This window comes from Schistocerca piceifrons, chromosome 10, assembly GCF_021461385.2.
Source record: "Schistocerca piceifrons isolate TAMUIC-IGC-003096 chromosome 10, iqSchPice1.1, whole genome shotgun sequence".
Classification (NCBI taxonomy): domain Eukaryota; kingdom Metazoa; phylum Arthropoda; class Insecta; order Orthoptera; family Acrididae; genus Schistocerca; species Schistocerca piceifrons.
This window is the reverse complement of record NC_060147.1, coordinates 108,796,614-108,940,792: the sequence shown is the minus strand read 5'-3', so window position 1 is coordinate 108,940,792 and position 144,179 is coordinate 108,796,614. Positions and strand designations below refer to the sequence as shown.

At 44.9% G+C, this 144,179-nt stretch overlaps 1 protein-coding gene across 1 annotated transcript; it reads left to right on the top strand.

The window, feature by feature from the left end:
* Window positions 1-33,275: 33,275 nt before the first annotated feature.
* On the top strand, window positions 33,276-131,272 carry LOC124719095 (extensin-like). Its single transcript, XM_047244788.1, has 4 exons — window positions 33,276-33,452; window positions 99,462-99,637; window positions 109,306-109,799; window positions 131,121-131,272. The coding sequence occupies exons 1-3, from the start codon at window positions 33,444-33,446 to the stop codon at window positions 109,790-109,792; spliced, it is 672 nt and encodes a 223-aa protein (XP_047100744.1). The 5' UTR covers window positions 33,276-33,443; the 3' UTR covers window positions 109,793-109,799; window positions 131,121-131,272.
* Window positions 131,273-144,179: the final 12,907 nt, after the last annotated feature.

Below are 144,179 nucleotides of genomic sequence, written 5' to 3'. Positions count from 1 at the left end.
ATGTGTAAGAGAACTGAAGGACGCGCTGGCCGCGGGGACTGTCGAATCCGCCGTGTACAGAGGCAGATCAGGAGAGCACGGGCGGCAAGCGGTCTTGCGATATCTTGTCGAAAGGTAACGTCACGGAGACGTCAAAGATACGGCACAACCATCAGCCTTAACATGTTATAAATGTAATGCCTGCTGTTCGAATTACTAACTCAACCACATGTCGCAGTGTTGTATTATAACCCCGCAGTTCTTACTTCTCAATTAATTTGTCTATCTCTATTCTGTGATTATCATGGCAAGCTACGAGGGCGGTTGTTTCTGCTCTGTTTAAATTTAATATTTTCTTGGGCCTGCTTTCGTATCGTAGCTTTCGAATCGTAGTCACGTATCCCTGTTAGTGAACGAACCTTCTCCGACTATTTATTATGCCCATAAGTGGAAGGAAATTTGGCCCATTTGTATATTAAATGAAACTACACTCGATTGAAATTGTTCCTAGGTACCATTACGTAGCAAGAGATATTATTTAAAACACGCAACGGATATCGTAGGGAAATTGGGGCGGTCAGAGAAAGGTACGTGATTTTTCTTTTCCTGGAATTTTTCTATGCATTTAAATTTAAACTTCAACTTCGTGAACCTACAATCTTTACCTCTTTGATATTCATTATATTTTTTGAATACTTACAAAACGGGAATCTCTTTCAGCAATGGCTTTTAAATGATTTATGTGAGAGCGAATTACTATCACTTTAACAAGGAAGATTATTCCAAAGAAAGCAGGTGTTGAAAGATGTGAAAATTACCGAACTATCAGTTTAATAAGTCACGGCTGCAAAACACTTAACACGAATTCTTTACAGACGAATGGAAAAACTGGTGGAAGCCGATCTCGGGGAAGATCAGTTTGGATCCCGTAGAAATGTTGGAACATGTGAGGCAATACTGACCCTATGACTTATCTTAGAAGATAGGTTAAGGAAAGGCAAACCTGCGTTTCTAACATTTGTAGACTTAGAGAAAGCTTTTGACAATGTTGACTGGAATAATTTCTTTCAAATTCTGAAGGTGGCAGGGGCAAAATACAGGGAGCGAAACGCTATTTACAATTTGTACAGAAACCAGATGGCAGTTATAAAGAGTCCAGGAACATGAAAGGGAAGCAGTGGTTGGGAAGGCAGTAAGACAAGGTTGTAGCCTTTCCCCGATGTTATTCAATCTGTACATTGAGCAAGCAGTAAAGGAAACAAAAGAAAAATTCTCCATGGAGAAGAATTAAAAATATTGAGGTTCGCCGATGACAAAGGACCTGGAAGAGCAGATGAACGGAATGTACAGTGTCTTTAAAGGAGGATATGAGATGAACATCAACAAAAGCAAAGCGAGGATAATGGATTGTAGTCGAATTAAATCAGGTGATGCTGAGGGAATTAGATTAGGAAATGAGACACTTAAAGTAGTAAAGGAGTTTTGCTATTTGGGGAGCAAAGTAACTGATGATGGCCGAAGTAGAGAGGATATAAAATGTAGACTGGCAGTGGCAAGGAAAGCATTTCTGAAGAAGAGAAATTTGTTAAAATCGAGTATAGATTCAAGTGTCAGGAAGTCGTTTCTGAAAATATTTGTGTGGAGTGTAGCCATGTATTGAAGTGAAACATGGACGACAAATAGTTTAGAGAAGAAGAGAAAGAAAGCTTTCAATATGTGGTGCTACAGAAGAATGCTGAAGATTAGATGGGTAGATCACATAACAAATGAGGAGGTATTGAATAGAATTGGAGAGAAGAGAAATTTGTGGCACAACTTGAACAGAAGAAGGGATCGGTTGGTAGGGCATATTCTGAGGCATCGAGGGATCATCAATTTAGTATTGGAGGGCAGCGTGGAGGGTAAAAATCACAGAGGGAGACCAAGAGATCAATACACTAAACAGATTCAAAAGGATGTAGGTTTCGGTAGATACTGGGAGAGAAAGAAGCTTGCACAGCATAGAGTAGCATGGAGAGCTGCATCTAACCAGTCTCTGGATTGAAGACCACAACAACAACAACAACAAACAACACAGTTAAACAGTTGAGAAAGAAGTTGAGTCTCATACTCTTTGGATCCTCAAAATATTTCTATACAGTTTTACACAAAACCAACTGATAATACACTGAAGCGCTTAAGAAACTGGTATAGGCGTGTATTCCAATTCAGAGATATGTAAACAGGCAAAATACAGCATTGCGGTCGTAAACGCCTATATAAGATAACAAAGAGTCCGGCGCAGTTGTTAGATCGGTTACTGCAGCTACAATAGCAGGTTATCAAGATTTAAGTGAGTTTGAATGTGGTGTTATTGTCTACACATGAGCGATGCGACACAGCATCTCCGAGGTAGCGATGAAGTGAGGAATTTCCCGTACGACTATTTCGCAAGTGTAACTTGAATATCAGGAATCCGGTAAAAAATCGAATCTCCGACATCGCCTGAAGAGAATCGTTCAACGTGACAGAAATGCAACCCATCCTCAAATTTCTGCAGATTTCAATGCTCGTCCATCAACATATGTCAGCATGGGAACCATTCAAAGAAACTTCATCGACATAGGGTTCTGGAGCCGAAGGCCCACTGGTGTACCGTTGATGACCGCACGACACAAACCTTTACGCATCGCCTGGGCCCGTCGACACTGACATTGGATTGTTGATTACTGGAAACATGTTGCGTGGTTGGGTGAGTTTCTTTTCAAATTGCATCGAGCAGATGGACGTGTACGGGTATGGAGACAACCTCATGAACCCATGAACCCTGCATGTCAGCAGGGGACTGTTGAAGCTGGTAGAGGGTCTGTAATGGTGTGGGATGTGTGTAGTTGGAGTGATATTGGACATCTGATACGTCTAGATGCTACTCTGACAGGTGACACTTACGTAAGCATCCTGTCTGATCATCTGCAACCATTCATGACCACTGTGCATTCCGACGGACTTGTGCAATTCCAGCAAGACAATGCGATACCCGACATGTCCAAGAACACTCTTCTGAGTTTAAACACTTGCGCTGGCCACCAAACTCCGCAGACATAAAGATTATTGAAAATATCTGGGACGCCTAGCAACGTGCTGTTCAGGAGAGATCTCCACCCCGTCGTAGTCTTACGGATTTATGGACGGCCCAGCAGGCTTCATTGTGTCAGTTCTTAGTCGAGTCCATGCCACGTCGTGTTGCAACACCTCTGTGTGCTCGCGGGAGCCCTACGCGATATTTTGCGGGTGTACTAGTTTCTTTGGCTCTTCAGTGTATTTCAGACGTGTTTAATATGTTTTACCCGTATTTATACACATATTTCCCTATATGTCTAGCGAATTTCAACCTTCAGTTTCGTTTTCACACACCTCAATGATGTCATATCTCCTAAACTGTGTGTCGTTCAGATGGTTCAAATGGCTCTGAGCACTATGGGACTTAACTTCTGAGGTCATCAGTCCCCTAGAACTTAGAACTACTTGAACTTAGCTAACCTAAGGACATCACACACACCCATGCCCGAGGCAGGATTCGAACCTGAGACCGTAGCGGTCGCGCAGTTCCAGGCTGTAGCGCCTAGATCCGCTCGGTCACACGGCCGGCTCTAAAGGCTGTAAATTCGACTAAATCCCTAGGAATTACAATTACGAACAGCTAAAATTGGAAAGAACACACGGAAAATGTTGCGGGGAAGGCGAACAGAAGACTGCGTTTTGTTGGCAGAACACTTAGAAAATGTAACGGATCTACTAAGGACAATGCCGAAACTGCACTTGTCCGACCTCTTTTAGAATTCTGCTGCGCGGTGTAGGATCCTTACCAGATAAGATTGTTGTTCTTGTTGTTGTTGTGATCTTCAGTCCTGAGACTGGTTTGATGCAGCTCTCCATGCTAATCTGTCCTGTGCAAGCTTTTTCATCTCCCAGTACCTACTGCAACATACATCCTTCTGAATCTGCTTAGTGTATTCATCTCTTGGTCTCCCTTTACGATTTTTACCCTCCACGCTGCCCTCCAATACTAAATTGGTGATCCCTTGATGCCTCAGAACATGTCCTACCAACCGATCCCTTCTTCTGGTCAAGTTGTGCCACAAACTTCTCTTCTCCACAATCCTATTCAATACTTCCTCATTAGTTATGTGATCTACCCATCTAATCTTCAGCATTCTTCTGTAGCACCACATTTCGAAAGCTTCTATTCTTTTCTTGTCCAAACTATTTATCGTCCATGTTTCACTTCCATACATGGCTACACTCCATACGAATACTTTCAGAAATGACTTCCTGACACTTAAATCAATACTGGATGTTAACAAATTTCCCTTCTTCAGAAACGCTTTCCTTGCCATTGCCAGCCTACATTTTATATCCTCTCTACTTCGACCATCATCAGTTATTTTGCTCCCCGAATAGCAAAACTCTTTTACTACTTTAAGTGTCTCATTTCCTAATCTAATTCCCTCAGCATCACCCGACTTAATTCGACAACATTCCATTATCCTTGTTTTGCTTTTGTTGATGTTCATCTTATGTCCTCCTTTCAAAACATTGTCCATTCCATTCAACTGCTCTTCCAAGTCCTTTGCTGTCTCTGACAGAATTACAATGTCATCGGCGAACCTCAAAGTTTTTTTTTCTTCTCCATGGATTTTAATACCTACTCCGAACTTTTCTTTTGTTTCCTTTACTGCTTGCTCAATATACAGATTGAATAACATCGGGGAGAGGCTACAACCCTGTCTCACTCCCTTCCCAACCACTGCTTCCCTTTTATGCCCCTCGACTCTTATAACTGCTATCTGGTTTCTGTACAAATTGTAAATAGCCTTTCGCTCCCTGTATTTTACCCCTGCCACCTTTATAATTTGAAAGAGAGTATTCCAGTCAACATTGTCAAAAGCTTTCTCTAAGTCTACAAATGCTAGAGATGTAGGTTTGCCTTTCCTTAATCTTTCTTCTAAGATAAGTCGTAAGGTCAGTATTGCCTCACGTGTTCCAACATTTCTACGGAATCCAAACTGATCTTCCCCGAGGTCGGCTTCTATCAGTTTTTCCATTCGTCTGTAAATAATTCGTGTTAGTATTTTGCAGCTGTGACTTATTAAACTGATAGTTCGTTAATTTTCACATCTGTCAGCACCTGCTTTCTTTGGGATTGGAATTATTATAATCTTCTAGAAGTCTGAGGGTATTTCGCCTGTCTTATACATCTTGCTCACCAGATGGAAGAGTTTTGTCAGGACTGGCTTTCCCAAGGCTGTCAGTAGTTCTAATGGAATGTTATCTACTCCCGGGGCCTTGTTTCGACTCAGGTCTTTCAGTGCTCTGTCAAACTCTTCACACAGTATCGTATCTCCCATTTCATCTTCATCTACATCCTCTTCCAATTCCATAATATTGTCCTCAAGTACATCGCCCTTGTATAGACCCTCTATATACTCCTTCGACCTTTCTGCTTTCTCCTCTCTGCTTAGAACTGCGTTTCCATCTGAGTTCTTGATATTCATACAAGTGGCTCTCGTTTCTCCAAAGGTTTCTTTAATTTTCCTGTAGGCTGTATCTATCTTACCCCTAGTGACATAAGCCTCCACATCCTTACATTTGTCCGCTAGCCATGCCTGCTTAGCCATTTTGCACTTCCTGTCGATCTCATTTTTGGGACGTTTGTATTCCTTTTTGCCTGCTTCATTTACGGCATTTTTATATTTTCTCCTTTCATCAATTAAATTCAATATTTCTTCTGTTACCCAAGGACTTCTACTAGCCCTCGTCTTTTTACCTACTTGATCCTCTGCTGCCTTCACTACTTCATCCCTCAGAGCTACCCATTCGTCTTCTACTGTATTTCTTTCCCCGATTCCAGTCAATTTTTCCCTTACGCTCTCCCTGAAACTCTGTAGAACCTCTGGTTCTTTCAGTTTACCCAGGTCCCATCTCCTTAAATTCCTACCTTTTTACAATTTCTTCAGTTTTAATCTACAGTTCATAACCAATAGATTGTGGTCAGAATCCACATCTGCCCCTGGAAATGTCTTACAATTTAAAACCTGGTTCCTAAATCTCTGTCTTACCATTATATAATCTATCTGATACCTTTTAGTATCTCCAGGATTCTTCCATGTATAGAATCTTCTTTTATGATTCTTGAACCAAGTGTTAGCTATGATTAAGTTATGCTCTGTGCAAAATTCGAACAGACGGCTTCCTCTTTCATTTCTTAGCCCCAATCCATATTCACCTACTATGTTTCCTTGTCTCCCTTTTCCTACTGTCGAATTCCAGTCACCCATGACTATTAAATTTTCGTCTCCCTTCACTACCTGAATAATTTCTTTTACCTCATCATACAATTCTTCAATTTCTTCGTCATCTGCAGAGCTAGTTGGCATATAAACTTGCACTACTGTAGTAGGCATAGGCTTCGTATATATCTTGGCCACTATAATACGTTCACTATGCTGTTTGTAGTAGCTTAGCCGCACTCCTATTTTTTATTCATTATTAAACCTACTCCTGCATTACCCCTATTTGATTTTGTATCTATAAACCTGTATTCACCTGACCAGAAGTCTTGTTCCACCTGCCACCGGATTTCACTAATTCCTACTATATCTACCTTTAACCTATCCATTTCCCTTTTTAAATTTTCTAACCTACCTGCCCGATTAAGGGATCTGACATTCCACGCTCCGATCCGTAGAATGCCAGTTTTCTTCCTCCTGATAACGACGTCCTCTTGAGTAGTCCCCGCCCGGAGATCCGAATGGGGGACTATTTTACCTCCGGAATATTTTACCCAAGAGGACGCCATCATCATTTAATCATACAGTAAAGCTGCATGTTCTCGGGAAAAATTACATCTGTAGTTTCCCCTTGCTTTCAGCCGTTCGCAGTACCACAACAGCAAGGCCGTTTTGGTTAATGTTACAAGGCCAGATCAGTCAATCATCCAGACTGTCACCCCTGCAACTACTGAAAAGGCTGCTGCCCCTCTTGAGGAACCACATGTTTGTCTGGCCTCTCAACAGATACCCCTCCGTTGTGGTTGCACCTACGGTACGGCTATCTGCATCGCTGAGGCACGCAAGCCTTCCCACCAACGGCAAGGTCCATGGTTCACGGGGGGAGGCAGATATGATTGACAGAGTGTATTGAGACAGTTCAAAGAAGGTAAGTACGTCGTATCATCGGGAAATAGATAAGAGAGTGTCACTGACAGGATTTGGGATGGTCATTATTAAAACCATGTTGTTTTTCTTTGTTCGGACTCTTCTCACAAAATTTCAGTCACCAACTTTCTACTACGAATGCGAAAATATTTTGTTGACGACGACCTGCATATAAAGAAACGATCATCATAATAAGACGAGGGAAGTCAGAGCTCGCACGGAAAGAATAAGCTTTGTTTTTTCCGCACGCTGTTCGAGAGTGGATTAACACAGAATTGTTGTGAATGTGGTTCGACGATGTCTCTGCCAGGCACTTAAGTGATGCACAGAGTATCCATGTAGAGGAAGATGTAGGTGTAGAATGCTATTGCCAGCAATCGAATGTCTTTTTGTCGAAGGCGTCGCTTCTTTGCCCGGCTTCTAGTGCGCCAGCCCACGTCTGCTAGGAGTACGTGCCAGTGGAGTGGCGTGTAGTCCACAGTCCCCCGCTGTGCTCTGCCCGCCGTAGTGTCCTCACGTACGTGCGCGCCGCGGTCGGCCGGGGCGTTTCTCTGCCCTTGGCCGACCCCTTGCAGGGAAGACCAGGTAGGTGAATGTCCGTCTGCACCCAGTCTCCACTAGCTCGCACGCATCTTTTGCCTCTACCTTCACCTCTACATCTACGTAATTAATCTACAACGCGCTACAGTCATGGACTGTGCGGCTGGTCCCGGCGGAGGCTCGAGTCCTCCCTCGGGCATGGGTGTGTGTGTGTTCGTCCTTAGGACAATTTAGGTTAAGTAGTGTGCAAGCTTAGGGACTGATGACCTTAGCAGTTAAGTCCCATAAGATTTCACACTCACACAATTAGTCTTCATTTCACAATTAAAGCCTTGCCTGACAGTATATCGCGTGATTTTCACCGTATTTTCTTACCATTCCACTCTCGAACAGCGAGTGGGGAAAAACCAACGCTTAAATTTTTCCGTACAAGTTTATCTTATTTCATTATTGTAATTGTTTCTCCATACCTAGGTCGGCGCTAACAAAATATGTTGGAAGCGCGAGAAGAAAACTGGTGATCGTACTGTATTTTATGGATTATAAAACACTATGCACTATAAGGCGCGCCTTAATTTTTAACCAATTCTACCGTTTTTATTATTAGATTACAAATCCAGCCTAAAAATGTTATTTTATAAAACCGAGTGACCTCTAACATCTTGAAAATCGACACCTGAACATCCTGCTTCTCCTTCTTCCTCTTCCTCGCTTTCATTGTACCCTTCATATGTACTGAAGAGCGACAGAAACTGGTACACCTGCCTAAAATAGTGTAGGGGCCCCACGAGCACGTAGAAGTGTCGCAACACGACGTGGCATGGACTCGACAAATGTCTGAAGTAGAGCAGGAGGGATTCACAGCATGAATCCTGCAGCGCTGTGCATAAATCCGTAACAATACGACGTGTTGGAGAACTCTACTGAACAGAACGTTACAAGCCAGTCCAGATATGCTCAATAATGTCCATGTCTGGGGAGTTTATTGATGAGCGAAAGTGTTTAAACTCAGAAGAGTGTTCCTGGAGTAACTATGTTGTAATTCTGAAAGTGTGGAGTGTCGCATTATCCTGCTGGAATTACCCAAGTCCGTCGGAATGCATGATGGACATGAATGGATGCAGGTGATCACGCAGGACGCTTACGTATGTGGCACCTGTCAGTCGTGCCTAGACGTAACAGAGGTGCCATATCTCTCCAACTGCACGCACCCCATACCATTACAGAGGCTCCACCAGCTTGAAGAGTCCCCTGCAGACATGCAGGGTCCATGGGTTCATGAGGTGTCCAAGGAATAGAAAAGCAACTGGAATCACTCAATAGAGGAAAGTCCACTGGACCTGACGGGATACCAATTCGATTGTACACAGAGTACGCGAAAGAACTTGCCCCCCTTCTAACAGCCGTGTACCGCAAGTCTCTAGAGGAAAGGAGGGTTCCAAATGATTGGAAAAGAGCACAGGTAGTCCCAGTCTTCAAGAAGGGTCGTCGAGCAGATGCGCAAAACTATAGACCTATATCTCTGACGTCGATCTGCCGTAGAATTTTAGAACATGTTTTTTGCTCGAGTATCATGTCGTTTTTGGAAACCCAGAATCTACTATGTAGGAATCAACATGGATTCCGGAAACAGCGATCGTGTGAGACCCAACTCGCTTTATTTGTTCATGAGACCCAGAAAATATTAGATACAGGCTCCCAGGTAGATGCTATTTTTCTTGACTTCCGGAAGGCGTTCGATACAGTTCCGCACTGTCGCCTGATAAACAAAGTAAGAGCCTACGGAATATCAGACCAGCTGTGTGGATGGATTGAAGAGTTTTTAGCAAACAGAACACAGCATGTTGTTATCAATGGAGAGACGTCTACAGACGTTAAAGTAACCTCTGGCGTGCCACAGGGGAGTGTTATGGGACCATTGCTTTTCACAATATATATAAATGACCTAGTAGATAGTGTCGGAAGTTCCATGCGGCTTTTCGCGGATGATGCTGTAGTATACAGAGAAGTTGCAGCATTAGAAAATTGTAGCGAAATGCAGGAAGATCTGCAGTGGATAGGCACTTGGTGCAGGGAGTGGCAACTGTCCCTTAACATAGACAAATGTAACGTATTGCGAATACATAGAAAGAAGGATCCTTTATTGTATGATTATATGATAGCGGAACAAACACTGGTAGTAGTTACTTCTGTAAAATATCTGGGAGTATGCGTACGGAACGATTTGAAGTGGTTTGATCATATAAAATTAATTGTTGGTAAGGCGGGTACCAGGTTGAGATTCATTGGGAGAGTGCTTAGAAAATGTAGTCCATCAACAAAGGAGGTGGCTTACAAAACACTCGTTCGACCTATACTTGAGTATTGCTCATCAGTGTGGGATCCGTACCAGATCGGTTTGACGGAGGAGATAGAGAAGATCCAAAGAAGAGCGGCGCGTTTCGTCACAGGGTTTTTTGGTAACCGTGATAGCGTTACGGAGATATTTAATAAACTAAAATGGCAGACTCTGCAAGAGAGGCGCTCCTACATGGCGGTGTAGATTGCTCGCCAGGTTTCGAGAGGGTGCGTTTCTGGATGAGGTATCGAATATATTGCTTCCCCTTACTTATACCTCCCGAGGAGATCACGAATGTAAAATTAGTGAGATTAGAGCGCGCATGGAGGCTTTTAGACAGTCGTTCTTCCCGCGAACCACACGCGACTGGAACAGGAAAGGGAGGTAATGACAGTCGGCACGTAAAGTGCCCTCCGCCACACACCGTTGGGTGGCTTGCGGAGTATAAATGTAGATGTAGATGTAGGTTCTCTGCATACCCGTACATGCCGTTCCGCTCGACACAATTTGAAACGAGACTCGTCCGACCAGGCAACATGTTTCCAGTCATCAAAAGTCCAATGTCGGTGTCGACGGGCGCAGGCGAGCGTAAATCTTTGCGTTGTGCACCTCATCAACGGTACACGAGTGGGCATTCGGCTACGAAAGCCCATATCGATGATGTTACGTTGAATGGTTCGCAGGCTTACACTTGTTGATGTCCCAGCATTGAAATCTGCAGTAGTTGCGGAAGTTTTACACTTCTGCCACGTTGAACGATTCTCTTCATTCGCCGCTGGTCCGGTTCTTGCAGGATCTTTTTCCGGCTACAGCGACGTCGGAGATTTGATGTTTTACCGGATTTCTGATATTCATGGAACACTCGTGAAATGGTGGTACGGGAAAATCTCCATCGCTACCTCGGAGATGCTGTGTCTCATCACTCGTGCGCCAGTTATAGGAACAAGTTCAAACTCACATAAATCTAGATAACCTTCCATTGTAACAGCAGTAGCTGATCTAACAACTGCGCCAGACATCTGTTATCATACACGGAGGAGTGTTTGCCTGTTTACATACGTATCTCTGTATTTGAATGCCTGAACCAGTATCTTTGGCGCTTCAGTGTATAAGATGGTCTTCAGTGCCATCGAGAGCGTAACTTATACCGTACTTCTTGAAAGATTCAACAATAATGTCTTGTCTCATTCTAGGTCACAACTGCTTTACCCACCGACAAACTTATTTGATTATAGGTCGTTTTAAACCTGATTCCGGCATGAATTCACGTTAGGTTTCATCCATCACCCATTTGTTACATTCCACTCCCATATACATTTTAAATGGTTGATTTATCGAGACACAAGACGTTGCAGTTCTTAAGTAAGTCCTCCTATAATAACAGCAAGCTCTGTACTTACCTGTTTCAATTTCTCTTTTTTATAGTTACAGTTTTCGCATCTTTAATGGCAACATTCTGTTACTCGACACATCAAATGTCAGAGGAGTTCAGTCCATATTCGCTATTTGGTTGGTTCCATACTGGTTTTCTTTCGACGTTGAATAATAATGCGATGGAAAGATAATATTTTCTCTCCATACTCCTGTGGCATTTTCGGAGACGTTTTGGTTCGCATGCTAATTCGATGACGATTCATAAACCTGCAATACCAACCAACTCCACCCTTAAAGTCTGTTAGTTCCACTGTAGCCCTAGCTTACGAGCGTGTATCTAAATGATTTTCGTATTAATTCCAGCGCCATTTCGACAGTGCCCTTGAATTCTATTCAATACCTCGTCTTATAGTTTTGGCCGTTTTGAATTCAGTCTTCTGTTTGCACATTTAGTCTTCCACATTTTTTCAGTTCTTTTTTACTCGCCCGCCAATCGCGGATGTTTTTTTTTTTCTGTTGGTGAAGGACCGAAATGCCGCTCAGCTGCTCTAAGCCATTTTCTTCTGCACATGCTGTTACTTTCCATTCGTAGTCTGCATCATATGAATATCTTTCATCTTTTTCCATTACGAGTCTAATTACTGACAAAAATATTGCAGTGTTACCTAAACACAAATCACTTAAATTCACTGCCGTCGTAGACTGCAGTGACGCATCGTAGGCTAGACAGTGTTCTGGGTTTGTGGTGGTGCGGCAGGAGAGAGGCACCCCCCAGGGGATCCACAACTCTTTTGTGGATACGTGCGTAGCGAGCACGGGGCCCCGAGCTAATGTGGCCTTCCTTCCTTTCCGGGCTGCATACCATCCATTTCCGCATCCTTCCCCATCCCCCATCTTCGCCCCCCCCCCTCACCTCTGGCTCTTTCCTTCACTTTCTCGCCCTCTGGGAGTATGGTTTGCGCCTACGTCCGGAGATGGACGCTTGTAAATGTACCGCATTCTTCTTCTTCCTTGCTTGTATGTCTTCTTCCTTCCTTTGTCCTTCTCCTTTCCTTACCTCTTCTCTTTACCCTGTTCTCCGCTGCGGCGTTTGAGACCCCCTCTTCTTTCCTTTCCCTTTCTCTTTCTTCCTCCCTGTGCGTGTCTGAAGGCCGACCCACGCACTTCCATGCGTAGCCGGTGACGGGGTAACGCGTAATTCCCCGCCCCGGGTAGACAGGTAGGACACGTACGTACCCCCTGGTAAAGGCCAGGCCCAGGGAGGGGTGATTACCCGAGCTGATACCTTCCGAAAGTGCCGATTGGTCCCTCCGTCCGTTTGTCGGGAGGTGTGACCTGAGGTGTGAACAATCACCTAAGGCGGGTGTGCCCTCGGTGAGGGCCCCCACAAGGGAGGAGCGCGCCATCGGAGACGCCGGTAATCATGGGGGATTCTTCCGCAATGTTTTCCTCACCTTCCACTATGTCTGCTCACAAACGTAAGTTCACTGAGTCTCAGCCACAGACGGTTCTTCCATCGTTGCCACAGTTCCTTGTTGTTTCTCGGTCTGACGAAGGTCACGACTTTTCCACGGTCAACCCTTTCATTATTCAGAAAGGTGTCGACGCAATTGCGGGTCCTGTAAAGTCTTGTTCCAGATTACGGAATGGTACCCTGTTGTTAGAAACACACAGTGCCCTCCAGGCTCAAAAATTGCTGCGTACTTCTCTGCTCCACACCTTCCCTGTCCGGGTGGAACCGCACCGTACCTTAAATTCCTCGCGTGGAGTCGTTTATACACGCTCCCTCGATGGATTGTCTGACGAAGAAATTCAGCACTACCTGTCTGACCAGGGCGTCACCGCTGTTCGTCGGGTTATGAAAAGGGTTGACTCGAACATCATTCCAACCCGCACTGTCTTCTTGACATTTGACGAAGTTCAACTCCCATCAAAAATCAAAGCAGGCTATGAGATAATTTCCGTTCGCCCTTATGTCCCAAACCCTACGCGTTGCTATCGATGTCAGCGGTTCAATCACACCAGCCAGTCCTGTTCCAATCCGGCCAAATGTGTTACGTGTGGCAAGGATGCCCATGAGGGTGCTTGTCCACCTCCATCCCCACACTGCATCAACTGTATGGGTGACCACGCTGCTTCCTCTCGAGATTGCCCCGTTTTTAAGGATGAAAAGCTCATCCAGGAAATAAGAGTGAAGGAAAAGGTGTCGACCTTTGCTGCTCGAAAGTTACTCGCCAGTCGACAGCCCACCGTGCCTCAGAAAGGAAAATACAGCACTGTCCTTGCTTCTCCTCGGCCAACAAAGGAGTCGGCCACGCAGACTTGCGACCTCACATTTAGTACCACGGTCGTCAGATCGGCCAGCGCAAAGATCGCCCGTTCAACCTCACCACTTTCGCCTGCCCACTCTATGGCTCACCCTTCGTCGGGTTCTGCTAAATCTCGAGCCCAAAAGTCAGACGCAAAGTCTTCGAAAAAAGATCATTCTCGTGAAGAGTTTTTACGTACTGCAACTTCACAACCATCGGTTCCTCCTTCATCTAAACATCATACCTCCAAGAAGGCTACGAAGAAACACAGTTCCTCTCCTTCTCCGCCAAGGCGTGTCCCAACTACAGCACCACCTGGCGGAAATCGCCCTCGGCCATCTTCCGTGTCGCCGAGGCGCACTGCTGGTGGCCGGTCAACTGGCCGATCGTTGGTGGCAGGAGCTGCTCCTGACCAACCTATGGATCAGGATCTTCTGCCTTCGACTGAATGCCATTCCATGCTGTCGGTCGCAAGCTCTGAGCAGTCGTTGAGTTGACAGCACCCTTGGTCACGTTTCTCCATTTTCTGTTCACCCTATGTCCATTATCCACTGGAATATCCGCGGTATTCGCGCCAATCGGGATGAATTGTCGATCCTCTTACGATCCTACTCGCCGGTCATCTTCTGTCTTCAGGAAACAAAGCTGCGTCCCCATGACCGCTTTGTTCTCCCTCATTTTCAGTCCGTCCGATATTACCTCCCCTCCGTTGAAGGCACTCCAGCCCATGGAGGACTCATGATTCTGCTCCATGATACTCTCCATTATCACCCAATCCCCTTAAACAGTTCCTTCCAAGCTGTCGCCGTCCGTCTTTCCCTTTCTGGATACACGTTCTCTCTATGTACGGTATACATTCCATCGTCTACACCACTGGCACGAGCTGATCTCCTTCATCTTCTTGATCAGCTTCCACCCCCCTATTTGCTGGTTGGGGACTTCAATGCCCACCACCCGCTTTGGGGATCTCCACATCCTTGTCCACGTGGCTCACTATTGCTAGACGTCTTCCACCAAGCGGATCTAGTCTGCCTCAACACTGGGGTCCCCACGTTTTTGTCTGCCTCCACGGCAAATTTATCTCATTTGGACCTTGCGGTCGGTACTGTTCCGCTAGCCCGGCGCTTCGAATGGTTCGCCCTTGATGATACACACTCGAGTGACCACTTTCCATGTGTCCTTCGACTGCAGCCTCAACTGCCATATCTGCGCTCGCGACGCTGGAAGTTTGCCCAAGCCGATTGGACACTTTTTTCGTCTCTAGCGACATTCGATGACCGTCGCTTTCCCAGCGTCGACGATGAGGTCACACATTTTACCGACGTTATTCTCACAGCTGCGGAACGTTCAATACCACGCACCTCCGAATTGCCCCGGCGCCCCCCAGTTCCTTGGTGGAACGAGGCATGCCGTGACGCAATACGTGAGCGGCGACGTGCTCTTCGCATTTTCCGTCACCATCCAACTTTGGCCAACTGTATCCGATATAAGCAGCTCCGTGCGCGATGCCGTCGCATCATCCGCGATAGCAAGAAGGCAAGCTGGCAATTCTTTATTAGCTCATTTAACACCTTCACTCCCTCCTCGGAAGTTTGGAGTCGGCTTCGACGGTTCTCAGGCGCGCCTAGTTTCTCCCCAGTCTCTGGGCTCACTGTCGCGCATGATACCTTAGTGGACCCCGTCGCAATTTCTAACTCATTGGGTCAGCACTTTGCTGAGATTTCGAGCTCTTCCAATTACCCGCCAGCGTTTCTCCCGAAGAAACGTGCAGCGGAAGTGCGACATCTTGCTTTCTCCTCTCAAAATCGCGAAAGCTACAATACTGTTTTCTCCATGCGCGAACTCCAACATGCACTCTCTTCTTCTCGCTCCTCCGCCCCAGGACCGGATGGTATCCATGTCCAAATGTTGCTGCATTTATCAACCCATAGCCTGCGCTACCTCCTTCGCCTTTATAATCGAATTTGGACCGACAGTACCTTTCCCAGGCGATGGCGGGACGCTATTGTCGTTCCCGTTCCGAAACCTGGAAAGGACAAACATCTCCCCTCTAGCTATCGCCCCATTTCTCTCACGAGTAGTGTCTGTAAGGTTTTGGAGCGTATGGTGAATTACCGTTTAGCTTGGTGGCTGGAATCCCGCAGTCTTTTAACACCAGCCCAATGCGGATTCCGACAACATCGTTCTGCCGTTGACCATCTTGTTGCTCTCTCCACTTATATCATGAACAATTTCCTCCGGAAACGCCAAACGGTAGCAATATTTTTTGATCTGGAGAGAGCATACGATACCTGTTGGAGGACAGGCATCCTCCGCACACTGTTCTCTTGGGGCTTTCGAGGCCGGCTGCCCCTTTTTCTTCGCGAATTTATGGCAGAGCGCACATTTAGGGTGCGGGTGAACACTACTCTATCCCGTATTTTCTCCCAAGAAAACGGGGTACCCCAGGGCTCCGTGCTGAGTGTTGTACTGTTTGCCATTGCCATTAATCCAATTATGGATTGTCTCCTTCCTGATGTCTCGGGCTCCCTCTTTGTGGACGATTTTGCGATCTACTACAGCTCTCAACGGACCAGCCTTCTTGAAAGACGTCTTCAAGGATGTCTCGATCGCCTCCACTCGTGGAGCATCGAAACCGGCTTCCGTTTCTCACCCAGTAAGACCGTTTGTGTTAATTTTTGGCGACGTAAGGAGTTTCTTCCGCCCTCCTTACATCTAGGTCCTGTCAACCTTCCGTTCTCCGACGTCGCTAAATTCTTGGGTCTTATGTTTGACAGAAAACTGTGCTGGTCCTCCCACGTTTCCTATCTTTCGGCTCGCTGTCTGCGTTCCCTTAACACCCTCCGTGTCCTGAATGGCACCTCTTGGGGAGCGGACCGAGTGGTCCTTCTCCGCCTCTATCGCGCCTTAGTGCGCTCGAAATTGGATTATGGAAGCATAGTCTACTCCTCTGCTCGGCCGTCTATTCTTCGGCGTCTCGACTCTATCCACCACCGTGGATTACGTTTAGTGTCTGGAGCTTTTTACACCAGCCCTGTGGAAAGCCTTTATGCTGAGACTGCTGAACCTCCGCTATCCAATCGGCGGGCAGTCCTTCTGAGTCGTTATGCTAGCCATTTGTCTTCCATGCCTGCTAATCCAGCCCATGACCTTTTTTTCGACGCCTCCCTTGATGTCGGGTATGCAGGCCGCTCCTCCTCCCTACTACCCCCGGGAGTCCGCTTCCGTCAACTGCTCCATTCTCTTTCCTTCCGCTTTCCTAAAACCTTCTTGACAACTTGGGGTACAGCACCGCCTTGGCTCCGTCCCCGGATCGACTTGCTCAGAGACCTATGTCAATTTCCCAAGGATGGTACCCCTACACTTGTTTACCGTCGGGCATTTGCTGCTCTATGTGCACAAATGACGGAAGCCACATTTATTTACACCGATGGCTCGAAAACATCGTTAGGTGTAGGGAGTGCCTATATTGTTGGCGACACCCCAAATCACTTTCGGCTTCCCGACCAGTGTTCGGTTTATACTGCGGAGCTTTACGCTATTCTCCAGGCTGTCCACTACATCCGCCGCCATCAGCGGATACAGTACGTAATCTGCTCAGATTCTCTCAGCTCTCTCCTAAGTCTCCAAGCTCTTTACCCTGTGCACCCTCTGGTCCACCGGATTCAGGACTGTCTGCGCTTGCTCCACCTGGGGGGCGTCTCAGTGGCGTTCCTCTGGCTCCCAGGACACGCTGGTATCTGTGGAAATGAGGCGGCCGATATAGCGGCCAAGGCTGCAGTCTCTCTTCCTCGGCCAGCTATTCAGTCTCTTCCGTTTACCGATCTACGGAGCGGTTTATGTCGCCAAGTTGCTCATTTATGGCATGCGCATTGGTCAACACTTCCCCATAATAAATTGCGGGAAGTGAAAGCCCTTCCTTGCGCATGGACCTCTTCCTCCCGATCGCGTCGTCGGGAGGAGGTAATTTTAGCTAGACTCCGGATAGGGCACTGTCTTTTTAGTCATCGACATCTTTTAAGCGGTGATCCTCCCCCACTCTGTCCCCACTGCTCTCAGCCGTGGACGGTCAGACACCTTTTAATTGAATGCCCCTATTTTAATCCGTTACGCTCCCGTCTACAGCTATCGCCTGATCTATCGTCGATTTTAGCAGATGACACGCGCTCAGCTGACCGCGTTCTACAGTTTATCAGTGACAGTGAAATGACGTCAGTCATTTGAAGCCTTTTTTTTGGGGGGGACAACCAACCCCTTTCTATAGTGGATTTTTAAGCATTCCTTCTGCCTTTAGTTTCTCAAATTTTATGACTTTGTTCCTATTGCTGCTGATTTTAAATTTCGTTTTTTTCCTGTTTTCTACGTCACGGGCTGGGCGCTAATGACCATAGAAGTTTTGCGCCCTAAAACCACAAAAAAAAAAAAAAAAGGGAGAGAGGCAGTGTTTGCAAGCTTGTGAATCCCAGCAACTCATTTTCGTCGCATCGGTGCACTGCTGCTGCCAGTTGAATCCAGTGTTTCCAGATTAAGATAGGTTTCCCCGCGGCATATATGGCCATTTTTAAGACTGGGGGCCCGCAGCTCGTGGTCGTGCGGTAGCGTTCTCGCTTCCCACGCCCGGGTTCCCGGGTTCGATTCCCGGCGGGGTCAGGGATTTTCTCTGCCTCGTGATGGCTGGGTGTTGTGTGATGTCCTTAGGTTAGTTAGGTATAAGTAGTTCTAAGTTCTAGGGGACTGATGACCATAGATGTTAAGTCCCATAGTGCTCAGAGCCATTTGAACCATTTAAGACTGGGGGGAATTTTGATCAAACACTGGACATGAAAAAGCTCGTCTTGTAGTGCATAAAATACAGTAATTTCATGAGAAGATCACACGGAACTAAAAAACGGCTTTGTTTTAACAATTACGACTCCCAACTCGCTAATCATGTCCACGACACACTTTCCCCACTTTCTCGACAGTAAAAAAACAAGTTGTCCTTCTCTGGACTTTTCGATGTCTTCTGTCAGTTCTATCTGGTAAGGAGGCCACAAACATTATCTAAGTGATTGTTTCAATTTAAGTTGCTCCTAACTGCAGTTCGTACGTGATAGTGGAATTGACAGCTTTTTCAGTTGTGTGACTTCCAGTCTCGTGGATGACCTCACACTTTTCATTATTCAGAGAAAATTTCCACATAGGTAAAGTGTAGAAGTCATTCTTCAATTGGTTCTGATCATCTGATTATTTTACTAGGCGGTAAAAGATAGCAAGCAGCATCTGGAAACAATCTAAGACGGTGCTCAGATTGTCTCCGAAAGCATTTACATACAGTGTGCGTCACTAACTAGTGCCACCTACAATAACGCCGACAGTATGATAGGACTGAAGAGTTTGTGGGATAAATGTTGCATGGGACAACGGGGGCCATAATAGGAAGTCGGTTTTCTGTTGATAGATGGGGTCGCTTCAGAGATATGGAGGTCAACTTTGTTTTTTGAAATGGGATGCTATAGTTTGGTACTTACTTTCTGATAGCGGCTATCGAGACGAATCCAATGATGTGTAACAGTAAGGTCTCTGAAGGTCAACGAAGGCCAGAAAGGCGGCATCAACGTTCATTTAGGGAAAGTGTTCCAAGTGATGACAATTGGTATCAGTGCAGTGCTACAATCTTCTTATCATGGATTGAGTAGTGTTCCTTATCACATCGGCACTTATCAAAGCACATGCTCTGACAATTCTCGCTCACATATCCTCAGATGAAGTTGGAACGTCTCTATAAACAATGTCTTTTACGAATCCCCGCAAGAAAAAATCCAGATGCATCAAGTCTGGCGAACGAGCCGGCCACTACACATCTCCTCCTCGTTCGATCCAACGATTTGGGAAAAATCTCTGCAACTCATTTCTAACCCTTAGCGAAAAATGTGCCGGACACCCATCATGATGATATCACATTCTGTTCCTTGTCCCTAAAGGTATTTCTTCCAATAACAGTCCTAATGTTTCTAGCAGGAATGTGGTGTACTTGCTACCATTAAGATTTCCTTCAATGAAATAGGGCCTATAATTCTGTCCTCCAGTATCGCACACCATACATTAACCCACCACGGTTTCTGGTGTGCAACTTGCCGCAGTCAACATGGATTTTTAGTTGCACATTAATGCATGTTATGCAAATTAACATTTCCATGGTTCGTTTATGTAGCCTCGTCAGTAAATATAATCAAATTAATAAATGTGTCATCCGTCTGAATCTGAAGATGAGCTCTTCGGCAGAATCCAGTACGACGCGTACAACCGTGGTGGAGATTGTTATGGGAAGGATGATATTTATGGCGATGCGGAACACGAACAACACTACTCTGGCGCAGTGGCTAGCACACTGGACTCGCATTCGGGCCATCCTGATTTAGGTTTTCCGTGATTTCCCTAAATCGCTCCAGGCAAATGGCCGGATGGTTCCTTTGAAAGGGCATGGCCGACTTCCTTCCCCGACCTTCCCTAATCCGATGAGACCGATGACCTCGCTGTCCGGTCTCATCTCCCAAACAACCCAGCACTACTCTGGCTCATGCCAGATGCCCTTGCCATTTGACGCGAACTAACACAAGGATCTCGAACCATTGTGGCAAGACTACCAGTTTCTGTTTCCTCGTTAGTAACTTTCCTTCGCCGGCCATGTTTCCAGATCCAGTTGTTCTCAATTTATCATACACGTATTTAAATGTACGACGTGTAGCGTGAGTACATTGAGGATATCTTTCAGCGTGTAAGTCTGTTGCTCTCACTGAATTTCGTTGGCATTCTCCATAAATTAGAAGCATATCGACTTGTTCTTCGAAGGAATACATCATTCACATTCCCTTGATTCGACTATACTGGTCTTACCGTTCCTATTAGTGTTGTATTGCGAAACCGTCGAATGGTGTTGACATGTCAATGGCACGTTAGATGAATACGGCGTATTCGGCGAATATTTACTACCTGCACGATGTACGAGAGCGAATTGTCAGAGCATGTGCTTCGATAAGTGCCGATGTGATAAGGAATACCGCTCAATCCATGATAAGAAGATTGCAGCACTGCATTGATACCAATGGTCATCACTTCGAACACTTTCTGTAAATGGACGTTCATGCCACCTTTCTGACCTTCGTTGCACTTCATTGGATTCGTCTCGGTAGCTGCTATCAGAAAATAAGTACTAAACTATAGCATCCCATTTTAAAAAAAAACCAAAGTTGACCTTCATATCTCTGACGCGACCCTACTTATCAAGAAAGAACCAGCGTCATGTTATGGCCCCCGTTATCCCATGCAACATGTCTCTCACAAACTTTTCGGCTACTATCATACTTTCGGAGTTATTCTAGGTGGAAATAGTTAGTGACTCACCCTGAAGACTAGGAACAGCAGAGGTTTCATAAAACTTCCTTGTGGAACGCCAGATAATACATCTGTTTTACTCGATGACTTTCCGTCAGTTAATACGAACTGTGGCCTTTCTGACAAGAAACCACAAATGCAGCCACACAACTGAGACGGTACTCCGTTGACATGTAATTTTATTAGAAGTCGCTTGTGGAAAAGGATGTCAAAAGACTTCCGGAAACCTAGAAATATGGAATCAGTTTGAGATCTCCTGCCGATATAATTCGTTACTTTGTAATAATAAAGAGCTACTTGTGTTACACAAGAATAATTTTTTTCTGAATCCCTGGTGATTATTTCTCAATAGATCGTTTTCTTCGAGGTAATTAGTGGTGTTTGAGCACAGTATTTGTTCCAAAATCTTGCTTGAAATCAGCGTCAATGATATGAGTCTGTAATTTAGCGGATTCTCCTACATCCTTTTTTTAGTGTTGGTGCGACCTGTGCTACTTACCATCACTACGTACGGATCTTTCGTCGAGCGGTTGTGTAAGATTGTTAAATACGGGAATACTGTATGAGCGTGCTCTGTATGGAATCTAATTCGTATGGTATCTGGAGTGGTGGAGTTGCCTTTATTAAGCGATTTAAACTGCTTCGCCGTACCAAGGATATGAACTTCTAAATTACTCATGTTGGCAACTGTTAGTGACTCGCATACTAGACCGTTTACTTCACGTTCATTGGTGAAGGGATATAGTAAAAACTGTGTTAGTAACTCTGATTTAGTGGCACGTACATCGATAATAATAGCATGATGAGTGATGACTTCTTGTAGCAAAAAACACGATCCTTTCTCGTCCGTAGATACAGAATAAATATCTGTCTTGTCCCATATGCAGGCCTGTGTGACCGAGAGGTTCTGGGCGCTACAGTCTGGAACCGCGCGACCGCTACGGTCGCAGGTTCCAATCCTGCCTCGGGCATGGATGTGTGTGATGCCCTTAGGTTAGTTAGGTTTAAGTAGTTCTTAGTTCTAGGGGACTGATGACCTCAGATGTTAAGTCCCATAGTGCTCAGAGCCATTTTTGAACAAAAATCACCAACCAGGAAATCCTGCAATAAGCTGGCGAAGAAAGGTCGTTTTGGAGAACAATAGAGAGAAGAAGAGCGGGCGGACTGGCTGTACAGTTAGACAGAACCAATTTCTTGTATATACCTTAGAAGGAACGTTATCGGGGACAACAGTCCGAGAAAGACCTTAACTTGCTTTTTTGAATACAAACTACACTACTGGCCATTAAAATTGCTACACCATGAAGAAATGCAGATGATAAACGGGTTTTCATTGGGCAAATGTATTATACTAGAACTGACATGTGATTACATTTCGACGCAATTTGGGTGCATAGATCCTGAGAAACCAGTACCCAGAACAACCACCTCTGGCCGTAATAACAGCCTTGATACGACTGGGCATTGAGTCAAACAGTGCTTGGATGGTGTGTACAGGTAAAGCTGCCCATGCAGCTTCAACACGATACCACAGTTCATCAAGAGTAGTGACTGGCGTATTGTGACGAACCAGTTGGTCGGCTACCATTGACCAGACGTTTGCAATTGGTGAGAGATTTGGAGAATGCGCTGGCCAGTGCAGCAGTCGAACATTTTCTGTACCCAGAAAAGCCCGTACAGGACCTGCAATATGCGGTCGTGCATTATCCTGCTGAAATGTAGGGTTTTGCAGGGATCGAATGAGGGGTAGATCCTTGGGTCATAAGACATCTGAAATGTCACGCCCACAGTTCAAAGTGCCGTCAATGAGAACAAGAGGTGACCGAGACGTGTAACCAATGGCACCCCACACCATCACGCCGAGTGGTACGCCAGTATGGCGATGACGAATACACGCTTTCAATGTGCGTTCACCGCGATGTCGCCAAACACGGATGCCACCATCATGAAGCTGTAAACAGAACCTGGATTCATCCGAAAAACTGACGTTTTGCCATTCGTGCACCCAGGTTCGTCGTTGAGTACACCATCGCAGGCGCTCCTGTCTGTGATGCAGCGTCAAGGGTAACCGCAGCCACGGTCTCCGAGCTGATAGTCCATGCTGCTGCAAACGTCGTGGAACTGTTCGTGCAGATAGTTGTTGTCTTGCAAAAGTCCCCATCTGTTGACTCAGGGATCGAGACGTGGCTGCACGATCCGTTACAGCCATGCGGATAAGATGCTTGTCTTCTCGACTGTTAGTTATACGAGGCCGTTGGGATCGAGCACGGCGTTCCGTATTACCCTCCTGAACCCACCGATTCCATATTCTGCTAACAGTCATTGGATCTCGACCAACGCGAGCAGTAATGTCGCGATACGATAAACCGCAATCGCGATAGGCTACAATCCGACCTTTATCAAAGTCGTAAACGTGATGGTACGCATTTCTTCTCAGTACACGAGGCATCACAACAACGTGTCATCAGGCAACGCCGGTCAACTGCTGTTTGTGTACGAGAAATCGGCTGGAAACTTTCCTCATGTCAGCAGGTTGTAGGTGTCGCCACCGGCGCCAACCTTGTGTGAATAGTGTGAAAAGCTAATCATTTGCATGTCACAGCATCTTCTTCCTGTCGGTTAAATTTCGCGTATGTAGCAGGTCATCTTCGTGGTGTAGCAGTTTTAATGGCCAGCGGTGTATATACTGAGTTGACGGAAGTCATGGGATAGCGATATGCACATGTACAGATGGCAGTAGTATCATGCACACAAGGTATATAAGGGCAGTGCATTGACGAACTTGTCATTTGTACTCAGGTGATTATGGCCGCACGACGGGATTTAACAGACTGTGAACACGGAATTGTAGTTGGAGCTAGACGCGTGGGACATTCCATTTCAGAAATCGTTAGCGAACTGATTATTCCACGACTAGCAGTGTGGACAGTGTGCCGAGAATACCGGATGTCAGGCGTCACCTCTCATCACGGACAACGCAGTGGCCGACGGGCTTCACTTGACGACCGAGAGCAGCGGCGTTTGCCTGGAGTTGCCAGACCTGACAGGCAAGCAACACTGCGCGAGATAACCGCAGAAATGAATGTGGGACGTACGACGGGCGTATCGTTTAGAACAGTGCAGCAAAATTTTGGTGTATTTGGCAGCAGACGCGAGGGACTTTGCTAACAGCACGACATCGCCAGCAGCGCCTGTAGTGGACTCGTCACCACATCGATTGGACCCTAGACGACTGGAAAATCGTGCGCTGCCCTGATGACTCCCAAGTACAGCTTGTGGCGTGGTTCGCGTGGGCGCAGAGTGCACGAAACTATGGACCCAAGTTGTCAACGAGATACGGTACTGAGCAAATGTGGTGGTTCCATAACGGTGTGGACTGGGTTTACATGGAATGGTCTGGGTCCTCATGCATCTGAACCGATCGTTGACTCCTAATGGTTACGTTCAGCTACTCGGAGACCATTTCGTGTTCCCAAACGTCGATGGAATTTTTGTGGATGACAATGCGCTACGTCACAGGGTCACAGTTTTCGCGATTGGTTTGAAGAACATTTTGAACAGTTCGAGGGAATGGTTTAGCCACCCATATCGGCCGACATGAATCCCATCGAACAATCGAGAGGTCATTCTTGCACAACGTGCTGCACAGGCAACAATTTCGCAATTATGGGAGGCTGTAGAGGCTGCATGGGTCACTGTCCATGCAGGGGACTTCAAACAAGCTCTTGAGTCCATGTCACGCCGAGTTTCTATACTGGGCCAGATAATAGAAGGTCCGACATTATATTGCAAGGTATCCCATGACTTTTGTCAGCTAAGCATTCGTAATGCAGGAGTCTGTAATTTTACAAAACTGTAGAAGTTAGCTTGTACTAGACCCTAGACGGAGAGTTGCCAACCAAACGAAAGATTGATGATGAAGGAAACTGCTCCTTCCAGCACCGCTGCTCTTGAGCGGGTAGCACGTGTATGTTGTATTGTACAGTATTGAACAGGGGACCTAAAGAAACGACAGAGAGGCTTCGTCCCCGCCGTAGCCCTCAGTGGTTCACAACCCCACAACAGGCTGCAGCAGTCCACTCACCCCACCGCCGCCCCACACACACCGAATCTAGGGTTATTGTGCAGTTCGGCGCCCAGCGGACCCGCCCCCCCGTCACCCCGGAACGTCGCACACCAGACGAGTGTAACCCCAGCGTTTGCTTGGTAGAGTAATGATGATTGAAACGCCCGCTAAACCTGCTGGTGGGCAGAACAGGTGATTAGGATTGTGGAAAGGTCCAAATAAGATTGGGGTCAGTTTCACCTTAAAATTGTAATTTATGGTAATTTAATAACACATTTACAACCAAAGCGCCACATGCCCGAACCTTTACAACTACGAGTTTCAAAATGCAATTCTTTCACGGCTGAAGGCCTCCAAACAAGAAACCTTAAAAATCAACAAGATAAAAATGCAGTTAAAATAGCAAATAAAATAATTAAAATGTATATATATGATAGGTTGAAAGCCTCAAGGCTTCAAGGCAAGGGTGGATAGACAAACATAACCAAGTTGCAATGCACACGGCTGAAGGCCCACAATAAAATTTTCAAGATTTTAAAATAAATTACCATAACCCTTCAAAGGCAGAAGGCCGCAATGTTTAAGCTTGAAAGGTAATTCTAAGAATAAGGTTCCAAGCCGCAATGTTTAAGCTTGAAAGGTAATTTTAAGAATAAGGTTCCAGGGCTGAAGGCACACATTAATTTTCCAAGATTTTAAAAAAAATATAACCATAAACCTTAAGTTTTTTGTAGATGAAACTGGACTAAAAGAAAAGACAACGGCAATAACCTTTCACCAAATATCCACTTGCCGGAATTCAAACTTACTTACATAAAACACAGTAAAACCAAGAATTTATTCTTTTATCATTGGCTCTGATAGATCATAAACAGACAATTAAACATTGGTGAGAAAGACAGTAGAGACAACAGCACTCAGAAGCCACTAGGGGTCGGTCTGCCCTCGTTCACTTAGGTGAGACAGGTGCTGAGCCCAACTACACTTGATCCATCGGAACGCAACCAAGGGACAGCCACGGACCAACCAAAAAAAGGACTTGCTTGCCACCAATCGGTACACCATGTTGGACAGCGACAACAGGAGAGGAAAGGACGCTGCCTGAAATTACGTTAGTAGCCAGGGCAGGCAACCGGAACACTAACGGCCACTAGGCAGCAAATTCCGCTGGTGCACTTGAATTGTAGTCAACCAATATAGTTCATTCCACCGCATGGCAGCTAAATTTCAGCGATACAAACAGTTGGTGTTGCTCACAGGAAAACCTCCCCAACAGCGAACCACCGTAACGAACCACACAACATGAATGGACGTGGCTTGGGTACTTGAAACCACCACTCAACTTTGACGTCCTGGATCTGTGAGCCACAAAGCTCGTAGATATCGGACAGCTCTACAGATGCTCCGACACTGCGCAGGGACCACCAGCGGACCCAGCCGACTGCACCATCAGGAGATAACTTACCTGGTCCGCAGCAACCGACCGACTCCTCTCAGAATGACGACAACATCTAAAATAGTCGTCAGTGGAAATAATGCCAGCTGCACACACAACCTGACAAACACTTGCACGCAGGCCGGAGAGGCCGTGCGGTTCTAGGCGCTACAGTCTGGAACGGAGCGACCGCTACGGTCGCAGGTTCGAATCCTGCCTCGGGCAACGATGTGTGTGATGTTCTTATTAGTTAGGTTTAATTAGTTCTAAGTTCTAGGCGACTGATGACCTCAGAAGTTAAGTCGCATAGTGCTCAGAGCCATTTGAACCAAACACTTGCACGAAGACCTGAATGGTACCCAACAGGAACTAAGCACGCACGAAGACAAATCGAGAGTCGATGCACACAAACACAGCCGATTCATGCCGGCCGGTGTGGCCGTGCGGTTCTAGGCGCTTTAGTCTGGAACCGCGTGACCTCTACGGTCGCAGGTTCGAATCCTGCCTCGGGCATGGATGTGTGTGATGTCCTTAGGTTAGTTAGGTTTAAGTAGTTCTAAGTTCTAGGGGACTGATGACCACAGAAGTTAAGTCCCACAGTGCTCAGAGCCATTTTTTTGAACAGCCGATTCATGAACGATCGGCGAGCCAAAACGCGTCGTCCGGTAGGAGACGACCGGCCGACGATCCACCAAGACTGCTGCCCAGCTGAAGTGAAGCGTGGCGGCAATGGTCGGGCGAGCCATGTCGACGCAAACCTCACTGCTGCTCCACAGCCCGACTGCACCAGCGCCGCATTGCAACTCCCCTACTGGCAGGTCCGGACTGCACTCCAGACGCGTTCCAAATCACTGGCAGGCCCGAACTCGCGACCCGAACAGGCTTACGACAGACAACGACCGGGAGGTCATAGCAGTCGACACAGATACTACGAGAGGGGATATATCGATACGCAAACTGCTAGTGCCGGTCACGGTCAGGGAAAGCAGCAACTCAGAGAAAGTAGCAATTTAAATTAACGTAGTGAGGTGGAAGTATGTTAAAAAAAGGGAGGTAAAATACATGATGGCGGGAACATGAGCCACGCACGGCTCAATGGTGTATGCGTACGTGGAGACAGTGTGTGCGCAGCAATCGCCGACATAGTGTAACTGAGGTGGAATAGGGGGAACCAGCCCGCTTTCGCCGAGACAGATGGAAAACCGCCTTAAAAGCCATCCATAGACTGGCCGGCACACCGGACCTCGACACGAATCCGCCGGGCGGATTCGTGCAGGGGACCGACACACCTTTTCTAGCATACTCTTCAATTAGACATTTTGGGTGAATAACCAGATCCTTAACAGTCAGAGAAAACATCTGGGAACTATACTTTATTATTTACTCATTACTAAGACTAATCATAGTCTTATTATTCAAGCAAATAAATTTATTCTTTATAAATCAGCCGCCCGGAAAGCAGTGCGCTAGACTGCACGGCTAACCGGGCGGGAACGTTTATATTACTAAAATATGGGAAACGAGGTTATTTCATATAAAAAGTGTTGTCATACTCATTAAGAGGTACCATCTTTCGTTAAAGGTTTAACAACGTAGGAAGAATGTTATAGTTAGAAACTGTGCGTAAGTCTTGAGGCAGCATTAAGACCGGGCCCGAAAATTACCCAGACTGTGTTCACGCAGTATTGGACATTGAGAGTACTTAGTGACTTATATAAAATTTTACACATAATTTCAAACCTATACGCAACTTTTCCTCGCTGAAAAACCACACAAAATGGTGAAAGGTACAAAGCTTGTCACTAGGTACATATTCGCTGCTCACACAGTAAAGCTACAGTATCTGGGATGACGTTTTATTATTTCTTTACTACTTACACTGTTTGGAACGCATTTTACGGGCAATGTTGACACGTACCACTGAAAGTACCTGGAAGATTACACACGTCAAATAAGTTTTGCATCACCGCGGTTCCGAGAGTTACGGAACCTGTACAGAAAATTGCAGTAAAGATCAACATAAACATCATTTCCGCCCCTTTTTATTGCTCATGAAAAGCACACACTGCATACAGCGAGACCTTCAGACGTGGTGGTCCAGATTGCTGTACACACCGGCTCCTCTAATACCCAAAATTGGTTCAAATGGCTCTGAGCACTATGGGACTTAACTGCTGAGATCATCAGTCCCATAGAACTTAGAACTACTTAAACCTAACTAACCTAAGGACATCAGACACATCCATGCCCGAGGCAGGATTCGAACCTGCTACCGTAGCGGTCACGTGGTTCCAGACTGTTGCTCCTGCAACCGCTCGGCTACTCCGGCCGGCCTCTAATACCCAGTAGCACCTGCTCTTGCATTGATGCATGCCCGTATTCGCCGTGGCATATTACCTACAAGTTCATACAGGCACTGTTGGTCCACATTGTCCCACTCCTCAACGGCGATTCGGTGTAGATCCCTCGAGTGGTTGGAGGGTACGTCGTCCATAAACAGCCCTTTTCAATGTATCCCAGGCATGTTCGATAGGGTTCATGTCTGGAGAACATGCTGGCCACTCTAGTCGAGCGATGTCGTTATCCTGAAGGAAGTCATTCACAATATGTGCACGATGGGCGCTCGCATTGTCGTCCACGAAGACAAATGCCTCGGCCGGCCGAAGTGGCCGTGCGGTTAAAGGCGCTGCAGTCTGGAACCGCAAGACCGCTACGGTCGCAGGTTCGAATCCTGCCTCGGGCATGGATGTTTGTGATGTCCTTAGGTTAGTTAGGTTTAACTAGTTCTAAGTTCTAGGGGACTAATGACCTCAGCAGTTGAGTCCCATAGTGCTCAGAGCCATTTGAACAAATGCCTCGCCAATATACTGTCGATACGGTTGCACTGTCGGTCGGAAGATGCCATTCACGTATCGTACAGCCGTTACCGCGCCTTCCATGACCACCAGCGGCGTACGTCGTCCTCACATAATGCCACACCAAAACAGCAGGGAATCTCCACCTTGCTGCACTCGCTGGACAGTGTGTCTACGGCGTTCAGCCTGACCGGGTTGCCTCGAAACACGTCTCCGACTATTGTCTGGTTGAAGGCACATGCCACACTCATCGGTGAAAACGTGATGCCAATCCTTAGCGGTTCATTCGGCATTTTTTTTTGGGCCCATCTGTACCGCACTGCATGGTGTCGTGTTTGCAAAGGTGGACCTCGCCATGGACGTCGGGAGTGAAGTTGCGCATCATGCAACCTATTGCGCACAGTTTGAGTTGTAAAAACGACGTCCTGTGGCTGCACGAAAAGCATTATTCAACATGGTGGCTTTGCTGTCAGGGATCCTCAGAGCCATAATCCTAAGGTAGCGGTCATCCACTTCAGTAGTAGCCCTTGGGCGACCCGAGCGAAGCATGACATCGACATTTCCTGTCTCTCTCTGTATCTCCTCCATGTCCGAACAAAGTCGCTTTGGTTCACTCCCAGACGCCTGGACACTTCCCTTGCTGAGAGCCCTTCCTGGCACAAAGTAACAATGCGGACGTAATCGACCCGCGGTATTGACCGTCTAGGCAAGGTTGAACTACACACAACAGGAGCTGCGTACCTCCTTCCTGGTGGAATGACTGCATCTTATTGGATATCGGACCCCCACCGTTTAATAGGCGCTGTTCATTCATGGTTGTTTACATCTTTTGGCGAGTTTAGTGACATCTCTGAACGGTCAAAGGGACTGTGACTGTGATACAATATCCACAGTAAACGTCTGTCTTCAGGTGTTCTCGGAACCAGGGGACGCAAAGTTTTTTTTATGTGTTTATATTATTCTACAACACACAGTTCAGGAGGTATGACGTCATAGACATTGAGTGAGAACTAGTTTCTGCTTAAAACGGAGCCAAAATTATCCAGACTATACTTATCCAGTGTTTGCTAATGAGAGCGTTTATCGACTTCCAAAAAAACTTTAATCGTAATATCAAACTTTTTCTAATTTTTTTTTAGTTTACATGCTTAAGGTCGTATACTTAACACAGTAACTCATTTATGATGTAATCAGAAGTCTGAGGCCGTTTTGTGTATGCGACTTCGATTTTCTAGAGAATTGGGAGCTTATTCGTATCGGACTTGTATACTAGTGTTCGCTCTGCGCCAGAGATGATGTTGATCACTAAGTGTATCCGGTGTTTGAGAGCCTATTGTGCTCATTTATGTGTGATGTGCATCTATGCTTCATTCCGTGAGTTTCGGGAGAAAGGAAAGAAAGGGGTTTATATTGTTAGAGTCGATAGAGATGAGGCGTTTGTGAAAACCTCTCTCGCTGGATCCGATTAAGAATAATTGTGCATGATTAAAGGCTTTCGCTGTTGTATTTATCCGACAGTACACACGCAAGTGAGAGGTTACTGCAAAAGTTTCCTTCCTAGATTTTTAATTGTATATGGAATCAAACAACGGCAGTGTCGCAGTGCCGTTGGCAAGCGGGGTGTGCTCAGCCCTTGTCAGGCTAATTGAGGAGCTACTTGACTGTGAAGTAGCGGCTCAGGTCGCGAAAATTGAGAAAGGGCCGGGAGAGCGGTGTGCTGACCACATGCCCCTCCCGTATCTGCATCCGGTGACGCCCGAGGGCTAAGGATGACACGGCGGCCAGGCCGCACCATCAGTCATTCGAGGCCTGTTCGGACGGTGTTTCTTTCCTTACGAAGTCAAACATAGCTCACGGTTCGGACGATTTGTTGGTTCATGATGAGGCAACTCAGAACTTGCACTTCGGAGCCATGTTTGTGGGTCGATATCATTAAATTAAAAATCCAATGCCATCGTTGGTAACCATTAAGTATCGATCAAATTTGTCGTGGATTGTGCTATGCGCGATGTTCGCCCCAGCCGTAATGACGTAAACTCTGTGGATTCAGTTTAAAAGATTAAAATATGTACATTATGAAGACAACAAAAGAAAAATTCGGGCTAGGTATTAAAATCCATGGAGAAGAAATAAAAACTTTGAGGTTCGCCGATGACATTGTAATTCTGTCAGAGACAGCAAAGGACTTGGAAGAGCAGTTGAACAGAATGGACAGTGTCTTGAAAGGAGGACATAAGATGAACATCAAGAAAAGCAAAACGAGGATAATGGAATGTAGTCGAATTAAGTCGGGTGATGCTGAGGGAATTAGAATAGGAAATGAGACACTTAAAGCAGTAAATGAGTTTTGCTATTTGGGGAGCAAAATAACTGATGATGGTCGAAGTAGAGAGGATATAAAATGTAGACTGTCAATAGCAAGGAAAGCGTTTCCGAAGAAGAGAAATTTAACATCGAGTATAGATATGTGTCAGGAAGTCGTTTCTGAAAGTATTTGTATGGAGTGTAGCCATGTATGGAAGTGAGACATGAACGATAAATAAAAAATGGTTCAAATGGCTCTGAGCACTATGCGACTTAACTTCTCAGATCATCAGTCGCCTAATACTTAGAACTAATTAAACCTAACTAACCTAAGGACGACACACACATCCATGCCCGAGGCAGGATTCGAACCTGCGACCGTAGTAGTCGCGCGGTTCCGGACTGCGCGCCTAGAACCGCTAGACCACCGCGGCCGGCGAACGATAAATAGTTGGGATAAGAAGAGAATAGAAGCTTTCGAAATGTGGTGCTACATAAGAATGCTGAAGATTAGATGGGTAGATCACATAACTAATGAGGAGGTATTGAACAGAATTGGAGAGAAGAGAAATTTGTGCCACAACTTGACTAGAAGAAGGGATCGGTTGGTATGGCATATTCTGAGGCATCAAGGCATCACCAATTTAGTATTGGAGGGCAGCGTGGGGGGTTAAAAATCGTCGAGGGAGACCAAGAGATGAATACACTAAGCAGATTCAGAAGGATGTAGGCTGCAGTAGGTACTGGGAGATGAAGAAGCTTGCACAGGATAGAGTAGCATGGAGAGCTGCATCAAACCAGTCTGTGGACCGAAGACCACAACAACAACAACCATCGTTGGTAACTATTACGTATCCATCACATCTGTCGTGGATTGTGCTATGCGCGATGTTCTCCCCAGCCATAATGACGTAAACTCTGTGGGTTCAGTTTGTAAGATTAAAATATGTACATTATGAATATTTGATCTTGGACTGTTTCAATAAAGGGATTTGGACGCGAGTAGTATCTCAAAGTATACGAGAACGTAAGACAGAAAAAACCATACTTATTCCTTGAACTTAATACGTTTACTACTATCAGTTTAATGATTTGCAATTCGGAGAATAATATTTCCAGTTCCAGTGGATTAACTTGTTTCGTTGCTTATTACGAAAAGTATTAATTTCCTCCGAACACTCAAGCACGGAAAGCGTTCAAGTGAATCTTACATTCACTTTCGAAGCCATAGGGTTATTATTTTGTACACTGGTTTACGTTGTTGTGGTGTTATACACGGAGCTGCTTTGTACGAGGAGGTTCGATTGTTTAAGGAATCGGGGCCTTACTGTTAGCGACTAGCTGAGTGGTTTAGTAGTCGCAGATGCAGAAATGTGCAGCTAGGCTAGGTGGACCTCGCCTGAGGCAGGTCGGGGTCGAAGTGATTACCGCAGGCGCTCGCCTAGCGCTGCACAGCGGCGGTGCTAACAGCTTGTGACACCAGCTGCAGCTGCAGGCGTCTCCAGGCCGGCGGGACGCGGAGTCCTGTGTGTTTACCGCGGCTCCACCAAGGCTGGCAATGAGCGGGGACCGCCCCACATCGGGAGAAAGCGATCGCGTCTATATAACGGGGTGGCCGGCCAGGGGCGGTGGACAGTTTGTTACCAGCTGAGCGGAAACAGGGCGAGCCGGCCATGAGACTGGTGAGTGGCTACTGCTACTATTCTCTTTCTGTCTGACGGCTTGCGGGGGACACGTGCACAGCAAGGGCCACCATTTTTACGTCTACGTATCTTCCAATCAGTGCGGATAATAAATCTGCAAAACGGTCGTGTCTCTCTGTCTTTGAATACGCTTATCTTCAAAACTACTAGGTGAATTTTCATGGGATTTTCGCAGTTAACTTAAGCATTGCTTGGGGCACCGTACAGGCTCAAATGGTTCAAATGTCTCTGAGCACTATGGGACTTAACAGCTATGGTCATCAGTCCCCTAGAACTTAGAACTACTTAAACCTAACTAACCTAAGGACAGCACACAACACCCAGTCATCACGAGGCAGAGAAAATCCCTGACCCCGCCGGGTATCGAACCCGGGAACCCGGGCGTGGGAAGCGAGAACGCTACCGCACGACCACGAGCTGCGGACACCGTACAGGCTTTAGCCCATTAAAATCAGATAACAGCGAAAAAGATGTCGTGATTTAAAATTTTAGTAGAACTTCCTTCTCTGTCTGTCTGAACAAGCCAATCTCTAAAATTATTAGACGGATTTTTAATGTGTTTTCAGTGATAACTTCAGTGTACCTCGCGGCGCCGTAAAGGCTATTTTTAATCAAAAACAGATCACGGAAAAATATATTCGTACTTATCATAAAAATGTATTTTTTCAGGATGAATTTCAGTCATCAGTTGCAAATAAAATTTATTATCTTTACCGGTTTCGACAAGTTCAGGAGTCTACAAAATTAGGGATATTATAAGTGTTTGACCTTGGCTACACATTCATGTGAATCAGGTTTATAATTTTGCACGCTTCTGAAGCTAATAAATCAATTTGCCGAAACCGGTAGAGATAACTGTTGTGACTTGGCAAGACAGCCAAGCCACTCTGAGGAAGCCGAAAGGCACGCGTTTAAGCTCACGCAGGCTGGCGTGAGATCTGGAACAGTTAAAGGAATAGAGACTAGCCAAAAATGGTACGTAGCTTCTGGAATACTTAACTTTAATCCATAATTGGTAAACATCGGTCTGACGGTACATGCATCACAAGATAAATAGCAAATGATAATGGTGCCTTGCTAGGTCGTAGCAAATGACGTAGCTGAAGGCTATGCTAACTATCGTCTCGGCAAATGAGAACGTAATTTGTCAGTGAACCATTGCTAGCAAAGTCGGCTGTACCACTGGGGCGAGTGCTAGGACGTCTCTCTAGACCTCCCGTGTGGCGGCGCTCGGTCTGCAATCACTGATAGTGGCGACACGCGGGTCCGACGTATACTACCGGACCGCGGCCGATTTAAAGGCTACCACCTAGCAAGTGTGGTGTTCGGCTGTGACACCACAATAATAACTTTTCATTTTATTAAGATTTTAAGCTCCTCTTGATGTTCTTCCGTGTTCGCGGTTTAAAAATTGGATTTGAATTCAGCCTTAGGCAAACACAATTAGTTGTACCCAGACATGTTTCGACACCTACGTTATCATCTGCTTTGGGTCAAATTTTTATTTCTGTAAAGTACAGCCAGCCGGTGTGGTCGAGGTGTTCTAGGCGCTTCAGTCTGGAATTGCGCGACCGCTACGGACGCAGGTTCGAATCCTGCCTCGGGCATGGGTGTGTGTGATGTCCTTAGGTTAGTTAGGTTTAAGTAGTTCTAGGGGACTGCTGACCTCAGATGTTACGCTGTTGTTTTCTATCTACATAAATGATTTTTGGATACGGTGGATAGCAATTTGCGGCTGTTTGCTGATGATGCTGTGGTGTACGGGAAGGTGTCGTCGTTGAGTGACTGTCGGAGGATACAAGATGACTTGTACAGGATTTGTGATTGGTGTAAAGAATGGCAGCTAACTCTAAATATAGGTAAATGTAAATTAATGCAGATGAATAGGAAAAAGAATCCGGTAAGGTTTGAATACTCCATTAGTAGTGTAGCGCTTGACACAGTCACGTCGATTAAATATTTGGGCGTAACATTCCAGAGCGATACGAAGTGGGACAAGCATGTAATGGCAGTTGTGAGGAAGGCGGATAGTCGTCTTCGGTTCATTGGTAGAATTTTGGGAAGATGTGGTTCATCTGTAAAGGAGACCGCTTATAAAACACTAGTACGACCTATTCTTGAGTACTGATCGAGAGTTTGGGATCCCTATCAGGTCGGATTGAGGGAGCAATTCAGAGGCGGTCTGCTAGATTTGTTACTGGTAGGTTTGATCACCACGCGAGTGTTACGGAAATGCTTCAGGAACTCGGGTGGGAGTCTCCGGAGGAAAGGAGACGTTCTTTTCGTGAATCGCTACTGAGGCAATTTAGAGAACCAGCATTTGAGGCTGACTGCAGTACAATTTTATTGCCGCCAACTTATATTTCGCGGAAAGACCACAAAGGTAAGAGAGATTAGGGCTCGTACAGAGGCATATAGGCAGTCATTTTTCCCTCGTTCTGTTTTCGAGTGGAACAGGGAGAGAAGGTGCTAGTTGTGGTACGAGGTACCCTCCGCCACGCACTGTATGGTGGATTGCGGAGTATGTATGTAGATGTAGAAATAGAATTCAGAAATCACTGACTTATTGACATTTGGACTTTATCGTATTTGCGAAAACGCTGTTCTTGGTTGATATCACGTGTTACCACTGTAAGTTGTAAATAAAATGTCTACACGATCTTCCTAGGCGCTCAGTCCGGAACCGCGCGACTGCTACGGTCGCAGGTTCGAATCCTGCCTCGGGTATGGATGTGTGTGATGTCCTTAGGTTAGTTAGGTTTAAGTAGTTCTAAGTTCTAGGGGACTGATGACCAGAGATGTTAAGTCCCATAGTGCTCAGAGCCATTTTTTTCTACACGATCTTTATTGTCTTTAAACCATACTTCCGCACTGTTTAGTGCATAGTGTACTCCCGCTTCGTACACGGCGTTTAAATTTATCATAACTAACCAGCTCTACCGATTTCGATTATATATTTACTATGCGCACTATTCAGTATTTGAGAACGACTTACTGACGTACAACAAACTTTACACATAATACCGAACTGTTACGAAAATATTTCTCGCTTACAACCCCAACAAAATGATCAAAGGAAAAGTGTTTATCGTTTAGTATATTTTCGCTACTCACACAGTAAAACTGTCTTATCAGGTACGACGTTTTAATTTATCGCTTCTTTTCTATTACATTCGGTGCACTTTTAGCAGACAGTATCCTCATATGCCGCTGAATATACGTACAAAATTATATCATTGTACGGCATCACGAAATGCGGATTCTCAGTCCTCCAGATGCGCCAATTTTGCTTATTGACGAACCCATCCAAATGAAAGCGGGCTTGATCGCTAAACCAAGCCTTGAGCATGCGCATACTAATTCCTATCATGCCTCGCGGCCAACCGTGCAGTTTAAACGTCCAAACGCAAACACTTCAGAAGTTATGACGATTTTATTTCATATAGTTTAATAACTGTCGTAAAAGCGTAAGCCAGGAGGTCCTGGAGCAATATGCATGACTCATTATCTGTGTAAAGTACTGTGTGAGTAAGGGGATGGGGGTAACGTGTGGAACATGTAGAAACGTGGGAAAAGTGCTATGAATTATTTCCCAACATCCGATCTTATTTCGTCTTCATTGGCCGGTCTCAGTCGTGCGCTTACACATTGTAAAATAGCGTAAGGACCACGAAGATAAGATACGAGAGATTAGGGTTCATACGGAGGCATATAGATAGTCGTTTTTCCCCCGTTCTGCGAGTGGAACGGGAAAGGAAAAAAAAAATGGTTCAAATGGCTCTGAGCACTATGGGACTTAACATCTATGGTCATCAGTCCCCTAGAACTTAGAACTACTTAAACCTAACCAACCTAAGGACATCACACAACATCGTGTCATCACGAGGCAGAGAAAATCCCTGACCCTGCCGGGAATCGAACCCGGGAACCCGGGCGTGGGAAGCGAGAACGCTACCGCACGACCACGAGCTGCGGACTGAGGTCATCAGTCCCCTAGAACTTAGAACTACTTAAACGTAACTAACCTAAGGACATCACTCACATCCATGCCCGAGGCAGGATTCGAACCTGCGACCGTATCAGTCGCGCGGTTCCAAACTGTAGCGCCTAGAACCGCTCGGCGACTCTGGCCGGACCGGCCGGTGTGGCCGTGCGGTTCTAGACGCTTCAGTGTGGAACCGCGCGACCGCTACGGTCGCAGGTTCGAATCCTGCCTCGGGCATGGCTGTGTGTGATGTCCTTAGGTTAGCTAAGTTCAAGTAGTTCTAAGTTCTAGGGGACTCATGCCCTCAGATGTTAAGTCTCATATTGCTCAGAGCCATTTGAACCATTTAGGGTACATGTGACATAAGAAACGGTGTAAATTACAGTATGAAATATCAGAATGAAATTAGCAAATAAAAAGAAAAATGCTTCTAAACCAGGACTGAACCCTCGACCTTCTGCATACTAACCCAAAACTCTGTCCACTGCGCCAACTCTGCAACACGCGTAAAATGTGCTGTCAGAGGTAGTTACCGTATGTGTTGTTACAGTGTTGCCAGATTGCCACTCTTTAACGTCCTTTTTCTGCCGGATATACTCGCCAGACGAAATTTTGTGACATACATTTTTTTATCCCTGGCATGTGGGCAGTCGAGCTGCGAAGCCCGAGTGCACGAATTTCTCTTCAGCCTGTCTACACAGTTGTCAGCGTTTGAGAGGGGATGTATAGTTGGGCTCAAAGAGACCGGTTGCAGTAATCGGTGAATCGCTCGACATACGAACAGGAGCGATGCCACTAGCGAGGAGTTTGGGAGGAATGGGTGAAGCATGGCCGAACACAGCATCAAGGAGGAAGCGGTCAATCTAGAGGCGGGACAGAACGTGAGAACTGAGCAATCGTCAGAAAGGCACTCCGAGCCCCGGATTCATCATTATGATCGATCTGACGTGCAACTACTGGTGCTTCAGTGACCACAAGGACCATTAATAGGCGGCTGACAGAAAGCGGGTTGATCTTATGGCGCCCGTTGTGCCGACTACCATTGACCTATGTACACCAACAAGCCCGTTTGCTATGGTGCTAGATTTCAGCAAGACAATGCCAACTCACACATTGCGAGAGTTTCTACTGCTTGTCTTCGTGCTTGCCAAACCCTACAGTGACCAGCAACTTCGCCGGATCTCTCCCCAACTGACAACGTTTGGACTATTATGGGCAGAACTCTCCAAACAGCTCGGGATTTTGACTTAATGCGCCCAGTTCGGCGGCATCTGGAATGGTATCGCTCAACAGGACATTCAACTACAATGTCAATCAGGGCCAAGCCGAATAACTGTTTGTGTAAGAGCCAGGGGTGGACCAACGCCGGCCGGGGTGGCCAAGCGGTTCAAAAAATGGTTCAAATGGCTCTGAGCACTATGGGACAACATCTATGGTCATCAGTCCCCTAGAACTTAGAACTACTTAAACCTAACTAACCTAAGGACATCACACAACACCCAGTCATCACGAGGCAGAGAAAAATCCCTGATCCCGCCGGGAATCGAACCCGGGAACCCGGGCGTGGGAAGCGAGAACGCTACCGCACGACCACGAGCTGCGGACGGCCAAGCGGTTCTAGGTCTGGAACCGTGCGACTGCTACGGTCGCAGGTTCGAACCTTGCCTCGGGCATGGATGTGTGTGATGTCCTTAGGTTAGTTAGGTTTAAGTAGTTCTAAGTTCTAGGGGACTGATAACCACAGCAGTTGAGTCCCATAGTGCTCAGAGCCATTTGAACCATTTTTGTGGACCAACGCGTTATTGACTTTCTCGGTTTGTGAAGCTCTGTCTCTTGACTGAATCATCCAACTTTTTTGAAGTTATAATCTTTTTTTTTTTTTTTTGTCTGCACTTGTACATTACATCTAACGATTCCCATTCCATTCGGATAATTCCTTCGTGGTGCGCTCCTTTTCTTTTAGATTTTCGATTGTTTCCGCATTATTGTTAGCCTGTCACCAGCACATTAAAGATTGCAGGAAGAGGAGAACGGAAATAACAGCAAGACTGTAGCAAGATGTGGCATTGGCTAATAGGAACGCAGAACAAGACGATAACAATTCCGGTGAAAGGTTCCAAAGTAGGAATTTTCGTGCACGAAGGGAAGGACTGGAAGGAGAGGAAAGATGACCCAACAGCAAAAAGTTTATCCCGACTGTTTGAAATAGCATCTTGCGCATACGCTCATGTTTCTTAAAAATAAAAATAAAAATGTTATCTGCTGTTGATGCGTCTTAAGACTACTTGGGAATTGTCTAGATGTACGAAAGTGCACTGGTCTCCACATTGCTTTAGTTCTTACGGCGGACTATATCTGCGCAAACGATATGCAACAGGCAATACGATATTTAACTGTTCTGGAAATCACCTTAATTCCTTAATTATGTCATTTTACGGTTATAACGTGTTTTTGTCCTCATGAATTTCAGTATTTAAAAATAAACAAGGAAATGAAATTGAAATCATTTCGCAGCCCATTTGAGTCATCTGATGTCTGTGATGTCACTTGCTAGCACGCTGCTCCTATGTTCATAAAGCCCATTCACAGTGATACTTTGTTTTGGAATTTACGTTCGAAAAGTGGGTTACAAATGGTGTGTACCACCATACTGTACAAACACATCTATAAAATCTCCTGAAAAACTGTTTTTGTATGTTCCAAGAATGATAAGGTGCGTAAAACGTGGCTTTAACTCGCTTGTAGAGATCCAAATGATCTATCTTGTGGTTATTTCTGTGAGCATCATTTTGATGTAAGTATATACTGCATATTAACACGCTGTCTCCTGTAGCGAGGTCGATTTTTTCTTTCTTTTTCTGGTTAATATTGGTCTTTTTTTAATTTTACTTTATTCGTAGTGAGTCACGTAAGAGCTTTAAATTCTGTAATATATTACATTTTAATATCTCTCTTAATTTTTTAGCTTCATTTTACACCTGATCAACTTGGGACGAATTTCAAGAGTGGTGTTAAGAAACTGTATTTCACGCCATATTTATCCCCTATTCTGAAGAATCTGAGGAACCATTTAACAATTTGCGATCACATTACTCTTTTCAAACAAGTCGTTGAAGGCAATAATTTGCCACTTCACACAATCTCCATTGAGCCTGTTGTAAAGCTGAATGATTTTGACAAAGAGAAAAACTGCCTGGAATGTACAAGGGAATGTAATAAGACCAGGGCACTACGATAGAATGAAACTTGGTCATGTGTAAATACTTTCAACTAATAGTGTTTCAGCAGCACTTAGATATGCAGTAGAACAACAGATATTTTAAGGTTCTGCTACGTCAACTGAATATTTTATAGAATTAATTTTCCATGGTTTAAATTTATGAGCTGGACGAACAGCAAAACCGTTGTGTGTACAGCTGTTGAAGACAAAAGGTGGGTACAAACTAGACGAATGAAGATCGGCAGGTGACAGACGCTGGACTTGGACGAACGTTGGTCGCCAGAGCATTGGTGTTCTCGTCTACACCAAACGAAGAGCTTGGGGGCAAAGCGATGCGCCGTGGGGAAGCGCAGTTGGCTCTGGTGAGTTGCCGTCGTTGCTCCCGTTTTGTTACTGCCATAAAGCGGCGCTTTAATTAATTTCACCGGCCGACATTATGAAGGAAGATGAGGACTTAGCAGTCGTCGCGTATTTACCTTCATGTTCAGGAAAAACAGGACACCTTGAACGACTAGAGATAGGACGTTCACATTCACAGGACATGTACATTAGTATGTTCTGCAGAAATAGTTAGCATTTCAGTCACCTCGGTTCAGCAAGTGCCCTGTTGGCACAGGGTGCGACAGGCGCCCTGTTAACTTGTTCCATGCGCGATGGCATCGACGAGTGTAAGGCGCGAATGGCGTCCAGTGGTATACCCGTCCATTCTGCAGTCAACAGGTTCCAAAGTTCATCCGTGGTGGTTGGCAGAGGGCCAAACATTTTCGACTGGCGACGAGTCTGGTGATCTGGCGAGCCAGGGCAAAAGGCTCACATTCAGCGACACCAAGAAAGCACGTGTTCGTGCAGTAATATGTGGTCGTGCATTGTCTTGCTGAAAAATGGCGTCTGGGGTAGAAGCAGAAAGGATACGGTTACGGGTCGCAGGATGTCATTAACGTAGGTCGCACTGGTTACAGCGCCCTGAACAAGCACAAGCTGTAATTTATGGTGGTACCCAATAGCACCCCACACCATAATGCCTTGAGTTGGCGCTGTTTGTCTTGTGCGAATGTAGCACTGTGATGGCGCTCCCCCTGTCTGCGGCGAACCAAAATGCGGCCATCATTTTCAAACAAACGAAACGTGGACTCGTCCAGAAACACTATCTGATGCCATTCCTGCCTCCAGTGACGTCATTCCACACACGCCATTGCCGTCCAGCATGTTTCTGCACATTCATCAAAGGTAGGCGGATAACTGGACGACGCGCGCGTAACCCATGCCGTGATAAACGGCCACGGACTGTGACCCCTGATAGTGTATAATGTGTTACACTGTGTCACTGTTACGCCAGAGCCGAGGGGGACGGAGATCTGCTCTGCAATGCCATTCGGATGAGGTGTCGCTTTGTCGGGCGGTGGTCTGGGAGGTGCGACCTTACACAACTCGTCGCCTTCTACGGCCTTCCGTGAATCATTTTGCACACACCCGTTGCACTGCCGACACCCTTCGTCCCACACGAAGTAGCAGTTTCCCGGACGGATGCAACACATTCTCTCGCGCCAAGAATTCGCCCAATTTTAATGGCCAGTAGTGTAATTTGGCTCCAACAATTACAAAATGTTTCTGTTCTCCCAGCACAGTCAAGAGAACTCGACACTTTCAAACACAATAAAGATGGCGTAGTGACGTGTAACAGACCAGTTGTGTTACAACATTTTGTTCTGAAAGCAGGTTGGTTTTATTCAGTATTCCAATCACCACACTGGTGGGTGGTCCAGGCTGTAAGTGGACGAGGAAGATTTTTTACAGCCTCCCACAGACGTCCACTTGTGCAGTAGGGCGTATGGTTGTGATCCGTCTATCACCTCGAGTGAGAGTGTCCGCACGTTCCAACACTGCAGAAGTGCGCCCTGCCAGCACTCCGAAGATCGGACAGGTTTGCGCGACCTTGCTGATGATGACAGACGCCTCGCCCAACGACTCACCGCGCTTTTGTTCAGCTCATGCGTTGTTATGGAGAACGAGAGGTTCGTTTGCATGTTTGTGACGACGAACACGCTGTAGTCGTTTCTTCAGTTTCTCTGAGGGTAGCACAATACACTTCACTGTCGGTCGTTGCACAATGATGGAGTGCATCAAACAGAATAACCCGTTCGGAGTCGCAGAAGATCCATGACTTTACCGGCTGAGGTAGCGGCTCTGAACTTTTTCTTCGGAGGAGAGGTAATATGCCGCCATGTACAGCCATTTTGTTCCCAGTTCGAACTGATGGACCCATGTTCCATCTCTTGTGATGATGTTCCAAAAGTTGTACGACCGGTTTCTTAACGCTGAAGCAATTCCTCACACATGGTTCTTGATTGCTCTTTATGGTCTTCTGTTAGGCGGCGAGGAACCCAGTGGCCACACACCTTCGAGTATACCAACTGAGTGTGTCAGCACCATCAGCACAGACGTCCACTTATGCAATGAGGTGTGTGGTTGTGATCCGTCGATCACCTCAAGTGAGGATGTCCACACGTTCCAACATTGCAGAAGCCGCAGCAGAGTGCGGCCTGCCGGCACGCTGAAGATCGGTCAGGACTGTGCGACCTTGTCCGATGATGACAGACGCCTCGCCCAACGACTCACCGCGCTTTTGTTTACCACCAGGTCTCCGTAGACGTTATGCTAACGCCTACTATGCCCTGGATTTCCCCCAAAAGAAACTCAGTGACATCTCTCCGCTCGGAAGGCACCTGCGTAACAGATGTCACAAGTTGAAGGCTACGCATAGCCACGCCCACCTACCGGTAACTATAGGGGCTGACGCGGGAATATTCCACAATGTCCCACATCAAATTCCGGATTTTTTTCAACCGAAATAGGCGGAGAAAAAAAGATGTTGCATTACTTATTGAAAGCCACTCTTACGTGATAATAACAGATATTTTGCCAGAATGATGAACGAAAATGTTGTCTGAACGTTATAATCATTCAGAGCAACAACAGCCCGGACTATATTTTTAACACAGGAAAGTAGCCAGTTGTAATGTTGTCATGAAAAATGGCAAAGCGGTAGGTACAGATACGATACCGGGAGAAATATTAAAATGCTTGAACCAAGATGGAATAAGAGAAATATTGAGATTATGTAATAAAATATATGACAGTGGTGAATGGCCTGAGGACTTTCTGACAACAGTAACGATTCCATTACCCAAAAAACAAGGAACCAAGAAATGCTGCGAACATAGGACAATCAGCCTCATTTCACATTCAGCCAAAGTGATGTTAAGAATAATTAATAAAAAACTTGAAAAAGTAATGGAGGAGAATCTTGGCGAAGAGCACTTTGGCTTTAGACGGAATACGCGCACCAGAGATGCAATAGGACTCCTACGAATCTTGGGAGACAGGTTTATTCAAAAACGAAGAGACCTATATATGTGCTTCATCGATCTAGAAAAGGCATTTGACAATGTGGTTTGGGACAAGCTGGCGACTATAATGAGGGAAAAGAGAGTGGACTGGAAAACCGGAAGACTTGTAAACTCATTATATCTTAATCAAAAAGTTTCAATTAAAGTGAGAGGAGAAAGTACAAATTGGATCGGACTAGGAAAGGGAGTAAGACAAGGATGCTGTCTATCACCTACACTTTTCAACCTCACTCGGAAAATATGACTGACCAATGCTCATTAGATGAGAAAGGCGTAGAAATTGGAGGAAGGAGAGTAGGGTGTTTGAGGTTTGCTGATGACATGGTCCTTCTAGCCACAGGGAAAAAAGAATTACAGGATTTGGTGGACACCATTGAACCTAACAGAAAAAAAAATATGGAACGAAAATTAACACAAATAAAACAAAAGTATTGGCACTAGGAGGAAATAAGGAAATAAAAATTATGCTGAATGGAGAAATACTGGAACAAGTGCAAAATTTGAAGTATCTTGGAAGCAGGGTAGACACCGACTGGAAGTGCACCACAGAAATTAAAACAAGGGTAGCAATGGCAAAAGAGGCATTTTATAAGAAAAGGAGAAATTTCTGTAGCGGTCTGGACAGAGAACTCAGGAAGAGACTCATAAAATGTCTTGTATGAAGTGTTCTTCTATATGGCGCTGAAACATGGACTATGAGGAAGAAAGAGAAAGACTGGAGCCTTTTGAGATCTAGACATGACGGAGGATGGAAAGAATAAGTTGGATGGACAGAGTAAAAAATTCAGAGGTACTGAGGAGAGTGGGAGAGAAAAGACAGTTACTAGATGTAATAAACAGAAGAAAAATAAATTGGATCAGGCATATATTAAGAAAGAATAACGGACTGATAAAAACAGTTTTAGAAGATTATGCAGAAGGTAAAAGGAAGCGAGGAAGGAAGAGATTCCACATACTGGATGACACGATGGACGGTACAACATACAGCAGCCTTAAAAAGGAAGCAATGGATCGCAGAAAAGGGAGAGGCAAAGGACCTGCTAATATAGCAGATAACTGATGATGATGATGATGATGATGATGAATGTTGTCAGAGAGTCAAGACGTAGTATCGAGTCACACACGAAGCAGGCGATGGGGTTGAATTGCGCCGGAGTCGGCATATTAATAGCTCGCTGGATAAACAGGTTGTAGGTGCCGCCCGGAGCCAAAGATAGCCGGCGTACGTAGAACGTCGGTGAGTACGCAGCTGTTGCTTCACGTAGGTGCAGCCAGTCAGTCGAGGACCTGCGCAACGCCAGACGTCGCTACCGACTGGCGCGTTGGCAGCTGGCTCTACTTGCGAAATGATGTTGATAGCCCCTGGTGTGCATGAGTCTATTTTGAGTCTCCAATGTTCTCTTTCAAATTCTGAAGGTGGCAGGGGTAAAATACAGGGAGCGAAAGGCTATTTACAATTTGTACAGAAACCAGATGGCACTCATAAGAGTCGAGGGCATGAAAGGGAAGCAGTGGTTGGGAAGGGAGTGAGACAGGGTTGTAGCCTCTCCCCGATGTTATTCAATCTGTATATTGAGCAAACAAAAGAAGAATTCGGAGTAGCTATTAAAATCCATGGAGAAGAAATAAAAACTTTGGGGTACGCCGATAACATTGTAATTCTGTACGAGACAGCAAAGGACTTGGAAGAGCAGTTGAATGGAATGGGTGATGTCTTGAAAGGAGGGTATAAGATGAACATCAACAAAAGCAAAATGAGGATAATGGAACGTAGTCGAATTAAATCGGGTGATGCTGCGGGAATTAGATTAGGAAATGAGACGCTTCAAGTAGTAAAGGAGTTTTGCTATTTGGGGAGCCAAATAACTGATGATGGTCGAAGTAGAGAGGATATAAAATGTAGACTGGCAATGGCAAGGAAAGAGATTCTGAAGAAGAGAAATTTGTTAACATCGAATATAGATTTAAGTGTCAGGAAGTCATTTCTGAAAGTATTTTGTATGGAGTGTAGCCATGTATGGAGGTGAAACGTGGACGATAAATAGTTTAGACAAGAAGAGAATAGAAGCTTTCGAAATGTGGTGCTACAGAAGAATGCTGAAGATTAGACGGGTAGATCATATAACTAATGAGGAGGTATTGAATAGGATTGGAGAGAAGTTTGTGGCACAACTTGACTAGAAGAAGGGGTCGGTTGGTAGGACATATACTGAGGCATAGAGGGATCACTAATTTAGCATTGGAGGGCAGCGTGGAGAGTAAAAATCGTAGAGGGAGACCAAGAGATGAACAGACTAAATAGATTCAGAAGGATGTAGGTTGCAGTAGGTACTGGGAGATGAAGCAGCTTGCACAGGATAGAGTAGCATGGAGAGCTGCATCAAACCAGTCTCAGGACTGAAGACCACCACAACAACAACAATGTTGTGGCTTGATGTCTTTCCACTCCTTATTTTCCTGTACGATCTCTTGGTGTTCTGAGCCGCCTCTACAGAGGTAGGACAAAATGATATGAACATTCATTCATACGATGGATGATCTTTCCTTTATTGCGGACCAGAGTGCGGTAGTATGTGGTAAAACAGGGATAGATAGCCATGATAGTTTCAAATGCCACTGATATTGCTTTATCCATTCATAACAAACAAAGCGAGACTTTTTTCACAAAGTTTGACGGAACTTCACACTAACTACGAATTTTCTTTTAAACACTTGGCCATTTCACCTGCGTATCAATTTTAGGCGACCAAACACGCAATGGATAGACAGCCAGCTGACAAAACGTTTTAAAACCGTGAAACATCCCCTTAGAAAAATTATAAATTACTGTGCTGATAAACCTCTTACGTTATTTGATTTTCAAACAGCTGAGCAGAACTGAACGTACTCAGACATTTCTCTCTTTACTTATTCTGATCAACACTAAACTGACACACAATAACTTTTAGCGCAACGCAATCTGACTTTCAATAATCCCTGCAAAAGAATGGCCATGACTAGCAATAACCTATACCTTTCATGAATCACTTACCTCACTAAAATCCTCGTTACTCAAACTACTGCAATACAGTGTGCGCCAATACTGCCAGCTGAATAAAAGAATCTAACTACTGAAAGCACTAACTACTGATAGGCATAGTTAGCAAATGAAAGATTTTGATAGAGAACAAACAATGTATTCACCTTAATAATGTTCAAAAGTCATCATATATATAATCAGTTCATGATATCCAGTATTACAAATTTACTCTTTCTGATGGACACACGTCGAGATCGTCCGCTCTCAGAATTCTGCCATCTCTCTCCCCACATCCACCACTGGTGGCGGCTCACTACCAACTGCGCAACGCTACGCGCTGTTCACATCCAGCTGCCCAGCACTACAATAGCGAATATTCCAACAATGCCAACCAGCCACAGACTGCACACAGCAGAGTCAGTGATTTTCATACAAAGCGCTACGTGGCATTACCAACATAAAAAACTAAACAGCCTACTTACAACCGAAAAGAAAATCGTATTGACGTGCGGGATTAGCCGAGTGGTCCACGGCGCTGCAGTCATGGACTTTGCGGCTGGTTCCGGCGGAGGTACGATTCCTCCCTCGGGCATGGGCGTGTGTGTTTGTCCTAAGGATAATTTAGGTTAAGTAGTGTGTAAGCTTAGGGACTGATGACCTTAGCAGTTAAGTCCCTCAATATTTCACACACATCTGAACATTTGAAAATCGTATTAAAAGAGTTGCAAATAATCTTAACCGGTGTTTTTTTGTAGAGACAATTACAAGAAATAACACAGTTTTACATGAAACTGAAACTTAAACCGGCCAAAGTGGCCGTGCGGTTAAAGGCGCTGCAGTCTGGAACCGCAAGACCGCTACGGTCGCAGGTTCGAATCCTGCCTCGGGCATGGATGTTTGTGATGTCCTTAGGTTAGTTAGGTTTAACTAGTTCTAAGTTCTAGGGGACTAATGACCTCAGCAGTTGAGTCCCATAGTGCTCAGAGCCATTTTGAAACTTAAAACTAATACATCAAAAGGTATGTACGTTGTGCACGCCAAATGTTTTTTTTTTTTTTTACGCTACCACATCGATAGCGCTTGTCAGTGTATGACGTACAGAATTCGTGTAGCCAACGCTTCCAGCTGACTCACTGAATCCAGTCCAGTCGCATCTTTCCCTTCCCACAACCAGACCACTCTTCCTCTTAAAATAGCTGTCATTCGAATCTTACCTGTACTGAACTTCCTGTGACAAGTCTGAACTGCCTGAAGTCACTTCAGTCTACTTCTTTGTCGAATCTTCTTTACGATTTTTTCCCAATAGGTTTAGACTTTTTCTTTTTCCCCAAGATTTCAATTTTTAATACTTTCTTCTGATGACGTATTGGAGCCTTTAATGTTTCTTCTTTTGTTATTTTGGGTTTTGGGTCCAGCCAGTGTAAGTGAAATACGAGGTGCGACAATAAAGTAATGAGACTGATGGGAAAAAAACGTTGCTTACCGTTCTAGTCAAGTTTAGTGTTGTCTCCTTCAAAGTAGTTCCCTTCTGATTGTACACACTTTTTCCAGCGCTTCTGCCATTGATGGTAACATTTCTGGAACTCATCTTCTGTAATATCCTACAAGACCCTCGTCACAGCTCTTTTGGACATCTTGTGCTGTTTGAAAATGGTGTCCCTTGACCGCCATTTTGTCTCTTGGAAATAGAAAAAAGTCGCACGGAGCGATATTTGCTGAATAAGGTGGCTGTGGTAGTACTGAAATTTGTTTTGAGGTTAGAAATTGCTGTACTGACAGAGCAGTATGGGATGGCGCATTATTGTGATGCAGAGTCCATCAGCAATGTTGGCACGGACACGAAGACCTCTTTTGCGATGTCTTTGTAAAATTTCTTTGCAGTAATACTGGTTAACTGTTTGTCCAGGAGGCACCCACTCTCTATGAACAATTCCCTTGGAATCAAAGGAACGCACAAGCATGCATTTCACTTTTGACTTTCACATGCGAGCTTTTTTTGGTCCCTTTGAGCACCATTGCAAACTTTGGCGTTTTGTCTCTGTATCGTATTGAAAAAAAAAAAACAACTTTCATCACCAGTGATAACACGGCTCGGCAATTCTGGATTGATTTCCGTTTGCTCTAACAGATCGGATGCCACATTTTTCCGTGTTTCTCTCTGTTATGGTTAGAGATTTTTGGGAATCATTTTTGCAGAAATCTTTCTCATACCAAGATCTTCAGTTATTATTAGACGAACCGTTTCTCGATTGATGTTCCTTCTGCAATCATCTTCGATCAGTTCACGCACCTTGGCCAAGTTGACAGCCGTCCGTGAGGTTGATGGTCGTCCACTGTAGTCTTCATCTTCAACATTCGTTCTGCCTTCACTAAACATTTTATGCCAACGAAAAACTTGAGCTCTTGACATAACCTCCTCTCCAAAAGCCTTCTGAAGATTACCATAAGTTGTCGCGTTTTCACCCAATTTAACGCAAAAAGAAATGGCATACCGTTGCGCAATACTATGCGGTTCCATTTCCGTGACGAGAGACACAAACATGTGTTAACTTATTACAGCACAACTCACGACTGAGTAGTTGCATCGATGTGCCGCTTGGACTAGAAGCAGCTTATAGACCAAGGTCAAAGATATTGTGCCTGCACAAGCCTGCAGGGTTGCAAAGCAAATCAGTCTCATTACTTTATTGTCGCACCTCGTAGTGTTCAGTATTTAGATTGGTGTGATTTGGTTGTTCCTTTGAGAAGCACAGGCCAGCTATCGTCTACTTCAGTAGAGGGAGCAGGCTGAGGTACCAGTGTTCTTCTTTCAGGGAATGTTTCGCCACATTCGTCTGCTGCAGTAAGACTATCCGCTGTAGTACAGGACTGAGGCTTAAGTAGCAGTTTTTGGCCTGATGGGTTCAGGGCTTCATTGCCTCCACGTACAACTGAATCACTTGTAAAAGTGTACATTGGATTTGCATCTAGATTAGAGGGGTAAATCTCTGTTGCATTCTTCCAACACTCATGAAGAAGCTCGCCAATATGTAATCTTCCTAGCTTTCGATCTGGATGATACCTTCACTATTTTGCTTCGGCTTTGTAAAAATAATGTTGTAATGGTTTACACATAGATCGGTCTAGCGGCTGCAGATAATGTGTACTGTGACTAGAGAGGCAAACTAACGCATGGCTTTCCAAGCGGGAAGGAGCGCCGGATCCCGGCACGAATCCGCCCGACAGATCTGTGTCGAGGTCCGGTGAGCCGGCCAGTCTGTGGATGGTTTTTTGGCGGTTTTCCATCTGCCTCGGCAAATGCGGGCTGGTTCCCCTTATTCCCCCTCAGCTACACCATGTCGGCGATTGCTGCGCAAACAAGTTCCCCACGTACGTGTACACCACCATTACTCTACCACGCAAACGTAGGGGTTACACTCGTCTGGTGTGAGACATTCCCTGGGGGGTCCACCGGGGGCCGAACCGCACAATAACCCTGTGTTCGGTGTGTGGCGGCGGAGGGGTGCAGTGGACTGCGGCAGTCGTCGTGGGGTTGTGGACCACTGCGGCTGCGGCAGGGACGCAGCTTCTCCGTCGTTTCTAGGTCTCCGGTTAACATACCATAACATAACGTAACATAACATAACGTGTCAGTACACTCGAACATCTCAAAAGTTAGAGTGTGAGGTATGTGATGTGAAGGTGGAGAAAAGAAGCTCACAAGACGTGTCGACAGTGTCAAAATGCCCTTTTCCGAAAATGCGACTCTCTGCCTTGCGGATCTAAAACAGCAGGGTCCGCTAGAAATCTAAGGCATCGGATCTCAGCCCTGCAGTGAAATGGTGAACGTTCTGTTTACTGTAAAGTATAAAAGAAATGAAACTTCCTGGCAGATTAAAACTGTGTGCCCGACCGAGACTCGAACTCGGGACCTTTGTCTTTCGCGGGCAAGTGCTCTACCAACTGAGCTACCGAAGCACGACTCACGCTCGGTACTCACAGCTTTACTTCTGCCAGTACCTCGGCTCCTACCTTCCAAACTTTACAGAAGCTCTCCTGCGAACCTTGCAGAACTATCACTCCTGAAAGAAAGGATATTGCGGAGACATGGCTTAGCCTCAGTCTGGGGGATGTTTCCAGAATGTTCAACACATACGCAAATGGGGTCTTGTCTCCACCAAGTGATCTGGAGTACTTAATGGTTTTTACAAGTTGCAGTCACTATCAAATTCTGTTAAAAGCTGAAGAACAGGCTCCTGCTCGGCTGGAAACAAACACGCACTGTTGGGGCAGTGCGGCTCGAAATGAACTCTTGCTCTAGGGCCATATTAAGTGGCAGACGCGCGGGACTTCATCATCGACACTCGTGCTGGTGTGGATGTAGTGATGCGCAACATTTTAGTATTACCAAACTTTAGTATTACCCCTCCCCTTGGTGGTGTAGCATCACAGTATCACGGCATTTCTCTCTCTCTCTCTCTCTCTCTCTCTCTCTCTCTCTCTCTCTGCGTGCGTGTGTGTGCGCGCGCGTGTGTGTGTGTGTGTGTGTGTGTGTGTGTGAGCGACCGAGCGGTTTTTAGGGTACTGCAAGCTTTCGCCGGCCGGAGTGGCCAAGCGGTTCTAGGCGCTACAGTCTGGAACCGCGCGACCGCTACGGTCGAATCCTGCCTCGGACATGGATACGTGTGATGTCCTTAGGTTAGTTAGGTTTAAGTAGTTCTAAGTTCTAGGGGACTGATGACCGTAGCAGTCAAGTCCCATAGTGCTCAGAGCCATTTGAGGCATTTTGAGCAAGCTTTCGATAATCTGTGTTAAAGCGGGCCCGAGACTGCAGAGATGAACGGAAATCATAGATAATCCAAAACACGCGTGGCTTTACCGGAAACTGCTATTTACTCTATTTACAAAGCATTTGGAAGTCCACTGAGTTACTTGCGCGTTACTCGTCGAAAACCGAGAAGGTACACACAAGAAAAACCACCAAATGTGCCTTTACCTTCCGAACCAGTGGTAATTCGTTGGGGTACGTAGGTCGAAGCTGCGTTGTTTTACAATGAAGAATTCGAGGCCATTACAGGGATAGTAAAGTAAACGTCGTGTGAATAGGGCCTCCCGTCGGGTAGACCGTTCGCCTCGTGCAAGGCTTTCGATTTGACGCCACTACGATGATTTACGCGTTGATGGGGATGAAATGATGATGATGATTAGGACAACACAACACCCAGTCCCTGAGCGAAGAAAATCTCCGACGCAACCGGAAATCGAACCCGGGCCCTTAGGATTGACATTCTGTCGCGCTGACCACTCAGCTACCGGGGGCGGACAGAGGGATAATAAACGACTTCGATAGCGCAGAGGCTTCGGTAATTTGCCAGTGCAAGGAAGCTTTTAATGATTACAGTATTAAAAAAGACATTGCTGTGATTAGCACTCATTTTTCCCATAGAACTGCGAGTATTAAAAAGCTTGAAACTCAACGTTCGGTGTTGAACGAATCTATTCACTTGATGAATAAAATTATTATAGTGAACTCCTCATTGCCGGAGTTATTCCCAAGAACTCTTAAATAAAATTTTGAAAACATTTTGAACAATAACCCAGGCTTTGAACCTAAATTGATAGTTTTATTAATGGGACGGATGAACTTTTATAAGAAACAATATGTGCTAATATAGCACCCAAATTCAAATATTGCCCTGTTACCTCAGTTGGTGTAGAACGGTCTTTTTGGGCGCTTATAAAAATGTTTTCATTTATCGAAGACGCTACCGAACATTTGGAACAGCACTTCGTCGTTTATGTTTACAATAGTAGAAAAACGCAAAATAAATTGTAAATTATACTTCGGCCCAATAGTATCAATTAAAAGTTAATGCTGCTCAAATTTCATGATTTAATGTTTTTAAATAAAATATTACGTGGTTACGGGCATGACTCTCTGCGTGCGATATATCTCGAAGTTGGTCCTGTACATATCGATTGTTTCGCTGCGACACACTCGCATCGCGTCCGCTCGTTGCCGACAACAATAGCACAGAATGAACAATTCTTGAAACACGGTATACGTCCCCATTTTGCAAATTTTTAGAAAATAATCCCAGAAGGCCCCCTTTCTAACCTCTACCAGAAAACATTCAGAAAATATCAGCGTTCTAAATGAACCGATTTTTCGAGTGGCCGGCGCACTTCCTCGTGATTGATAAGCACCAGTTCGACTTTGAGAGACAATGTACGCAATAACTACCATGTTTTTTTTATTATTTGTTCTTCCATATTTCGACGCTTTTCAAGCAATTTTATTCATTTTTCATGCATGTTTTGCATGGATATTTTAACGTTTCTGTGAGAACTAAACTCCTGTCTCTGGTGATAACGCTTTCTTCCTCTGCCGAAAAATGTTTCCGCGCTTCATCTGCGTCGCTTCGCTGCTCAGACCTTGGTTTCATAGGCACAGCTGTGAAACCTCTCGCAGATGTTTTCGTCTTCGACTACTTCAAAACCGGAAGTCTGTCTGTGAAATATTAATATTTGTTCCAATTACAACAGAATATTTCGGGCTTCGTTTACTTTTAATTTTCTTCAACAAATCGATGAATTAGTCACGGACAGTCCGCAAGCTATGTATATCCGTTAGCCGGTTAATAGATAGTTTATTGCGCAGGGCTACTACCAATACTACCAACGATTCATTCATTTTCAAAGCTCTGTATTTTCCAAAGTATTACATGTACACTACTGGACATCAAAATTGCTACACCACGAAGATGACGTGCTACAGACGCGAAATTTAATCAACAGGAAGAAGATGCTGTGATATGCAAATAATTAGCTTTTCAGAGCATTCACACAAGGTTGACGCCGGCGGCGACACCTACAACGTGCTGACATGAGGAAAGTATCCAACTGATTTCTCATACACAAACAGCAGTTGACCGGCGTTGCCTGGTGAAACGTTGTTATGATGCGTCGTGTAAGGAGAAATGCGTACCATCGCGTTTCTGACTTTGATAGAGGTCGGATTATAGTCTATCTCGATTGCGGTTTATCGTATCACGACATTGCTGCTCGCGTTGGTCGACATCCAATGACTGTTACCAGAATATGGAATCGGTGGGTTCAGGAGGGTAATACGGAACGCCGCGCTGGATCGCAACGGCCTAGTATCACTAGCAGTCAAGATGACAGGCATCTTATCCACATGGCTGTAACGGATCATGCAGCCACGTCTCGCTCCCTGAGTCAACAGACGGGGAAGTTTGGAAGACAACAACCATCTGCTCGAACAGTTCGACGACGTTTGCAGCAGCACGGACTATCAGCTCGGAGACCGTGACTGCGGTTACCCTTGACGCTGCATCACAGACAGGAGCGCCTGCGATGGTGTACTCAACGACGAACCTGGGTGCACGAATGCCAAAACGTCATTTTTTCGGATGAATCCAGGTTCAGTTTACAGCATCATGATGGTCGCATCCGTGTTTGGCGACATCGCGGTCTACGCACATTCGAAGCGTGTATTCGTCTTCGCCATACTGGCGTATCACCCGGCGAGATGCTATGGGGTCCCATTGGTTACACGTCTCGGTCACTTCTTGTTCGCATTGACGGCACTGTGAACAGTGGACGTTACATTTCAGATGTGTTACGACCCGTGGCTCTACCCTTCATTCAATCCCTGCGAAACGCTACATTTCAGCAGGATAATGCACGACCGCATGTTGTAGCTCCTGTACTGGCCTTTCTGGATACAGAAACTGTTCGACTGCTGCCCTGGCCAGCACATTCTCCAGATCTTTCACCAATTGAAAACGTGTGGTCAATGGTGGCCGAGCAACCGGCTCGTCACAATACGTCAGTGACTACTCTAGGGGAACTGTGGTATCGCGTTGAAGCTGCATGGGCAGCTGTACCTGTACACGCCATCCAAGCTCTGTTTGACTCAATGCCCAGGCGTATCAAGGACGTTATTACGGCCAGAGGTGGTTGTTCTGGGTGCTGATTTCTCGGGATCTATGCACCCAAATTGCGTGAAAATGTAATCACATGTCAGTTCCAGTATAATATATTTGTCCAATGAATACCCGTTTATCATCTGCATTTCTGCTTGGTGTAGCAATTTTAATGGACAGTAGTGTATAAATATGGGAGAGGCACGAATAGAACTGTAAACTCATAAATTTAGCATCTCACATTCTACAGATGTTCTAGGAGTGCCTCTGTGGTCACACGACACGTTCAAGCGCTATTCATGTTCGTTCCATACCTTATGTAGCAACATCTTGGTAGTAATCACAGCAGCACATGCGTTCTCTCAGCCGTTCCAGTGTTCTCGGCAGTCGGGGTATGTAAACACAATCCTTAATATTCCCCAAAGGAAAAAGTCTCAAGGCGTTGGGTAAGGCGACCTGTTTAGGGTGGTGGTGAGGGGGAGGGGGAGGGCGAAGGGGTGTGATACACATCATCTTCACTACTATGTCCAATCCAGCAGTGCGGCAGTTCGTCGCTTAGATAGCTTATTAGAAGATTGAATACTCAGCAGTCAGCTGTCCACAACTGCAACATAGGAGGGTAATCCCAAAAGTAAGGCCTCCTACTTTTTTATAAGTACAGGACACTGTTTGTGTAGCAGTTGGTCACACTGTTATGAAGAGTGCTTCACACGCTGTGTGTAAACATGCGCACGCCGCACTGAGGCGCTGTCTTGGCTTGGCAGCCGTTGAGAATGGACCTCTTGTTGGATGTTACTGCCAAGTGCGAATTGCGAGCAGTTATTCGGTTTTTGAACGCAAAGGGCACTGCGCCGATCGAAATCCGTCGCCAATTGACCGAAGTGTATGGTGAGTCGTGTATGGATGTCACAAATGATCGTAAGTGGCGTAGAGAGTTTGCAGCTGGTCAGACCGAAATTCACGACGAACAAAGCAGCATGAGACCGTCAATTTCTGAGGAGACAGTGTTGAAGGTTGAGCAAAGCATGCGTGAAGATCGGCGGATCACCCTGGATGATCTCTGCAAGTTGGTTCCTGAGTTTCCCGAAGCATCGCTCACAGAATTTAAACGGAAACACTGAACTACCGAAAGGTGTGAGCAAAATGGGTGCCACGCATGCTGACTGAGGACCACATGCGGCAACGAGTTGACGCTTCCCGCGCATTTCTTCACCGCCTTGCAGCCGAACAGGACAACTTTTTGGACTCAATTGTCACGGGTGACGAAACCTGGGCATACCACTTTACACCTGAGACCAAGCAACAATCACGCCAGTTCATAAGTTTCTGAACAGCCTGGCGGCGAGCTGGTATGACAAGGGCATACAAAAACTGCCACAGCGTGTACAAAAATGCATCGACAGAAATGGTGATTATGTCGAAAAATAGCTAAATGTTCAAGCTGTAAACTGATGTAAACCATTGTAGAAATAAACAGGTCTACGTACTTATTAAAAAATAGGTCATGTTACTTTCGGGATTACTCTAGTACCAACGTACGAAGTGCCCGCGACAGTGTTCTCACAAAAGGAAAGCATCCCACAGAGCTTCGTCTGCGCAGAAAACATAAACCTTCGGCGAATCTCTTCCATGCACCACACTTTCGTGGGGATTTTCTCTGCCACACACTGTGGCGATTAACCTATCCAGATAAATGGAAGGTTGCGTCGTCCCTTAATATCATCTTGGAGGCGAAATGTTCATCCTTAAGTACTTCCTGCATTGCGATGCAAAATTACAGCCGCCCGCCATAAACTTCCGATTTTAGTTGCACGAGCTGCAGATAGTATGGTGTAACTGCCGTCGCTAATTCCACACAGTTCGCTGCGGTATGAAAGGTCGTGTCTTGCGCAGACCGTAGAATATTTTTTTTTTTTTTTTTTTTCTTTTACTGCTTACGAGACTTTCCCACAGCCACCTCACAGTTGCATCTGTCACTACTTTGTCGACAACCAGTGCCAATAAATTATCGATACCAACGCACACTTTTTAAATGTTAGTTCTTTTCCATAATTTCTTCTGAACGCTGGCTGCTCTATTACAATAGATAAACATCCCGTATATTCCAACATACAAAAATTATTTTCTTGCCTTGTCGCAATTTTGTAAGGCAGCGCACTCGTAACGCCAACGGGTTGGTAAAATACAAACTCGCTGAGTTTACAGCTCTATTCAGGAAGCAATCGCGCACACACACACACACACGTGGTCCATTGATAGTGACCGGGACAAATATCTCACGAAACAAGCATCAAACGAAAAAACTACAACGAACGAAACTTGTATAGCTTGAAGGGGGAAACCAGATGGCGCTATGGTTGGCCCGCTAGATGGCGCTGCTATAGGTCAAACGGATATCAACTGCGTTTTTTTAAATAGGAACCCCCATTTTTTATTACATATGCGTGCAGTACGTAAAGAAATATGAATGTTTCAGTTGGACCACTTTTTTCGGTTTGTGATAGATGGCGCTGTAATAGTCACAGACCTATAAGTACGTGGTATCACGTAACATTCCGCCAGTGCGGACGGTATTTGCTTCGTGATACATTACCCGTGTTAAAATGGACCTTTACCAATTGCGGAAAAGGTCGATATCGTGTTGATGTATGGCAATTGTGATCAGAATGCCCAACGGGCGTGTGCTATGTATGCTGCTCGGTATCCTGAAAGACATCATCCAAGTGTCCGGACCGTTCGCCGGATAGTTACATTATTTAAGGAAACAGGAAGTGTTCAACCACATGTGAAACGTCAAACACGACCTGAAACAAATAATGATGCCCAAGTACGTGTTTTAGCTGCTGTCGCGGCTAATCCGCACATCAGTAGCAGACAAACTGCGCGAGAATCGGGAATCTCAAAAACGTCGGTGTTGAGAATGCTACATCAACATCGATTGCACCCGTACCATATTTCTATGCACCAGGAATTGCATGGCGACGACTTTGAACGTCGTGTACAGTTCTGCCACTGGGCACAAGAGAAATCACAAGACGATGACAGATTTTTTGCACGCGTTCTATTTAACGACGAGGCGTCATTCACCAACAGCGGTAACGTAAACCGGCATAATATGCACTATTAGGCAACGGGAAATCCACGATGGCTGCGACAAGTGGAACATCAGCGACCTTGGCGGGTTAATGTATGGTGCGGCCTTACGGGAGGAAGAATAATTGGCCCCCATTTTATCGATGGCAATCTAAATGGTGCAATGTAAGCTGATTTCCTACGTAATGTTCTACCGATGTTACTACAAGATGTTTCACTGCATGACAGAATGACGATGTACTTCCAACATGATGGATGTCCGGCACATAGCTCGCGTGCGGTTGAAGCGGTATTGAACAGCATATTTCGTGACAGATGGATTGGTCGTCGAAGCACCATACCGTGGCCCGCACGTTCGCCGGATCTGACGTTCCCGGATTTCTTTCTGTGGGGAAAGTTGAAGGATATTTGCTATCGTGATCCACTGACAACGCCTGAGAACATGCGTCAGCGCATTGTCAATGCATGTGCGAACATTACGGAAGGCGAACTACTCGCTGTTGAGAGGAATGTCGTTACACGTATTGTCAAATGCATTGAGGTTGACGGACATCATTTTGAGCATTTATTGCATTAATGTGGTATTTACAGGTAATCACGCTGTAACAGCATGCGTTCTCAGAAATAAGTTCACAAAGGTACATGTATCACATTGGAACAACTGAAATAAAATGTTCAAACGTACTTACGTTCTGTATTTTAATTTACAAAACCTAGCTGTTACCAACTGTTGGTCTAAAATTGTGAGCCATATGTTTGTGACTATTGCAGCGCCATCTATTAGAAAACCATGAACCATGGACCTTGCCGTTGGTGGGGAGGCTTGCGTGCCTCAGCGATACAGATAGCCGTACCGTAGGTACAACCACAACGGAGGAGTATCTGTTGAGAGGCCAGACAAACGTGTGGTTCCTGAAGAGGGGCAGCAGTCTTTTCAGTAGCTGCAAGGGCAAAAGTCTGGATGATTGACTGATCTGGCCTTGTAACAATAACCAAAACGGCCTTGCTGTACTGGTACTGCGAACGGCCGAAAGCAAGGGGAGACTACGGCCGTAATTTTTCCCGAGGGCATGCAGCTTTACTGTATGATTAAATGATTATGGCATCCCCTTGGGTAAAATATTCCGGAGGTAAAATAGTCCCCCATTCGGATCTCCGGGCGGGGACTACTCGAGAGGATGTCGTTATCAGGAGAAAGAAAACTGGCGTTCTACGGATCGGAGCGTGGAATGTCAGATCCCTTAATCGGGCAGGTAGGTTAGGAAATTTGAAAAGGGAAATTGATAGGTTAAAGTTAGATATAGTGGGAATTAGTGAAGTTCGGTGGCAGGAGGAACAAGACTTCTGGTCAGGTGACTACAGGGTTATAAATACAAAATCAAATAGGGGTAATGCAGGAGTAGGTTTAATAATGAATAGGAAAATAGGAATGCGGGTAAGCTACTACAAACAGCATAGTGAACGCATTATTGTGGCCAAGATAGATACAAAGCCCACACCTACTACAGTAGTACAAGTTCATATGCCAACTAGCACTGCAGATGACGAAGAAATTGAAGAAATGTATGATGAAATAAAAGAAATTATTCAGATAGTGAAGGGAAACGAAAATTTAATAGTCATGGGTGACTGGAATTCGTCAGTGGGAAAAGGGAGAGAAGGAAACGTAGTAGGTGAATATGGATTGGGGCTAAGAAATGAAAGAGGAAGCCGTCTGGTAGAATTTTGCACAGAGCACAACTTAATCATAGCTAACACTTGGTTTAAGAATCATGAAAGAAGGTTGTATACATGGAAGAACCCTGGAGATACTAAAAGGTATCAGATAGATTATATAATGGTAAGACAGAGATTTAGGAACCAGGTTTTAAATTGAAAGACATTTCCAGGGGCAGATGTGGACTCTGACCACAATCTATTGGTTATGACCTGTAGATTAAAACTGAAGAAATTGCAAAAAGGTGGGAATTTAAGGAGATGGGACCTGGATAAACTGAACCAGAGGTTGTACAGAGTTTCAGGGAGAGCATAAGGGAACAATTGACAGGAATGGGGGGAAGAAATAGAGTAGAAGAAGAATGGGTAGCTTTGAGGGATGAAGTAGTGAAGGCAGCAGAGGATCAAGTAGGTAAAAAGACGAGGGCTCGTAGAAATCCTTGGGTAACAGAAGAAATATTGAATTTAACTGATGAAAGGAGAAAATATAAAAATGCAATAAAAGAAGCAGGCAAAAAGGAATACAAACGTCTCAAAAATGAGATCGACAGGAAGTGTAAAATGGCTAAGCAGGGATGGCTAGAGGACAAATCTAAGGATGTAGAGGCTTATCTCACTAGGGGTAAGATAGATACTGCCTACAGGAAAATTAAAGAGACCTTTGGAGATAAGAGAACCGCTAGCATGAATATCAAGAGCTTAGATGGAAACCCAGTTCTAAGCAAAGAAGGGAAAGCAGAAAGGTGGAAGGAGTATATAGAGGGTCTATACAAGGGCGATGTACTTGAGGACAATATTATGGAAATGGAAGAGGATGTAGATGAAGGTGAAATGGGAGATACGATACTGCGTGATCCTGCCGGCCGCGGTGGTCTCGCGTTTAAGGCGCTCAGTCCGGAACCGCGCGACTGCTACGGTCGCAGGTTCGAATCCTGCCTCGGGCATTGATGTGTGTGATGTCCTTAGGTTAGTTAGGTTCTAAGTTCTAGGGGACTGATGACCGCAGAAGTTAAGTCCCATAGTGCTCAGAGCCATTTGAACCATATTTTGATACTGCGTGAAGAGTTTGACAGAGCACTGAAAGACCTGAGTCGAAACAAGGCCCCCGGAGTAGACAACATTCCATTGGAACTACTGACGGCCTTGGGAGAGCCAGTCCTGACAAAACTCTACCATCTGGTGAGCAAGATGTATGAAACAGGCGAAATACCCTCAGACTTCAAGAAGAATATAATAATTCCAATCCCAAAGAGAGCAGGTGTTGACAAAAGTGAAAATTACCGAACAATCAGTTTAATAAGCCACAGCTGCAAAATACTAACACTAATTCTTTACAGACGAATGGAAAAACTAGTAGAAGCCGACCTCGGGGAAGATCAGTTTGGATTCCGTAGAAATACTGGAACACGTGAGGCAATACTGACCTTACGACTTATCTTAGAAGAAAGATTAAGGAAAGGCAAACCTGCGTTTCTAGCATTTGTAGACTTAGAGAAAGCTTTTGACAATGTTGACTGGAATACTCTCTTTCAAATCACAAAGGTGGCAGGGGTAAAATACAGGGAGCGAAAGGCTATTTACAATTTGTACAGAAATCAGATGGCAGTTATAAGAGTCGAGGGGCCTCTGCCCGATGTTGTTCAATCTGTATATTGAGCAAGCAGTAAAGGAAACAAAAGATAAATTCGGAGTAGGTATTAAAATCGAAGGAGAAAAAATAAAAACTTTGAGGTTCGCCGATGACATTGTAATTCTGTCAGAGACAGCAAGGGTCTTGGAAGAACAGTTGAATGGAATGGACAGTGTCTTGAAAGGAGGATATAAGATGAACATCAACAAAAGCAAAACGAGGATAATGGAATGTAGTCGAACTAAGTCCGGTGATGCTGAGGGAATTAGATTAGGAAATGAGACACTTAAAGTAGTAAAGGAGTTTTGCTATTTGGGGAGCAAAATAACTGATGATGGTCGACGTAGAGAGGATATAAAATGTAGACTGGCAATGGCAAGGAAAGCGTTTCTGAAGAAGAGAAATTTGTTAATATCGAGTATAGATTTAAGTGTCAGGAAGTCGTTTCTGAAAGTATTTGTATGGAGTGTGGGCATGTATGGAAGTGAAACATGGACGATAACTAGTTTGGACAAGAAGAGAATAGAAGCTTTCGAAATGTGGTGCTACAGAAGAATGCTGAAGATTAGATGGGTAGATCACATAACTAATGAGGAAGTATTGAATGGGATTGGGGAGAAGAGAAGCTTGTGGCACAACTTGACCAGAAGAAGGGATCGGTTGGTAGGACATGTTCTGAGACATCAAGGGATCACCAATTTAGTATTGGAGGGCAGCGTGGAGGGTAAAAATCGTAGAGGGAGACCAAGAGATGAATACACTAAACAGATTCAGAGGGATGTAGGTTGCAGTAAGTACTGGGAGATGAAGAAGCTTGCACAGGATAGAGTAGCATGGAGAGCTGCATCAAACCAATCTCAGGACTGAAGACCACAACAACTATCAGAAAGGGAAAAAAGTGGTCCAACTAAAACTTTCGTATTTATTTACGTACTACTGAATACGTAATAAAAAATGTAGCTTCCTGTTTTAAAAAAACCATTTGATATCCGTTTGACCTATGGCAGCGCCACCTAGCGGGCCAATCATATCGCCACCCGATTTCTTCCTTCAAGCTAGACAAGTTCTTTGTAGTTTTTCGTTTGACGCTTATTTCGTGAGATATTTGGCCCAGTCACTATCAATGAGCTCTAACATGGAAAGTAAGCGTTTCCGGACACATGTCCACATAACATATTTTCTTTCTTTGTGTGTGAGGAATGTTTCCTGAAAGTGTCCGGAAATGCTTACTTTCCATGTTAGAGCTCATTTTATTACTGCTCTTCAAATCATATTAATCATGGAATGGAAACACACAGCAACAGAACGTACCAGCGTGACTTCAAACACTTTGTTACAGGAAATGTTCAAAATGTCCTCCGTTAGCGAGGATACATGCATCCACCCTCCGTCGCATGGAATCCCTGATGCGCTGATGCTGTCCTGGAGAGTGGCGTATTGTATCACAGCCGTCCACAATACGAGCACGAAGAGTCTCTACATTTGGAACCACGGTTGCGTAGACAAGAGCTTTCAAATGCCCCCATAAATAAACGTCAAGAGGGTTGAGGTCAGGAGAGCGTGGAGGCCATGGAATTGGTCCGCCTCTACCTATCCATCGGTCACCGAATCTGTTGTTGAGAAGCGTACGAACACTTCGATTGAAACGTGCAGGAGCTCCATCGTGCATGAACCACATGTTGTGTCGTACTTGTAAAGGCACATGTTCTAGTAGAACAGGTAGAGTATCCCGTATGAAATCATGATAACGTGCTCCATTGAGCGTAAGTGGAAGAACATGGGGCCCAATCAAGACATCACCAACAATGCCTGCCCAAACGTTCACAGAAAATCTGTGTTGATGACGTGATTGCACAACTGCGTACGGATTCTCTTCAGTCCACAGATGTTGATTGTGAAAATTTACAATTTGATCATGTTGAAATGAAGCCTCATCCGTAAAGAGAACATTTGGGACTGAAATGAGGATTGATACATTGTTGGATGAACCATTCGCAGAAGTGTACCCGTGGAGGCCAATCAGCTGGTGATAGTGCCTGCACACGCTGTACATGGTACGGAAACAACTGGTTCCCCCGTAGCACTCTCCATACAGTGACGTGGTCAACGTTACCTTGTACAGCAGCAACTTCTCTGACGCTGACATTAGGGTTATCGTCAACTGCACGACGAATTGCCTCGTCCATTGCAGGTGTCCTCGTCGTTCTAGGTCTTCCCCAGTCGCGAGTCATAGGCTGGAATGTTACATGCACCCTAAGACGCCGATCAAGTGCTTCGAACGTCTTCCTGTCGGGACACCTTCGTTCTGGAAATCTGTCTCGATACAAACGTACCGCGCCACGGCCATTGCCCCGTGCTAATCCATACATCAAATGGGCATCTGCCAACTCCGCATTTGTAAACATTGCACTGACTTCAAAACCACGTTCGTGATGAACACTAACCTGTTGATGCTACTTACTGATGTGCTCAATGCTAGTACTGTAGAGCAACACAAGGACCGAAGTCAACATTACCTTCCTTCAATTGGGCCAACTGGTGGTGAATCGAGGAAGTACACAGTACATACTGACGAAACCAAAATGAGCTCTAACATGGAAATTAAGCGTTTCCGGACACATGTCCACATAACATCTTTTCTTTATTTGTGTGCGAGGAATGTTTCCTGAAAGTTTGGCCGTACCTTTTTGTAACACGCTATATATACAGGGTGAGTCATCTAACGTTACCGCTGGATATATTTCGTAAACCACATCAAATACTGACGAATCGATTCCACAGACCGAACGTGAGGAGAGGGGCTAGTGTAATTGGTTAATACAAACCATAAAAAAATGCACGGAAGTATGTTTTTTAACACAAACCTACGTTTTTTTAAATGGAACCCCGTTAGTTTTGTTAGCACATATGAACATATAAACAAATACGTAATCAGTGCCGTTTGTTGCATTGTAAAATGTGAATTACATCCGGAGATATTGTAACCTAAAGTTGACGCTTGAGTACCACTCCTCCGCTGTTCGATCGTGTGTATCGGAGAGCACCGAATTACGTAGGGATCGAAAGGGAACGGTGATGGACCTTAGGTACAGAAGAGACTGGAACAGCACATTACGTCCACTTGTTAACACCTTTTTATTGGTCTTTTTCACTGACGCACATGTGCAGTACCATGAGTGGTGAGGTAAACGTACACACGTGGTTTCCTTTTTCAATTACGAAGTGGAAAAGAGTGTGTCCCACTGGAAACGCGTCGACGTATGTGGTATCAGCATGATGGTGCACCTGCACATTCCGCAATTAACACTAGGCTGACCCTTGACAGGATGTTCGACGGGCGTTTCATAGCACATGGAGGACGCATAAATTGGCCAGCCCGTTCCCCTGATCTTACACCTCTGGACTTCTTTCTGTGGGGTACGTTAAAGAAGAATGTGTACCGTGATGTGCCTACAACCCCAGAGGATATGAAACAACGTATTGTGGTAGCCTGCGGCGACATTACACCAGATGTACTGCGGCGTGTAAGACATTCATTACGCCAGAGATTGCAATTGTGTGCAGCAAATGGTGGCCACCACATTGAACATGTATTGGCCTGACATGTCGGGACACACTCTATTCCACTCCGTAATTGAAATTGGAAACCACGTGTGTACGTGAACCTCACCAGTCATGGTAATGTACATGTGCGTCAGTGAAAAAGACCACTAAAAAGGTGTTAGCAAGTGGACGTAATGTGCTGTTCCAGTCTCTTCTGTACCTAAGGTCCACCACCGTTCCCTTTGGATCCCTACGTAATTCGGTGCTCTCCGATACACACGATCGAACAGCGGAGGAGTGGTACTCCAGCGTCAACTTTAGGTTACGATATCTCCGGATGTAATTAACATTTTACAATGCAACAAACGGCATTGATTACGTATTTGTTTATATGTTCAGATGTGCTAACAAAATTAACGTATGCTAAAAAACATAGTTCCGTGCATTTTTTTATGGTTTGTATTAACCAATTACACTAGCCCCTCTCCTCACGTTCGGTCTGTGGAATCGATTCGTCAGTATTTGATGTGGTTTACGAAATATATCCGGCGGTAATGTTAGGTGACTCACCCTGTATACGCACTGAAGAGCCAAAGAAACTGGTACACCTGCCTAATATTGTGTAGGACCCCCGCGAGTACGCAGAGGAGCCACAACAGGACGTGGCATGGACACAACTAATTCCTGAAGTAGTGGTGGAGGGAACTGACACCATGAATCGTTCACGGCTGGCCTTCAATCCGTAAGAGTATCAGAGGGTGGAGGTCTCTCCTGAACAGCACGCTGCAAGGCATACCAAATATGGTCAATGGTATTCGTGTCTGGAGAGTTTGGTGGTAAGCAGAAGTGTTTGAACTCAGAACAGTGTTCTTGGAGCCACTCTGTAGAAATTCTGGGCGTGTGGGGTGTCGCATCGTCCTGCTGGAATTTCCCACGTCCGTCGGAATGCACAATGGACATGAATGGATGTAGGTGATAAGAGAGGATGCTTACGTACGTGTCACTTGTCAGAGTCGTATCTAGGCGTATCAGGGGTCCCATATTACTCCAACTGCACACGCCCCATGCCATTACAGAGCCTGCACCACCTTGAACAGTTCCTTGCTGACATGCAGATTCCATACACGTACAGGTCCATCCGCTCGATAAAATTTGAAACGAGACTAATCCGACCAGGCAACATGTTTCCAGTCATTAACAGTCCAATGTCGGTGTTGATGGACAGAGGCGAGGCGTAGAGCTTTGTGTCGTGGAATCATCAAGGGCACACGAGTGGGCCTTCGGCTCCAAAAGCCCATGTCGATGACGGTTTGTTGAATGGTTCGCACGCTGACACTTGTTGATGGTCCAGCATAGAAATCTGCAGCAATTTGCGGAGGGGTTACACTTCTGTCATGCTGCACGATTCTCTACAGTCGTCGTTGGTCCTGTTCTTGCAGCATCTTTTTCCGGTTGTAGCGATGCCGGAGATTTGATGCTTTACCGGATTCCTGATATGCGCGGTACACTCGTGAAATGGTCGTACAGGAAAATCCCCACTTCATCGCTACCTCGAAGATGCTGTGTCCCATCGCTCGTGCGCGGACTATAACACCACGCTGAAGCTCACTTAAATCTTGATAAACTGCCATTGTAGCAGTAACTGATCTAACAACTGCGCCAGACACTTGTTGACTTACATAGGCGTTGCCGACCGCAGCGCCGGATTCTGCCTGTTTACATAATATATTTATATTTGAATACGCATGCCTGTACCAGTTTCTTTGGCGCTTCAGTGTAACTTGGAAAACAGTTTATACTGTTTTACACTTACCTTGCATGATACTAAAAAGTTATTTATATGCTGGTAGCTTTGCAAAAATGCCTTACCCATCTGTCCCTGTAGCTTATACTTAGTTACCCAACTTGCACAATTATACTTTGTCTACATCTACATCTACATTTATACTCCGCAAGCCACCCAACGGTGTGTGGCGGAGGGCACTTTACGTGCCACTGTCATTACCTCCCTTTCCTGTTCCAGTCGCGTATGGGTCGCGGGAAGAACGACTGTCTGAAAGCCTTCGTGCGCGCTATAATCTCTCTAATTTTACATTCGTGATCTCCTCGGGAGGTATAAGTAGGGGGGAGCAATATATTCGATACCTCATCCAGAAACGCACCCTCTCGAAACCTGGCGAGCAAGCTACACCGCGATGCAAAGCGCCTCTCTTGCAGAGTCTGCCACTTGAGTTTATTAAACATCTCCGTAACACTATCACGGTTACCAAATAACCCTGTGACGAAACGCGCCGCTCTTCTTTGGATCTTCTCTATCTCCTCCGTCAAACCGATCTGGTACGGATCCCACACTGATGAGCAATACTCAAGTATAGGTCGAACGAGTGTTTTGTAAGCCACCTCCTTTGTTGATGGACTACATTTTCTAAGCACTCTCCCAATGAATCTCAACCTGGTACCCGCCTTACCAACAATTAATTTTATATGATCACTCCACTTCAAATCGTTCCGCACGCATACTCCCAGATATTTTACAGAAGTAACTGCTACCAGTGTTTGTTCCGCTATCATATAATCATACAATAAAGGATCCTTCTTTCTATGTATTCGCAATACATTACATTTGTCTATGTTAAGGGACAGTTGCCACTCCCTGCACCAAGTGGCTATCCGCTGCAGATCTTCCTGCATTTCGCTACAATTTTCTAATGCTGCAACTTCTCTGTATACTACAGCATCATCCGCGAAAAGCCGCATGGAACTTCCGACACTATCTACTAGGTCATTTATATATATTGTGAAAAGCAATGGTCCCATAACACTCCCCTGTGGCACGCCAGAGGTTACTTTAACGCCTGTAGACGTCTCTCCATTGATAACAACATGCTGTGTTCTGTTTGCTAAAATCTCTTCAATCCAGCCACACAGCTGGTCTGATATTCCGTAGGCTCTTACTTTGTTTATCAGGCGACAGTGCGGAACTGTATCGAACGCCTTCCGGAAGTCAAGAAAAATAGCATCTACCTGTGAGCCTGTATCTAATATTTTCTGGGTCTCATGAACAAATAAAGCGAGTTGGGTCTCACACGATCGCTGTTTCCGGAATCCATGTTGATTCCTACATAGTAGATTCTGGGTTTCCAAAAACGACATGAAACTCGAGCAAAAACATGTTCTAAAATTCTACAACAGATCGACGTCAGAGATATAGGTCTATAGTTTTGCGCATCTGCTCGACGACCCTTCTTGAAGACTGGGACTACCTGTGCTCTTTTCCAATCATTTGGAACCCTCCGTTCCTCTAGAGACTTGCGGTACACGGCTGTTAGAAGGGGGGCAAGTTCTTTCGCGTACTCTGTGTACAATCGAATTGGTATCCCGTCAGGTCCAGTGGACTTTCCTCTATTGAGTGATTCCAGTGCATTTCCTACAGCGATCAATCATACTACACTGCCTCGAATTTGTTGAGTCTTGCCTCAATTAACCTGCACCTACCTGAGCAGGAAACACATTCTTTCTGTCACTGCGCTTCGCTAATTCCGTAATATGTACTCGTCGGTAGTGCCACTTCTGCTACGGCTCAACTGGATTACGCAGTGTTTTCATGCCGGATTAAATGCAACGCTGAAGCGTCCCGATAGTCTAATATGAGCGCGTCTCTTGCCAACCAGTCGGCCCACATTTAGACCGGACGTGGCGTGTCGTGGCAGCTACGAATACACACACACACACACACACACACACACGAGCGTGCGTCTGAGAGAGAGGCGTGGGATAGATGGCGGACACCGTGCCGGAACTGGCTGCTGCAAAAATACTCTCTCCCTCCCCGGTAAAGCTACTACGGTACGTCCAAGATGAAAGCGGCTTCGCGTCAGTAACACGGATATGTAGGCGTAGAACATTATTAGGGTTGTTAAGCTAGCGTAGTCTACAGTACACGGTCATGAATAAGAGTAGACTGCTGTAGCTTTAGTAGTAGCTTTGGTTGGTTAAGGTCGTACCCACGTTGTACGTTGTGTATGTTGCATACCTACTGGACTTTTCTTTGCGTAAGCAATCAGTGCCATACTAGGTTGTCCTAAAAATCGGAAGCGGTGAACCATATAGAAACCCTGTGAGGATATCCATTGATCAGCCAGAATATTATGACAACACAGCTGCACTACTGGCCATTAAAATAGCTACACCAAGAAGAAATGCAGATGATAAACGGGTATTCATTGGACAAATATATTATACTAGAACTGGCATGTGATTACATTTTCACGCAGTTTGGCTGCATAGATCCTGAGAAATCAGTACCCAGAACAACTACCTCTGGCCGCAATAACTGCCTTGATACGCCTGGGCATTGAGTCAAACAGAGCTCGGATGGCGTGTACAGGTACAGCTGCCCACGCAGCTTCAACACGATACCACAATTCATCAAGAGTAGTGACTGCCGTATTGTGACGACCCAGTTGCTCGGCCACCATTGACCAGACGTTTTCAATTGGTGAGAGATCTGGAGAATGTGCTGGCCAAGGCAGCAGTCGAACATTTTCTGTATCCAGAAAGGCCCGTACAGGACCTGCAACATTGCGGGCGTGCATTATCCTGCTGAAATGTAGGGTTTCGCAGGGGACGAATGAAGGGTAGAGTCACTGGTCGTAACACATCTGAAATTTAACGTCCACTGTTCAAAGTGCCGTCAAAGCGAACAAGAGGTGACGTAGACGTGTAACCAATGGCACCCGATACCATCACGCCGGGTGATACGGCAGTATGGCGATGACGAATACACGCTTCCAATGTGCCTTCACCGCGATGTTGCCAAACACAGATGCGACCATCGTGATACTGTAAACAGAACGTGGATTCATCCGAAAAAATGACATTTTGCCATTCGTGCACCCAGGTTCGTCGTGAGTACACCATCGTAGGCGCTCCTGTCTGTGATGCAGCGTCAAGGGTAACCGCAGCCACGGTCTCCGGGTTGATAGTCCATGCTGCTGCAAACGTCGTCGAACTGTTCGTGCAGATAGTTGTTGTCTTGCAAAAGTCCCAATCTGTTGACTCAGAGACCGAGACGTGGCTGCACGATCCGTTACAGCCATGCGGATAAGATGCTTGTCATCTCGACTGCTAGTGATACGAGGCCGTTGGGATCCAGCACGGCGTTCCGTATTACCCTCCTAAATCCACCGATTCCATATGCTGCTGACAGTCGTTGGATCTCGACCAACGCGAGCAGCAATATCGCGATACGATAACCCGTAATAGCGATAGGCTACAATCCGACCCTTATCAAAGTCGGAAACGTGATGGTACGCATTTCTCCTCCTTACACGAGGCATCACAACAACGTTTCACCAGACAACGCCCGTCAAGTGCTGTTTGTATATGAGAAATCGGTTGGAAACTTTCTGGTGTCAGGACGTTGTAGGTGTCGCCACCGGCGCCAACCTTGTGTGAATGCTCTGAAAAGCTAATCATTTGCATATCACAGAATCTTCTTCCTGTCGGTTGAATTTCGAGTCTGTAGCACGTCACCTTCGTGGTGAAGCAATTTTGATGGCCAGTAGTGTAATAGCCGATACGTCCAACCACCTTTGGCATGGATAATGGTGGCGACGCGGCGTGGCATGGAAGCAGTGAGGCCTCGGTAGCTCGCCAGAGACAGTTGACTCCACATCTGCACACAGAAGTTACCTACTTTCCGTAAATTCCGCGGAGAGAGGGGGAGCTGTGACGCCACGTTGAATCACCTGCAAGATGTTTTCGATCGGGTTCAGATCTGGCGAGTTGAGGGGCCTAGACATCAATTGGGACTCGCCACTGTGTTCCTCGAACCACTCCATCACACTTCTGGCCTTGTGACATGGAGCATTGTCTTGCTGAATAATGCCATTGCCGTCGGGAAACATGCTCGTCTTGAAGGGATGTAAGTGGTGTGGAACCTTGCACCAACTCCTCTGGTCTAATGGATGCCCACGTGAATGTTCCCCAGAGCATAATGGAGCCGCCGCCGGCTTGTTTCCGTCCCGCTGTTCAGTTGTCAAGGAGCTATTCGCGTGAAACACGTCGGGTTCGGGACCTCCCATCGGCATGACGAATAATGTATCGGGACTCATCACATCGTGCAACGCTCTGTCACTGCGCCAACGATCACGCGCCCATTCGAGTCATAGTTGCCGATGTCGTTAACATTGAAACGTGCTCGGACGTCGGCTGTGGAGACCGATCGTTAGTAGTGTTCGGTGCACTGTGTGTTCAGACACACTTGTATTCTGCCGAGCATTAAAGTCTGGATGTCAGTTCCAGCACAGTTCGCCGCCTGTCTCCCCAGCCTACGAGGTCCGAGATGTGCAATGAGGGTTGGCTGCCCAGCCCGACGACGCCTGGACGTCGTTTTACCTTGGTTTCACTCTGTGAAGACACTCACCACAGCACTCCTCGAACACCCGACAAGTCGTGCAGTTTCCAAAATTCTAGTGCCGAGCCTCCGAGCTATCGGAATCTTTCCTCGGCGAAACTCAGACTGCGCGCCTTCCCCTTTCTATCTACGAGGGCAGTTCAATAAGTAATGCAACACATTTTTTTCTGAAACAGGGGTTGTTTTATTCAGCATTGAAATACACCAGGTTATTCCCCAATCTTTTAGCTACACAACACTATTTTTCAACGTAATCTCCATTCAATGCTACGGCCTTACGCCACCTTGAAATGAGGGCCTGTATGCCTGCACGGTACCATTCCACTGGTCGATGTCGGAGGCAGCGTCGTACTGCATCAATAACTTCATCATCCACGTAGTGCCTCCCACGGATTGCGTCCTTCATTGGGCCAAACATATGGAAATCCGACGGTGCGAGATCAGGGCTGTAGGGTGCATGAGGAAGAACAGTCCACTGAAGTTTTGTGAGCTCTTGCGTTGTCATGAAGAAGGAGAAGTTCGTTCAGATTTTTGTGCCTACGAACACGCTGAAGTCGTTTCTTCAATTTCTGAAGAGTAGCACAATACACTTCAGAGTTGATCGTTTGACCATGGGGAAGGACATCGAACAGAATAACCCCTTCAGCGTCCCAGAACACTGTAACCATGACTTTACCGGCTGAGGGTATGGCTTTAAACTTTTTCTTGGTAGAGGAGTGGGTGTGGCGCCACTCCATTGATTGCCGTTTTGTTTCAGGTTCGAAGTGGTGAACCCATGTTTCATCGCCTGTAACAATCTTTGACAAGAAATTGTCACCCCCAGCCACATGACGAGCAAGCAATTCCGCACAGATGGTTCTCCTTTGCTCTTTATGGTGTTCGGTTAGACAACGAGGGACCTAGCGGGAACAAACCTTTGAATATCACAACTGGTGAACAATTGTGACAGCACTACCAACAGAGATGTCGAGCACTGAGTTGTTTGATGGTGACCCGTCGATTATCTCGAACGTTTGTGTTCGCACGCTCCGCCATTGCAGGAGTCACAGCTGTGCACGGCCGGCCCGCACGCGGGAGATCAGACAGTCTTGCTTGACCTTGCGGCGATGACGACACACGCTTTGCCCAACGACTCACCGTGCTTTTGTCCACTGTCAGATCACCGTAGACATTCTGCAAGCACCTATGAATATCTGAGATGCCCTGGTTTTCCGCCAAAAAAAACTCGATCACTGCCCGTTGTTTGCAACGCAGATCCGATACAGACGCCATTTTAACAGCTCCGTACAGCGCTGCCACCTGTCGGAAGTCAATGAAATTATACGAGACAAAGCGGGAATGTTTGAAAATATTCCACAAGAAATTTCCGGTTTTTTCAACCAAAATTGGCCGAGAAAAAAAATGTGTTGCATTACTTATTGAACTGCCCTCGTACATCTACACGTGTACTCCGCTAGCCACCAAGCAGCGTGTGGAGGAGGGCACTATTCGCACCTGTCATATTTCCCCCATTTGTTCCACTCGCGCATCGCACGAGGGAAAAACGACTGTCTGAACGCCTCAGTAGGAGCTCTTATTTCCCTTATCTTTGAATGGTGATCATTGCGCGATTTGAAAGTTCGTGGTAATAATATATGCTCTACATCCTCGGCAAAGATCGGATTTCGGAATTTTGTGAGCAGCCCCTTCCGTTTAGCGCGTCGTCTATCTGCAAGAGTGTTCCACTTCAAACTTTCTATCAGATTCGTAACGCTCTCGCGATGGTTCAACGTACCAGTCACGAATATTGCCGCTCTTATTTGGACATTCTCAATCTCTTGGATCAGACCCAACTGGTAAGGGTCCCATACAGACGAACAATACTCCAAGACTGGACGAACTAAAGTATTGTAAGCAATTTGCTTTGTTGAAGGACTGCATCGCTCCAGGATTCTACCAATAGACCGCAATCTAGAATTCACCTACCCGTTACTTGTGTGATCTGATCGTTCCATTTGAGATTATTTCGAGTAGTCACACCCACATACTTGACGGATGTTACCGTTTTCAAAGATTGGGCATTTATTTTGTACTTGTACATTAATGGGGATTTTCGCTTTGTTACACGCACTAGCTTATACTTACTAATTTTGAGAGATGACTGCCAGTCATTACACCCCGCATTTATTTTTCTCAAATCCTCACTGATTTGTTCACAGCTTTCGTGTGATACTACTTTCTTATAGGCTACAGCATCATCGCCATACAGTCTAACACCGCTGTCAATGCCATCGACTAGATCGTTTATGTAAATCGTAAAAAGCAGAGGAGCTAATAGGCTGCCCTGGGGCACACCTCATGTTACGCTTGTTTCTGTTGAAGTCTCCCCGTTCAGGACGACATACTGCTCTCTGTCTGTTAGAAAACTTTCTGTCCAGCCGCATATCTCATCGGATAGACCGTAAGCGCGCACTTTTTGGAGCAAGGAACAGTGCGGAACTAAGTCGAACGCCTATCGAAAGTCGAGGAATATGGCGTCAACCTGTGAGCCGGTATATAGAGCCTGTTGTATATCAAGCAGAAAGAGGGCCAGCTGTGTCTCGTAAGATCGCTGTTTCCTAAAACTGTGCTGGTTTCTGCAGATGAGCTTCTCTGACGATTACAGACTGAATAAAAATGACAAGTTTTCCAAAGTGAGACCAATCTTTGATATAATCAATCAAAAATATCTTCTATTTGGAATATTTTCATATTATTTGTCTATTGACGAGGAAATGGTCCCTCATTTTGGGAGACATTCCTGCAAGATGTTCGTCGAAGGAAAATCTGTCAGATTAGGCTTCAAATTGTGATGTTTATGCAGTTCGAATGGTTAGCTGTGGGTGAACAAGTAGTTATGAATTTGCTTTCAGTTGTTGAAGACCCGTCTCGTCATTCTATATATTTTGATAATTTCTTTTTCTCTTTTTTTTTTGTATTTTAAAACAAAAGGGATTTTTTGCCATTGGCACTATTCGGGAGAACCGCACTGCAAAGCGCTGAAAGAAAAGAAAGGCAAGGATGTGTTTGTCTTTCTCTTTGACGATAAGACTGAAATCATGATAGCAAAGCGGAATGGCAGTTCCACTGCGACAGTAGTTACCAACAACGGCACCATCCAACCTTTAGCGAATGCAAAAAGATTCAGTCGGAAAGGAAAGAAAAGTATTTCTCTGCTCCAACCCAGGGTAACAGCTCAGTACAATCAACATATGGGTGGTGTTGATTTACACGATAATGGTATTGCCAATTACAGAATTCGCCGGCCGCGGGGGTCTCGCGGTTAAGGCCCTCAGTCCGGAACCGCGCGACTGCTACGGTCGCAGGTTCGAATCCTGCCTCGGGCATGGATGTGTGTGATTTCCTTAGGTTGGTTAGGTTTAAGTAGTTAAGTTCTAGGGGACTGATGACCACAGAAGTTAAGTCCCATAGTGCTCAGAGACATTTGAACCACTTGAATTACAGAATTCGAATAAGAGGCAAGAAATGGTGGTGGCCTCTCTTCACCAACGTGACATACTGTGTAATTGTGAATTCACGGAAAATATACAGTCTTGCAAATGAAGAAAATATGTCTCAACTTGAATTTTGATTATACTTATGCATGACCCTTCTGAAATCAGAAGGAAACAGAGAAACTCCAGCCTCTCAAATGATCTCTTCCGAAAGAAATACGCTAAGGTGATGTAGGCAATATAATAATAGAGAAGAAAAACAAATCAAGAAAAAGATGCAGGGTATGTAAAAGTACAACAATTTACAAATGCAAAAAAAGTGATGTACATATCCATTCAAACTCTTTTCAAAAGCCGCCCGGTGTGACGGAGGGGTTCTAGGCGCTTCAGTCGGGAACCGCGCGACCGCTACGGTCGCAGGTTCGAATCCTGCCTCGGGCATGGATGTGTGTGATGTCCTTAGGTTAGTTAGGTTTCAGTAGTTCTAAGTTCTAGGGGACTGATGACCTCAGATGTTAAGTCATATAGTGCTCAGAGCCATTTTTTTTTTTTTTTTTCTTTTCAAACATTTCATAAGAGAACGAAATAAGACTCCTTATAGTCCCAAAGTTGCGTAAACGCAACATTTTGCTGTACTTTAATTGGGGCCTGTATGTTTCTTTTTTTGTATTTTTATGTCTATATTAATGTACAATTAGATCAAATATTATTTTCAAAAGAAGATTTATTATTATTAATGCTTTGTCCTTAATGGGTTTTGCACCATCCTTAACGTTGTAATGAATAACAGATTAATTTTTGAGGTTGTTGCACATCATAGTATCAGAAATTGAAAGAAAGCAAACCTTTTAAATTTGCATTCTGGAAAGGTTTCACAGTAATGTTTCGGTAACAAACCCAGCAGGTTCAAATGGTTCAAATGGCTCTGAGCACTATGGGACTCAACTTCTGAGGTCATTAGTCCCCTAGAACTTAGAACTACTTAAACCTAACTAACCTAAGGACATCACACACATCCATGCCCGAGGCAGGATTCGAACCTGCGACCGTAGCGGTCTCGCGGTTCCAGACTGCAGCGCCTAGAACCGCACGGCCACTTCGGCCGGCAAACTCAGCAGGTAAACAGCAGTAAGTTAACAATAAGTAATGCTAAGTGCACTCAGTTAACAAGGTTATGTAACCAAACAATGTTAGGTAACCAACGACGTATTTTTAAGAATAAAATTTTGGATATAATTTACGATTTTAGAAGTATATCGTTTCTCTATAAATATTTGGAACCAATGATTTATATGCTTAAAAATCACAGTGGTTGTACTTGAAGTATCTTATTTATCAGAATTCATTGAAACTTGACTGTGCAGTTTCTCAAAACAGCCAGATCGTCCAATTACCATAGTTAACAGCCGAGGGCTTCATATGTAAAATAAATACTTTTAAAAATGAGTAGAATTGCAACAATTAGAAACAATGTAGACTTCTGCGAAGTTCACCTAGCCTTTTCTACGTCTACATACATACTCCGCAACCCCATAAGGAAAGATTGATTCACCTGTAAAGAAGACCGCATATAGGACGCTGGTGCGACTTGTTCTTGAGTGCTGCTCTGGTGTTTGGGATCCGTACCAGGTCGGATTGAAGGAAGACATCGAAACAATTCAGTGGCAGGCTGCCAGATTTATTACCAGTAGGTTCGAACAACATGTAACTGTTATGGAGGTGCTTCGGGAACTCAAATGGGAATCCCTGGAGTGTTTGGGGAAACACTGCTGGGAAAATTTAGCATCTGAAGCTGACTGCAGAATGATTCTGTTGCCGCCAACACACGTTGCGCGTAAGGACCACGAAGATAAGATTCGAGAAATTAGGGCTGATACGGAGATACAGAGGCAGTCGTTTTTCCCTCTGTCTATTCGCAAGTGGAACAGGAAAGGAAATGACTTGTTGTGGTACAGGGTACCCTCGACCACCGCGGCTTGCGGAGTATCTATGTTAGAGGTAGATGCAGTCTGAAAAGTATCTACATCGACACCTACGCTCTGCAAACGTCTTAGCTGTTAGCCATTTTGCCTCTGAAGATGTCTCCAGCAGTCGGAGAGGAATCGTTAGGAGAAAGTTTTACACGTCAATCAACCCGGAAGTTTTAAGTGCTGTCCGTGAAAACTTACAGTTTTACATCAGTCGGTCTGTCAGTAAGTTAGCACTCTGCCTTTTATACAGCGAGAAAAAGACTAAATCTATTTTGAAGATATTGTTACTCTCCAGTTACAGAATTTAATGGGGAGTAAAACCCTACACATATTTTAAAACTAGTTATATAACTTGTGGACGTTGAAGTTATGCTTCGTCGGTGAAATAGGAGGAGGTCTTTTGTCATGGAACATGTGGTACTTGCAAACGAACTCAAGTTTATTAAACGTCTTAACAGTTTTCACCGTCTTCAAAATGGAATACTTCTCAGTATCATTTCACTTAGTAATTAATGGTGTGCAGTAGTGTAATAATGTGACACATAAACTGTTAAATACAGTACTGTCAATCTTTTCTAGGCTACAAGACTTTTAAATTTAAATAGAATATTTGTTTGTAGGAGATGACCGTGCTGAACCTTGGAACAGTTTTTCATATTTGGATAAACCTCAACGCTCCAGAGTAATATTTGTAGTTTCAGGAAAAGGCTGCAGCGCACATAAAGCGAATGCTACCATTTTAAAATAGAATAAGAAAATTAATATATTGCGGCGGCTGGCTAGAAGTGAAATTCCTGAATAGTATTCTAAGATGCAACTCTCTCACTTCGACAACAGCGCTGAATCAAGTTTATTTTTGTCTTATTTGACGCCTTTGGTTTTACATCGCCTTATAGACTGTTGTGAATATTTTACGATACCTGATTATGGCCTGCGGAACGAAACTGTTTGTATAATGCAGAAATTTTTATCGGAATCTCACGGTGGACAATCACGACTCTTTTTCAAATATTTACGAGCTGCGGGGCGCCACAGGTGGACGATCACGACTTTTTTTCAAATATTTACGAGCTGTGGGGCGCCACTTTTCAAATATACTGGGCTGTAGTTTATTCCTAGATTGATCACTTACAGCCGGCCGCTGTGATCGAGCGGTTGTAGGAACCGCGCGAACGCTACGGTCGCAGGTTCGAATCCTGCCTCGGGCATGGATGTGATGTCCTTAGGTTAGTTAAGTTTAAGTAGTTCCAAGTTCTAGGGGACTGATGACCTCAGATGTTAAGTCCCATAGTGCTCAGAACCATTTGAACCATTTGATCACTTACAGCCTGTTCTTCTAACATTGTAGTATACACTGATGAACCAAAAAATTACGAGCACCTGTTTAATAGCTTGTTTGTCTGTCCTTGGAACGAAATACATCAATGACTGTGCTTATGAGGGATCCAACAGTTTGTTTGTAGGTTTGTGCAGGTATGTAGCATTAGATGTCTACACACACATCATGTAATTCACGTAAGTAAGGCGCTGATTTCCGTATGCAGTGATGGCACCCGATAGCGACCCAGATGAATTCCATAGAATCTGCATCAGGTGAATTTGGTCGCCGAGACATCAACGTGAGTTCACTATCATGCTCCGAGACACGGACAGTTATACTGCTCAAAGAAGACATCGCCATCGGAGAATACATCAGGGATGAAGGGATGCACGTGGTTCGCAGTTCTGTCAGCGTGCCTTCGATTAGTACCGCAGGTCCCATGCAAGTGCAGGAGGATGTCTCCCACAGGGATGGTCTCCTGACGAGCTTCATGTGCAACAATGTACGGTGAACGGTGTGCTCTGAGACAATCGCGTGTGTGTACGAGCGTTGTACTCTTTCGTCAGAAATGCCACAGATCACAATCTCTTCTGCTTTACTGAGCAGGCATGTCTCCGTACCGCACGCTATGTGAAGAGTCGTGGACGTCCAATCATTTAGCGCCTAGTGGTAGTTTCACTCCCCTTCTCTTTCCATAGATGCTGACAACAGACAGTCGACAAGTTTCGCCGTTTTCGAGCTACTCGTTCACGGGATCTGCATAATAATAATCATCCCCTGTCATAGTCGCTTATCTGAATGGATTTCCGCATTTGCAGCCATATTTTCACTATCATTACCTTAAGCGTCATATCGAAACGGATATAGGTTCTCTCTGGCTAGTGTGGATCTATCTTTATGTCTCTGTGACGCTCACCAGCGTGTCAAACAAACTTGTGACCGAAGTTAAAATCGTCGGGGTTCTTAGGCTGCGTCATATTTCTTCTAAAATGATCGACGTTTCGACCCCTCTGCTGTGATCTTCCTCAGGATATTCTGGTGTCCACTACTGCTCCTGCAGTGTTCTAGCAGTAGTGGACACCAGAAGAACCTGAGGAAGATCACAGCAGTGGGGTCGAAACGTCGATCTTTTTGGAAAAAAACATGTCGCGGCCTAATAACCCAGAAGATTTTAACTTTAATGACAACGGTCACGAAAGCCTGCAGACTTACATAAACCTGTTATCATTTGTGCTGTCTGTCGTATTCGGCAAAGTTCCCACACACTTGGCAACATCCTATGATCCTTGATTTGTAAGCAGTCTCCTTTGTAGACTGCTTGCACTTCCCCAGTATTCTACCAATAAACCGAAGTCTGTCATCCGCTTTTCCTGCGACTGAGCCTACGTGATCGTTCGATTTCATATGCCTAGAAATTGTTACTCTCAAGAATTTGTAAGAGATTAATTCCAACTGTGAGTCATTGATATTATAGTCATAGGACTCCACCTTTTTTACGTTTTGGGAGGCGGAAAACTTTCATTTCTGAACGTTTAAGGCAAGTTGTCTGTCGTTATAGCAGTTTGAAATCTTACTTTCTTGAGGTAGTACTTCATTCCAGCTAACTGCATCATCTACAAAAAGCCTTACCTTACTATTAATATTGTCTGCAGGGTCGTTAATGTATTAAATGAACAGCAAGGGTCCCAGCACATTTGCCTGCGGCAGACCCGAAGTTACTTCTACATCTGTCGGTTAATCGCCAACCAAGATAAGATGCTACATCCTCGATCCTACATCCTCTCTACCAAAAAATCCTCAATCCAATCGCAGGTTTCTGGTGATACCCCATACGAACGTACTTTCGATAATAAGAGTAAACATGGCACTGAGTCAACTGGTCTTTTGAAATCCGGAAGTCTTGCATCTACATGTCTGCCTTGATACACAGCTTTCGGGATGTCACGTGAGGGAAGTGCGAATTTGTTATCACAAGACCGACGATCGCGGAATACGTTGCGGTTGACATGGAGGTAGTTATTCTGTTCGAGATGCTTAACTATGTTTAAGCTCAAAATATGTTCCAACGTCCTTCGACAAATTTCTGTGATGGACATTGTACGGTAGTTGACGTTGTCCTCGACGGCGAGTGTTCATCACAGGCAAGGGTATCGTCAGGAGTGTCCCAGAGAAGTGGGATACGACCGCTGTTGATATATATATGTAAATGATCTGATGGACAATGTGAGCATCGTCTGCGGCTGTTTGGTGATGATGCTGTGGTGTACGGGAAGGTGTCGAAGTTCAGTGTCTGTAGGAGGACACAAGATAACACAGACAAAATTTCTAGTTGGTGTAACGAACGACAGCTAGCTCTAAATGTAGGAAAATGTAAGTTATGCGGACGAGTAGGAAAAACAAACTCGTAATGTTCAGATACAGTATTAGTTGTCTGCTGCTTGGTACGGTCACGTCGTTTAAATATCTAGAGGTAACGTTGAAAACCGATATGAAATGGCAAACTATTTTATACTCTACGCATCCGCAGCTGTTGAAAGGATGATGTTGGGAAGAATTTCGCTAACAGCTGGTAAAATTGTTGTTTGCTAAAACACGACCGGTTTCGAGGCCTAAAGCCGCATCACCTGGTGCACCGTCTTCGTTATCTTTCGCTCGCCATAGCAGTGTGCGATTTGCAGGGGGCGATGGGGGGGGGATTTCCCCCCCTCTGCATCAGACCATCCCCTCCTCTGGCTTTAGTTTATGCATCCCAACCTGAAATTTGTGGAGCCGAACACTGAAAGTGTTTAATACAGTCTTACTATTAATACTATTAATATGTTTGCTTATTATTTTGAAAAAGTGTTACGTAGTAGTAGTTGTTGTTGTTGTTGTTGTGGTCTTCAGTCCTGAGACTGGTTTGATGCAGCTCTCCATGCTACTCTATCCTGTGCAAGCTTTTTCATCTCCCAGTACCTACTGCAACCTACATCCTCCTGAATCTGCTTCGTGTATTCATCTCTTGGTCTCCCTCTACGATTTTTACCCTCCACGCTGCCCTCTAATACTAAATTGGTGATCCCTTGATGCCTCAGAACATGTCCTACCAACCGATCCCTTCTTCTGATCAAGTTGTGCCACAAACTTCTCTTCTCCCCAATCCTATTCAATACTTCCTCATTAGTTATGTGATCTACCCATCTAATCTTCAGCATTCTTCTGTAGCACCACATTTCGAAAGCTTCTATTCTCTTCTTGTCCAAACTATTTATCGTCCATATTTCACTTCCATACATGGCTACACTCCATACAAATACTTTCAGAAATGACTTCCTGACACTTAAATCTATACTCGATGTTAACAAATTTCTCTTCTTCAGAAACGCTTTCCTTGCCATTGCCAGTCTACATTTTATATCCTCTCTACTTCGACCATCATCAGTTATTTTGCTCCCCAAATAGCAAAACTCCTTTACTACTTCAAGTGTCTCATTTCCTAATCTAATTCCCTCAACATCACCCGACTTAATTCGACTACATTCCATTATCCTCGTTTTGCTTTGTTGATGTTCATCTTATATCCTCCTTTCAAGACACTGTCCATTCCGTTCAACTGCTCTTCCAAGTCCTTTGCTGTCTCTGACAGAATTACAATGTCATCGGCGAACCTCAAAGCTTTTATTTCTTCTCCATGGATTTTAATACCTACTCCCAATTTTTCTTTTGTTTCCTTTACTGCTTGCTCAATATACAGATTGAACAGCATCGGGGAGAGGCTACAACCCTGTCTTACTCCCTTCCCAACCACTGCTTCCCTTTCATGTCCCTCGACTCTTATAACTGCCATCTGGTTTCTGTACAAATTGTAAATAGCCTTTCGCTCCCTGTATTTTGCCCCTGCCACCTTTAGAATTTGAAAGAGAGTATTCCAGTCAACATTGTCAAAAGCTTTCTCTAAGTCTACAAATGCTAGAAACGTAGGTTTGCCTTTCCTTAATCTTTCTTCTAAGATTAGTCGTAAGGTGAGTATTGCCTCACGTGTTCCAGTGTTTCTACGGAATGCAAACTGATCTTCCCCGAGGTCGGCTTCTACTAGTTTTTCCATTCGTCTGTAAAGAATCCGTGTTAGTATTTTGCAGCTGTGACTTATTAAACTGATAGTTCGGTAATTTTCACATCTGTCAACACCTGCTTTCTTTGGGATTGGAATTATTATATTCTTCTTGAAGTCTGAGGGTATTTCGCCTGTTTCATACATCTTGCTCACCAGATGGTAGAGTTTTGTCAGGACTGGCTCTCCCAAGACCGTCAGTAGTTCCAGTGGAATGTTGTCTACTTCGGGGGCCTTGTTTCGACTCAGGTCTTTCAGTGCTCTGTCAAACTCTTCACGCAGTATCATATCTCCCATTTCATCTTCATCTACATCCTCTTCCATTTCCATAATATTGTCCTCAAGTACATCGCCCTTGTATAGACCCTCTATATACTCCTTCCACCTTTCTGCTTTCCCTTCTTTGCTTAGAACTGGGTTTTCATTAGCATTTCAAAACATTTAGAACTAAATCGTCATTCTCATGTTGTCATTGTTGCTTTCTTCTAAGGTGCGTCATCCGTTTACTTGCGAGCTTGCGAGGGAAGTAGGGTGGCAGTCATACCGCAGCAGTCGTACCGCGGAGTTGGGTGAGGTGGGGGCTGAAATTCTCACCCCGGGTCCTGCCACAGCGTGGTGACGGGCCCGGTACCTGTGCGAACATTTACCGTTAGGCCACCTTTTGGCAACGGTATGGCGCGGACTAACGCACCTGGGACGAAAGCGCACATTACTAAATAACGCACCATCGTCTGCTTCTAGTTCCTAGGATACTATTTCGTGGACCTTCTTTAAATACTCTTCTCTTCCACCATCGATTTCTTTTCCTTTGGTTTTCATTTCCGTTGTTAGCTGCATGTGCAAGTACCATGTAGTCCGCCGCTGCGATACTTTATCATCCTTTATACTGCAAGACCGACACACGTGTGGCACAAATTCTGTTGCTTAGGTATAAATTAACCTGCCGCATGCAACATACGCCGCAAGATGTTGCCTGTTGTAGCATGCTACAAGACGACGCACGCCACATTTCCGTAGCATGCCACAATGTTGCAAGACGTCGCCACAGCGTAAACGAGGCTTTAGAGCCAGATCTGTATTGTATGGTGGATGTGATGTGTTGCGTACGAAACTAAAACCTGCAATCAGATTCAAACGTCGTGGAAAACTGTGAAGAGGTGTCATCCTGCAGCAAGATAACGCTCACCCACAGTCTGCCAGCCGACGCAATAAAGGAGTTGAGATTCGAGGTGCTGGAACATCCACCATACAGTATAGACCTGGCCCCAAGTGATTTTCACATGTTTGGACCCTTAATGGAAGCACTACAGGGGAGAAGATTTGAAAGTGATGAAGACGTCATTGCTGCGGTACAAAATTGGTTACAGATGCAACCGATAAACGTATTTTCTGATGAAATTAAAAAAAAACTCGTAAAACGTCGGGAAAACTGCATTGAAGTCCAGGGAGGTTACGTAGAAAAAAACGCAGGTTTCAGTTTTCTATCATCAGAATAAGTGCAGCTTTTCACAAATGTGCCTCTACTTTTTGAATTCCCGTCGTATACCTGTATGTAGAAGAATTTTGTAAATAAGCTTTACCTATAATGTGCTTTTAAAGATATAACAAGGGATGGCTTTTCTGATAATGCATACGCGTGATTAGTGAGTTTCGGCATTAACATCTATTTATAAATAACTATTTAACCATGGGTAACGCCACGGTCCAAGCTAGTAACATATGTAATTATACTAACCCCCTAAGACATCCCCCCCCCCCCCCCCCCACTGGTAAAAGCACAAATCGCATACTGCGCCATAGTAATGACAATATTCACCGAACGGTAACTTTTGACTAGGAACCATAGGTATGGGTATGATCTTTTAAAGTTGTGGGTATATTTATACATTCCTTTATTAATTTTAATTTCCACAAAATGTGGTGACACACTACTTCGCTTTTTATTACCTAGGTTCCACCTGATGATGCGGCTTTAGGCCATGAAACCGGTTGTCTTTCAATAAACAGCAATTTTACCACCTTTTAGTGGAATTCTTCCTAACATCGCGATATGAAATGGAATAACCATGTCGCGTTGGTAGTAGGGAAGACTTCGTTTTATTGGGAGAATTTTAGGAAAGTGAGGCTTATCTCTAAAGGACACTATTGTGACCGATTCTTGAGTACTGTTAGTGTTTGGGATGCTCAGCAGATCGGATTGGCGTGGTGCTAGATTTGTTACCTGTAGGTTCGATCAGCACCCAGGTACTACGGAGAGGCTTCGTGAACTCAGATGGAGGGAAGACAAGGTTTTTTTTTTAGCGAGACACTATTGTGAATTTGACGCTGACCGCTGATTGATACTACTGCCGCCAAAGTACATTTCGCGTGAGGACCATGAAGATAAGGTGTGAGAAATTAGGGCTCGTACAGAGGCATATACCAGGCGTACCGATATGAAATGAGCGTTCTTTTGTTAAAATGAAACACTAATTTTGAACTGAAAAGTAAAAACATTTTATTCAAAGTACTGACCATTGCTTTCTATACATTTTGACCACCTTTCTGGCAATTTGTGGACACCACGCCAATAGATATTTTCGTCTTTTGAATCAAACCAATCAGACACCCAATTCTCGACTTCTTCGTAGGGATCGAAGTGTTCCTCAGCCAATGCGTGTCCCATTGATGAAAACAAATGATAGTCAGAAGGGGCTAAGTCTGGTGAACACGGCGGGTGGGGTAGCAGCTCCCAGCCAAGGGTTTTGATTATATCCTGAACCAGTTTTGCTTTGTGTGCAGGTGCATTGTCATGAAAAAAAATTACTTTGGCATGTCTTCTGGCCAATTCTGGTCGTTTTTTGATCAATGCATAGTTCAAATTGATCATTTGTTGTCTGTAGCGATTAGTATTCACAATTTCACCGGGTTTTAGAAGCTCATGATACACCACACCTTTCTGATCCGACCAAACACAGAGCATTGTCTTCTTGCCGAATCGATCTGGTTTTGCAGTCGATGTTGATGGTTGTCCCGGATTAACCCATGATTTTCCCCGTTTAGGACTCTTAAAATAAATCCATTTTTCATCGCCAGTAACAATTCGATGCAAAATTGATTTTCTTTCATGTCTTTGAAGCAAAATTTGACAAATGGTTTTTCGGTTTTCCATCTGTCTTTCATTCAATTCATGTGGCACTCATTTTCGACACTTTTGGATCTTTCCCATAGCTTTCAAACGGGCATAAATTGTTTGTTGTGCAACATTTAGCATTGCTGCCATTTGCTTCTGACTCAAAGTATCATCTTCATCCATTATTGCTTGCAATTCTGCGTCTTCGAACGTTTTTGGTGGTCTTCCACGTTCTTCACTTCTTACATCAAAATCATTATTTCTGAACCGTTGAAACCATCTTTTGCGTGTTGCTTCTGATAGAGCATGATCACCATATATATGCCTCGACAAGCATTCGATGCGACTCTGCAGCACTTTTTTTTCAAATGAAAACAAAAAATTAATGCTTTCCGGAAATCATCACTTTCTGGTACAAAATTCGACATTGTTAACACTATGAAAACATATGATGATGTTTGTTCCATGACTTGATGTATGCTAAATATCTTTGACAGATGTCATAAAAAGCAAACAAACAAACAAAAATTGAGGCTCGTTCACAACAAATGTTCCCCATCGACACATTTGTATCTTAACGCTCATTTCATATCGGTACACCTGGTAGATAGTCGTTTTCCCCTTCCCCTGTTTGCGGGTATAACAGGAAGGGAAATGACTACAGGGTACCCACTGCTACGCACCGTACGGTGGCTTGCGGGGTATGTATGTAGGTGTAGGCGCATATCACTTTTGCTACCTTTCTTGTAGACGGGTGTGACCTGTGCTTTCTTCCACGCGGTATCTCGACTCGGTGTGGAAAAGTTTGACTGTACTTTCCACACCGAGCTCCCGCTGTCTGAATTTCGTTGAGATCCGGCCTCTCTCGACCACTTGTCCTGTGTGTTGTGCTGTTCCGTGGGTCACTTTCCCACCGCAACGCGGTGTTTACTGCGCGTGGAACGGACTCCCCACATTCCAGGTGGACGCCCCCTCCCACCCACCTCCAAGGCCGCGGCAGGTATTCCACGGACAAAACACACTCGGGCAGACCGCTAGCGGCGGATGTCTGGAGTCCAGTTAGCGGACAAAGAGCCCGCCTGCGGGACTCCTGCTCTGCTTTTCGTCCCCACTACATACGGCCCCACTGCGAAAAATATCGAAGCGAAACAGCGTGGTCTCCAAAAACATCTTTTACGTGAAACCCGATTCTGCTCTCTAGGGAGGATTTTCCGATAACAGTGATTTATGTGACTATTACTTTTCAGAAAGTGATCTTCTTTATGTGTGATGTATTACAGTCTTAAATCACATGGGATTACAGCTTGATAACAAATTCAACTGGGAGAGCACACTGGTGAAGCGTCTTAACAAGTCTCTATTTGCAATATGAATTGTGTCAGTCATAGGGGATATAAAAATGAAAAAGCTGGCATACTGTGCTTACTTTCATTCCATAATGTCATATGGGATTATTTTTTGGGGTAATTCATCAAGCCAAGCTAAAGTTTTCCTGGCACAAAAACGTGCAGTAAAAGTTATATGTGGTTTGAACTCAAGAACATCCTGCAGAAGCCTGTTTAGGGAACTAGGGATACTAACTACTGCTACCCAATAATTCCTTAATGAAATTTGTCATTAAAAATGACAAGCCAACAGCTCAATTCATGGAATCAACACTAGAAATAAGAATAATCTTCACAAGGATTTAAAGTCACTTAGTCTACAAAAAGGTGTGCATTATTCAGGAACTCACATTTTCAATAACTTGCCAGCAGCCATGAAAAGCTTAACAACCAATGAAATTCAGTTTAAGAGAAGCCTAAAGGGTTTATTGGTGGCCAACTCCTTCTACTCCATTGATTAATTTCTCAGTAAATTTCAGTGCAGTAATGTGTTCATTGTAAATGTGTGTGTGTGTGTGTGTGTGTGTGTGTGTGTGTGTGACTGAGTGAGTGTGTGTGTGTGTGTGTGTGTGTGTGTGTGTGTGTGTGTGTGTGTACAATCTAACTTCTGCACCATTTCAGTGCAGTAATGTGTTTATTGTAAATAAGTATTATAGTAGTTGTATTACATGTTTATTACCTTATAAATAAATAATAAATCTTTATTTTAAATTCAGAGCATTAGTATTTGTAAAATGACTATTTCATATACTGTTCATTAAAAAATGACGATAATTCCACTTGGGATCTGTGGAATGGTACATTAGCTTCTTTGTTTTAGTTGTAAATATTTGTCGTTTTTCTGACATGTTCTACATCCTGGAGGACCTCCTCACTACGGATCAATTGGAATGAAAGTAAATCTAATCTAATCTAAACACTCCGTCAACCTTAAAACGTTCCTGCTGTCACTAATCGCCGCAGCTGTAACAACGTGATTAATCACAAATAACAACTAACAGGCACTGTCTGTATTACTAACGCAAGCAGGTGTCGGCAACCAGGTTGCGATTAAAGGTTGCCTATCCAACAGCATCCAGGGGCGACAAAAATTATATTTACAGTGCTACGCATTACTGTCGACGGAGTTTAAAAAATGCTAAATGCAGCCAGCCATGCTCGGCTCACTAAGAGGTATAATCTTATGTCAAAAGTTTAACACAACAAGTCAAGTATTACATTTAAATTGATTCAGCTGTGGGTTATTGATGAAACATTGTATATTGGTCCAATTTTGTCATATGATGACATGTTTGGACGCTGTGGCTGTTATTTGATGTTGCTGAGACATCAACTAGCCACAAATTTATTTTAAGCTCCTTTATTCAAAAGGTACCGTTACCGGTTTCGAAAAATTACAATTCATCGTCAGACGGGTTTCATGCTTTCATTAGAACATGTGGTACGCTTTTTACTGAATAGTTGTCGTGAAATCTCGGCTTGGAGTACTTGTTTTCATAGTTTTCATCCAGCAGACGACATGTTCTAATGAAAGCATGAAAGCCGCCTCACGATGAATTGTGATGATTCGAAACCGGTAACGCTACCTTTTTAATAAAGGAACTTAAAATAAATTTGTGGCTGGTTGCTGTCTCAACACCATCAACAATTGTATATTGGGTTAACTAAACGAAATTTCGAAGCCTTCTTTCACAAACTTCATTATCTCTTTGAGACCCGGGATTCGGGTTATAAGCCCATATTCTGATACGTAACTGAGCACAAAAATGCGAACGAAGAAAAGATAAAATATATCAACTTTTTAAATCTATAGATTCTTGACTTGAAACCTAAATGTTATCCCTGTTGACAATTTTGATAAAATTACGTGTGCATTTACAGAATTCATTAGGACATCAGTTACAATAACTGTGATCAAACATGTGTACAAAATACGTCAGGCTAGCATTTACCATAACTATGCCTTAAGAGACAGTGGAGTGGAGTTATGCTCAGGAATGGGTGGGTGATCTATCGTTTCCTTTCATCTCAATACAATAAAAACAATAGCCGCAAACAATGAATCTGACTCCACCATTGACAAAAGTCTCAATAAAAAACTGAAGAAGGAAGCCAGATCCCTACTGTACCCAGTGAACAGCTTAGACAGACCGAAAATGAATTGCTGAAGTTTACCGTTTATAGGTAAATAGGAAAAGCAACATTTTAAAAGTAAAAGATTTGGTTCAAATGGCTCTGAGCACTATGGGACTTAATATCTTAGGTCATCAGTCCCCTAGAACTTAGAACTACTTAAACCTAGCCAACCTAAGGACATCACACACATCCATGCCCGAAGCAGGATTCAAACCTGAGACCGTAGCGGTCGAGCGGTTCCATACTGTAGCGCCTAGAACCGCTCGGCCACTCCGGCCGGCAGCAAAAGGTTTCTCTGTGCTGTTCTATATACCATAGACAGTTGGTATATGTCTCTCCAGTTAAAAAGATAAACAATTAGAGATCATGAAATGTAGGACTTATAAGACTGCCGCAAGAGCACAGAAGCTAGAGATTGAGGAAGCCAGATTCATCCTTGCCAAGCTCTGCACAAATATATCATAGATAAAGAAGTCCTATGTATGGAGGGAAAGGGTGAAAAACTCAATCAGCAATTTCAGAAATTAAGAAACAGATGTAAGTATCCCCACTTTTCTTACTGAATCAACAAATTCATTTCAAATATTCAATCCTTCTAGACAATATTGCAGCCCCTAAATAGAAGAAAAAGCCTGGTGCATTCTTTCACATAACAAAATTTCGTTCCTGTACATTACTCTACATGAAAGTATGTTTAGTCGGTCATTGTAAATGTTACCCTATTCCTTTCTGACCTGAAATTTTTCTGGAGGAAGGAAAATTTTTGTTTATCTGGTAATGCTCTTGGGTGATTTTTTTGTGATTTTAAATGCAAGATTTATAAAAAAATATGCACTCGTTTCCAAAACATACTTTTTACACTTCATTTGATGAAATATTCTCTATTGTAATAAATAATTAAATGATCATTCAATAATTACAATACAAAATAACAATAACAATATTCAATCATACAATGGAACAGAGAGAACCAACCACATCCGAGTATTCTGGTGGTCCCGAACTGGTGCACACTGTTACGATGACTTGCTGATATTTTCATAGTTATGCCCAACAGTTGGCAGCAATTGCGCTAGATGAAAAGGTTGAACATTCACATATCTGTACCTCAGGTTGGGAAAAAATACTTCAGTTGCAGCAAAGATACAGTAAAAGCTAATGTACACAATTGTCGCCAGAGGGTCTGAAAAGGTTAACGAATTTTGTAAATCCGTATACAATTCGGTCAAAATTGTCAAAAGAACTCTGTTAGTGAAGAATCCAATGTTTAAAAAGTTGTCATATGTAGCTTTGCTTGTTTCTCATCTTTGGAGATCAGTTATGTGCCAGGAAACGGGCTTATGACCAGAAACCTAGTTCGTACAGTAATACTGAAGTTTGTGAAACAAGATTAAAAAGGTATTTCGTTTAGTCAATACAAGTGTTACAGCGAGAAACTGAGTGTTTATCACGAAGCAGCGTAACAGATGGCCGCAAATAGCCGGATTTTAATCGTCAAATATTTGAGAATCAGAGGACTTACAGAATTCCATCAAATTTCACGCGTAATTTCACACCTTCACGAAACTATTTTTCGCTGAAACCCCTCGCAAAATGATGAAAGGAAAAACTTCATCGCTTACTTCACTTTTGCTGTCCATGCACTGAAACGGCAGCATCAGGCATGACGTTTAATTTTTTACTTCTAACTCAATCTGCAACACATTTTACAGCGCATATCACTAAATGTACCTGCAAAGTTATATCACTGTAAAGGTACGTTTACACCTGTGCGCCTTACGATCTACAGATTCTGAGAAACAGCAACAGTCTATACCGACAACTAACAATAGAAGAAAATTACCACATACAAAAGCCTATAGTCGAAGGGAAAAATGTAATAAATGAAAACACTACGCTCTGCAACAACACTCTCTTTACCGCTCTGAGAGAACTGACGAAGGACACAGAACAGAAAGCACACACACGCAAAAGAACCACTTCCCCATCACACTTCCCCAGGGAAGCGTCCTGGGACCTCTGCTGTTCCTGATCTATATAAATGACCTGGGTGACAATCTGAGCAGCTCTCTTAGGTTGTTCGCAGGTGATGCTGTAATTTACCGTCTAGTAAGGTCATCCGAAGACCAGTATCAGTTGCAAAGCGATTTAGAAAAGATTGCTGTATGGTGTGGCAGGTGGCAGTTGACGCTAAATAACGAAAAGTGTGAGGTGATCCACATGAGTTCCAAAAGAAATCCGTTGGAATTCGATTACTCGATAAATAGTACAATTCTCAAGACTGTCAATTCAGCTAAGTACCTGGGTGTTATAATTACGAACAACTTCAGTTGGAAAGACCACATAGATAATATTGTGGGGAAGGGGAGCCAAAGGTTGCGTTTCATTGGCAGGACACTTAGAAGGTGCAACAAGTCCACTAAAGAGACAGCTTACATTACACTTGTTCGTCCTCTGTTAGGTATGGGATCCTTACCAGGTGGGATTGACGGAGGACATAGAGAGGGTGCAAAAATGGGCAGCTCGTTTTGTATTATCACGTAATAGGGGAGAGAGTGTGGCAGATAAGATACGCGAGTTGGGATGGAAGTCATTAAAGCAAAGACGTTTTTCGTCGCGGCGAGATCTATTTACGAAATTTCAGTCACCAACTTTCTCTTCCGAATGCGAAAATATTTTGTTGAGCCCAATCTACATAGGTAGGAATGATCATCAAAATAAAATAAGAGAAATCAGAGCTCGAACAGAAAGGTTTAGGTGTTCGTTTTTCCCGCGCGCTGTTCGGGAGTGGAATGGTAGAGAGATAGTATGATTGTGGTTCGATGAACCCTCTGCCAAGCACTTAAATGTGAATTGCAGAGTAGTCATGTAGATGTAGATAAATAATGAACAGAAGTCTTAGTAATTCGCGCTACAGTTTTTCATAACGTTTCTCGCCACATGCGATACGCCTCTCGCGACACACGCGAACAGCAAGATGGCGTAATATTCCGGATCAGAAACAAAAGTTTTGTTTTTCTGTGTAAAAAGCAGCCACATACCATCCAACGAACGTGAGTACACGAACAGCTAAGCAACAGCTCAATACACACCAAAATTACTGGTTTCCACAACACTACTACAACCCCAAGTATATACTGCTGACATACGAAGTTCACCTTTTAGTATTTGTTTACTAACAGCCGCTCACATGGTTGCAGATGACATGATGTTCCCTAAGTAAAAAGACGGCAACAGAAAAAAAAGAGCACAGAAAATATGTCACAAACAGCGCCAATAATTGCTTGAAACATGCTGTAACACACAATAAATAAGGTAGTATGAAAGTATCAATATAAAACTATATTTCAAAAGACGATTTGTAAAAATGTAATTATGTTTTCCTGTGTTTGTACAACCATACCATTTTCTGCATGTTTTAAATTAAAAAAACGGACTGATGATGGTGATATTTGTCGCCGAAACTAGTTTGGGATACTAAAGAAATAAACGAATAACAAGGTGTTTTGCATCATGGCGGACTCCATGTCTGATATTACATCTACATCAGCATCTACATCCATACTCCGCAAGCCATCTGACGGTGTTTGGCGCAGGGTACCTTGAGTACCTCTATCGGTTCTCCCTTCTTTTCCAGTCTCGCATTGTTCTTGGAAAGAAGGGTTGTCGGTATGCCTCTGTGTGGGCTCTAATCTCTTTGACTTTATCCTCATGGTCTCTTCGCGAGATATACGTAGGAGCGAACAATATACTGCTTGACTCCTCGGTGAAGATATGTTCTCGAAACTTCAAGAAAAGCCCGTACCGAGCTACTGAGCGTCTCTCCTGCAGAGTCTTCCACTAGAGTTTATCTATCATCTCCGTAACGCTTTCGCGATTATTAAATGATCCTGTAACGAAGCGCGCTGCTCTCCGTTGGATCTTCACTATCTCTTCTATCAACCCTATCTGGTACGGATCCCACACTGCTGAGCAGTGGGCGAAGAAGCGCACCGTAACCTACTTCCTTTGTTTTCGGATTGCATTTCCTTAGGATTCTTCCAATGAATCTCAGTCTGGCATCTGCTTTACCGACGATCAACTTTATATGATCATTCCATTTTAAATCACTCCTAATACTCCCAGATAATTTATGGTATTAACTGCTTCCACTTGCTGACCTGCTATATTGTAGCTAAATGATAAGGGATCTTTCTTTCTATGTATACGCAGCACATTACACTTGTCTACATTGAGATTCAATTGCCATTCCCTGCACCATGCGTCAATTCACTGCAGATCCTCCTGCATTTGAGTACAATTTCCCATTGTTACTACCTCTCGATGTACCACAGCATCATCCGCAAAAAGCCTCAGTGAACTTCCGATGTCATCCACAACGTCATTTACTGTTTTTCTGTGCAAACACGGACCAAATGGAAGAGTTCCAAGATAATATTATTGTTACGACTAGTCACCGTGCGACTGTAGCTTGCCCCACACGGAGTAAAGGCGCCCAGTGTGAACAACAGGTGTGAATGGAATCCACTAGCACGCACATGTTGAGGAAGAGGTATCCGCCTATATGCGTGCCTCTATTTTCGCCACAGGCCATCGCACATATTCATAGTCGCTTGCAGAATATCTGCGGAGACGTGAACAAAAGCACGGTGAGTGGTTGGGCGAGGCGGCTCTGATCATCCAAAAAGGTCGCGCAAACGTGTCCAATCTCCCGCGTGCCGGTCGGTCGCACACAGCCGTGACTCCTGCAACGTTGGAACGTGCGGACACTCTCTTGCGACGTGATCGACGGATCACTATCAAACACCTCGCTGCTCAACTGGTTGTATCTGCAGGTGGTGCACACACGTCCACCAGTTGGCGTACTCAAACGTGTGTGCCGGCTGGGTTGTTCGCGCCCTAGCAAAGACCATAAACGGCAACGAAGGACCACTCGTGCTGGATTACTTGCGCGGTACGAGGCTCATCGTGAGATTTTATTGTCGAACTTCGTCACAGGCGATGAAACATGGCTTCAAAACACTGAACTACACTACCCATTAAAACTGCTACACCAAGAAGAAATGCAGATGATAAACGGGTATTCATTGGACAAAATATATTATACTAGAACTGACACGTGATTACATTTTCACGCAATTTGGGTGCATAGATCCTGAGAAGTCAGTACCCAGAACAACCACCTCTGGCCGTAATAACGACCTTGATACGTCTGGGCATTGAGTCAGACAGAGCTTCGATGTCGTATACAGGACAGCTGCCCATGCAGCTTTAACACGATACGACAGTTCATCAAGAGTAGTGACTGGCGTGTTGTGACGGGCCAGTTGCTCGGCCACCATTGACCAGACGTTTTCAATTGGTGAGAGATCTGGAGAATGTGCTGGCCAGGGCAGCAGTCGAACATTTTCTGTATCCAGAAAGGCCGATGTAGGACCTGCAACATGTGGTCGTGCATTATCCTTCTGAAATGTAGGGTTTCGCAGGGATAGAATGGAGGTTACAGCCAACGGGTTGTAGCACATCTAAAATGTAACGTCCACTGTTCAAAGTGCCGTCAATGCGAACAAGAGGTGACAGGGACGTGTAACCAATGGCACCCCATCCCATCACGCTGGGTGATACGCCGGTATGGCGATGACGAATACACGCTTCCAATGTGCCTTCACCGCGTTGTCGCCAAACACGGATGCGACCATCATGATGCTGTAAATAGAACTTGGATTCATCCGAAAAAATGACGTTTTGTCTTTCATGGACCCAGGTTCGCCGTTGAGTACACCATCGCAGGCGCTCCTGTCTGTGTTGCAGCGTTAAGGGTAACTGCAGCCACAGTCTCCGAGCTGATAGTCCATGCTGCTGCAAACGTCGTCGAACTGTTCGTGCAGATGGTTGTTGTCTAGCAAACGTCGCCATCTGTTGACTCAGGGCTCGAGACGTGGCTGCACGATCCGTTACAGCCATCGGGATAAAACGCCTGTCATCTCGACTGCTAGTGATACGAGGCCGTTGGGTTCCAGCACGGCGTTCCGTATTACCCTCCTGAAACCACCGATTCCATTTTCTGCTAACAGCCATTGTATCTCGACCAACGCGAGCAGCAATGTCGCGATACGATACACCGCAATCGCGATAGCAATCCGACCTTTATCAAACGTGATGGTACACATTTCTCCTCCTTACACGAGGCATCACAACGACGTTTCACCAGGGAACGCCGGTCAACTGCTGTTTGTGTCTGAGATATCGGTTGGAAACTTCCTGGTGTCAGGACGTTGTAGGTGTCGCCATCGGCGCCAACCTTGTGTCAATGCTCTGAAAAGCTAATCATCTGCATATCAGAGCATCTTCTTCGTGTCGGTTAAATTTCGCGTCTGTAGCACGTCACCTTCGTGGTGTTGCAATTTTAATGGCCAGTAGTGTAGAAACAAAAGTCTGGAGCCGCACGGCCTCTACGGTCGCACGTTGGAATCCTGCTTCGGGCATGGAAGTGTGTGATGTCCTTAGGTTAGTTAGGTTTAAGTAGTTCTAGTTCTAGGGGACTGATGAGCTCAGCAGTTAAGTCCCATAGTGCTCAGAGCCATTTGAACCATTTTTTGTAGAAACAAAACGGCGTTCCATGTAGCGGCGCCACACCACCCGTCCTCCGAAAAAAAAAAGTTCAAAGCCGCACCCACAGCTGGTAAACTTATGGTAACAGGTTTCTGGGGTCCTCAAGCGGTTATTCTGTTTGATATCCCTCCTCGTGGTGCAACGATCAACTCGGAAGTGTATTGTGTTGCCCTCAGAAAAATTGAAGAAGCGAGTTTTGGGTGTTCGACGACTCAAAAATACAAACGAACAACGCACAAGTCTGCGCACCCGAGAGGAGCTCACTGAACATCAGCGGACAGTTCTTCCTCATCCACCCTACAGCCCAGATCTCGCACTTTCCAATTTCCATCTGTTTGGCCCACTGGAGGATGCATTCCTCGGGAAGCAGTGTGTGGGTGATGCAGCAAGACGTTCGCTCCGACGTCACCCAGTAGGGTGGTACTATGTTGACATAAAGGCCCTCCCAGTAAAGTGGTGTACGACTATTGCACTGAATGGAGATTATGTTTAAAAACACGGTTTTTTAGCCAAAATAAAACCAACCTGCTTTCAGAAAGAAGTATGTTGCATTACTTATTGAATGCCACTTGTACATCTCCTACACTTCCCCATAGCAGTCTAGCAGTACTGTTCAGACACATGAATTGCACCACCCACATGTGTGAACGTTTTCTGCTTCGCTCATACGAGGTGCATTCAAGTTCTAAGACCTCCGATTTTTTTTTCTCCGGACTGGAAAGATATAGAAACATGCGCATTGTTTTAAAATGAGGCCGCGTTCATTGTCAATACGTCCCAGAGATGACACCACCGTATGGCAGATGGAATTTTACCGCCAGCGGCGAGAATCAGAACTGTTTTAAATACTTAAAATGGCGACGTTTTCCTTACTTGAACAGCGTGCAATCATTCGTTTTCTGAATTTGCGTGGTGTGAAATCAGTTGAAATTCATCGACAGTTGAAGGAGACATGTGGTGATGGAGTTATGGATGTGTCGGAAGTGCGTTCATGGGTGCGACAGTTTAATGAAGGCAGAACATCGTGTGACAACAAACCGAAACAACCTCGGGCTCGCACAAGCCGGTCTGACGACACGATCGAGAAAATGGAGAGAATTGTTTTGGGGGATCGCCGAATGACTGTTGAACAGATCGCCTCCAGAGATGGCATTTCTGTGGGTTCTGTGCACACAAACCTGCATGACGACCTGAAAATGCGAAAAGTGTCATCCAGGTGGGTGCCACGAATGCTGACGGACGACCACATGGCTGCCCGTGTGGCATGTTGCCAAGCAATGTTGACGCGCAATGACAGCATGAATGGGACTTTCTTTTCGTCGGTTGTGACAATGGATGAGACGTGGATGCCATTTTTCAATCCAGAAACAAATCGCCAGTCAGCTCAATGGAAGCACGCAGATTCACTGCCACCAAAAAAATTTCGGGTAACCGCCAGTGCTGAAAAAATGATGGTGTCCATGTTCTGGGACAGCGAGGGCGTAATCCTTACCCATTGCGTTCCAAAGGGCACTATGGTAACAGGTGCATCCTACGAAAATGTTTTGAAGAACAAATTCCTTCCTGCACTGCAACAAAAACGTCCGGGAAGGGCTGCGCATGTGCTGTTTCACCAAGACAATGCACCCGCACATTGAGCTAACGTTACGCAACAGTTTCTTCGTGATAACAACTTTGAAGTGATTCCTCATGCTCCCTACTCACCTGACCTGGCTCCTAGTGACTTTTGGCTTTTTCCAACAATGAAAGACACTCTCCGTGGCCGCACATTCACCAGCCATGCTGCTATTGCCTCAGAGATTTTCCAGTGATCAAAACAGACTCCTAAAGAAGCCTTCGCCGCTGCCATGGAATCATGGCGTCAGCATTGTGAAAAATGTGTACGTCAGCAGGGTGATTACGTCGAGAAGTAACGCCAGTTTCATCGATTTCGGGTGAGTAGTTAATTAGAAAAAAAATCTGAGGCCTTAGAACTTGAATGCACCTCGTATTTCTGGAGTTGGTGTTTCGCTCTAACAGCTCACCATCAGCAGTACAGTTTCCACAATCGTGTTTCGTGGAGCTGTCGGTTATGGCGCCGGCTCAACCGCGCTCCGGGTGACTGCTGTATGGCCTGGCATCGTTCTACCTGTCTCATATATACTGCCTGACAAAGTGATAGGAGAACCTACAGAGTGCACTAGTGTTGTTCGTGTTTAGTGTTGTTACGAGGCCTGGTAGGGTATACTATGGGCGTGAACAGCGATAGATGTTGGATGACTATATAAAATTAATCGTTGGCAAAGTAGATGCCAGACAGATTCATTGGAAGAATCCTAAGGAAATGCAGTCCGAAAACAAAGGAAGTAGGTTACAGTGCACTTGTTCGCCCACTGCTTGAATACTGCTCACCGGTGTGGGATCCATAGCAGATTGGGTTGATAGAAGAGATGGAGAAGATCCAACAGAGAGCAGTGCGCTTCGTTACAGGATCATTTAGTAATCGCGAAAGCGTTATGGAGATGATAGATAAACTCCAGTGGAAGACTCTGTAAGAGAGACGCTCAGTAGATCGGTACAGGCTTTTGTTGAAGTTCCGTGAACATATCTTCACCGAGGAGCCGAGCAGTATATTGCTCCCTCCGACGTATATCTCGCGAAGAGACCATGAGGATAAAATCAGAGAGATTAGAGCCCACACAGAGGCATACCGACAATCTTTCTCTCCACGAACAATACGAGACTGGAATAGAAGGGAGAACCGATAGAGGTACTCAAGGTACCCTCTGCCACACACCGGCAGGTGGCTTGCGGAGTATGGATGCAGATATAGATCGCTATGAAGAATGCGGAAATGGTGTTTACTCATGTGAGACACAATCATCAGCACCTGGCAGTGTTTTGAAAGGATCTCATTGTGGGGCGCTATGTGGCGAAGTGGTCGAATTGTGCAATATCCTGATTTGTGGGTTATTCTGTGTCATACTGCACCATCGATCACAGACTAGCAGCAGCCTTAGCAAGGAATTCCTGTGCATGCATAGGCTGCCTTTAACCCTACGCCACACTTTGTACTGAGTGGTGCTGTGATATGGAAGCGTGAACTGCTGATCAGTGACGTCGCATAGTGGCCAGTGGCGAATTAGGGCACTGCACTACATCCTCAGCATGTATGGCAGCAAACTTGGGAGAGATGCCATCCTTCCAGTGCCTTAGAGAGGAACATTGGTGTTACGCTTGGCATCATGGTGTGGGAAGCCATCGAGTGTGACTTCAGGTCACGGTTGGTAGTGGCTGTGGGAACTCAGATAGGGAAATGGTTACATCACAGATATTCAAGTGTTACATCTCAAGTGACGGTATCATGGTCCCATTTTTCAACAGGACTGTATCCACCCATGCATACACATATCTCTATGAAGCGTCAGCATGATTATGAGATCCTCTTCTGACCAACAAGGTCCCCAATGTGCGACCAGCTTGTGCCTGTACCAACTATATCGAGGATCACTTACGATAGTTGTGGGGCTGCTCGCCTCATGAGAGGATACAACGGCCTTATGAAGCCCTTCCCAACCGAATCAGTGAATGCATCCAGGTCAGAATGGTTGCAACGCCTTACTGCCATGTTCTTTCCAAATTTGAGTGGGGTTTGCAGTCACTGAAAGAACACCAAGAATCTTCTCAATGCGTGAAGTTTAATTTCGTTTGCTCCTACCTTCCAGGGGGCTTCACTCTTTTTGCTGGTATTTCTCCCCTGTGGCCCATCATCAGGGTCACAGTTTGGGCACTTCACTTTGAGGGGACGCCACTGTTACTGTTGTAACTTTGCTCGGGATGGCTGCCACCTGAGCTAGCGTCATTGCTACTGTGTCACAGAGATATTTTGGGGCTGGCGTTTCGGCCGCCTATTTCATCATCAGGAGTATAGTTTGCACGCTCGTGTTTCAGTGGACGCCGCTGCTGCTGGCGGCGCTGGTGCCGCTGTGCTCCGGGTGGCTGATTCCTGGGATCGCGTCGCTGCTGCATGCCAAGGCCTACCTGCTACGCCAGTTCACCGGCAAGATCTTCCAGAAGCCTGCAGTCCACATTGCCAAGATACACGTCTATCCCGCCTACCCCGCCAGGTGAGAAACTGTTTTACATGCGCCACAACACGGGACTGGAATAGAAGGGAGAACCGATAGAGGTACCCTCCGCAACACGCCATCAGGTGGCTTGCGGAGTATGGATGTAGATGTAGATGTAGATGCCAAGCACACATTTATCGCGGTTTTTCCATATTTTTGTACAACCCTGTAACCTCTTCGTTTCTGCATTATGTATAGCTTGTTTTGAAAACACCAGTCACGTTCTTTCTCGAGCTATCGTAACGTTCTTTCGAAGATATATGTAAGGAACTGGTAATGTGAACACTGTACTCGTTTCTTCTTCTCTCTGTTAGCTCCTAAACGACCTTAGCCAATTGCTTGCAGCACTTCTTACTCGGGGGCTCTATCTGTGCAATTTATATTTAAATATGTCTATTGTAGAAAGCAGATAAAATTTATTTGATGCCTTCCTAAGAGACAAACTCCATTCCTTCCAGTTTGGCTGTATAAGCGTACACCAGATGTGGTTCAGATTCAAAGAAATAGTGTCGTAATTGAGAGATATAGAGTATATAAACTAATTAGAGACTGTACTGGTCTCCCACGATTCACAAAACAGTTCAGACCGCTTTTGCAGAAGCAACGGAGAAAGCGTGCCAAATTTAAAAGAACGCATAAAAGATTGGCCAAGTTATACAGAAACTTCGAAATTTAGTGCGATCTTATGCGAGATGCTTTTAATATTGACCACAACTAAATTGGGCCTCGCAATCTGGCAGAAAACCCAAGGAGATTCTGGTCGTATGTAAAGTACGCAAGCAGCAAGACGTATCTTCACTGCGCAATAGCAATGGTAATGTTATTGATGACATTGCTACTAAAGCTGAATTACTAAATGCTGTTTTCCGAAATTCCTTGACAAACGAAGACGAAGTAAATATTGCAGAATTCGAATCAAGAGCTGGTGCCAACGTGAGTAATTTGGAAATAGATATCCTCGATGTAGCGAAACAGCTTAAATGACTTAAGGCAACACTTCTGGTCGAGAGTGTATATCAGTTCGGTTCCTTTCAGGGTATGCTGGTACAATAATTGGTTCAAATGGCTCTGAGCACTATGGGACTTAACTTCTGAGGTCATCAGTCCCCTAGAACTTAGAACTACTTAAACCTAACTAACCTAAGGACATCACACACATCCATGCCCAAGGCAGGATTCGAACCTGCGACTGTAGAGGTCGGGCGGTTCCAGACTGTAGCGCCTAGAACCACTCGGCCACTCCGGCCGGCGCTGATATAATACCTACTTACTTAGCAATCATATGCAGTCGCACCAAAAAGTATTGGCACAGTCATATTTTAGTGGTTGTAGGTTAAACGAAACATATATTTCAGAACAGAACCCAAACACGTGCCACCTTACATTACATAGGTTACAAATATGTCCAAATCACCTGTCCGTAAAGTAACATAAAGTGTTATGAAAATAAACATCGCTCTTCTGCATCCCAAAAGTATTGGTACACGCTTATGAATCGGACAGTTTGTTCGTTCTCTTCATTGATGTTCACCTTCTAATAGCTGGTGTGCATGCCTTTAGCATCTGTAACAGCACGTAAACGCCTAGGAATGCTTTGTATTAAATTCTGGGCGGTATCAGGGGTAATTTTCGCCCATTCCTCCAGGAGCACTTTTTCCAAGTCGTTTTTACCGTACGGACGCCTTTTTCTGACTTATGTGTCAAGATCAGCTCACAGGTTCTCAATGGGGTTCAAATCAGGTCTCTGACGTGGTGTTAGAACCCTTCTTGGGGCATTGTACAGTAACCACACCCGGGTTTTCATGGCGGTATGTTTTGGGTCGTTGTTTTGCTGGAAATTAAACACCCCAGTAAGGCCCAATGTCTGCGCACTAGCGTGTAAATTACCTCGCAACACGTCGATGTATCTCATATGACCCATTGTACCGTGGTTTATAGCTAGGTTTCCAACGCCGGACGCCGCCATACAGCCCCAGACCATGATACCGTCCACCGTGTTTGACTGTGGGATGCATGTGTTTGATGTCGAGGTGCGTATTCGCCTTGCGCCAAACTTTCTTTCTTGCATCAAATCCGAACACATTGATCTTCGATTCGTCCCTAAATATCACAGTGTTCCAAAACTCCATCGGCTTGCTGATGTAGTCCCTGACAAACTGCAGGCGTTTCTGTCGGTTAATTTCCGATATGTATGGCTTTTTCCTGGGAGAACGCCCATGTATGTCAGCCTCATTCAACACATTTCGTATAGTTTGAACACTTACCTCTTGTCGGAGGACTGTCTGAACAACCTCAGCAACGGTTGCTGCACTTATAGCAGGTTCCTTCCGAGCAAGTGTGATGATACGGCGACGCTCTCGGTTTTGACCGTCCAGGACGACACTTATTCACTGTTGTTCCAGTCTCTTTATATTTATGAAAGCTGGCTCGTAGCGTGGTGTAGCTAACAGAAACCTCTGCTCTGATTTGTCGATAGCTTCTCCCTTGTGAATGGAGCAATACCACTCTCTCACGCAACGCCACTGAATGTTACTTCTTTTTCGGCCCCAAACTGACCGCTATCACGCAATACAGCAACAAACTAACGACTGGGTCGCCAACAACACGCAGTGTCTATTGCGTCAGCAGATGGCGTTCCGGTACCTGAAAACCCAGCAATATACCGAGAAGCCACGCTCTGTGCCAATACTTTTTGTGTGCAGGGGAGATGCATGTTTGCCCTCAACACTGCATTTCTTTGTTAATGGTAGGCACTGTGGGCAGAATTGTAACGTCTGGTATGTGAGATAGCACGTACATGTGCTGTGTAGCGGAAGGTGCGGCGTTTGTAACCAGCAACGATAAATACGCACGTGTGCCAATACTTTTTGGTGCGACTGTACAGCCGCACGCACCAGTGCCCAAGAAAGTGAATAAGAGTAATCCACTGAATTACAGTCCGAAATGACTAACGTCGATTTGCAGTTGGATTGTGGAACATATACTGTGTTTGAACATGATGAATTACCTCGGTTCGATGAGCCCTCTACCAGGCATAAGGCACAGTAGTCATGGAGATGTAGATGTAGAACGAGTCTCGAGCACCATACCTCAGATACTTCAAAATATTTCCTCTCTTAGCCATTATGTGGCTCAGTAACAGGAAACATTAGTCGGCCCCGGAAGAGGCATAAAATTGATTCGCTCTTCACGGATCCAACAAAAATTCGACAGCTCATGAGATCTGTGAAAGGCGATGTAGACCACAGAAGCCAGGAGCATAGAAAATACCGAGCGGGTGTTGACAGTTTCATATCGGACAGACTGTGCGTATGCCCGCTATTGAACAGAGCTGCGTAGAACACGTTAGATCTACACCTACCTCTACATGTACATGTACATGGATACTCCGCAAATCACACTTAAGTGTCTGGCAGATGATTTCGCCTTTGGTACCCTGAGAAATCTGCGGTATCAGAGTATGCTCTATAAGACATCGTACTGAATCCGAAGAGACATCTGTTGTTTGTTGTTGTTGTGGTCTTCAGTCCTGAGATTGGTTTGATGCAGCTCTCCATGTTACTCTATCCTGTGCAAGCTTCTTCATCTCCCAGTACCTACTGCAGCCTACATCCTTCTGAATCTGCTTGCTGTATTCATCTCTTGGTCTCCCTCTACGATTTTTACCCTCCACGCTGCCCTCCAATACTAAATTGGTGATCCCTTGATGCTTCAGAACATGTCCTACCAACCGATCCTTTCTTCTAGTCAAGTTGTGCCACAAACTTCTCTTCTCCCCAATCCTATTCAATACCTCCTCATTAGTTATATGATCTACCCATCTAATCTTCAGCATTCTTCTGTAGCACAACATTTCGAAAGCCTCTATTCTCTTCTTGTCCAAACTAGTTATCGTCCATGTTTCACTTCCATACATGGCTACGCTCCATACAAATACTTTCAGAAACGACTTCCTGACACTTAAATCTATACTCGATGTTAACAAATTTCTCTTCTTCAGAAACGCTTTCGTTGCCGTTGCCAGTCTACATTTTATATCCTCTCTACTTCGAGCATCGTCAGTTATTTTGCTCCCCAAACAGCAAAACTCCTTTACTACTTTAAGTGTCTCATTTCCTAATCTAATTCCCTCAGCATCACCTGACTTAATTCGACTACATTCCATTATCCACGTTTTGCTTTTGCTGAGTTCATCTTATATCCTCCTTTCAAGACAATATCCATTCCATTCAACTGCTCTTCCAAGTCCTTTGCTGTCTCTGACAGAATTACAATGTCATCGGCGAACCTCAAAGCTTTTATTTCTTCTCCATGGATTTTAATACCTACTCCGAACTTTTCATTTGTTTCCTTTACTGCTTGCTCAATATACAGATTTAATAGCTTCGGGGAAAGGCTATAACCCTGTCTCACTCCCTTCCCAACCACTGCTTCCCTTTCATGTCCCTCGACTCTTATAACTGCCATCTGGTTTCTGTACAAATTGTAAATAGCCTTTCGCTCCCTTTGTTTTACCCCTGCCACCTTCAGAATTTAAAAGGGAGTATTCAAGTCAACATTGTCAAAAGCTTTCTCTAAGTCTACAAATGCTAGAAACGTAGGTTTGCCTTTCCTGAATCTTTCTTCTAAAATAAGTCATAGGGTCAGTATTGCCTCACGTGTTCCAACATTTCTACAGAATGCAAACTGATATTCCCCAAGGTCGGCTTCTACCATTTTTTCCATTCGTCTGTAAAGAATTCGCGTTAGTATTTTGCATCCGTGACTTATTAAACTGATAGTTCGGTAATTTTCACATCTGTCAACACCTGCTTTCTTTGGGATGGGAATTATTATATTCTTCTTGATGTCTGTGGGAATTTCGCCTGTCTCATACATCTTGCTCACCAGATGGTAGAGTTTTGTCAGGACTGGCTCTCCCAAGGCTGTCAGTAGCTCTAATGGAATGTTGTCTACTCCCGCAGCCTTGTTTCGACTTAGGTCTCTCAGTGCTCTGTCAAACTCTTCACGCAGTATCACATCTCCCATTTCATCTTCGTCTACCTCCTCTTCCATTCCTAATAGTTTCTGGGATAAGGTAATAAAGGAAGCAGTCTAGATAAAAATTTGTGACAACATTCTCAATAAAAGCGGCGACCTGCCGTTAAGCAAGGGTTCGGACCTGGCCATCAGAAGGTTGAAGTGGGTGCGAAACGAAAACAGGCCTTACACGGCACTAGAGCGAGCATCAGTGACGTCACCGAAGGTGGCGCGGTTGCATCGGCTATACAGGGTGAGACACTATTGCTAACTAGAATAACTCCGTATGATAAGAGCTGAAAAGTTCGTGGGACAGGTGTTGCATGGGACAGCGGGAGCCATAACATGATGTCCGTTGTTTGTTGATAGGTGGGGTCGCGTCAGAGATATGAAGGTCAATTTTGTTTTCTGAAATGGGATGCTATAGTTTGGTACTTATTTTCTGATAGCGGCTATCAAGACGAATCCAGTGATGTGTAACAGTATGGCCTCTGAAGCTCAACGAAGGTCAAGAAGGTCCATTTACAGAAGGTGTTCGAAGTGATGACCATTGGTATCAACACAGTGCTGCAATCTTCTTATCATGGATTGAGTGGTATTCCTTATCACTTCGGCACTTATCGAAGCACATGCTCTGACAATTCTCTTTCGCATATCGAGTCCTGCAAATAGTAAATATTCTCCGAATACGGCGTATCCATCTAACGTGCCATTGATATGTAAACCACATTCGACGGTTTCGCAATACAACACTAAAAGGAACGGTAAGGTTAGTTGTGGTGTCACCGCCAAACACCACGCTTGCTAGGTGGTAGCCTTTAAATCGGCCGCGGTCCGTTAGTATACGTCGGACCCGCGTGTCGCCACTATCAGACCGAGCGCCGCCACACGGCAGGTCTAGTCTAGAGAGACTCCCTAGCACTCGCCCCAGTTGTACAGCCGACTTTGCTAGCGATGGTTCACTGGCTACATACGCTCTCATTTGCCGAGACGATAGTTAGCGTAGCCTTCAGCTACGTCACTTGCTACGACCTAGCAAGGCGCCATATTCAGTTACTATTCTGAACAGATAATATTGTGAATCATGTACCGTCAAGAGTGACGTTCATCATTAATGGATTAAAGTTAAGTATCAAACTAATTATGTCCGCTTTCTGAATTCTAATTTCTTGTCATGTTCCAGACCTCACGTCAGTATAGTTCTTCCCTCCTCACGCCAGCCTGCGTGAGCTGAAACGCGTGCACTTCGGCCTCCACTCGTAACACGGTGTTGGCTCATCTGACAACACAAAACTAGTATCGTCGAATCAAGTGAATCTGAATAATGTATTACTTCGAAGAACAAGTCGATATGCTTCTCATTTACGGAGAATGCCAACGAAATTCAGTGAGAGTTATAGACTTATACGGTGAAAGATATCCTCAACGTAACGTACACGTCGTACATTAATATATGTGTATGATAATAGCTAACGAGGAAACAGAAATGGTACTCTTGCCACTGTGATTCGAGATCCTTGTGTTAATTCGCGTCAAATAGCAAGGGAATCTGGCATCAGCCAGAGTAGTGTTATTCCTGTTCTGCATCGTCATAAATATCATTCTTACCACATCGGTCCCCAGCAAGAATTAACTGGTACGGTTGTATGCGTCGCATTGAAATCTGCCGATGGGCTCAACTTCAGATGTAGAGGAATGACGCATTTATTAATATGATTTTATTTACTGACGAGGCTACATTCACGAACCATGGAAATGTTAATTTGCCTAACATGCATTATTGGACAATTTAAAATCCATGTTGACCGCGGCAAGTTGTACACCAAAAACCGTGGTCGGTGAATCTATGGTGTGGGATTCTAGAGGACAGAATTATAAGTCCCTGTTTCATCGAAGGAAATCTTAATGGTAGGTGTTACACCAGATTCCTCAAGAAACATTAGGTCTGTTATTGGAAGAATTACCTTCAGGAACAAGGAACAGAATGTGGTATCAAAGCGATAGGTGTGCGGCACATTTTTCGCTGAGGGCTAGAAATGAGTTGCAGAGACATTTCCCAAATCGTTGGATTGGACGCGGAGGAGATCTGTCATGGCCGGCTCGTTCGGAAGAATTGACGCCTCTGGATTTTTTCTTGTGGGGATTCGTAAAAGACCATTGTTTATAAAGACGTTCCAACTACACCTGAAGATATGCGAGTGAGAATTGTCAGAGCATGTGCTGCGGTAAGTGCCGAAGTGATAAGGAATACCACTCAGTCCATGATAAGAAGGTTGCAGCACTGCACTGATACCAATGGTCATCACTTCGAACACCTTCTGTAAATGGACGTTGTCGCCACCCTTTTGCCCTTTGTTGATTTTCGAAGACCTTACTGTTACACGTCACTGGATTCGTCTCGATAGCCGCTATCAGAAAATAAGTACCAAACTATAGCATCCCATTTTAAAAAAAACAAAGTTGACCTTCATATCTCTGACGCGACCCCACGATGCAACAAACAACGAACATCATATAATGGCTCCCGTTGTCCCATGCAAGTTTTGTCCCACGAACTTTTCAGCTCCTATCATATTGTCGGAGCTATTCTAGGTGGCAATAGTTAATGACTCACCCTGTATAGGGACGGCAACGGCAATCAAAAGACAGTCACCACTTGACAATGACCAAGGAATCCTCGACCGAAAACTCGTGGATTTTGAACCATTCAGTGCCGCTGGAAGCTCAAGAAAATTCCATCACTATTTTTATTATTTTCAAAATTTATTTTAAGTCTTTTTTATGTCTTCTTTGCCGCTTCCGTCTCCAGTAGCCTTATTTCCTAAATATCTGTATGGCGCCTAGTTTCTTTTATCTCTGTTTTCTCTGATTTTAAAGTTGACTTCCTCTCATTCCTTGGAGGACACGAATATTTCGTTTTCGAATTAATTTCCGTTTTATGCTTGTACCTCAATGCTAAGTCCTTAACTTGTAAGGTTCTTTGGCGATTTCTTTCATCTGGAGCTATCGCAGCTATGTTATCAGCAAACCTGAGCATCTATATTTTGCCTCGATATATTCTAATACCTATACAGTATCCTTTGCACTCGTTTATTGCATGTTCCATGTAGGTGCATATTGTATCCTAGTGCAACGACTTTAAAGATTTTCATGGAAATACAGCGTGCCGCCACTGGAGCATTTTTCCAGATGGTTGGAGAACAACCAAAATTTTGTTTTCTCAGGGCAGAATCCTTTTCCAAAACATACTTGAAATCACATACGGACACAAATACACTACTGGCCCTTAAAATTGCTACACCACGAAGATGACGAGCTATAGACCCGAAATTTAACCAACAGGAACAAGATGCTGTGATATGCAAATGATTAGCTTTTCAGGGCATCCACACTAGGTAGGCGCCGGTGGCGACTCCTACCACGTGCTGATATGAGGAAAGTTTCCAACCGATTTCTCAAACACAAACAGTTGACCGACGTTGCCTGGTGAAACATTGTTGTGATGCCTCGTGTACGGAGGAGAAAAGCTTACCATCACGTTTCCGACTTTGATAAAAGTCAGATGTAGCATATCGCCATTGCGGTTTATCGTATCGCGACATTGCTGATATGGAATCGCTGGGTTCAGGAGGGTAATACGGAACGCCCTGCTGGATCCCAAGGGCCTCGCATCACTAGCAGTCGAGATGACAGGCATCTTATCCGCATGGCGCATGTAACGGATCGTGCAGCCACGCCTCGATCCCTGAGTCAACACATGGGGACCTTTGCAAGACAACAACTATGTGCACGAACAGTTCGCACGCCTGCGATGGTGTACTCAACGACGAACCTGGGTGCACGAATGGCAAAACGTCATTTTTTCGGATGAATCCGGGTTATGTTTACAGCATCATGATGGTCGCATCCGTGTATGGCGACATCGCGGTGAACGGACATTGGAAGCGTGTATTCGTCATCGCCATACTGGCGTACCACCCGGCGTGATGGTATGGGGTGCCATTGGTTACACGTCTACGTCACCTCTTGTTCGCTTTGACGGCACTTTGAACAGTGGACGTTACATTTCATATGTGTTACGACCCGTGGCTCTACCCTTCATTCGATCCCTCGGAAACCCTACATTTCAGCAGGATAATGCACGACCGCATGTTGCAGGTCCTGTACGGCCTTTCTGGATACAGAAAATGTTCGACTGCTGCCCTGGCCAGCACATTGTCCAGATCTCTCACCAATTGAAAACGTCTGGTCAACGGTGGCCGAGCAACTGGCTCGTCATAATATGCCAGTCACTACTCTTGATGAACTGTGGTATCGTGTTGAAGCTGCATGGGCAGCTGTACCTGCACACGCCTTCCAGTCTCTGTTTGACTCAATGCCCAGGCGTATCAAGGCCGTTATTACGGCCAGAGGTGGTTGTTCTGGGTACTGATTTCTCAGGATCTGTGCGCCCAAATTGCGTGAAAATGTAATCACATGTGAGTTCTAGTATAATATATTTGTCCAATGAATACCCGTTTATCATCTGCATTTCTTCTTGGTGTAGCAATTTTAATGGCCAGTACTGTAGTAAACTTGAGGGTGGTCATAGCTGTGTATCGAAACACAGGATGCTGTATATACGAGTGCTTTCGTCTGTCACGCAGGACGATATACTACCCTCCGAGGCCGGTCTACCGACCGCCGCCCCCGGTCTACGGCCCACCCCCGGCTTACGGCCCACCCCCTGTCTACGGGCCGCCTCCGTCGTACGGGCCGCCCCCAACGACGACGACGACGACGACTTCGCCGCCAGAGACATTACCTCCGGAAACTGAACCTCCGCCTCCCCCGGAGGCGCCTTATGCACCGCCACCGCCACCGGAGTCGTCGTACGGGCCTCCACCGCACGAAGAGGTGTCCACGGAGCCTCCTCCACCTCCACCGGCGTATGGCCCGCCCCCGGCATCCTACGGCCCACCACCAGTGACGCACGGGCCGCCTCCATCGTCTTACGGACCACCCCCTTCGTCTTACGGCCCACCCCATTCGTCTTACGGTCCGCCTCCGACAACGTATGCGCCACCGCCGTCGTCTTACGGGCCGCCTCCCTCGTCATACGGCCCACCCCCAGCGTATGGAGTTCCCAGATGAGAGCGAGGTAAGTCGAGGCTGCATCCGCCTGCTCTAAATGCCACAGTGCGTTACACGCCTCAGTGTCTGGTGACAGCTGCATAAACGCTCGTCCTCTTGGGCGTGACCGAGCGAGGTGGCGCAGTGTTTAGCACACTGGACTCGCATTCGGGAGGACGACGGTTCAATCCCGCGACCGGTCATCCTGATTTAGGTTTTCCGTGATTTCCCTAAATCGCTCCAGGCAAATGTCGGGATGGCTCCTTTGAAACGGCATGGCCGATTTCCTTCCCCATCCTTCCCTAATCCGATGAGACAGATGACCTCGCTGTCTGGTCTCCTCCACCAAACAACCCAACCCAACCTCTCAGGAGTGCCACAGGGCGCAGTCTTAGCCCCACTACTGTGCTCCACGTGTTTTGGAAATAGACGTTCCACAGCCGCACTTTGCTTTTTCTTTTGTTTGTTGTACGTGGTCAGAGGGTCAAATGGTTCAAAAGGCTCTGAGCACTGAACATCTAATGTCATCAGTCCCCTAGAACTACTTAAACCTAACTAACCGAAGGACATCACACACATCCATGCTCAAGGCAGGATTCGAACCTGCGACCGTAGCGGTCGCGCGGTTCCAGACTGAAGCGCCTAGAACCGCTCGGCCACTGCGGCCGGCATGGGCACAGGGAAGGGGGAGGAAGGTTGTAACATCTGGCTTGTGACGATAATGTACAGGAGGTCGAGCGGTCAGGCCTTGTGAGTGGGCATCCGGGGCTGCCGTTTAAGTGACAGAACAGAAAATTAGCTACAGTAAAGAGAATATACGGGGCGAGCCAAAAGTTCTTGGACACTTCCATAAGTTGGAAGATTAAAGGGAAAATTGAAATGTGATGATGGGAACATAGGTTTGACGTGGGGCCGCAACTTTTGGAGTGAATGTCATTCATGGTCGCCATTTTGGATTCAAGTTATTTTTTTTAAGGGGTGGGGGGGGGTGTATGACACATCAAATAACACTCGCTTGTGCTCTGGAAGTGAGTGGTGTAATTTGTTTTTGTCTATCTTTTACAGTTTAGAAGTTATTAATGTTCAAATATACCTTGATACCGACATGTGTCTCTCTTTGTTCCAGCTGATCTAAAACGGTATGACGGTAATTTCCCAACTTTGAACATTAATAACCTCTGATCTGTACAAGATAGACAAAAACAAATTACACCACTAAATTTCAGAGCTCAAGCGAGTGTTATCTGACGTGTCATACACCCCCCTTCCCTTTGAAAGGAAATGACTTGAATCCAAAATGGTTCAAATGGCTCTGAGCACTATGGGACTTAACATCTATGGTCATCAGTCCCCTAGAACTTAGAACTACTTAAACCTAACTAACCTAAGGACATCACACAACACCCAGCCATCACGAGGCAGAGAAAATCCCTGACCCCGCCTGGAATCGAACCCGGGAACCCGAGCGTGGGAAGCGAGAACGCTACCGCACGACCACTAGATGCAGGCACTTGAATCCAAAATGGTGGATTTCAAGATGGCGGCCATGGATGACATTCACTCCAAAAGTTGCGGCCCCACATCAAACCTATGCTCCCATCATCACATTTCAATTTTCCTTTCAATCTTGCAACTTATGAAGGTGTCCAAGGACTTTTGACTCGCCCTGTTTTTCAGTGTACGGTATACAAGGGGCGCGGCTAGGGTCGGAAGTATGGCCCAGTCTAAGAGGTCTAACAATTAAGTGAAGTGGGAGGCGGTTCATGTTAAGTGATGTCGGTGGCCAGTCATGGAACGCACAGCCGGTGGCTCTGCCTCCCAGGAAAGACGTCTGTTCTGATGGAACTCTGGCTCACAAGAGAGAGAGAGGCAACTGTGTTATGCTCTGCAGAACGCTGCAGCACCCACACACGTGACCTGTATTCCACGCATGCTATTGGCTAAAAATGGTTCAAATGGCTCTGAGCACTATGGGACTTAACATCTGAGGTCATCAGTCCCCTAGAACTTAGAACTACTTACACCTAACTAACCTAAGGACAGCACACACATCCATGCCCGAGGCAGGATTCGAACCTGCGACCGGAGCGGTCACGCGTTTCCAGCGCCTAGAACCGCACGGCCAAACCGGCCGGCTATTGGCTAAAACCGATGGCGTGAATTCAATAGCAGTTTCAGCAGAAGGCTCAAGGTGTCTCTTGTCAGCAGCTTTAAGTGGACAGAACTGCCTTGGTTCTGAAAGAGAGCCAACTTGTGTCACGTAGGCACAGCAAATGTTGCTCTGGGAGAAGTATAGATGTCACTGGGAATTTGTAATAAATTTTTTTACACCAATTTCCTCAAATATTCCTTGGCTGGCTGCCACTCTGAACATTGTGTTGGTAGTACTGAAACATGAGGTAACAGGCATCAGCTTTGACCTGTGACTTCATTAAGAAGATGGAAAATCGTGTCCATTACTAGCTGCGCTCCGCCGTGTTAAACTGTGTTAAAGTGTTGTTCATGAAGAAATATTAACGCCGAAACTCACTATCTACGCGTATGCGCCATCACAAAAGTTCTCTCGAGGTACGGAGGTGCGACCCACTTGCGGCCCAGCAAACCGCGTGACATCAGAAAACACACACACACACACACACACACACACACACACACACACACACACACACACACACGATACCTTGGGATACTGGGAGAAACTGACAGAAAACATGTCGCCGTCCAGAACTCACTCGTTTGTGTGAAGAAAAAATATTTACGCGACCCAGTAGCGAAGTACAAAACGTACCAGGAAACGGAGTAAATAATTTCACGGCTGTTGCGACATGTCGTTAGAGAAGAAACAAAAAAAAAATTGTCTTGGTGTGTACGAAGAGCTAGAACCTACCGCAATACATCTGTGGTCCGAGACTTCCTGTTCTCTGCCTATATGTAGAGATTTCAGGCTCTCGATACGCGTGAGCAGCCAACGTGATTCTGTCTGCGAAAAACATGGTGTGCTCAGATGAATACCTACTACTTTTAACGTTTGTCCTTTAGTCTCATTTATAGTGGTCGATAATCTTCCTGCTGTTCTACATTTATGTACGTACTAATTTCATTTATTAAAACAGTAAAAAACTAATTTATACGCTAAACGTAATGTATTCATTTGACATTTTTCTTTCATGGATGTCTTTTTAGTCACGTTATGCATCCCACGTGAACAGCAGTCACATAGACCATCACATGGAAGCAGTGATTTCCTTTTGGCCTATGGATAAAAGGGCCTATGCGTTGATTCAGCGTATAGGCTATCTCTATTCCAAAGTACATCTAAATCCGTCCACCTGTTTCAGCGTGAAGGAGTAACAAACATCTTAACTCGACGAAGAAGACAGTAAGCAATTTCTAGTTCGGTGCAGCTCAAATCTTCTAATATTTGTGCCTGCAACGTCATCTGCCCTCACGTGTGTGCCTGTTGGCAGCGGATTTGCTTGCATATCACAATCGAAACCAGCCTCACTAAAAGCCTACCACGTCCTCCTACATATAAAGGCACGACGTCTCCCTATTGTACACCATTTAAATGACACCGTCGACGTGAGCCTTCCATCGTATCAGAAGTATACCCGCGGCTCAGACTCAGCGGCTAAAAGGAAGCATGTCTGTATGGAAGTCGGCATTAAACACTTCGACGATTGTATAAGCATCGCATTCATTACGTTGAATCGTATTATTTAGCACATATTAAACAGTAAAAGCATTTTGACAACTACGATACGGTTCAGAAGTGGAAACGTAAATAGCTTTATCTAAGAGTAATTATTGTTGCACATTTCGCGTTGTATTCATCAAATCAATAAATATTATTACACATTTTTAAAAGCAGCCTGTGTGTTAATTCAGAGTATAAGACAATTCCATTCTAAATATCTTCGAAGTCCGTCCAGCCGTTTCAGCATGAAGGAGTGACAAACATGCTCACACACAAACTTTCGCATTTATGACGTATATGGGATGGCGTTCATGATGTGACAGATTCAATAATTAAGCAGACCAAAACAATTCCATAAGACAGCATGTAATTAAATTAATTTGAAGGAGAAAATGAAATTAACGGGACACTGACGAGAATTAGAGGGTTTTCAATGGCGACTAGCAAAATAATCGGCATTCCTACCTTAATATACAGACCCAAACAAAAAATTACTCCCAAATCCAGTAGGCCAACATTACACAAACCTCACGATAAAATACACTCCTGGAAATGGAAAAAAGAACACATTGACACCGGTGTGTCAGACCCACCATACTTGCTCCGGACACTGCGAGAGGGCTGTACAAGCAATGATCACAAGCACGGCACAGCGGACACACCAGGAACCGCGGTGTTGGCCGTCGAATGGCGCTAGCTGCGCAGCATTTGTGCACCGCCGCTGTCAGTGTCAGCCAGTTTGCCGTGGCATACGGAGCTCCGTCGCAGTCTTTAACACTGGTAGCATGCCGCGACAGCGTGGACGTGAACCGTTTGTGCAGTTGACGGACTTTGAGCGAGGGCGTATTGTGGGCATGCGGGAGGCCGGGTGGACGTACCGCCGAATTACTCAACACGTGGGGCGTGAGGTCTCCACAGTACATCGATGTTGTCGCCAGTGGTCGGCGGAAGGTGCACGTGCCCGTCGACCTGGGACCGGACCGCAGCGACGCACGGATGCACGCCAAGACCGTAGGATCCTACGCAGTGCCGTAGGGGACCGCACCGCCACTTCCCAGCAAATTAGGGACACTGTTGCTCCTGGGGTATCGGCGAGGACCATTCGCAACCGTCTCCATGAAGCTGGGCTACGGTCCCGCACACCGTTAGGCCGTCTTCCGCTCACGCCCCAACATCGTGCAGCCCGCCTCCAGTGGTGTCGCGACAGGCGTGAATGGAGGGACGAATGGAGACGTGTCGTCTTCAGCGATGAGAGTCGCTTCTGCCTTGGTGCCAATGATGGTCGTATGCGTGTTTGGCGCCGTGCAGGTGAGCGCCACAATCAGGACTGCATACGACCGAGGCACACAGGGCCAACACCCGGCATCATGGTGTGGGGAGCGATCTCCTACACTGGCCGTACACCACTGGTGATCGTCGAGGGGACACTGAATAGTGCACGGTACATCCAAACCGTCATCGAACCCATCGTTCTACCATTCCTAGACCGGCAAGGGAACTTGCTGTTCCAACAGGACAATGCACGTCCGCATGTATCCCGTGCCACCCAACGTGCTCTAGAAGGTGTAAGTCAACTAACCTGGCCAGCAAGATCTCCGGATCTGTCCCCCATTGAGCATGTTTTAGACTGGATGAAGCGTCGTCTCACGCGGTCTGCACGTCCAGCACGAACGCTGGTCCAACTGAGGCGCCAGGTGGAAATGGCATGGCAAGCCGCTCCACAGGACTACATCCAGCATCTCTACGATCGTCTCCATGGGAGAATAGCAGCCTGCATTGCTGCGAAAGGTGGATATACACTGTACTAGTGCTGACATTGTGCATGCTCTGTTGCCTGTGTCTATGTGCCTGTGGTTCTGTCAGTGTGATCATGTGATGTATCTGACCCCAGGAATGTGTCAATAAAGTTTCCCCTTCCTGGGACAATGAATTCACGGTGTTCTTATTTCAATTTCCAGGAGTGTATATATGTATACGAAGTGAGTATCATCATTGGTTTAAAAAAAAAAAAAGTTCAAATGTGTGTGAAATCTTATGGGACTTGATGATGCCATTATGGCCGTATCACTTTAGGACATGGTGTAAAAAAGATCTGAGGATGGTCTTTACAGACTGAAACCGGTCATCGTCTAAAGAATTCATATTGTGATCAGAGACTGAAATAAAAAAGCATTTTATGGGACTTAACTGCTAAGGTCATCAGTCCCTAAGCTTACACACTACGTAACCTAAATTAGCCAAAGCACAAACACACACACCCATGCCCGAGGGAGGACTCGAACCTCCGCCGGGACCAGCCGGACAGTCCATGACTGCAGCGCTTGAGACCGCTCGGCTAATCCCGCGCGGCTCGTCATTGGTAAACTGAACTTTACGATACCAAAGAATGAGTGAAACTGGTATCGAACATTCCGTGATGGAAGTGACCGTGTGACAGGGGGCGCTGTCATGATGCAGCACCCATTTGTCTGCAATGTCTAGTCTCAGTCGATTCATCCTTTCCCTGAGCTCTTCAAAGATACATTTGTAAAACAGAATATTGTTGCGCGGTGTGGGACCCTTACCAGATAGGACTGACGGAGTACATCGAAAAAGTTCGAAGAAAGGCAGCACGTTTTGTATTATCGCGAAATATGGGAGAGAATGTCACAGAAATGATAGAGGATGGGCATCATTAAAAGAAAAGCGTTTTTCGTTGCGACGGAATCTTCTCACGAAATTCCAATCACCAACTTTCTCCTCTGAATGGAAAATATTTTGTTGACATCGACTTAGATAGGGAGGAACGATCACCAAGATAAAATAAGGGAAATCAGAGCTCGTACGGAAAGATATAGGTGTTCATTCTTCCCGCTCGCTATACGAGATTGGAGTAATAGAGAATTGTGAAGGTGGTTCGATGAACCCTCTTCCAGTCACTTAAATGTGATTTGCAGAGTATCCATGTAGTTGTAGATGTAGATGTAAAACACTTCGTTGACAGTATGTCCTGGATAAACAAATTCTTTATGCACGACACCCCTACTGTCGAAAAAGGAGATCAGTATTGTTTTGATCTTTGATTTGCTCATTCAAGCTTTTTTCTGTCGAGGAGATGTCTCAGTGAGCCACTCCTCACTTTGTCGCAGGATCGTACCTAAAAATCCAGGATTCATCGCCTGTACTCACACAACCGAACCATTCACGATCCTTGTCAATCCTCGTAAGATGATCAACGCATGTGTTTCTTCCGTTGCCCTTCTGATCAGTTGCGAGGTTTTCCGCACAATTTTCGGGCAAACCTTTCGCATGTGCAAAACGTCCATCAAAATTTGATGCACGGTGAAAGTGTTTATCGGGTCACCCATTATTCTTATTGTTAAACGTCAGTCTGATCTCATAAGAGCACGCACATGTTGGAGGTTTTCTTCGGTTTTTCAAATTGAAGATCTCCCTTAGCAAAGTTCATCTTCAACGTGTTCTGGGCCTTCCAAATATGATTTGTGATACCGAAAACTTGTGCCCTTGATATCGAATGTTCCCCATAGGTCTGTTGCAACTGTTCAAAGGTCACACCCACGGACTCCCCAAGTTTAACACAAAAATTTACGGCATAACGTTGATCCCAATTCCGCTCATTTTAGTAACACACAACAAAAACACTATTTCACTTACGGCGCTCTCAAAAATCGCGTGATTACTGTTCGGAGTTGAAACTCTGACTGAGCATCTGGAAGGAATGAACACACCAGTCTATACAAGTAGAACAACACAGCGTTGCCAGACCACTCGAACTGTTGACAGTCTCATTATTTTTCTCACACACCCCTATGTAGCTCGAGCAATGTCCAGGATAGCAAGATGAGATAACAGGTCAACAAAACTGTATCCTCGATTGTGTGGCGAAATAAATAAAAAAATTAAATTTATTGATTTTTTTGAAAAGAGAAAAAACTATGGATATGGAACTTTAGAATTTTTGAAAGGCTTTTGTATGAACTGTGTTGACCGGCTTGAATTCGGACAAATTCAGTGCTGCATGAAATTTGGCTGTAATATAATTTACAGTTCCGATTAATAACATTTTTGAATTCTACGTCATTGCTGATTTAATCAGAGTTCTCACCTTAAACGTAGAATTAGTCCTTCTGCCACAATATTAATTCAGTAGTCGCCATCGATGTTCTTCTCTTTGTTGACCGTGTGTATCTTCCTAAGTCGGCATCGGTTTCCTTCACGAAGACGGTGGAAACAAAGGAATACAATGTTACGTCGCTTTAAATAATTCTCGTAAAACGTAGATAAATTCACTATTTTTTATTCACAAGAGAATAAGACTTGCTCTGCTCGTCGCACAAACCATAAATACTAACAAGATGGCTGCCTTTCAGCACACACCAAAAATTACGTCCATCCCCTACAAGGTAACAATCGAAAGTGTACCTTAACTTCTTCTTGGAGTTTGAAACAAAAGAAAATCCAATATGAACATTACAGAGATTATATTCTACATTCCTCTCAATTTAAGCTTTGGCGTAGACTTTAAAGTATTGTATGTCTCTGTGTCAGAATGTGTCATTACAATTGCCAGTGCAGATTTCTCTAACTAGCCACCGCGACGAATCGATCGCCGACAGTTATCCTCTCGACACCGTGAAATATACTCGTCGTTGGTCCAAGAGGAAGCAATTTCATGTCATTGCCACAGATTTGGCACTTTAAAAATTCGGACAGCAAGCCACACTGCTGCAAAAACTTAACGATGCTAGCTTCATCATTGCCCACAGTATCTGTAACTACTACTAATAATTCCACGCAAGAAAACAAACCACTCAACGCTGTTTGCCATTAGTACTCACTAATAACAACACGAGGCATTGAAATTCAACGCTCAAGAGCGCCACTACATACTATCAAATACCATTCTCTAACACGCCATATTTCAAATACGCCGCCCAGCCATGACGTCACATAGTAGAACGTCACAATGTGCCTTTCACTCTTTATCTTTGGTTCTTTGCAACTAATGTCAGCGTCAAACTCCCGTTCTCAACTACCTGCCACCAACAGAGCGGTCTGGCTGGAATTAAGACATTATCACTGGACACAGCCAAACTAAACTGCCAAGGCACTCTTTGTCTTCTAATATTATTATTACCTCTTTGGTCTTGAACGTTCTATTACTCGTCTTTCCTCGTAGTTTATACCAATTCTTTTGGCAACAACAAACATTTTTCATGTTGTCGAATGCTTGTTCTAGTTCGAAATATTACGAGAGGAGGCGTGGGTCGTGGTTAAAGCCTCTCAAGCGGAGCCTACCCAAATCATACTGGCTGTCCCTGCTAAGAATCGTCAGGTGCCTTTTCTCTGGTGTTTCGGCAATTTCGAGTTTCCTGTGTGTAACTGCCTTCAAACAAATACTGCTCATAATGTCTCTCATGCAACCCTCGGTGCCAGCGAAAAGCGTCCATTTGTTTCCTGTGACGAACAAAATTATTTTTAACGTAGAATTTTGCGTGGCCATTCGACAAACTCGACCCAGATTAGTCTTGTGCGATATTCGTTTTATCTGTGGGCTATCGACAGCCACAGTAAAACACGAAGAATAACCAATACTCATTTTCAGCACCGCCCTGGCCTGTGCTGATGCTACTCCCATGCAGCAGCGCTGCTCAGTCGCTACTGGAATACTGGCTACTCTTGATGTTTTACTGTCCCTGTTAATACACAGCGATGAAACAAATATCGCAATCGACTAATTTAGGACCATTCTATCCAGCGGACACGTCAAATCCCGCTTTAAAAATAATTTACTTTGTAATGGGAAACAAGCGAAGGCTTTTAGGTGGCGCTGGTTGTCGCGTGTAAGAGATTATGCGCAGGATTTGTTTGAGCCGACTACACGTACACATTACAAAAACGAAACTGCAAATATCTGCCGAAATACCAACGAAAGTACGCCTGATGATGCTTTTTAGAGACACCCTGTATATTAAAAAACATTTTTCGATAACGCAGCACAGAATTTAAGTTATCAGTGGTTAAGCATACGCTCAGCTTTCTACATCTACATTTATACTCCACAAGCCACGCAACGGTGTGTGGCGGAGGGCACTTTACGTGCCACTGTCATTACCTCCCTTTCCTGTTCCAGTCGCGTATGGTTTGCGGGAAGAAAGACTGCCGGAACGCCTCCGTGCGCGCTCGAATCTCTTAATTTTGCACTCATGATCTCCTTGGGAGGTATAAGTAGGGGGAAGCAATATATTCGATACCTCATCCAGAAACGCACCCTCTCGAAACCTAGACAGCAAGCTACACCGCGATGCAGAGCGCCTCTCTTGCAGAGTCTGCTACTTGAGTTTGCTAAACATCTCCGTAACGCTATCACGCTTACCAAATAACCCTGTGACGAAACGCGCCGCTCTTCTTTGGATCTTCTCTATCTCCTCCGTCAACCCGATATGGTACGGATCCCACACTGATGATCAATACTCAAGTATAGGTCGAACGAGTGTTTTGTAAGCCCACCTCCTTTGTTGATGGACTACATTTTCTAAGGACTCTGCCAATGAATCTGAACCTGGTATCCGCCTTACCAACAATTTATTTTATATGATCATTCCACTTCAAATCGTTCCGCACGCATACTCCCAGATATTTTACAGAAGTAACTGCTACCAGTGTTTGTTCCGCTATCACATAATCATGTAATAGTGGATGTTTTAGAATTTATACGTGTGTATTACGAAAAGAATCAGTTTAGATGATACACCGCATTGATGATCGCCCCAATGCATGTCATTTTTAGTGGAGTTATTGTGCTGAGGTGTCGGGAAATGTTACATCTTGATTTTTTTTGTCTTGCTACCATTATCAAGCGCAATATCAGAACTGCCTCCGTGATGCCTTTACCTTGGCGAAAGCCAAACTAATCCGCGTCTAACAGGAACTCCATTTTTGAGAAAGGACATCACGTTGTGCACTACGAACTGCACTTGAAAAATATTTACTGCCAGATCAGTATTGGGGCGTACAGTCCCTCCATTTGTTACAGAGGAAAAAAAGCTTATATGTGCCTGTAATATAAGAACATATGATATACACTAAAGTAGAATCATTACTTGTACACTGTGCACGCGTCCATCAAACGATGTGTCTGTTTGGTATAAAACCTTTACGATGGTTAAAAATTATATGGATCTTGAAAACATAGAACACCGTGAATATTTAAAATCTAATTATAACGCAGTACGTAACGACGCCAACATGATCCGGATAGGTTCGGTTACCTTGGCAGTACACAGATGAGCGTGTGTACTTGTTATAACTGTTTAACGACAAATGGACACACTTACTGGTCGTATGTGACGCTGCTATTGGAGTTATAAAACCTGGAACTGCTCCTCAGGGAAGAGAGTCTCATAGTACCTGTCTCTGAGACAATACCTGGATATATCTGTGGCACTCAGTCCCTATGTACTTTGTATGTTTCCTTGATTCACACCGCTTTTAATCGTCATAAAGATCTGCCATGACTGTCACATATCACTATGCGATACTGTATTTTTCTGCCACAACTTCGTGGTTGTTTTATAGAGCGTAGTGGACATGTGTCTGGTAGCAAATCTTCGCATTTTTTAGTCTAGGAAGGTGCGTCCCCAGTGCGACGTTCCCCGACGGTTTTCTGCTGAGATGTAGCTCCTCTTGCCAGAATCCCATACCAGCAAACAAGTTGCGACTTTACCTAATGCTGCTCATACCTTACGTAACTGGGCTGTGCATGGCTCTGTTTAAAAGGGTATAGCTTGTTAATGACGTAGCGGCGAGCGGCACACGTGTGCTTTCATGCACAGGAGCTAAAGTAGCTGTGATCCTGCAGCCAAATAGCTTATGCATAGGCTAGAATTGCGAGTTAACGAAATAAACAGACATAATAAATAAAAGATAACTGAATAATTAGAAAATGAGTTCTATTCTAACATCTGTAATTGATGTAGACGACAGAGAATTATGTCGAAAAATGTTTATTCGAGAAAATACATCTCAAATAAACGGAAAGAGGTCCAACGATAGCTAAATACGATACGTAGAAATAATCTTGTTAAATGAGTACAGTTGCAGTGAGAGCATTACGAGAACGGTAGCTGAATCTACAAGCTGAATAGTCGTCGAAGATGAACAAAAAAATAAGCTCATTTCGAGCACACATTAACGAAATGTTTGTCAGCACAAACTAATTCAAAATTTTCACTTAAAACTTCCGGGCTGATAGGCCGTGGTCGATGTATAAAACTCTCCCCTGAGTAAATAACGACACAATATCAAAACTGACGAGGATATCATCCGCGCCCACGGTCATTTCCTTTAACTTGTCAATGAAATGAGCAGAATTTTAAATATGAATGTCCGTCCCACCAATATAAGGTTGCAGCAATGAAGCAAGGTGTCTAGCTAACTCGTGTGTTGGTCCGCCTATACCACTGACAGTTGCCCTAAACGGAACCTCAGGTTTTATGCGCTTTGGGTAACCATAAAGTCCAGGTGTGTACGCTTCTGTTTTACAAAGCAGCTTCTTATCATCGGGGCGAATGAAGACGCTTTCACCAGTCGACTGGTCATTCTTAAAATCTTCATAGTCGGATCCTTCTGGAGGAGAGGTGTAATGAAAACTTTGGTAGACAAGGCCTACATAATTTGTGAACCTGTTTATTTAACAGATGAGATTGAACATCTACGGCCAACTTTCGCGAAGAATGGCTATTCTAGCAAGGATATAGATCGAGCACTTCGCTCTATGCAGAGAATCAGGAGCAACGACGTACAACAGTCGCCCAAGGGCAAGGTTTTTCTTCCGTTCATTAGTAAGGTCACAGATCGCATTGGGAAAATTTTAAGCAAGTACGGAGTGGAAACTATTTTCAGACCCACCAGGAAAATAAAAGAATATTTAATATCGGCAAAAGATGCACGACAGCCTTTGGCTACACCGGGTATATATGAAATTCCTTGTAGTTGTGGACAGTTTTATTTCAGTATCACAAAGAGAAGTGTGAACACCCGCCATGTTCAACATAAGAGGAATTACCGCCTTGGTCACACGGATAAATCGGCCGCGGAACATGTTTACCAGGAAGGTGATCATGAAATAAAATTCAGCGAGACGAGCGTCATATCTAAAACGTCGCATTATTATGCACGTATGTATAGACAGGCTATAGAGATTGGTAAACAGCTTAGTAATTTTAACAGGAAACACGATGGTGTTAAACTGGATAAAATTTGGATGTCAGCATTGCACCGCAAGCGTGACGATCGATTACTTTCAATCGAGAATGTTGGCATTACCAGAGACAGTCTCATAGCCGATGCCACGTGATCGACAGTGGCGCCCTCTGTACTGCCTATACAATAAGCACTTCCTCGAGTCTTCTTCACAGTTCGCCGGTTTACCTCGGAGGATGTCTCCCGCTGTCAGGGGAGAGTTTTATACATCGACCACTGCCTATCAGCCCGGAAGTTTTAAGTGAAGATAATACTGGCCGTGAAAGCCTACTCTTAATTCCGTAATGCAGTCGGAAAATTTCTACACAGGAGCTATTTAGACCTATTAAGAGGTGAAGTATTTTAGTTGAAGTTGTGTAGCGGTAGGAGCCTACTTAGACTTCTCGAGAGATGAACCACTACCAGGAATCAATCACCTATATGACTGACTCGCACATATTACCAGAGGAAGATGTGCCTTCTTCAAGAACAAAAGTGAAAGTGTCCAGAATCGCTGCCCTGAGCTCTTCACTCCAAAAGTCCCACTCTCCACTTGACTCCAGCAGTGTTCTGCCGCTGTCTGCTTCTCCATTGGCTGAAGGCCGTCCCCACCTTGTGGTATAGAGACATGATTTGACTCAACTTGATCACTTTTCCCTCTAGACTAATATATTACAATCCCATTTAAATAGAATAAACGTTGTAAACATTCGCTCAGACTCAGACCATTCGCAATAAATATAAATAAGGTTTGATCTTAAGCAAATAAGCCAGCAGTTTTGAGCGAGAGCGCTCACATTAAATGACAACAAATATGTCGTTGAATATTGTTTAAACAATTACTTATGACGGCTTGATAGAAGCGTCTTTCGCTTCTCTTTCCAGTGGTGCTATAGATAACAGATGTGACTAACTGCCTTTAAATTACCATTGTTTTATAAATAGCAGTTCTAATCAACATTTAGACGATGCAATTTACAAAATACTAGCAGATTCCTTAAGGGGGGTATGACGTCCAACGGGCCGACATGGAGCAGGAGAGGCACCACAGGACATTTTAATTTCCACTAACTATACTTTTACAAATAAATTCATAAAACTTTGTCAGCATGACCAGGAAGGATTCAGAATTCACACTCATAGCAGTGGAAGTTCGAAAACATAACGAAGTAATTTTTTTACATGTAAAATTTCATCATTTTTTTTCACTTACTGATGGCAGCATTTGTTGCTATAGGTATACTTTTCTTCATAAGTAAGAGAGATGGTTCGATGAATTTTGCAGAACATACAAACCATACTTAAAGGTATATGAAACTCTAGAATTTTCCAAATCTATTAAAAAATGTGGTAAAAATTGAGGTAATTACCTACAAAATTTGTGTATTTTTTTTAACCATGAAGTTTAAAATTCAACAGAACATTCGTTTTTTCATAAATTAAATAAATTCTAGAGCTTCATACACCTGTAAGTATGGTATGTATGCTGTGCAAATTCATTGAAGAATCTCTGCAATTTATGAAGAAAAGTGTACCTATAGCAACAAATTCAGCCGTTAGTAAGTAAAATAATGATGAAATTTCAAATGGAAAAAAAAAATTATTTCGTTAAGTTTTCGAACTTCCACTGTAATGTGTGTGAATCCTGAATCCTTCCTGGTGATGCTGACAAAGTTTTATAAATTTATTAGTAAAAGTATAGACACTGGAAATTAAAATGTCCTGTGATGCCTCTCGTGCTCCAAGTCGGCCCATTTGACGTCCTACCCCTCCTTAAAGATTCAAAATGGTTCAAATGGCTCTGAGCACTATGGGACTTAACATCTGAGGTCATCAGTCCCCTAGAACTTAGAACTACTTAAACCTAACTAACCTAAGGACATCACACACATCCAAGCCCGAGGCAGGATTCGAACCTGCGACCGTAGCGGTCACGCGGTTCCAAACTGAAGCGCCTAGAACCGCACGGCCACTCCGGCCGGGCCCCCTTAAAAAACTACACAAATATTGTAAGGTGGCTATAATTTCGCACCTTACAAGAACTCATCTACATATTTTGCCGTGATCTACAAACACAATTAGGTATCATGTGACAGGTTGTACATCGTATATATGAATAGATAAAGGAGACTGACATAGTCACGTACGTCTTGTAAATAATTGTTAACGCTTATTGCATGAAACTTGACGGAGTGTCTTTATTATAAAAAAAGGGCGTAATGAATGATTGCCTATACTAGTAGAGGTTGGAACGTCAGTGGAGATGAAACGGCAGGCAGAACTCAAGCTCTGGGTGGAAGGCCCGCACAGGTGTTGGTCCTGCTTAAACACAGGAAGTAGCTAGACGGACGTCGTGGCAACTGAGCTCTGGAGCAGAATAGGGTGACGGCCGGCCGATGCTGTAGTAGGGGCAGGAAGGATAACCGGATCATACTTCCGAACGCTGAAAATCTTGGACGCAGGTGAGAGGAAGGAAGAAGCGGCACATCGGAAATCACACAGGCTGGGTTATTTCCAAGGATTTTTACTCAGAAGCGTACCATTGTACGAGTATAGGTATTTCCTCGCAAAATTTCCGCGCTGGACGACAAAAGATTAAAATATGGTTGGTCGGAGTTCGGAAGAATCTGTAGAGAGGGAGAATATTCCGTGGTTTCGGGAATACGATTCGTTTTCGGAATTACAAGGGTGGGGAGCCCAGCCTTGCTGGGAAGCCAGCGGTGAAGAGACGAGGTCTTCCGTTGTGAGCGCCCATGTGTGACAGTCACTCGATATCAGTTTTGTTGGGACAGACGTACTTGGTGTCTTTGCTCTCAGGAGAGTTTATAGTTAGAACGGTTAGGCACTGTACTGTTGCGAACCTATACGATTCTGGACTTCACCTCCAGGTTGGAAGTCGTCGTTGAGTGCGCTGCGTTCAGTAATTGAGAGCACTTCCTCTGCCTATAACTACGTTGAGACGCTATCTGAACTCCGCCCTAGTGGCTGGGAGTTTGCGTTTCTCGTCTGTAGAATACAGAGAGGAGAAGACAGTATTAGAGTATATTAGTCAGAGGACCGCTTTCTGCCGTCCTAGTGTTTGAAAGAGTTTATTTGTGGCTGGAGTTCTTCCATCGTCGCAGACGAGTACGATAACCATCACTTCGACGCACCGGACGCAGTACATACGGTGATATGGCAAATTCTTCGGCTCATTAGGGCTATAAAAGTTAAACAGCTGTGATCACGTTAGTTTATTTTCACTGAGGTTCCACACCACCGCAGATCATCTTTGCAAGTAGTGTCTTCTAGTGTTTCGTACGTGGATGATGTCAGTCATTTATTGATATTAGATCACGCAGTCATAATAAGGGGGGGGGGGGGGCAGAGTTGGGCAATTGATTAGTAATTTTACTTGGGAAATGCAAACTTTGTAATATAAAGCTTTTTTTAATCTACAATAAATATATAAGCAGAAACAATGTTTATCATTTAGTAATATTAGTTGCCTGGCCGTCCGGTGTGGCCGTGCGGTTCTAGGCGCTTCAGTCTGGAACCGCGTGACCACTACGGTCGCAGGTTCGAATCGTGCCTCGGGCATGGATGTGTGTGATGTCCTTAGGTTAGTTAGGTTTAAGTAGTTCTAAGTTCTAGGGGACTGATGACCTCAGATGTTAAGTCCCATAGTGTTCAGTGCCATTTATTAGTTGCCTTAATCATCCATTTATGTTTATGTTGTAATTTGTATGTTAAAGTCCATTAAGAGATCCTAAGATCTGCTTCAGGGGGTAGTCAGACAGGGTCAAATCTTCATTTTAGCGTTTATTATTTTCCGTTGCGCGCATTTATTTTTACACCCGACTGGAGTGGCATCTTCGAATATGACGAGATGTGAGGTATTCGTGCTGCATTCAGTTGCTGTGTTGAGAATATAATGTTCTGGCAGACACTTGCGTAATGAAAAAGATAAGAGTACATAATGTTTAACATTCTGCGTGGTGTCTGTTCTATATCGTGTCTCCCTACCACTTTCGCGCAACGACGCTCTGAGTTTGTTTTTTTAGCGAATTGACTAGTTTGAACCTGGGACCTGTTGCTAGTAAGGAGACGCTAGACCACACATGACATGTAGAATTCAGAAGAGTTCAGTGAGACTAGCGACGATATAACCAAATACTTACTGATTTCAGCGTCAGCTCCACTGCACTCCCTGTAAAAGAATCTTAATACTAACTAAATTTAGTGGAAGGGGTTCAAAGCTTTCCTATTTTTAGTTAGCTGGTAAAATAACGTCGAAAAAGCAGTTAAGTTTACCATTGGAAATTTTATTCTACTCACAAAACATTGTTTATAAATTGCACTATTGATAAAAGGAAATATTTTAATACAGGTTGATAAAAACCAACTGCGTTCAACTAAAATGTGAACGAATATTCCCTGAATGGGTTTCCAAGTTCTACAATGGGTCGGAGGATGGTTTATGCCATATCACATCTATAATCTAGGTTTAAATTAAGTTTCATAAAAGAGAAAACTATCAAAAATAGTCTACAGTGACCCTCAGTTATCTTTAATTACTTATTTAACCTGTCGTAAATTACAGTGGCTGATGGCGCTTCTCAATAACTATATAACAGAAAAATCATCGCGTTTCAGATTTTTACTTCAAGTGGCAAATGTGAACACCATGAGCTTTAATTGACGATCGACACTAGTATTACGCAAAAAGGGAGTGTAACAGATAAGACTTCTGCAGTTCTGAGTGAAGCTTTATGCGCTGTTATGTGACACACTACTGGATTTGCTTATCATGTCAGGGTTTTCATGGAAGGTGTTGGATTTGCCTGACACCTTACAAATGAATCCATAAATAAATTAGATATTGATCAAAAGCTCCTGGGAATGATAGCTATAGTGCAATACTATCATCTGAGACATTGTTTGCTGAAACTGCATGAAGTTTTTAAAAGTTGTTAATTCAGTGGTTCATTGCAAACATGTTTATTCACTGTTAAATATTAACTTTTGTAATGTTGAATATTAGCTCATTGGATGTGCCTCATATTTCTGATTGGTTCAAATGGCTCTAAGCAATATGGGACGTAACATCTGAGGTCATCAGTTCCCTAGAACTTAGAACTACTTAAACCTAACTAACCTAAGGACATCACACACATCCATGCCCGCGGCAGGATTCGAACCTGCGACCGTAGCAGCAGCGCGGTTTCGGACTGAAGCGCCTAGAACCGCTCGGCCACATCGGCCGTCCATATTTCTGAGATCGTCATTATATTCAGATTTGCTGCGGATTTGGGCAGTTTTTATCGAAACTGAGCTGCGGCCTGCTCTGTGCTTTTGTTGGCAGAGCCGGCTTCTACCCTGGGAGGACTCCGTGCCGCCACTGCCATCCCCAGTTAATGGCGTTGGCTGACTAGTGTGGGAAAGTCAGTTGCTTTCGTTACAAAATTGTAGTGTATCCAGTTGAATGGTTTGGCACCAACACTGAGCTTGGTGTGAAGAGTCTGATCAATTGAGCAGACATTGCTCCAGAGGAGTAGCAATCTTGTGTTTGTTAATGTGTGTTTTGTACGCCAAGACTGGGAAGTTTCTGAGGGTTGGGGAACTAAGATTCTGGATCCAGAATGAGATGTTCACTCTGCAGCAGAGTGTGTGCTGATATGAAACTTCCTGGCAGATTAAAACTGTGTGCCGGACGAGACTCGAACTCGGGACCTTTGCCTTTCGCGGGCAAGTGCTTTACCAACCGAGCTACCCAAGCACGACTCACGCCCCGTCCTCACAGCTTCACTTCTGCCAGTACCTCGTCTCCTACCTTCTAAACTTTACACAAGCTCTCCTGCGAACCTTGCAGAACTAGCACTCCTGAAAGAAAGGATATTGCGGAGACATGGCTTAGACACAGCCGAGGGGACGTTCCCAGAATGAGACTTTCACTCTGCAGCGGAGTGTGCGCTGATATGAAACTTCCTGTCAGATTAAAACTCTATGCGGACGAGACTCGAACTCGGGACCTTTGCCTTTCGCAGGCAAGTGCTTTACCAACTGAACTACCCAAGCACGACTCACGCCCCGTCCTCACAGCTTCACTTCTGCCAGTACCTCGTCTCCTACCTTCCAAATTTTACACAAGCTCTCCTGCGAACCTTGCAGAACTAGCACTCCTGAAAGAAAGGATATTGCGGAGACATGGCTCAGCCACAGCCTAGGGGATGTTCCCAGAATGAGACTTTCACTCTGCAGCGGAGTGTACGCTGATATGAAACTTCCTGTCAGATTAAAACTCTATGCGGACGAGACTCGAACTCGGGACCTTTGCCTTTCGCGGGCAAGTGCTTTACCAACTGAACTACCCAAGCACGACTCACGCCCCGTCCTCACAGCTTCACTTCTGCCAGTACCTCGTCTCCTACCTTCCAAATTTTACACAAGCTCTCCTGCGAACCTTGCAGAACTAGCACTCCTGAAAGAAAGGATATTGTGGAGACATGGCTCTGCCACAGCCTAGGGGATGTTCCCAGAATGAGACTTTCACTCTGCAGCGGAGTGTGCGCTGATATGAAACTTCCTGTCAGATTAAAACTCTATGCGGACGAGACTCGAACTCGGGACCTTTGTCTTTCGCGGGCAAGTGCTTTACCAACTGAGCTACCCAAGCACGACTCACGCCCCGTCCTCACAGCTTCACTTCTGCCAGTACCTCGTCTCCTACCTTCCAAATTTTACACAAGCTCTCCTGCGAACCTTGCAGAACTAGCACTCCTGAAAGATAGGATATTGTGGAGACATGGCTCTGCCACAGCCTAGGGGATGTTCCCAGAATGAGACTTTCACTCTGCAGCGGAGTGTGCGCTGATATGAAACTTCCTGGCAGATTAAAACTGTGTGCCGGACCGAGACTCTACCAGAGCACTTGCCCGCGAAAGGCAAAGGTCCCGACTTCGAGTCTCGGTCCGCCACAGAGTTTTAAACTGCCAGGAAGTTTCAAGATTCTTGGTGATTCATCTCCCAGCCACCAGCTGGTGCTGGTTGAAGCACACTAGTTAAGTTTTGCGGAAATCTTTCACAATTGAGGTAGTGCGATCCATATCCTGTGCAGCTCGCTACTTAATAGTTTGCGGCCTCATTTCGTCTCGTTAACTTTATATTAGTAACCCGTCCACATGAGGAGGTCTTGTTGTGTATCCTCCGAACGGTCTTCCATATGATTTGGTACCTCAGCACAGGTCTAGCGTCCTTCTGTAGTTCTATTTCAACTTTTAGAGAACTTTTCTCTGTTTTAGTTTGATTTGAATTATGGCAATCATGAAAAGCAAGTGTAAATATCACTTACTATCAGCCCTGACTTTGATTTCAAGATCCCTTACTGTCGCCGGTCGAAGTGGCCGAGCGGTTCTAGGCGCTACAGTCTGGAACCTCGCGACCGCTACGGACGCAGGCTCGAATCCTGCCTCCGGCATGGATGTGTGTGATGTCCTTACGTTAGTTAGGTTTAAGTAGCTCTAAGTTCTAGGGGACTGATAACCTCAGCAGTTAAGTCCCTTAGTGCTCAGAGCCATTTGAACCATCCCTTACTGTCACGCGACTTTTCCAAGGTTGGGCGACCCACAAATGTTAGGCCTAAATACAACCTATTGTATTCCTAAGCTGTTGATCTCAATGTAACGTTTTTTTTTAATGTGCACAGTGACCAAACTCTATGACCAGTTACTTAAAAATTCAGAGATGGGAATGAGCATTTTACTCTCCCATCTTGTATGATTATAGTTTTTGTTATTAGTGGTTTTGATTTCCCGTTTCTCTGGGACTTACTTTTCTGTTGTTTCACAATACTATTACTAATTTACTTTAAGGCAAAGGTACCAGCTTTCGCCGGCCGAAGTGGCCGTGTGGTTAAAGGCGCTGCAGTCTGGAACCGCAAGACCGCTACTGTCGCAGGTTCGAATCCTGCCTCGGGCATGGATGTTTGTGATGTCCTTAGGTTAGTTAGTTTTAACTAGTTCTAAGTTCTAGGGGACTAATGACCTCAGCGGTTGAATCCCATAGTGCTCAGAGCCATTTTTAACAGCTTTCAAAGATTTTATACTTGACAAATACATTGTTTGTTCTACATGTGCACAGTATCCACATAATCTTATGTTTCTACTTTAGTCTATACAAAATATCATCATATTATCGACGTAGATATGTGCATACCTATCTTTTATCCTCTGTACCAGATGCTATTGATGATGAGCAGTACGCTCGAATACCTGTATGGAGAAAATCAAGCTATGGGCCCACTCATATTCTCAATTTTTTTTCATTCTGTATGCTAAGTAATGGCAAAGAAATACATGTTTGACCAACAGCTGTGTACTGATGAATATTTTCCATATACATGTCTCCTAAGTTTTGGTCTCAATGTTCCAGGTGAGAGGCAGATGACTTACGCTGGAGAAGACCTCAGGCAGTTTCCATCTCTCCATGGAGAACCTGCCGCAGCCGTCGCCAGTGCCGATCTGCCAATCTGTTTTTTATTTTGTAATAAAAATCCAAAATCTTACCTGTAACGTGAAAAATGCAATGACCATATTTGTAAATTGTCATTCTCTTTTTTTGTACAAAAACGCAGCAAGCCTACCAATCCAGCACATGGAACTCAAACACCAATCCACAAACCTTAAATTCTCATCGCAGTTAAGGCCAGCTTATCGCCGTTTGTGCAGATAATAATCTTATGTGCTCAAATATTGCCCATTGAATACACTCCCCCCGTCAGATCACCGAAGTTAAGCGCTGTCGGGCTAGGCTAGCACTTGGATGGGTGACCATCCAGTCTGCCGAGCGCTGTTGGCAAGCGGGGTGCACTCAGCCCTCGTGAGACAAACTGAGGAGCTACTTGATTGAGGAGTAGCCGTTCCGCTTTCGGAAACTGACATATGGCTTGGTGGGTGGTGTGCTGACCACATGCCTCTCCATATCCGCATCCAGGGACGCCTATAGGCTGAGGCTGACACGGCGGCCGTACGGTACCGCTGGGTACGCTAGGGCCTGTAGACAGGTTTTACGAATGCACTCCTAGCCAGTGCGTCTCCCCAATTACCTGCAGCACTGCACTCGATGGAACGCAATGAAGCGATGGAAATTACGATGATAGCCTTTTGCGTTTTAACAAATACAGCAAAGCAAAACAAATTTGAAGCTTAGAATCTGCACTGCCTGAGAAAAGAAGTGAAGCACCTAGAAGACATGGTTGTATGTCAATGTAACTTCGTACATGTACACACGCTCGGCTGGTATGTAGATGATTAGAATTGCAATTCTTTGTGACAGATAGCCTGCCATAGTGCATTAGTATAGTTGCTGTTTAGTGTAGGCACCAGGCCTGGTAGGGTATGTAATGGGCGTGAACAGCGTCAGATGTTGAAGAAACACTTTGAAGGACATGGGGATGCTAAGTACTCGTGTGAGATAGCGTTATCAGCACCTGACATAGTTTCAAAGGGGCCAAGTTGCAGGTCTCCATTTGACAGGGTCATCGAATTGTGCTATATGCAGGCTCGTCTGGTATTTGATCTTCACCCAATGTTAGGCTGATTGGGAACTTGATGGCTGGCCTACTTGTGATCAAGGATCCAGTCGCCCAAGTCTAATCACCACAAGGGTGGGGGGGTTCGCTTTATTGTGGTCCAAGCAAATGGTAGCGCTTTCACATCTGCACCATCTCAGAACAAGTAGTGGACGTTCTGTGTCATACTGTACCAGTGGTCTAAAAGCAGCCTCACTAGGAATTACCATCCCGTGCATAACCTGCTGCCCACACCACAACACAAACAGTTGCGGTTGGCGTGGTGCCATCACCAGGAAGGATGGACTGGTGATCAATGGCGTCGCACTGTGTCCAGTAATGAAACATGGCTCTGCCCTGCCCTGGATGACCACCATCGACTAGTATGCTATGGCTGCAACCTGAGGAAAGTTCTCATTCTTCCCATGTTTTGAATAGGCTCAACTGTGTCACTCCTGGCATCATGGTGTTGGCAGCCGTAGGGTATGACTTCAGGTTCTGGCTGGTTGTAAGGAAACTCTGATGTCACAATGGTATGTCACAGACATCCTGCGTCCTCATTGTGCCGCCATTTTTCAACAGGACAATGCTCGTCCACATATGGCAGTTATCTCTATGAATTGCCTGCTTGATGTTGAAGTACTCCTTTGGCTAGCAACATCCAGCTCCCCTTCCCCCAATAGACCATGTGTGGGACCAACTCGCATGTTATTATCATCCCAGTGTCAGTGTCCAGGCTATCAAGAACTTGGTATTATGGGCTAGCTTACCTCAGGAGAGGATACAATGGCAGCCTCCCCAAACAAATCAATGCATGCATCATACTGAAAAGCAGGCTCATACTACCAACTTCTTTGTAATTCTGACTCCATTTTGTAATCACAGAAATAACATCAGCTACCCTCTCAACCTATGAAGATTAATTTGTTTTCCTCCTCCCCCTCTGGATGCTTAATATTTTTGTCAGACTGTATGCCTACAGTTTACTGTTTACTTTACAAAAGCACACATGTCATCGACTGAGGCTGAAATCCACAACTGCTACATATACACTTACAGGTTTATACTCATAGAGAGAAAACGCCAACCAGCTACTTTTAATAATGCTATTTGTTCAGGTAAATAGCGCCGTTACCAGTTTATAACAACAGGTTCGTGATGAGACGGCTCTTCACATTAAGGCAGAGTTTGTTGTTTACATTAGTTTTCACTTTCTATTCTCCCTTGTGGTGAGAATTCCTTGGGGTGGTGGTCCCATCGAAAACCTTGTTTCATTACGTTGCAATGCTGACTACTTGTGTTCATGCCATAGTGAAGACTAAATGAAGTACTATTTTGATATACGGACTGTTAGGGATATAGTTGCAAGTGCAGAAATTTTCATCGATGACTCGGGAGAGAGTACTGAACAACACTGCATCAGCATTTACATTATTTACAGACCAGTAATTATGACTTTTACAAGTAGTACGTTTTCAGGCTGTACATGGCTCAAGCAAGTCATTAATGTTTATTGTCCCCTGTACAGCAGGTTAGATAACGGAGTATTGACGCGTGGGCGCACAATAGAGTGTCTATTCTGAGAGGCGTAGTCCACTTCGTGGTGCAGATACGACTGTGAAGAAAACGACAGGTAGTAAATTATATAACATGTTTGCGAGAAGACTGTTAGACACAGAGAAAAAGCAGTTAACACACTGAAGTGGATACATATTAAGGTACCAATGCCCTCAGTATTTGCACCTATATCCCATAACACGTTCCATATACATACGTCACAGTTTACATCACCCACCCACCCTCCACTCCCCTCCGCACCGAGTTAGGTGGCGCAGTGGTTAGCACACTGGACTCGCATTCGGGAGGACGACGGTTCAATCCCGCCTCCGGCCATCCTGATTTAGTTTTTCCGTGATACCCCTAAATCGGTTCAGGCAAATGCCGGGATGGTTCGTTTGAAAGAGGACGGCCGACTTTCTTCCCCGACCTTTCCTAATCCGATGACACCGATGACCTCGCTGTTTGGTCTCCTCCACCAAATAAACCCAACCAATCAAATCCCCCTCCCCCCCTTCCCCCCCTTCGACACTCACACACACCAAAACATTTTGCCTCATTGAACGATGTACAAAAATACGGCGATATCACTGTGTATTACTTCTGTCATAACAGCTACTCCGTCAGCTATTGCTACGAGAGTGTTAAATAATAGTGGTAGATTTATATTTGTTTTGTCAGATCAGGGGGTACACACCAGCGTAACAGGTCATATACAAGCGATAATCGTCACTCTCGATTACTTACCACCGAAATGAAACACAGCGTTTAACAGGGATGGCGGCGAGAGGAATCAATTTATTAGCAGCTCGAATTCCACCAAACTCTACTGTGCACCATAGACCTGGCATCATCGTCGAATGAATCTTTTGTAAGCTGCTTCCTTTGTTGATGAACTAAACTTCCTGAGGATTCCTCCAACGAATCTGTCTGGCATCTGCCTTACCAGCGATTAATTTTATGTGGTCATTCCACAGTAGTGTGCCCATACTCCCAGATATTTTATGGATATGAATGCGTCTAGTAACAGTTCTGCGATCGTGTAATCACACAATAAAGGGTCTTTCTGTCTATGTACTCGCAGTGCGTTGCATTTGTCTACGTCGAGGGTAAATTGCCAGTCCCCGCACCAAGTGCCGATGCCGTGCGGGTTTTCATGCATATCGCTATAATTTTCTACCGTTGAGACTTCTTTGCATACGACATCATCAACGGAATGCTTCATAGAACTTTCGCCGTTATCTACTACGCTCTTTCTTGTGGAAAGTAATAGTCCTATAATACTCCTTTTGGACACTACCGAAGCCACTTTTACATCTGAATCATTCTCTCCGTTCAGAGGCACTCTTCAAAGTAATCGGACAGCTGATGTGATATTCTGTACCCTCGTATCTTGTTCATTAGCCGAAAGTGCGGAAGGGATTGAACGCCTTTCGGGAGACAAGGAACACAGCATCTTCCTTGGGTGCTGGTATCTACCGCCTTCTGGGTGTCGTGGAGGAACAACAGGGGAGATTGTCCGTCTCCGAAATGTCATAGTAAGTGAGCATAAAACACGTTCCAAAATGCTAAAGAAGACTGACGTCGAGGTAATGGCATATAGTTCTGTCAGCCGGTTCGATGGCGCTTGTTGTAAACGGAAATGACCTGCACTTTTTTCTCAAGTCATTAGGAACACTTTACTCCTCCGGCGACCTACGGGGCTCCGGCACTATGCAGCAAACTTCTTTCCCGGATTTTTTTTTTTTTTTTATTGCAGCCTGTATCATCAGTTCTTTGCCGCACATATTCCAGTCTCTGTCATGCTCTAACACATTCCAGTCTCTGTCATCCTCTACAGTTTTTACCCACTATAGCTCCCTTACCCACTATAGCATAACTTAATCATAGCTAACACTTGGTTCAAGAATCATGAAAGAAGGTTGTATACATGGAAGAAACTCCTACTTTCAAGACACTGTCCATTCCGTTCAATTGGTCTTCCAAGTCCTTTTCTGTCTCTGACAGAATTACAATGTCATCGGAGAACCTCAAAGTTTTTATTTCTTCTCCATGGATTTTAATAACTACTCCGTTCTTTTGTTTCCTTTCCTGCTTGCTCAATATACAGATTGAATAAAATCGCGGATAGGCTACAACCCTGCCTCACTCCCTTCCCAACCACTGCTTCCCTTTCATGCCCTTCGACTCTTATAACTGCCATCTGGTTTCTGTACAAATTGTAAATAGCCCTTCGCTCCCTGTATTTTACCCCTGCCACCTTTTTGAAAGAGAGTATTCCAGTCAAGCTATCTCTAAGTCTACAAATGCTAGATACGTAGGTTTACCTTTCCTTTATCTTTCTTCTAAAATAAGTCGTAGCGTTAGTATTGCCTCACGTGTTCCAATATTTCTACGGAATCCAAACTAATCTTCCCAGAGGTCGGCTTCTACCAGTTTTTCCATTCGTCTGTAAAGAATTCGTGTTAGTATTTTGCAGCTGTGACTTATTAAACTGATAGTTCGGTAATTTTCACACCTGTCAACACCTGCTTTCTTTGGGATTGGAATTATTATATTCTTCTTGAGGTCTGAGGGTATTTCGTCTGTCTCGTACATCTTGTTCACCAGATGGTAGAGTTTTGTCAGGATTGGCTCTCCCAAGGCTGTCAGTAATTCTAATGGAATGTTGTCTACTCCCGGGACATTGTTTCGACTCAGGTCTTCCAGTGCTCTGTCAAACTCTTCACGCAGTATCATATCTCCCATTTAATCTTCATCTACATCCTCTTCCATTTCGATAATATTTTCCTCAAGTATATCGCCCTTGTATAGTCCCTCTATATACTCTTTCCACCTTTCTGCTTTCCCTTCTTTGCTTATAACTGGGTTTCCACCTGAGTTCTTGATATTCGTACAAGTGGTTCTCTGTTCTCCAAAAGTCCCTTTAATTTTCCTGTAGGCAGTATCTATCTTACCCCTAGTGACATAAGGCTCTACATCCTTACATTTGTCCTCTAGCCATCCCTGCTTAGCCATTTTGCACTTCCTGTCGATTTCATTTTTGAATCGTTTGTGTTCCTTTTTGCCGGCTTCATTTACAGCATTTTTATATTTTCTCCTTTCATCAATTGAATATCTCTTCTGTTACCCAAGGATTTCTATTAGCCCTCGTCTTTTTACCTACTTAATCCTCTGCTGCCTTCACTGTTTCATCCCTCAAAGCTACCCATTCTTCTTCTACTGTATTTCTTTCCCCCATTCCTGTCAATTGTTCTCTTGTGTTCTCCCTGAAACTCTGTACAACCTCTGGTTTAGTCAGTTTATCCAGTTCCCATCTCCTTAAATTCCCACCTTTTTGCAGTTTCTTCAATTTAAATCTACAGTTCATAACCAATAGATTGTGGTCACAGTCCACATCTGCCCCTGGAAATGTCTTACAATTTAAATGGCTCTGAGCACTATGGGACTTAACATCTGAGGTCATCAGTGCCCTAGAACTTAGAACTACCTAAACCTAACTAACCTATGGACATCACAAACATCCATACCCGAGGCAGGATTCGAACCTGCGACCGTAGCAGCAGCGCGACTCCGGACTGAAGCGCCTAGAACCGCTCGGCCACAACGGCCGGCTTACATTTTAAAACCTGGTTCCTAAATATCTGTCTTATCATTATATAATCTATCTGATACGAGGATAATGGAATGTAGTCGAATTATGTCGGGTGATGCTGAGGGAATTAGATTAGGAAATGAGACACTTAAAGTAGTAAAGGAGTTTCGCTATTTGGGGAGCAAAATAACTCATGATGGTCGAAGTAGGGAGAATATAAAATGTAGACTGCCAATGGCAAGGAAAAAGTTTCTGAAGAAGAAAAATTTGTTAACATCGAGTATAGATTTAAATGTCAGGAAGTCGTTTCTGAAAGTATTTGCATGGAGTGTAGCCATGTATGGAAGTGAAACATGAACGATAAATAGTTTGGACAAGAAGAGAATAGAAGCTTTCGAAACGTGGTGCTACAGAAGAATGCTGAAGATTCGATGGGTAGATCACATAACTAATGAGGAAGTACTGAATAGAACTGGAGAGAAGAGAAATTTGTGGCACAACTTGACTAGAAGAAGGGATCGGTTGGTAGGACATGTTCTGAGGCATCATGGGATCACCAATTTAGTATTGGAAGGCAGCGTGAAGGGTAAAAATCGTAGGGGGAGACCAAGAGATTAATACACTAAGCAGATTCAGAAGCATGTAGGTTGCAGTAAATACTGGGAGATGATGAAGCTTGCACAGGATAGAGTAGCATGGAGAGCTGCATCAAACCAGTCTCAGGACTGAAGATCACAACAATAACAGCAGCTCTCTTTAGTACCACGGCATTTATTCTCTGATGTCTTAACACATGTCCATTCTTGTCAGTGTCTTTCTTAATTATATTCTTCTCCTCGCCGATTCTACGGAGAACCTCCTCATTCATAGTCTAATTTTCAACATTCTTCTGTTGCACCATACTTCAAATATTTCGAGTCTCTTCTGATCCCAGTGCATCTGTGCCCCAAAAGTACGTAAGTTCTCAATAATTTCTTCCTCAAAGTAAGGCCTATGTTCGATACCAGCAGACTTCTCTTCGCCAGAAATGCCCTTGATGCCAGTTCTAGTCTCCATTTTATGACCTCCGTCCGTCGTGGGTTATTTTACTGCCAGCACAGAAGAATTAATTAACTTCATCTACTTCGCGATCGCCAATTCTGACGTTAAGTCTCTCACTGTTCTCATTTCTGCTACTTCTTATTATTTTCGTCTTTCTTCGATGTACTCTCAATCTATATTCTGTATTGATTAGACTGTTCATTCCGTTTAACACATTCTGTAATTCTTCTTCACTTTCACTGAGGATAGCAACGTCATCATCGAATCTTCTCATTGATATCCTTTCACCTTGAACTTTAATCCCACTCTTGAACTTTTATTTCCGTCACTGCTTCTTCGATGTATAAATTGAACAGTATGGGTGGCAGACTACATCTCAGGCTTACACACTTTTTAATCCGAGCACTTCGTTCTTTGTCTTTCAGTCTCATTGTCCCCTCTTCATTCTTGGTTTAAATGGTTCAAATGGCTCTGGGCACTATGGGACTTAACATCTATGGTCATCAGTCCCCTAGAACTTAGAACTACTTAAACCTAACTAACCTAAGGACAGCACACAACACCCAGCCATCACGAGGCAGAGAAAATCCCTGACCCCGCCGGGAATCGAACCCGGGAACCCGGGCGTCGGAAGCGAGAACGCTACCGCACGACCACGAGATGCGGGCTCTTCATTCTTCTACATATTGTGTATTACCCATCTTTTCCTATAGCTTGCCTCTATTTTTCTCAGAATATCGAACATCTAGCATCATTTTACACTGTAGAACCCTTTTTCTAGGTCGACAGACCCTATGAACGTGTCTTGATTTTTCTTGCTTCCATTATAAACCGCAATGTCAGAAGTGTCTCTCTGGTACCTTTACCTTTCCTAAGACCAAACTGAACTCACGTAACACATACTCGATTTTCTTTTCCATTCTTTTGTATATTATTCTTGTCAGCACCTCGGAGGCATGAGCTGTTAAGCTGACTGTGCGATAATTCTCGCACTTGTCAGCTCGTCCTATCTGAAGAATTATGTAGGTGAAGCTTTTCCAAATGTCTGATAGTATATCGCCAGTCTCACATGTTCTACCCACCAACGTGAATTGCCGTTTTGTTGCCTCTTCTCCCAATGATTTTAGAAATTCTGATGCATTATTATCTACCTCTTCTGCCCTATTCGATCTTAAGTCGTCCAGAGCTCGTTCAGATTCTACCTCCAGTACTGGATCCACAATCTCTTCCCTGTCGATTCGTGTTTCTTCTTCTATCACGACATGAGACAAGTCCTCCTCCTCATAGAGGCATTCAATATATTCTTTCCACCTGTCTGCTCTGTCCTCTACATGTGCGGAATTCCCGTTGCAGTCCTAATGTTACTGCCTTGCTTTTCTCTTCCCAGAAATGACCTTTCCATGTACACTCCTGGAAATGGAAAAAAGAACACATTGACACCGGTGTGTCAGACCCACCATACTAGCTCCGGACACTGCGAGAGGGCTGTACAAGCAATGATCACACGCACGGCACAGCGGACACACCAGGAACCGCGGTGTTGGCCGTCGAATGGCGCTAGCTGCGCAGCATTTGTGCACCGCCGCCGTCAGTGTCACCCAGTTTGCCGTGGCATACGGAGCTCCATCGCAGTCTTTAACACTGGTAGCATGCCGCGACAGCGTGGACGTGAACCGTATGTGCAGTTGACGGACTTTGAGCGAGGGCGTATAGTGGGCATGCGGGAGGCCGGGTGGACGTACCGCCGAATTGCTCAACACATGGAGCGTGAGGTCTCCACAGTACATCGATGTTGTCGCCAGTGGTCGGCGGAAGGTGCACGTGCCCGTCGACCTGGGACCGGACCGCAGCGACGCACGGATGCACACCAAGACCGTAGGATCCTACGCAGTGCCGTAGGGGACCGCACCGCCACTTCCCAGCAAATTAGGGACACTGTTGCTCCTGGGGTATCGGCGAGGACCATTCGCAACCGTCTCCATGAAGCTGGGCTACGGTCCCGCACACCGTTAGGCCGTCTTCCGCTCACGCCCCAACATCGTGCAGCCCGCCTCCAGTGGTGTCGCGATAGGCGTGAATGGAGGGACGAATGGAGACGTGTCGTCTTCAGCGATGAGAGTCGCTTCTGCCTTGGTGCCAATGATGGTCGTATGCGTGTTTGGCGCCGTGCAGGTGAGCGCCACAATCAGGACTGCATACGACCGAGGCACACAGGGCCAACACCCGGCATCATGGTGTGGGGAGCGATCTCCTACACTGGCCGTACACCACTGGTGATCGTCGAGGGGACACTGAATAGTGCACCGTACATCCAAACCGTCATCGAACCCATCGTTCTACCATTCCTAGACCGGCAAGGGAACTTGCTGTTCCAACAGGACAATGCACGTCCGCATGTATCCCGTGCCACCCAACGTGCTCTAGAAGGTGTAAGTCAACTACCCTGGCCAGCAAGATCTCCGGATCTGTCCCCCATTGAGCATGTTTGGGACTGGATGAAGCGTCGTCTCACGCGGTCTGCACGTCCAGCACGAACGCTGGTCCAACTGAGGCGCCAGGTGGAAATGGCATGGCAAGCCGTTCCACAGGACTACATCCAGCATCTCTACGATCGTCTCCATGGGAGAATAGCAGCCTGCATTGCTGCGAAAGGTGGATATACACTGTACTAGTGCCGACATTGTGCATGCTCTGTTGCCTGTGTCTATGTGCCTGTGGTTCTGTCAGTGTGATCATGTGATGTATCTGACCCCAGGAATGTGTCAATAAAGTTTCCCCTTCCTGGGACAATGAATTCACGGTGTTCTTATTTCAATTTCCAGGAGTGTAGTTAGTCAGTCCTTCCGACAATTACTTCTTTTTTGATTTCTTCGAATTTTTCTTGTAGCCATTTCGCCTTAGCTTACCTGCACTTCCTATTTACTTCATTCCTAAGTGACGTGGGCTTCTGTATTCCTATATTTCTCCTTTCTTCCATCAGATGAAGAATTTCTTCTGTTGCACACGGTTTTTTAAAAATAGATACCTTTCTTTTACCATTGTCTTTTTCCAATTTCTGTGATTGACCTTTTTGCGGATGTCCAACCTCTTCAACTGAACTATTTATTATCGCAGAATGTATGGCCTTAGAGAAGTACAAGCGTGTATCTTCATTCCTTAGTACTTCCGTATCCCAGTTCTTTGAAGAAAATATATCCATAGGGCCTGTCAGATTTACCGGGACGTGTACCCGTTATCGGGACCTCGTCGTACAGCATGTGATTGCTGCTTTGGAAGAAAGAAACTGCTTGGAAACTGTTTTCGTGCAAGGTGGAACAACATATGGCTCAAATGGCTCTGCGGTGGTCTCGCGGTTCTAGGCGCGCAGTCCGGAACCGTGTGACTGCTACGGTCGCAGGTTCGAATCCTGCCTCGGGCATGGATGTGTGTGATGTCCTTAGGTTAGTTAGGTTTAAGTAGTTCTAAGTTCTAGGGGACTGATGACCACAGCTGTTAAGTCCCATAGTGCTCAGAGCCATTTGAACCATTTTTTTCAAATGGCTCTAAGCTCTATAGGACTTAACATCTGAGGTCATCAGTATTCTACGCTTAGAACTACTTAAACCTAACTAACCTACGAACACCACACACATCCATGTCTGAGGCAAGATTCGAACCTGCGACCGTAGCAGCCGCGTGGTTCCGGACTGAAGCTCCTACAACTGCTCGCCCACAGAGGCCGGCCGGTGGAACAACACCTCATGTCGTTCGCCAGTGAAACATCTGCTTAATACAACCCTCCACCATCGTGTTATCTCCAGGGGTTTCCCATGTGCATGGTCTGAAAGATCACCTAATGTGAATCTGTGTGAAGTTTAGCTCTGGGATGTGTAAAACAATGCGTTTACCAGGGACACGTTCCGTCTGTACCTGATGTGAAGAGCAGCACACAGGAACACGTTGCTCTGATTGTATCGGAGCAGCTGCGAGCTACTGTTGATCACGTCGTTTTGTCGTTTTGTCGTTTTACGGATGCGGCCTCTCGTCAACGTCTCCGGTGCTCGTACTGAACAAATTGTGTACGCGGCGGTTAATAATAAAATCAACATTACGCATTTGTCACTTGTTTCACCTCTTCTGTCCGCGTGCCATTCCTAACCCATTACATATGGAAACAATTGAACTCGTGTTTCTTGCATTCAGAGCAGCAAAGTTGCAACTGGCGACAAGAATTGGAAGTAATTTTTTTCTCGCGCAAATCGGTTCCGCATTAGCGCGTTAGAATTTCTACCGCAGCCATGCAATGATACAGCCCATGTGATTATATAACCCACACTGGACCTCTGTAAGTAGCTGCACGTACAACCACCGGGCAGTTGTGGACGAAATTTGTTTCTTACCGTCCTGGGGAATGCAGGTTTCTACACTACTGCCCATTAAAATTGCTACACCAAGAAGAAATGCAGATTCATTGGACAAATATATGATACTAGAACTGAGATGTGATTACATTTTCACCCAATTTGGGTGCATAGATCCTGAGAAATCAGTACCCAGAACAACCACCTCTGGCTGCAATAACAGCCTTGATACGCCTGGGCATTAAATCAAACAGAGCTTGAATGGCGTGTACAGATACCACAGTTCATAAAGAGTAGAGACTGGCGTATTGTGACGAGCCAGTTGGTCGGCCACCATTGACCAGACGTTTTCAATTGGTGAGAGATCTGGAGAATGTGCTGGCAAGGGCAGCAGTCGAACATTTTCTGTATCCAGAAAGACCCGTACAGGACCTGCAACATTGCGGGCGTGCATTATCCTGCTGAAATGTAGGGTTTCACAGGGATCGAATGAAGGGTAGAGCCACGGGTTGTAACACACCTGAAATGTAACGTCCACTGTTCAAAGTGCCGTCAGTGCGAACAAGAGGTGACCGAGACGTGTAACCAATGGCACCCCATACCATCACGCCGGGTGATACGCCAGTATGGCGATGACGAATATACGCTTTCAATGTGCGTTCACCGCGATGTCGCGTAACACGGATGCGACCATCATGATGCCGTAAACAGAACCTGGATTCATCCGGAAAAATGACGTTTTGCCACTCGTGCACCCAGGTTCGTCGTTGAGTACACCATTGCAGGCGCTCCTGTCTTTGATGCAGCGTCAAGGGTAACCGCAGCCACGGTCTGCGAGCTGATAGTCCATGCTGCTGCAAACGTCGTCGAACTGTTCGTGCATATGGTTGTTATCTTGCAAACGTCCCCATTTGTTGGCTCAGGGATCGAGACGTGGCTGCACGATCCGTTACAGCCATGCGGATAAGATGCCTGTCATCTCGACTGCTAGTGATACGAGGCCGTTGAGATGGAGCACAGCGTTCCGTATCAGCCTCCTGAATCCACCGTTTCCATATTCTGCTAACAGCCATTGGATCTCGACCAACGCGAACAGCAATGTGGCGATACGATAACCCGCAATCTCGATAGGCTACAATCCGACCTTTATCAAAGCCGGAAACGTGGTGGTACGCATTTCTCCTCCTTACACGAGGCATCACAACAACGTTTCACCAGGGAACACCGGTCAACTGCTGTTTGTGTATGAGAAACCGGTTGTAAACTTTCCTCATGTCAGCACGTTGTAGGTGTCGCCACCGGCGCCAGCCTTGTGTGAATGCTCTGAAAAGCTAATCTTTTGCATATTACAGAATCTTCTTCCTGTCGGTTAAATTTCGCGTCTGTAG

Bases quoted from the DNA above. Each gene is read 5' to 3' on its own strand.
- LOC124719095 (XM_047244788.1), top strand. The intron at 99,638-109,305 runs GTGAGAAACTGT...TCTGTCACGCAG, and splicing joins TATCCCGCCTACCCCGCCAG to GACGATATACTACCCTCCGA.